The sequence below is a fragment of the Myotis yumanensis genome, unplaced genomic scaffold, assembly GCF_028538775.1.
Source record: "Myotis yumanensis isolate MYYU_CA2020_CCGP unplaced genomic scaffold, mMyoYum1.0.hap1 SCAF_2, whole genome shotgun sequence".
In the NCBI taxonomy this organism is placed as follows: Eukaryota; Metazoa; Chordata; class Mammalia; order Chiroptera; family Vespertilionidae; genus Myotis; species Myotis yumanensis.
In genome coordinates this window covers 151,908,955-152,011,621 of record NW_027223753.1, presented here as the reverse complement: position 1 = coordinate 152,011,621, position 102,667 = coordinate 151,908,955, and the positions used below count along the sequence as shown (strand labels likewise).

The 102,667-nt window shown below is 41.9% G+C and overlaps 2 protein-coding genes across 3 annotated transcripts; both read right to left on the bottom strand.

Moving 5' to 3' along the window:
* Nucleotides 1–12,042: 12,042 nt before the first annotated feature.
* ZDHHC23 (zinc finger DHHC-type palmitoyltransferase 23) lies at nt 12,043–21,650 on the bottom strand. The gene is made up of 5 exons (XM_070406224.1): nt 21,382–21,650; nt 20,590–20,853; nt 17,904–18,611; nt 16,024–16,191; nt 12,043–14,212 (listed from the first exon to the last, which is right to left on the bottom strand). The coding sequence occupies exons 2-5, from the start codon at nt 20,748–20,750 to the stop codon at nt 13,945–13,947; spliced, it is 1,305 nt and encodes a 434-aa protein (XP_070262325.1). The 5' UTR covers nt 20,751–20,853; nt 21,382–21,650; the 3' UTR covers nt 12,043–13,944.
* Nucleotides 21,651–22,367: 717 nt separating this feature from the next.
* GRAMD1C (GRAM domain containing 1C) lies at nt 22,368–102,255 on the bottom strand. Of its 2 annotated transcripts, XM_070406223.1 has the most exons (18): nt 102,210–102,255; nt 99,786–99,935; nt 84,365–84,449; nt 76,493–76,596; nt 75,821–75,916; nt 73,986–74,066; nt 54,906–55,024; nt 51,733–51,865; nt 48,075–48,237; nt 41,002–41,139; nt 36,117–36,235; nt 33,861–34,003; nt 32,999–33,102; nt 31,466–31,642; nt 30,032–30,089; nt 27,891–28,001; nt 27,563–27,668; nt 22,368–24,013 (listed from the first exon to the last, which is right to left on the bottom strand). In XM_070406223.1, exons 1-18 carry the CDS (start codon nt 102,234–102,236, stop codon nt 23,933–23,935), a joined length of 1,995 nt encoding a protein of 664 aa, XP_070262324.1. In that variant the 5' UTR covers nt 102,237–102,255; the 3' UTR covers nt 22,368–23,932. The 2 variants fall into 2 exon arrangements, with proteins under 2 accessions (XP_070262324.1, XP_070262323.1); XM_070406222.1 differs by lacking the exons at nt 73,986–74,066; nt 75,821–75,916; nt 76,493–76,596; ... (1 more) ...; nt 99,786–99,935; nt 102,210–102,255 and adding an exon at nt 57,654–57,991.
* Between the last annotated feature and the right edge of the window lie 412 nt (nt 102,256–102,667).

Genomic DNA, 102,667 nt, shown 5'->3' with positions numbered 1-102,667 from the left:
GCACAGGTTTACCATATGCTACACAGAGACACATAGGGGACTGAGGTGAGACAAGCGCTCAGTGTCCCTGAAACACCCTCATGGCTCAATGAGCAGCATCAGAGAAACCTACCCAAGAGGTGTTGTTAACAGTCAGTTAACAACATACTCTGGGGTGTCACAAGAATCATTTTAAATATTGAAGGACTGCCCGACCAGCATGGCTCAGTGGTTGAGCATCAACCTATGAACCAAGAGTTTCTCATTCGATTCCCAGTCAGGGCACATGCCCGGGTTGCAGGTTCAATCTCCAGTAGGGGATGTGAAAGAGGCAACCAATCAATGATTCTCTCTCATCATAGATGTTTCTATCTCTCTCCCTTCCTCTCTGAAATCAATAAAAATATTTTTTAAAGAAAAAAAATATATTGAAGGATTTTTTTTCCTTTTATGCAATTCTGGCCCTTAACTATTTCTCCGCAGAATCTTTCAAATGGGCCCTTTTCTCTTCCCCAGGAATAGCACACCGGCATAACAATAATGCTGATTAGAATATAGATCATTTCCTAAGCTCCACATCCAGTGTGTTTATTAACAGAGGCTGAGCATGTGACGGGGAGAGAAGGGGGCCAACCTGTCTGGAATTATGTTGAGGGTGGCTTGCTCCTATGGCCACAAGACTGCTGGTGTATAGGTTTGCAGGCAGTATTCCATGGCCACCACCACCAAATGTTTCTCTGGGACTCATCTGTTCACAGAGGCTTTGTCCTTTAAAGGGCAAAATCCCTCCAATAGTTTCAGAGGATAAAAAGCGTTAAAAATCTAGGAGTCCAGGCCAACGATGTCCCAAAGCCCACAGAGCACTGCTCATGGAGAGCCGTTTATTTGCTCTCCTTCTGGCACAAATACTTCAGTAGATTTTCACCCCCATAGAACCACTGAGCTTGTCAAAGGTTTGGGCTTTCTTCTGTAAACTGCCAGTCATGACGTTCTCAGGGAACTTAAAATAAGCCTTTTCTTGTGTTTGTTAATCCTCTCGGAGGATATTTTTTCCATTGGTTTTTAGAGAGGGTGGAAGACACAGAAACATCTATGTGAGAGAGAAACATCAACTGGTTGCCTCCTGTACAACCCTAACCAGATCGAGCCTGCAACCAGAGTATGTGACCTTGACTGGAATCGAGCCTGGGACCCTTCAGTCTGTGGTCTGACGACGCTCTATCCACTGAGCCAAACCAGCTAGGGGAAAAAAAGCCTTTTAATTTCAATAAGCCAGAACAATACACAAGGAGTCCTTATCCTAGTGAGGGACGCTGACTTGCCCCATCCAGGTAACATGGGTATCTATATAATAAACTAGTGGCCTGGTGCACAAAATTCATGCACTGGGGGCGGGGGGTCCCTCAGCCTGACCTGCACCCTCTCCAATTTGGGACCCCTCGAGGGATGTCCGACTGCTTCTCACAATCCGGGACTGCTGGCTCCTAACCACTCACCTGCCTACCTTCCTGATTGCCTCTAACTACTCAGCCTGCTGGCCTGCTTGTCCCCAACTGCCCCCCCCCCCCACCAGCCTGATCACCCACAACTGCCGTCCCATCCTGGCCTGATCACCCACAACTGCCCTTCCCTCTTGGCCCCTAACCACCTCTACCTCGGCCCCGCCACCATAGCTTTGTCCAGAAGAACGTCTGGAAGGTCTCCTGGAAGGCCTCTCAGTCTAATTAGCATATTACCCTTTTATTAGTATAGAAGATAGAAGATAGAGGCCTGGTGCACCGGTGGGACCAGCTGGTTTGCCCTGAAGGGTGTCCCGGATCAGGGTGGGGGTTCCCTTTCGGGGCGGGGAGGCCTGGGCAAGGGGCCTGTGGTGGTTTGCAGGCCGGACAAGCCCCCATTGGGATGGGGGTCCCTACTGGGGACGGTGCTGGCCTGGGCAAGGGGCTGAGGCAGTTTGCAGGCCAGCCACGCCCCCATGGGGTGAGGGTCCCTGTTGGGTGGGTATGGCCAGCCTGGGTGAGGGGATGAGGGCTGTTTTCAGGCTGGCCACACCTCCTTCAGGGTGGGGAGTCCCCGCCAGGGTGCCTGGCCAGCCTGGGTGAGGGGCTGATGGCGGTTTGCAGGCTGGCCATGCCCCCCAGCGGGGACCCTCACCCAATGGGGGCATGGCCAGCCTGGGTAAGGGGCTGAGGGCCGTTTGCAAGACCCTCCCTCAGCAGCCGGCCCAGACGATGGCAACCCAAGCTTCCTGCGCCCCCAGGCCAGCTCCGTGTCCGCCGCCCACAGGCCCCTCCTTCAGCAGCCGGCTTGGGCAGACAGGAAGTTTAGCTTCCTCTGTTGCCAGGGGCGATCCAAGCCTCCCACTCACTCTGGCTGACTCTGGCCACTGCCATCTTTGTCCCGCTAATTTGCATACTCACTCCTGATTGGCTGGTGGGCATCGTGAAGGTATGGTCAATTTGCATCTTTCTCTCTTATTAGTGTAGATCGGTAATATGCAAATTGGTCATTATGGCGTCACAGTAATGGCCGTTCAACAGGTTGAGAGTGCAGCAAGGTGACTTGTGTGAGGCTCGCTTCCCTGCCCCTGGCGCCGGGCCAGGGAAGTGAGGCTGCGTCCCCCACCGCAGTCTTTTTCTCCCGGGTGCACATGCCCAACAAACACCCCCGTGACACCACGCCCCATCCAAGAGCACTCTGCCTGGGGAGATCACTAAAGCCCCCCTGAGGTGGGGGGGGGGGGCTAAGGGGTGACATCCACACGGCAGAAGGCCGGTTCTCGGGGCATGGTCAGCAGACATCAACCGGGGGGGTGCAAGCATCCGCGGTGACCCCCAGGAGGGGTCGCGCATGCAAATCGAGAGGGTGTGGACCCAACACAAAGGAAGGGCCTGGGTGTACAAGAGAGAGTGGACGTCGAGGTAAGGCACCAGACCTGGACGGGCCACTTGGTAAACAATGTGGGGATCCCACCGCCACAGACACACAGGGCAGCCCTGCAACTCTGGTCAACCCTCCTAAGTGCACAACCTCAAACCCTCCTCCTGCCACACGGACTCAGCCCCGCCACTGTGGAGACCACAGGCAACTGTCACACCACAGGGAAGCCGCCACAGCTTTCTCCAGCCGTCCATCCATTCATCTGCCCAGCCTGACCCGGACGGTGGTTCGCATCCTCGGTGGAACGCCCCCCGAGGACAAGCCATGCCCCAACCATGCCTGTGCAAGCACACCCGTCACCTGCGAATTCGGGATGGGAGCCAACGGAGAGCCGCTCGAGGCGTGGGAGCAGGCATGCCGGGGGACGGGAAAGGCCTCCACATTTCCCACCCCTTCGGCATGCAACGGGAGAAAAGCCTCGCGCATGCACAAATGCACACATGCATACATGTAATGCAGTGGTCTCCACAATGGACGCCAGCCCTGGCCCGGCGGGACCCACCCCCAACTCGGAGCAGGGAGGCACAGGCCACAGTAGGCAAGACACAGCTGCGTTGTCACTCAACTGCTCAAAACCAGTGCAAGAGGGGCCTAAGTGCCCAAACAGAGGCGGCTACAGGTCCCAGAGAGAAAAGAAGTCAGTACTAAGGACAAAAAGCATAGAATTATTAATTAGCCTGTAAAAAGAGTAAAAGAGTGAGGGAGGAGGGGGGATAAAGGGAAAGAAGGTAAGGAGGGAGGGAAGAACTTTATAAAGGAGTCAGTAGACAGAAGAGTTAAAGAAGGAAAGAGGATGTATGAGTGAACTGTAGGAGCTATCTTGAAAAGCAAGTATAGCTGTGTACTGGGGACAGATTTTAAAAGTAGGAGTCAGAAAAGAAAAAAGATAAATGATAGTGAATAATTAGGCAGGTAGATGGATAGATATTAAAACAGTAGAAGTAAGTAGAGAAAAATGTATGGGAAAGGTAGGATGAGAGACAAAGAGGGAGGGAAAAAAGTTTTAAAGGGGAGCTGGTAGAGCTTAAAAGGAGAATGGGAAGGAAGAAATGGGGGATGGAGCAAAGTAGGTCCGAGGGAGGAAGTGAAGAAAAAAAATTAAGGTGGGAAGGAAGGAAACGGGGAGGGAGAGCAGGGGTAAAGACAAAGGAAAGAAGGAATGTGGGGAGGGAAGGAGGGTAGGAGAAAGATGGGAAGAAGGATGATGGAACAGAAGTAGGAAATAAGGAGGAAAGAAAAGTTTACAAATGATGAGTCAGTAGGAAAAAGTGTTACATAAAGGAGAGAGAAAAATTGTGTGAGAGGGAGAAGCCAATAAGAAAGTCAAATACAATTGTGTGTAAAGGGGATAAGATTTTTTTTTTTAAGGGGATAAGATTTTTAAAAAAAAGTTAATAGGAACAACCAGGCTGGCAGGGGATGGCAGTTAGGGGGATCAGCCCAGCAGGGGAGAGTAGTTAGGGAGATCAGGCAGGCAGGCAGAGTGGTTAGGGCAGGTAGGCAGGTGAGCTGTTAGGAGCCAGAGGTCCTGGATTGCAAGAGGGATGTCCAACTGCCAGTTTAGGCCCAATCCTTGACTGGCAGTTGGACAGCCCCCAAGCGCTCCTGAATTGGAGAGAGTGCAGGTCGAGCTGAGGGATCCCCACCCCTGTGCACGAATTTTGTGCACTGGGCCTCTAGTCTCTCTATATAAAAGCCTAGCAATCGTTACACAGAACAACCAGTCACTATGACACACACAGACCACCAGGGAGCAGACGCTCAATGCAGGGGCTGCCCCCTGGTGGTCAGTGTGCTCCCACAGTGGGAGTGCTGCTCAGCCAGAAGCCAGGTTCAGAGCTGGTGAGCACGGCGGCGATGGCAGGAGCCTCTCCCGCCTCCGAGGCAGCACGAATGAGCGGCAAGCCAAGCGGTAAGGAGCAAGCAGGCAGGCAGTAAGGAGCGGTGAGCCAAGCAGTAAGGCGCGAGCAGGCGGGTGGTAAGGAGCGGTGAGCCAAGTGTTAAGGAGTGAGCAGGCAGGCAGTTAGGAGCGAGGGGTCCTGGATTGCGAGAGGGCGCAGGCCAGGCTGAGGGACCCCTCCCCCGTGCCTGAATTTCATGCATCGGGCCTCTAGTCTACACTAATAAAAGAGAAACATGCAAATTGACCGTCCCTCCGCTATGCCCACCAGCCAGTCAGAGCAATATGCAAATTAACCCAACAAAGATGGCCGTTAATTTGTATACACAGGCACGGAGCGAAGACTGAAGACAGTGTAGAAGAAAGCCAAGCACTGCAGAAGGGAGCGAAGTGGCAGCAAAGGGAACGCAGCCGAGGCAGCGGAGACGGGAGCAGACCCAAAGTGGCGGACACGGGAGGGAGCAAGGCGGCGGAGAAGGGAGGGAGCAAGGTGACGGAGAAGGGAGCAAAGCCTGCCTCGGCAGGCTTTGCTCCCTTCTCTGCTTTGCTCCAGTCTCAGGAAGCCCTATTCTTGCAGGAATAGGCCCGAGGAAGCCCTAGTCTTGCAGGAATCTTCCTGCAACGGGCCTCTATTCTATATATATAAAAGTCTAAGTGACCAAACAACCAAACGACGGAATGACTGGTCAACCAGTCGCTATGATGCACACTGACCACCAGGGAGCAGATGCTCAATGCAGGAGCTGCCCCCTGGTGGTCAGGAGTCCCACTCAGCTGACAGGCACAGGGCTCACGGCTGGCGAGCACCGCTGTGGTGGCACAAGCCTCTTCCAATCGGGACTGATGGGGCACGAGCCCACGGCAGGCACAGCAGGGCCGGGATGAGTAGGAGCGGCAGGAGGCGTTGGTCTGCCGATTTCAGCCCCATCGCCACAGGACACACCAAGGAACCACACCGATGCACGAATCCATGCACCAGGTCTCCAGTCTTATCTAAACTAATAAAAGAGAAACATGCAAATTGGTGTCACTCCGCTACCCTTCCCATTGGCTAATCAGGGCAATATGCAAATTAACTGCCAGCCAAGATGGCGGCCGGCAGCCAGGCAGCTGAGAACAGGATGCTTGGTTGCCCCAGCGATAGAGGAAACCAAGGTTCCCGCCTGCGGCTGCGGGGCTCTGAGCTCCTGAAGCAACAGCTTCAAAAGATACAATGTTTCAATTATAGAAGCTAAAAGATGGCGGTTAATTTGCATACTCAGGCTCCAAGCGGTAGAGCGAAGCCAAACAGCCCTGAAGCCGAAGAGCAGAGAGGCCTCACTGCCCGGGGATCAGCAGAGCCGGGAGGCCTCCTGGGCCGGGATCAACGGAGCCGAGAGGCCTCAGGGCCCCAGGATCAGCAGAGCCGCCAGGTCTCCCGGCCCCTGGATCAGCGGAGCTGAGATACCTCCCTGCCCCTGGATCAGCGGAGCCAAGAGGCCTCAGGGCCCCGGGATCAGTGGAGCCAAGAGGCCTCAGGGCCCCAGGATCAGCAGAGCCGAGAGGCCACGGAGCCGAGAGGCCTCCCGACCCCTGGATCAGTGGAGCCAAGATGCTTCCCGGCCCCCTGGATCAGTGGAGCCGAGATGCCTCCCGGCCCCAGGATCAGCGGAGCCGAGAGGCCTCAGGGCCCCGGGATTAGCAGAGCTGAGAGGCCTCAGGGCCCTGGGATCAGCAGAGCCGAGAGGCCTCCTGGCCCCCTGGATCAGCGGAGCCGAGAGGCCTCCCGGCCCCAGGATCAGCAGAGCGGAGAGGCCTCTGGGCCCCGGAATCAGTGGAGCTGAGAGGCCTCAGGGCCCCGAGATCAGTGGAGCCGAGAGGCCTCAGGGCCCCAGAATCAGCAGAGCCGAGAGGCCTCAGGGCCCTGGGATCAGCAGAGCCGAGAGTCCTCCCGGCCCGGGATGAGCGGAGCCTGATGGAAGCCCTGTGTGTTTATGCACCCTGGAGATGCAGAGGTCCTGTCCTAGGCAGAGGCCTATGGCGAAATTTCCGGCTCTGAGAAGTAGCCTGCGGGCTGGAAGGCAGCTCCTCTGACCTCAGTGCTGGAGAAGACCATAAAGCAGAAAACTAAAGAAACCGATTTTACATCATTTCCCAGGTGGAGAACAGTTGGCATGTAAGCCCCTGACCAGCGCCCAGCCTCTCCTCTGTCAGTCTATCTCACTCGTAGGTACCATGTTCTTTGTTCTGTCTTAACTGCAACTCATTTTTAAACTAGATTGCTTTTAAAAGAAGACTAAATAAAGTTTCCCTTAAGTTATTTAGGTGGTGCTGGAGCTGCTGGGGCTGCTGGGGCCCTGATCAAAGACCCACAGCCCCAAGCCCCGCCATCAAGGTGCTGGGGCTGCTGGGGGTATCAGAGACACAAACCCGCAGACCCGGCACCCAGCAGACCCAAGGCCTTCATGGCAGCACTAAGGAGCAGCAAGTCGAGCGGTAGGAAGCAGCAAGCAGGTGTGCAGTAACGAGGGAAAGGTCCCGGACTGCAAGAGGGCACATGCTGGGCTAAGGGACCCCCCACCCATACCGAGTGCACGAATTTCATGCACCGGGCCCCTAGTATACAGTATATAAAAGCCTAAGCGACCACCCAACTGTTTGCCCAGTAGCTATGACATGCAATAACCACCAGGGGGCAGACACTCCGACCAGTAGAGAATGGAGCCTGATTCCTCGAGAATCGGCCATGGATTAGGTTGCTGCTGGAGCACTGTTGGCCCTGAATCTGCTTCACCCGCACCCTAGACCCAGAGAGGTCTCTCGGCCTGGCCTGCAGGGATCGGGCCTAAATTGGCTCTGACATTCCCCGGATTGCAAGAGGGTGCAGGCCAGGCCAAGGGACCCCACTGATGCACGAATCCGTGCACCAGGCCTCTAGTGTGGTTATAAAGATGGTGATCATTCCGAATTCTCCCAAATGATTAGTCTTTTTCGTAGGACTGATCTTCATCATGTCATATTTTGATTGTTTTTAAAGATATAGCAGGAGGCTAAAGTTATTGACTATACTAACGTTTCTATGAATGTTATTATCAACTAGGGTCCTGGTGCACGAAATTCGTGCACTGGAGGGGGGGTTCCCTCAGCCCAGTCTGCCCCCTCTTACATGCTGGGAACCCTCAGGGGATGTCCTATTGACGGCTTAGGCCCACTTCCTGCTCCCCTTGGGGAGCGGGCCTAAGCCACAGTCTGGCCTCCCTTTGTGGGAGGCGACCGGCTAATCAGGGGAAGGCACCAGCCCCATCACCCCACTGTTGCAGCCACTGCCAGTCACCGCAGCCACCAAGGTGTTTTCATCAACACAGACTCCAGTCCCTTCACCATGAAAAAATGACAGCTTTCTTTAGGCGTTTTCAAGATGTGTCTTTCATAGGATATGATATTTCTTTCCTTTTTTTTTTATCCTCACCTGAGGATATGTTTCCATCGATTTTTAGAGAATGTGGAAGAGAAAGGGAAAGAGAGAGAGAAACTCAAAATGAGAGGAACACTTTGATTGGTTGCCTCCTGCATGAGCCCTGACCTGAGCCCCGGACAGGGAGGAGCCTGCACCCTAGGTACATGCCCTTGGTCAGAATTGAACCCAGACCCTGCCATCGGCAGGCCAAGGCATTATCCACTGAGCCAAACCAGCTAGGGCAGGATATGACATTTCTTAGCCCTTCAGCAGCGGACCTTTGTTTTTTTCTCCAGGAATGTGGTGGAAAAACCCTAGATCACCTATTTGGATTCTTATTACCCAAGTTACTAAGAATATTACCAGTGGCATACAGGGAGCTTAGCCAATGAGCGGTCAGAAAAGGTGTTTCCTCTGTAGTTCACACTGATCGCCAGTTAGGCCCCCTGCCCAGGCCTAAAGCCGCTGGCCAAGGCTTTAGGCCTGGGTAGGGGACCCCCAGCTCCCTCCGATCTCTGGCTTCGCCCCTGCCCCCTTGGCTCTGATTGCAGGTTCAGCCCTGCCCAGGAGCCCCCTGGCTCAGGCCCTTCCTAGGCTGCTCAGGGCCCACACAGGGCCTACCTCGGAGTGACCTGGGTGCCGATGATGTTCCCAGACCCAGGCCACTGGGCACCTACGTATGCAAATTAACTGCCATCTTTGTTGGGTTAATTTGCATACTCATCCGATTGGCTGGTGGGCATAGCGGAGTGACACCAATTTGCATGTTTCTCTTTTATTAGTGTAGACTAGTGGCCCTGTGCACGAAACTCGTGCACAGGGGAGGGTATGTTCCTCAGCCTGGCCTGCACCCTCTCCAATTTGGGACCCCTCGAAGGATGTCCTACTGCCAGTTTACAGGGATCGTGTCTAAACCAGTAGTTGGACATCCCTCTCGCAATCCAGGACTGCTGGCTCCTAACCACTCACCTGCCTGCCTGCCTTCCTGATTGCCTCTAACTACTCTGCCTGCCGGCCTGCTTGCTCCCAACTGCTCCCCTGCCAGCCTGATCACCCAAACTGCCCCCCCTGCTGGCCTGCTCACCCCTACCTTTCCTCCCCACTGGCCTGCTCATCCCCAACTGTCCCCCTGCTGGCCTGATCACTCCAAACTGCCCCCCCCCCCCCCCGCTGTCCTGATCACCTCCAACTGACCCCCACTGATGGCCTGCTTGTCCCCAACTGGCCCCCCTGCTGGTCTGCTTACCCCCAACAGCCCCGCCCCCCCACCAGCCTGATCACCCACAACTGCCCTCCCCTCTTGGCCTCTAACCGCCTCTACCTCAGCCCCACTACCATGGCTTATTTTTTTATGTTTATTTTTTTAAAATCAAAAACTGAAATATTTTCTATTCAGAAAATATATTTGGATCTAAATATCTTCTATAATTTTAACCCTAAAATATCAATTTATATATTTTTAAAAATGGTTAGGATGTTTGTTTCTTTTAAGTAAGTTCTACATGTTACTGGATCACCTGGGGTAATTTTCTGATTGGAAAATTAAGAATTATAGTCAGAGGGGAGGACATGAGAATTTTTAAAGAACATATTCAATTTACTTCAGAAGCCAAACCTCTCTCATCATGTGACTTGTTTTGTATGTTTGTTAAATTATATTATCACATAAGCATTGCTGCTATTAGCACAAACAGTGACAGTTGATTCGGGTCATTTGAATGTCCACTGTCTGTTTTAATTTGTATGTTCGTTTTGACTCTGTCATATGCTCAAACTTCAGTGGAAGTCATGAGAACCTATTATTTTTGCCTGCTCCCTCCTTTACGTTGGAAATACTCTTTTTTACTCAGAGGGACCTTAACTTTAATGTAGGGATTGTTTCCCTTGCCAACTTTTTTCTTCCTTGCCAAGTAAGAGAGTTGTTGTGAACTCCTTAGTGATGTCTTCCCCAGGATATTTGCAGATGTGGTTGGGAAAAGTCATTTCATCCCTGACCTTTGCATGTCAGGTGCTGGGGTGCCCGGGGTGCTGCCATGCCTGCGCCCCCGGCCCTCCCTAAGCGATCGCAGATCAGGGGGCCGCAGGCACGGGTGCACCCTGGGCCTGCACCCGGTGCCCAGGGTGCTGCCATGCCTGCTGCCCCATCCTGCCCTTCATGATTGCAGATCCAGGGGCCCCAGGCACAGCTGAACCCGGTGTCCAGGGTGCTGCTGTGCCTGCTGCCCCGGCCCTCCCTTTGCGATTGCAGATCCGGGGGCCACAGGCCAGCCGGCATCCCTGGCCCTGGGGTTCCAGGGGTGCCGCCTGGCCTGCGCCCCGGATCTCTCTTCCTCCGATCGCCATGGCGATCACCGGCACCCCCGGCGGTGGGGGGGAGGGGCGGTGGGAGAGGGGGGTGTTGCCTGGCCTGCTGCCCGGCTTTCCAATGGCGATCACCGGTGGGAGAGCTGGTTGGGGGCGTGACTGCTGGCGGACCGCTGCGGTCGCCCCATCAGCCCCGATCTCCTACGGGAAGGTCGGTTGGGGGCTTGGCCGGTGGCGGATTGCTGTGGTCACGTCCACCAGCCCTGGGTCGGGTCACCTGCCACCCAGGTCACAGATAGCAGGCCCAGATGGCAGCGGGGCAGGCAGGATGGTGCTGTCCCATCCTGCCTTCAGTATGCAAATTAGCCGCCATCTTTGCTGGCGGTTAACCGCCATCTTAGTTGGCAGTTAATTTGCACATCACCCTGATTAGCCGATGGGACGCGTAGCAAAGTTACGGTTAATTACCATGTTTGTCTATTATTAGATAGGAGTAGTGGCCCAGTGCACGAAATTCATGCACATTAAAAGGGAATTAGAGGAAATGTTTTAATATTGCTATTTGCCCTTTCTCTATAATAGAAGTGTCAGAGATGAAAAAAAATTAGTAAAATGTATATGAAAATAATATATAAATTTATCGCCTGTGGGGATGCAGTGTCAAGTCCCACCAGCACCGCGAGACCCAGAGTCAAGTAACAGGTGCGGATATCCGGCTCCCTCCTCTCTCCTGTCAAAGTCTGGGCTGGTGCCTGCAGGGATGCAGCGTCAAGTCCCGCTGGCATCACGAGACCCAGAGTCAAGTCCTCACCCACCCGCTTGCACCTCGCCACACACACAGCCCTGTCCACCCGCGTGCACCTCGAAATCGCACGAGACCCTGACCCACTCCATGGCCGGCACCATGGGACTCCCCCGATGCGCCTCCTGGTCAAGTCCCCGCCAGCGTCCGCGGGGACGCAGTGTCAAGTCCCTGCCCACCCGCGTGCGCCTCGCCGTGCACACAGCCCCACCCATCCGGGCGTGTCTGACATGCACACAGCCTCCTGGTGATCGGTCATTACAGTGTGAGGGCGTCACAACCACAGGCTTTTTATGATATAGGATTGCTGGACAGTCAGAGTTGGCTATCCTTCTGGCATTCAAGAGCCTACAACTAGAGATTTCCAACTACATGTCCTGTCCATGACATTATTACTGTCTCTCTTATCGCAAATATACACAGAAGGAATTAGCTGTATCAGATCTAATGATAATTCCAAATGCATACTTGACTAGGCCGGGGAGAATGCATCACTGTAGAAACCACAGCCTCTGCAAACACCCCCAGATTTGCTGTTTGGCTCATCCCAGGGGAATACGGAGCCTATCATTTGTTAACCATCTCTGGGAAGAGCAACAACAAGCTGTCTTAGCCTCGATCAATGGCAGTACCAGAGATGGTGCTAGCTTCAAAGGGTAGAGTTGCAGGAAGTTAGTGCTATTTCCCCTTAACATTTATAAACCTCTTGTTACACAGCATGCAAAAAGACTGAACTTGGCAATATCTTCCCTATATTAAGTTATAAATCAAGGTGAATTTAAGAGCTAATGAATTACCTTTGAAAAAAAGAAAAAAACTTGACTTGGCTGGTGTGGCTCAGTAGTTGAGCGTCCACCTATGAACCAGGGGTTCACTGTTCCATTCCCAGTCAGAGCACATACTCGTGTTTCAGACTATATCCCCAGTTGGGAGCATGCAGGAGGCAGCCGATCAATGATTTCCCCTCATCATTGATGTTTCTATCACTCTTTCTCTTTCCCTAACTCTCTGTGAAATCAATAAAAACATATTAAGAAAAAAACTTGACTTGGGGTAGTGAACACACAATATAATATACAGATGATGTATTATAGAATTGTATAACCTGAAACCTATATAATTTTATTAACCAGTGTCACCCCAATTAACTCAATTTAAAAATTACAGGTACAAAACCAAATATTTCAAGATGGTTTCTTCCCCATCCTAAACTGCCTCATCTTAATTCTGTGGCAGAATAGACCCATTATACATAAATATTTAATCCTCCATATATTTTCAGTTTTGAGATATGATTAAAGAAATAACTTGATATTTAAGGAAGAACTAGGGAACAACAGTAATCCATTAATTAGTGGGAACGACATATACCCTATCTCTCTTGGTGAGATACGTTTATATGGGAGAGGTGAACGAGAATGTACAAGTTAAGGGGGAAGTTGCCAATCAACCCCTCAAAGAGAGTCCATGCCAGAATAATGTGAATGCCGGAAGACGGATTATTGCAACTTAGTGCTAGAGCTGACCGCATTCAAATCACTTACACAAACAAAGAAATCAAGCCCTTAATATTAACTGGCCACCGTACCCAGGAAAGGTAAAGTGTTCGCTGCAGGAGTGCCTGTTCTCCTCTTCCAGCCATCGTCACAGTGTAGCTAGCACCTTACCACGCGAGACATGGGAAGAGGAAGAAACCTTAATGCCTATTGGAGTTATTTAGAGTAAATTTAAACAACAAATACCTAAGAAGTAAGATGCATCACCCAAACTCATGACCACTGTACATTACACCAGCAATAATTAGCTTTGCAATTGGTATCAACTCTCCTTTTACAACCAGATAACTGTAAATCCATCTGGTCATCTGCTACACTGTCTGAGTAGTCACTGTAATGCTTCCGAAAGAGAAACTCCCATAGCTGTACAGCATGGTATTTGGGGATTGTTTTTTCACTCTGAAATGCCTAAATAGAGATTATTCTAATAATAATGGCTTCAATATTCGGAACTACAAACATTTCTTTCAGTCTGGGATTTTCCTAGTAATACTTCATACTTCTCTGGTGCTTTATTTTCCAGTGCTTTTCACAGATCTCATCCATCATGTGACCTCTCAGCTGCTCTGGGGGGAAGCCAGGGCAGACGTCAGGACCCCACTTTACCAATGAACCTGAGATTCGGGGAAGTGACTCAAAGAAGGGTCACATGGCTATTAGGAATTAAAAGAGGGAGTAGAAACTATCCTAATCCAAGATTCTTCCTCCCACACTGAGGGACGGAATTGCTTCGATCAATTTGTGCATCAGCAATCCACATCCTTTTCAGCTTCTGGTGACTGAGTTAGTTAACAAGGCGCCTGGAAAGGAATGGCTCTACTTTTACTGCTTCGATATAAAAATCTCTTAGGCTGTGAAGTCAGAAAGATTCATTCCTCCAGTCCAGTCTCAACCTGAGCGTGGCCCTATAATGCCTTTAAGAAACTAGGGATAAAAGCGAGCATCCCAAGTGCACACTGAAGTGTAGGATGGAGGGGAACGGGGGGAGGCCCCCCCCCGCCCCGACCTTGAGCGCACAGAAGGCACATCACACAATGTCCTCGGTAGGGTGCTGGGACGGGGCGGTGCCCAGGGTGGAGAACTGGTGCCAGTTCCGCAGGAAGCCCCTGTTGTACTGGCCTGTGTCCACGATGAGCCCACAGAGGAGCCGGCGCCCCGTCTTCTGTCGGAGGGCCTGCTGCACTTCCCTCTCGGTCACGTTGTAGCTGATGTTTATCAGCTGTATCAGGAAGATGTAGCCCATGCCCGCGGTGATGATCGCAGAGTACCACACGCAGGTGAAGGTCAGCGCCGAGCTGGGAGGGGGAATGGGCGGGTCAGGGCTGCCAATCTTTCACGTTCAGAAAGCTGTCCCCGTTCCAACATTTTATACATGTAATACTTATTACCGAGGACTTTGGCACCTTCCCCAATCATCCCACTGGACAATAGTCTTCTATCCTCAAAATACCAATAACCTGCTTAAATTATGACCATTAATGAACATTTTCTGTTTTAGTTTTTAATTATGAGTGCCTCTTTTTCCAGTATTTTTTACTTAGAATAGCAAAGACTGTTTTCTGCACTTTGTATCCCCGACACAACCAACACAGTGCCTGACATAACAGGATCCAAAATCTGTTTGTTGAATGAATAATTCCTAACTTGTTCTTAACTCAGGAGAAAACGAAGGCACCACAAGATGGCTATAAACACCCTCAAGGAAGCCGTGGGTGGGAAGTTAATTTCCATGCTTTTTCAGTCCGAGGCTACTGAATACAAATACAGAGACAACGCCCAATGCCAGAAGCCCTCCACATGTACGATGTGTAGGAGCACCAGCATATTTCAAATTCTGCTTCCTACAGCCAAACACAGGACAAGACAGCTCCTTTCTGCTCCTACAAGACTGTGAGGAGAGGCTACTGGTCAATGTCTGCCAACTGATGATTTTCATTCAAACATTTGCAAATGAGTTACATGGAAATAAATTCATTCAGAATCTAAGCCAAAAGGACCTGAGGGATGATTAAATCACCACAAAGATGAGAAAAACCGAGGCTCAACTGGGAGATATGAATGGCCATCCAGAGCAGGGAGGACCAATGGCAGGGCTATTTTGTTAAGGGGCCCACAGAAAGTCTACAGAACTCACGCTTTGTAACAGACAGGCTCTGCTTTAGGACATTTGTCACAACCCACTAAGAATAGTAGTTACTGAAGAATTTCACAACCTACAAAGACTCAACATGGGGGGCGGGGGGGGGGGGGGGGAGGAACTTATTACCCCTGAGGAGGAGGACCAATCTATTCTAATAAAGCCCATAAATGTCTAGGTCTGTAATGGCAATGGGGAGATCTGTCCACGGACCAATACAAACAAATACCTGCACAGGGACACTATGCAGATAAAGCAGGGATTGATTGTTCTGAAAACAAAGAACAGGCTAGAGGGGCGAAGGAGTGGCTTTCAGGGGAGGGAGTGGCTCGAGCCAACGCGGAAAAATCCCAGCTTCTTTCAAAGCATGGAAATCTTTACAATCTAGAAATGTGCCCAAACAAATGAAGCTGAAGGAAATTTTGACCTAGATACCACAGTAATCATGAGTGGTAATTCAAAAAAAAAAAAAGTAGAACAGGAAAAAGCAATAGAGGTTAAATAGAAAAGGAAGGTCATAGAAATTGTCAACACTTCACAAAAGGGTCCGAAGCAGTAAATTAATATTGGGCCAAAAAGCTCCAGGAAATAGCAGTAAAGTGAGGCGTTCACTGATTATGACCATATGGACCACATACATACCTTGGGACTGCTAGTTTGTCTATTCAAGTTTCACCGTCACTTGGTTGTGCATGTGAGTAGTCATCTGACCCTGGAAGTCCCTGATTAAGCTGGTTGGTCCTACTTCTGCAGTACTAGTTCCTCCCTTTTGAAGGGTCAATGATCCTTTTGACATCACCCTAGAAAACTACACCTACCCATCCACTGCACAATTTTGTTGGCAATTTCAGGGATACTCAAAAGCCCCATAACCTGTCCCTAACCTAGTAGCAAATCATAGCCCCTTACAGTGAATGGCATACCCCTTCCCTCCTCCTGGGCCTCCGTGCTGGGGTGTCCATAGCTTACCTGTAATCTGCATAAACTCCAGGACAATAGAAGAGAGCTGTGAAGACACTTCTATCTCTACAAATGGTGTCCAAGGTCAGCGTGATCCCATACACCGAGGTGAGCAAGAAGATCGAAAGGGCAAGTATAAATGCTTGATGATTGCATTCTCCGACACAGCCATTTATCCTCAAAACAGCACAGGGGGGAAAACAAAGATGTTTTTAAAAGTTCTCTATATAACTCAAATAATAAACAAAAAAGTTTTAAAAACAGGAATAGTCTGAATTCCAGTCATCAAAAAGCTATCTTACTTTTCAATTTTAGAGAATTAAAAACTTGTCCACTGAGAGATGCAGTCTTACAATCTCTGCTCTTTACAAAGTGAAATCCTATCATTCATTTAAGTATAAGACTAAGTAAAACGCAGAAGCTGGCTAATTAATCTTTCTAAATATTAGTAAGTGAAGTCTTTACCCAGCTATGAAGAGAGTGAATACTATAATTACCATGATACGAAAAGGATGATAGTAAACTTAAAAAAGCTAGATCAGAAGTGTTACACAGGCCCCAGCTGGATAGCTCTGTAGGTTGGAGCATCGTCCCTGATATGCCAAGGTTGCGGGTTCAATCCCATCAGGGCACATACAAGAATCAATCAATGAATGCATAAATAAGTGGGACAACAAATCAATGTTTCTCTCTCTCCCTTCTCTCTAAAAAAAAATAAAAATCAAGAAGTGTTACACAGCATCAGAAATTATATGTTAATAATATATTAGTAAAAAGATCTGATTGGTGTGAAATGAAGAACTACTCGATGATATGCAGACTACTTGTCAGATAAAAGAGAGTCTGTGTCACAGCCATTTGTAGAACATGTAGGACAGAATGTACAAGGACACCAGGATGCCCCAGTAGGTAGAAATCTTCTTTTGGGCGAGACTGTCAGGCCTTCTGCAAACCAGAACTCGTAAATGGGCCAGAGAGAGAGAGAGAGAAATGACAAAGAGAAGTGGAAAATCTAAAATTGAAAGTACCTGTTTATGCCTAAAGACAACACCCCAGAAAAGAGCTGTCCCTATACCTGAGGTCCACCCAATGCCTTCTGGCCTTCCTGCACCTTACCCTCTGGGACATCCCCTTCTGAAGGTGTGCCAGGTAACCAGATTCCTAGTCCTAAAAAGCATAATTCATTGACCTCGAATGCCTTAAGAGCAATAAAGTTGCAAACATGCTACTTATGGCAATCACATCTGAATTACTTACACCCCCGTTAGTTTAAGATTTACTCAGTAGAGCTGCAACGCTAACTTTTAAGAGTTGCCCTTTGCATCTTATCTTATAGGCCTTATGTGTCCCCATTTTCATTGGCCAGTGGGTAAGTACCCAAAAAGCCCATCTCTCCACCAATAACCAAACAGGGAGTTATCTGGCAAGACCTCACCTCAATAATGTAGATTAGTAGCTTCAGAATGATAAAGGATGTATGATGAGAGGAGAAAAAAAAAAAAAATCCCCTGAAAATATGGAAACACTTGCTTGAACTCTGTGTTCCAGAGAAAATAAGCCTACACTGATTTTGATAAATTCTTTAAAAAAAAATCATTCAACTGTAGATGCTTCTCTTTTAGAAGGAAGATAAATGAGGGGCAGTTCAAAAGAGAATGGAAAAAAAGGAAAAAGAAAAAACACCTTCAGGAAATGACTGTGAAAGAACTAAATTTGTGAAACTAGGAAAAACTGATGACTAAGTGGGAACATCCTAACAGCCCACAAATATCTACAAGATGTAAAGCTGGGAAGGAGAGAGATTTTAGGATGATACAAAGGACGATCAAACACTGCTAGAGTCTCACGTGAATTTACACTTGGCAAGCCTCCAATTTTTCCCTACATACCAGACACAATGGTGATCCATTCTCCTCACGCAGGTGCCACATATCCGGCAATGCCATGCCCGGGCAGGTCGCACGAGCTGGCACTGGGCACACCAATCTTCCTTCGCCTTCGTGGGGCTTCCAGCCAACGACCTGGAAGAGCCCTTCTGATCATCCCTCGGGGTGCGGTTGTTGAGGATGCCCGACACATCCGCGCCAGGGAACCCTTTGGTCTTCTGCCCTTTTCTGTTCAGGCACTCAGTTCGGTTGCTGCCCAGAGATGTGTCCTCGCTGGCTGGATTTCTGAGGTAGCCTGGGTTCTTCTTGGCTCTGTACAAGGCTAAGAGGATCAGAAATAGCCCGCAGGTAAGAAGAGCCAGCTGGGTGGGCCCCACACGCCCTTTGGGGACCACTTCCTGGAGGAACACATAGTACATGTAGCCCAGAGAGAACAGCCCGAGGCTCAGGAAGAACAGAGTGCGCTCTTTCCTTCGGTGAGTGAGGTAGTAGTACCACAGGGCCAGCACAGGCAGGGAGGTCAGAACCACCACCCCCAGGAGGAAATGCCAGGAGGCCACTCGGAGGAAGATGGGCAGGAGGATGAGAGGGGGAATGATGCTAATGTTAACTTTTTTGGCTCCTCGAAGCCAAGGAATTCGGAGGCGATCAGAGATTGTTTCCATGATTCTTTCACAAGTCTCTGGCTGCACAGATTTACACGTAATCCATCTATTCGGAAAGAGCACAAAGAAAAGGCACTTCATGTGGGTTTGTGGAATTAAAAACCAATGAACACTGTAGGTCAAGCAGCAGGATAAGTGACAAAAGGAGGCCAAAGGCCAAGTATTCTACTGCCTGACTACTGCACATGCTATTTTCAAAATCGTGTGTCATTTTTTAATATAAACCAGAATATAATGTTTAGATACTTTACAGTTAAAAAGACTTCTCCCTGAAACAAATACATATAAATATGCACATTCCATACACATACTGTCTAGACTTGGGTGGGTGTAGAGGCATAAAAGTCTCAAACAAATTCACAAGGCAGTTGTAAAGACAAGACAACATGGGAACTCAAGAATTATTAGGTAAGTGACAAAGCAGCAAAATCACCCAGTGAACTATGATGGCCAAACATCAAAAGGAGTGCTCAAAGGAGAGTGAACAATCTGAGTGGAGTCATTAGAGGGGTCTTTGTGGAAAAGGTGGGATCTGCACTCGACCTTGACGGCTGGCTAGCATTTGTACATGCGAGGAGGAAGGGTGGGAGGCTTTCCAGTATAAGGCAAACAATCCGTCCTGGGCCCCGGGAGTGAACCAGTTCATCAGGGGGAGGGGTCTGCATGGTGGAGAATGGAGATCAAACTAGTGTGAGTCAAATGACCCAAGCTTGGAGGACACATGGTATATTGTTGACTTTTTTTGCACACTTAAGCTAGTAAGGCAAGGAACAGTTTAAGGAACGATCACACTGATTTTAGACAATAAAAAAAAAGTAGGGGTAGAACTTGGAAGCGGGATAACTAGATGGGAGGGAGTCATACAGAGCAGTGGGAGCCTATCTCCAGAGCAGTATATGGAGAGAGCAGAGAATTCAGGCACAGCCCAGTTCTTAAGGCTGGGAGGGAGGAGAGTTGGAAGGTTAATAGAAGAGCTGCGATCTTCAATGATGGAGATTATGGAAGCAGCACTTCTCCATTCATTAGCACAAAGTGCTCCATTTTCTCATGGGTTTCTAGACTAAGTCTAAAGAAACTATACTTAAAGACTGTAAAAAAGGTTTTAGACACTGTCTAGTAAGAAGTATAAGGTATTCAGGTGTCAAGGCTGGTACCAGACCACAGTGGTCCCAAAGGATGCCTTTCATACTAAATTAATGCACAAAGTTTTAAGTAGGCAATCTGCCATTGCAATGACTTTTTATGCAGAAGGAGTTATTATTAATAGGAAAAGCAAGTTTCCAACATTCTCATTCTTCCCACATTATGCTTTCCATATGGCAACAATGTTTAAATATATTACTTAGAAAAAGGAAAAAAAAGCCAAGTTATTAATGTTTGATACAAAATTCTTTCAGTGATGTTAAAAATTATTGTTCTGGGTAGTAATTTTCATCACTTGGATTAATGGTGAAAATAAGCCAAATACAATAGCATCAAACAAACAGTGCTGCCACTCATGTTGAAAATAGCCAGTGCAGGAGAGGGAGGCATTTCCTAACTGAATCTCCTCCCCAATAACAAGGAGTGAGACCAGTTGCAACTGCAGGAAAATGATCTGTCCACCCTCAAGGCCCTTTGCGCCAGGTCCCACCTAGTCAGTCTCCAATCACTGAGATCCCTGAGAACGTAGGAACTTTCTGGCATAGTGCTCCTTCTAAAATTACAGATTCTGCTGGGCTGCATTTTATGTTTTTTACACATTTAATTTGCCTTCTATCCCTTTACCTGCCTGTTCTCTCCATCTTCTCCCTTTCAATGAAAAATAAGGTCCTAGTAAACGGAGCTGAACAGACAGTTGTGCAGGACGAGTAATTCATCTTTATGAAATCCTTACCCTTGACGTAGAAGACTACTCTCAATGCTAGATCCTTGGAAACAGAATCAGAGCCAATCCCAGTGTTCTGGGTGGCTGAGCTGAAAGCATACATTGCAGTTCTCCAAAGGGTCAATGGGGTCGGCATGGAGAAACAGTCTGCCCTTACCTCTCACACCCTTCATCCAGATCTTGGCAATCACACAAAAAGGCGGCCACGTGGTTCTTTTCCCCATTTCGATCTATGTACTCGCAGCAGCACAGGGGCTCCAATTCAGGTTCTTCCGCTTTGTTTTTCTTCACGGACTTCAAACTGCCCTTCTGTGTCATGACTGCCACCTGTCACCATGAGCCCTCAGCAGGTGAAGGAGGAAAGCACAAAACTCACATCTTCTAAACACATTCACGCCGCTCTCTGATCAAACGCCAACGCCTGAGAAATCAAAAATGAGAAGAGGGGGAGGAGGGTCCCATTTTCACCAGGCTTTTCTGACCCGGGTTGGCCAGACAGAAAGCACTAAGGCTCTAAGAGTCGAGGCGTGGAGCCGCCTTCACCGCCCCATCCCATCCAGGGCAGGCTGCTGGGGTCCAGCCGTTCCCATGGCGACAGTCGACCACGCCGCCCCGGGACAGCCGGGACGCGGGTGGCTGGGCGCCCCTGCCGGTGCGGGCTGAGGAGGGCTGCGCGGTCCCCGCCCGAACCTGGGCGCCGAGGGAAACTCACCCTCGGGGCTGCGGGCAGGGACGCGGGGTGCATCCGCTGGGCCGGCGAACGCGCCCGGCTGCAGGGGCCGACGACCCGGCTCCGGGAAAGCCCACCAGCAGCTCGGGTGGCGCTCGGGTCGCCGTCCAGTCCCGCTCCTCCAGCCCCGCGCAGGGCTCGGCCCTCCGCCCCCACCACACGAGGACGTGGGCGGCCCCGAGCGCCGCCGCCAGGAGAATGACCTTGGAAGGAAGTTACCTGCGCTCCGGGCGGAGGTGCGGCTGCAGCCCTGGAAGCCGAGGCGGAGGGAGAGGGTCGGCTCCTCCAGGGGCGCGGACGCGTGCCCGGTCTCCGCGCCGCCGGGCTCCCGGCGTGATCGCTGGAGTCCCCGGGCTCCGGTTCCGCTCGCCGCCGCCCACCTGTGACCACAGCCGCCGCGCCCGGGGTGCGCCCACCGCCCCACGCCGTCTCGGCGCCCCGCCGCCCCACGGCCGGCCAGGCTGGCGCGGCAAGTCCGCGCGCGCTTCCTGGTGTCCCGCCCCCGGCGCCGGGGATCCCCGCCCGCCCGTGCACCGCCCACCGCCCCGCGGAGCTGGCCGCGAGGCCCCGCCCTCAGCCCGGAGGACCGGAGAGAGAACCTGAGCACCGGCTCCCGGGAGCGGTCCGCACGGCGGGGAGCCCGATGGCCCGCACCTCCGCCCCGCCCCAGGCCCCCGCGGAGACCCGGCCCGACCCCACGGTTGCCTGCGGGCGGCGCGTGGGCGGGGCAGCCTCCTCAGCCCCGGCCGGGGAGGGGCGAGACGGAAATGGGGGAAACCCGAGAACCCCAAGGATTTCCAAGTACGTGAAACCCGTGGGTCCGCCGGCTCCTGCAGCGCCCGCAACAGGCGTCGGGGGCGCTCTCACCGCCTGCCCTAAGGTGACCGAGGTACCGCTCCGAATCCGCTAGCCTTCCTCTAAAGGACCATAACTGCCCCGATCTGGTGACCACCTAACTTCTGTATTTTATTTTTATTTTTTTCTAGTGAGCAGTCTTCATTAGACCCGCAGGCCTATCTAGTGTTTTTGTTCCAACAGTATGCATATTTGAAATGAAATTGATGTAAGGAGTCCTCCTCTTTGGTTTTTACACATTTTTTAAAGAGTGCAGGCCCATGCACATGTTTTCACAACAGCAAACCATACTTCTTGAGTTTTGCTTTGTGTGTGTTTTTTTCAAACGGAAAAGGAAGAAAAATGATAACTCAGATTCTGGGTTTTATTGATATTCATTTTATATAATACTCAAATACAATTGATTGAATTTTGCATACATACGTACTTAGTCGTAATTTATAAAGCAACTTTGGTCATTTTCTTTGAGGTATGCATTGAAGTACAAGTTTTACAGAAACATCTCAAAAATATTCAGCTTGTCACTGATCATTTTTGTGAATTTAAGAGAACAAGGTTTCAAGTTTATAATCCAGTCACTCTTGCTCAGAGCCAGACCCTTCATATATCCTTATTTTTTTCAAAAACAAAAACAAACCCAGGTAGGTACACTGGTTCCCTAAAGTAGCTGAGTTGGGATTCACTCAAGGAAACCCATTTTCCCTCTAATGGAGTCAATACTTTGATTCTCTACAGGCATCTCAAAGACAACTTTAGCAATCCCATGTGGTAACTCTGGGAGGAAAAAGGAAATTTAAAGGCAATAGTTGTCGAAACAGTACAAATATATACACATTATTCTGCACTGTCTTGCTCTTGTTCCAGAGACATCACTTGTATTGAGACATATATGCCTAAAACCTTTTTATGAAAGAGCCAAAGCTTGTGTCTGACTTACAACTTCAGTCAGTATACTTGTATTGGGAAATAATGTACCCAGAGTTTTATTAAAAAGCTAAAGTTTGTGTCTTACAACTGACTAAAACAAGCCACACACCTGAAGGAATAAATGAAGCTATCGGTGGCTACTAAAAACGAATCCACAAATTACACTGCTAAGCCGAAGCCACGCTTAGTTCAAGTATTTATTAGATTACTAAATGCCCAGATTTTAACCTAATCTGGTTTTTAAAACTCAGAGCATGATTCTTCGTTTTGAGTGTTGGTGTCCTACATATTTCCTTTTCTGAAATTGAGTCTTCGATTCATTTGATGCGTGAAGAGGCAAGATAATCTCACCTCTGATAGCTACTTGAAGAAAACTTTCTTTCATGAAGATACAATATGACTAAAGAACTTTTCAGATAATTATCATCAATGTGCAAATCAAAAAGTCTATTGAATTTTTGTGCTAAATAAATGAAGACATTGTAATATTTACAGTATGCAAATCTAGAAATGTATATGCCTGAAAACTGATCCTTCAAAATTCATAATGGCTTAGAGGTTTCTTCTTATATTGATTGTCTTTAGCCTGTTGAATGTGTATCAACTGTGAAAGCAGCCAATTGGACACATACTGATTCTGTGCTAACAAATAAAGCATCAAACTTCAAACCTCCCTGTAAAAATGAGGCCAAAGCGTCCCATTTTCTTTTTGCATCACAGAAATTCAATTCCACAATGTAGTTCATGCTTCACTGGAGAAATTCACAGCTTAGAATAATGTATAAGAAGCAAACGGATGGATTCTTAAGGCCATCGGAGACTAATTATGAAATAAATGTTATTTAAAAGAATGTTCATATTAGAAGTACCAATAGTGAAAAAAATATGGAAATGTTCGTATGACAATGAAAATCCTTCATCCTCTGGTTTTCTCCTAGATGTTTTCTTTTACTTCCAAGTATAGGTCCAATTTCAGTCCTTAAGATCACTAGCTCTCCGCAGCCATGCCGGTCTTGTTTTTATTTAGTAGATCAAAGGTTCTCTGAAGCATAATGAGTGAGCTCTTCAACTGCAAACAAAATAATTTTCAAAATAGATTATTTACATTTTTCTGTTCTTTTTTATGCCAAAATTCACATTTGCATTTGACATAATTTTGTTTATATTGATGTCCAAATAAAAGACTGAATATGAAACACCTGATTCCTTAGGGTATTTATGTCAGTATGATTGCTACAGAGTTCTTCCCATTTGCTCTAGGATCGCACTTCTTCCTACATACTGTGTATTCTATCTCCCATTAGGTCCACAATCAAATTATCCAAAGGGACAGGCTGGCTTGTTTCCTTAAATGGCTTCTGAAGTTGCAGTGGTCTCACAATCTCCTAAACAACTCAGGTTTCATTTCCAGGCCTGTGCTTGCTATTGTTTTCACCCATCCAAAACGGACTCATCCCCACTGTCTCCATGTAGTTTTCCCTAATCATCTTGCCTCTAAACTCCCAATGCATTACTACTTACTTTGACATTTAATTTTGTACTTTTTTATAGTCTTTAACAATACACATGGACCTTTGATTTCGCTAATAAAATTGTAGGCAACTTGAAAGCAAGAATTACGTTTTCTTTTTCTTTATATTCACTCATTCAAATATTATCTATGACATGTACTGTGCTAAGCACGGTATCAATGGTGAACCAAAGAGCCACTCTACTCTCGCCACTGTCTCTGCCTTCATGCAGCTTATGGATTAGTAAGCAATACAGAACTAAAACACATAATCACACACACAAAATATACTTACACATTGTATTAAGTTTTTTACTTAAGCAACTGGAGGATGGTACTATCATTTTCTAAAACTAGGTCAATTAGAGGAGAAGTGGGTTTGGCTCAGGATGAAAACAGAATTCTGTTTTGGACATGATCAGTTTGGGATGCCTGTTATCATCCAGGTGAAGATGCCAAGTCAGCAAATGACTGTCTGAGCCTGGAGCTCAGAGGAGAGATCAGGGAAAGAGATGGATTTGGGAGTCACTGTGGTATTCCAAGCCAGGGGAGCGGATGTGACCACCTAAAGGGGAAGCAGAGGAGAAGGGAAGAGAATCTAACACAGCGTGGAGCACTAGGCCAGAAAGAGGTCAGGTACAGGAGAAGGTTTTACAGCACAAAGGAGTTTCCCGTTATGCTAAATGAAAGAAGCCAGTCACAAAAGATTCCATTTATAGGTTCTTTTTGGGGTGATGCAAATACTCTGGAATTAGTGGTGATGGTTGCATAACCTTGTGAATATATTAAAAAGCCTTTGAAAGGGTGAATTTTATAACATGAATTATTTCACAATAAAGCTGGAGGTTTTTAGATACATTTCAAGAAAAGAGTGGTCAGCTCTCAAAATGTTGACACTGTAAATGGAAACTAAAAGAAAGGTGCATTTATGCTAAAAGCTAGAGGTCACTAGGGATCTCAGCTCAAGCAATATCGGTGGAAGGCAGGGGAGAGGAAAACAAGGCAGGAGTGAGCTGAACAGCTAGGAAGTGGATTAAATACATGCATCCAGTTTTGCTTCCTTCTGAAACCCCACTAGGGGATGAAATATTCATAAATAATATTGATAAACTAATCAATCATAATAAAATTCAGGGATAAGAAAAAGCACAGAAAATAAAAAGTAGTTATGGTTTATTCTATGATGTAGCTCAGAATAGCAAAATTGGTCAAACCAAAGCAAACAGTAAATAAATATTGATCTAACCAAAATTATAACTTCATTTGGGAGAATGGGGTAATTAGAAATGGGGGCAAGATGAGGTGAAAGGAAAGAAAACAAAATCCCTGTTTTCTTTTTGACTTTCAGTCTAAAACTGAAAAATTAAGACATATCAATACATGTTGTTTATAAATGTGGAGGTACACATCAACAGTATAAACTAAAAGTTAAAGACTGTTGTCTTTAGGAAAGAAATAGGGATGAGGGTGCTGGAATTGCTATTTTCTCAACAAACCTTGTAGAACAAGTTAACTCTTTAAAATATGTGAACGAGTTATTTTGGAGAAAATAAAAACTTAAAAAAGTGAATGAGTTATGAAGCATAAAGTAGTGACAGCCAGAGTAGACAACTAAACAAGTTTGGCTGTGAAAGGGAGTAGAGAGATGAGGAGTGGATAGGGAAGGATGTGCATGGTGTAGGTTTTTTAATGTAGGAGATAGCAGAGCACAGTCGTGTGCTGATGGTACCTGCTAACATGTGCTGGGACTTGCCTCCCATAGGCTGAGGAATGAATGTAATAGGAGTGGAGAAGATAGGGGTGCAGCTATAGCAGGGTCTCTAGACTTGGTTACAGAAGGACAGGTAAAGTCTCTTTTTCCCTTAACGCATAGTCATCAGTTGAGAGCGAGGGGGATATGGGAGGAGATGAGGAGGAGAAAAGTGAGAATATGATCTCCCTGCTGAGAGTGGAAGGAGAAAGTTGCTAAGGAGCTGTAGATACTGTGCATCTGAAGAGTACTTCATTGAAGTTGTAACCTTCAGTGCCCTGAGTGATATCCTAAGAAATGCTCAATAGTTGAATTTCCTAAAAAACAAACTTACACATAAAATAAAAAGATGAAAGGTAATAAAATGTTAAAAGTAATTATGTCTGGATGCTAGAACTTAGGTTTTCTTCTATTCTCTATTTTTCAATTTTGAAAAGTAAGCATATATATTATAATGGAAATATCAATCTTTATTTTTCAAAGGGAATCCTAAATTTTGGTTCATGGAACTAAGTGGCATATATTATTAATACTGTGTTCAAGAGATAATGTTTATAGCAAAACATTGAAATATAGTAAATATTCATTCTTCAGTGGAAAACTGGTCAAAAAAGGGCACATTTATATAGTTGAATTCTATGTAGCTGTTAAAAGTAGAGAAGGTGCTTTATTACTGATATGGAAGTATCTCCAAGATATATGGTCAATAGATAAAATAATGACAGTGTATACAGTATCTATTAACCAAGAGTTAATATTAAGCATAAAATTTCATATAGAAGGATTAATAAAAAGATTCAGGTCGGTGTATATATGATGATATGGAAACATCTTCAAAATATATTATCAATTGAAAAAAGAAGAAATGCAATGGTGTGTGTAGTATGCTTCCATTTTGTAAAAAAAAAAAAAATACAAGTGGCTATCTATATAAAAGCCTAAGTGACCGTTACGACTGTGACTTGACAAGCAGCAGTAGCTATGACGTGCACTGACCCAGACCTTGCTGCTGGGGCCCTGACAGCTCCAAATCTGGTTCACCCCTACCCCGGACCCAGACAGGAGGGAGGAGGGAGCCCAATTCCTCACGGAATCAGCCGTTGGTTAGCTTGCTGCTGTGGCCAACCTCCGCGGTCCCTCCCCACAGCCAGCCAGCTCCCCCGATCGGCCCCAATCACCGGCCAGGCCAAGGGACTCCACCCGTGCATGAATTCATGCACCGGACCTCTAGTATATGTAATATGCAAAATCCAGAAACTGGCAAGGGTAGTACCTGTAAGAGGAAGTTCCTTCAAATAATGACATACGAACTATCCTGTTACAACCAGAGATATACAAGCGGACACAGAGCTGCCTACCTCTTCAAGCATCACGATGGAGTCTCGGAGCACTCCTTTTAAGCGATGGGCCTGATCGTTATGCTTTTGATTGTTTTCTGCTCTTGGCACCATGTCAGAGGCTAAACTGAAAGAAAAAGACCATTTAAAAATCAAGGGAATAGCTGCTAATCTTTTATTTCTAGAAATCACTAGTGCTCCATAAATTTACAAACAAAACAAAAAATTAAGGAACAAAAACAGCATGACTACAGAAAAGTTAGCAGGCCAAAAATCTCTAAAACGGGAATTGTGTTTTACATTAAGGAATTATTGAAATAATAACAGGTTGGAGGGAGGAAAAACTTACTTTAAAGATTTCTCTTCTTGGAGGTGGAGACGGTAAACAGCCTGAGCAGCATATTCTATCCTTGACAGCTTCATAAACAGTGTCACATTCAACAAAACCAGGAACAGCAAGCTGGGCAGAGCAAAGCATACCTGGTCAATCCCCTCTTATCCAGACCTAGAGCACTGCTAATGCAGAGAAAACATGCCAAGCCTTCAAAGATGTACATTACCCAACCAATTTCCAATTATTGTTAGTATTTAAATCAGTTATCCCTATTACGTAACATCATTACTTTTAAGTATGAAATGGACACTGAGAAAAAAGAAAGTAACTGGAATGACAATAGTCCCTGACATCTCTCTGTGCTGAGGTGTGACCCCCAGCTTAGACCTCTACCAGGCAAGCTTTCAATATCGGTTTTTGGGTGCTTTTTGGCTTAAGCAGTTATAAGCCCATAATGCTATACTTCAAACAGAAAATGAAGATCAATATGGACTAATCTTAGGTAGATCATGATGTACCTGTTATTCCCAGTGGAAACCAAAATAAATTTTTAAAAATAACCATTCAGCAAAAATTTCCACAAGTTCAACTTGGACAAAGAAAGTATCATATCTGAAATACATATTAATTGTATCAGATATAAAATGTTACATGCTACATGAACTTACTCTGTTAGTTCTCACAGCAGCCTTTCAAGTAAATGGATATATTTCTTATCACACATATATGCAAATATATAGGTAACATATCTCATTTTTTTTCTGTTAAAATTGATTTGCCCTTAAAAATATACAGTATTCTCCTTTATCCATCCAGAAGGATATTTTTTCTAAATGAAAACTAATGTAGTAGCAAGAAAATCAAATTATGAAATTATTATGGCACTGAAATGATACATAGATGAACATTTCAACATTTTGAGTATAAACTTTCTGTAAAGTAATAATACAAAAGACCATTAATAATATTTACTATTCACAATTGTCATGGCAAACTGACTTAACCAGAATATGAAAACCTTTTTATAAAACTCAAAGGCACAACAATTATTTCCTATGTTCTGAAATCTGTAATTAGAAAAAACAGCTGATATAAGAACTTCATTCCAAAAAAATTCCAGAGTATATCACTCTGTCAGAACCAATTAAATGGAATCTAATGGACTACCTCAAGATTCACATATGGCCATGTAGATGACAGTACTCTAAACATGACTGGCTAGGGAGTGTGCAGGAGGCAGCTGATGGATGTTTCTCTCTCATCGATGTTTCTAACTCTATCCTTCTCCCTTCCTCTCTGTAAAAAATCAATAAAATATATTTAAAAAATAAAAAATAAAATAAACTAGAGGCCTGGTGCAAGAAATTCATGCACTGGGGGGTGTCCCCTCAGCTTGGCCTGCACCCTCTCACAATCCGGGACCCCTTGGGGGATGTGCAACTGCTGGTTTAGGCCTGATTCCCATGGCAGTCAGACATCTCCCAAGGGAAATAGCAGTGCGCCAAGCAGCAGGTGGCCAGGGAGGAGCCCATAACGGGGCCAGGCGCCACGCTGCTCACGCTCATCCTGGCCTGCTGCGCCTGCTGCCGCTGCTCCCCACTCAGCAGTGCTGCCACAGTGTTGGGAGAGGCTCCCACCACTGCAGCTGTGCTCACCAGCTGTGAGCACGGCTTCTGGCTGCGTGGCACTCCCCCTGTGGGAGCACACTTACCACCAGGGGGCTCCCCCTGCGTTAAGCATCTGCCCTCTGGTGGTCAGTGTGCATCATAGTGACTGGTGGACCGGTCGTTCTGGTCATTCTATCATAATGATCGCTTAGGCTTTTATATATATAGATATTCCGTTTAAATTTATGAAACATCTCATAAAAACTTTTTTTCTGTTAAAATTACAGAAATAAATTACAGATACAAGAAATAAATCAAATTAGTTTAAAAAATAAATGTTTTATTTTATAATTTATAAATTTAATAATTCTTCTGAAAATCATACATCAACAACTATGAAACAGAAGACTATAAAATTACTGTATCTGTAGGCCCAAACTGGTCCAATAGTGGCAAGTTCTACATAATAATATACAAATGCATCAATCCTTTTGTAAACTGTTAAAAGTGAAATCATAAGCTAAATAAGTATTCAAAATAAGTACTTACAAAATACTCATCACCACAATAAGGGCGGTGTGATAGTTTTCCGTTTCTTTTTTCTTTCCTACAGATCACACACAAAGAAGGCTGCATTAAAATCAGGATTATGATTATAACCAATAAAATTTTAATTTCATTTGAAAAGAACTAGAAAAGAGATTTTTAAAAATTATTTGTAAAGACAAAGTGACTTAGGGTGAATTCCCTGCATCTTTTCATGGTTTCTGATATCCTGAGTAATACGAAACACATCTACAAAAAGAAAACTTACATGAATCCTCCAAATTTGGCCTATACTACAAATTAATTTGCTCTAAAATTAAATATGCAATTCAATACATCATGTATGATCTCTAGCTGAATTCTATTTTGGCAAACAATATTTGAGCTAGGTTTATGTATAATACTTCCCTCCTTTAAAAAAATTTTAAGTCATCTTTGCCTGTTCTCTATTGCCCATACTTTGAAATTCCAAAATTGGGCCATTGGCTTGAACATAGTCACACTGAGAAATAAGAAGGCCAAGGGAGGGGGAGGCGGGAGTGGGTGGATGTGGGCAAAGGGGAGGAAAGAGGGGACACCTGCAATGTCAACATTAAATATTTTTTTATTTTTAAAAAGCGGGGCGGGGGGGGGGGGGGGGGAAATAGCCTTAGAAGAGCATTTTATAATGTAGAAGGACGAGAAGGTATTGCAGCTTTAGAATTCCAAGAGAGAGGAAATAACGTTAGTACAGGCAGGATGTCTTCAACATTGAGAGCAGTGAGGATAATAAAGTCAAATTCCGCCCTAGCCCATTTTGCTCAGTGGATAGAGCATCGGCCTGCGGACCGAAGGGTCCGGGGTTCAATCTCAGTCAAGGGTACATACCTTGGTTGCAGACTCCTCCCCAGATTGGAGCCTGGTAGGGTGTGTGCAGGAGGCAACCAATCAATGTGTTTCTCTCACATCAATGTTTCTCTCTGTCTTTCCCTCTCTTCCACTCTCTCTAAAAATGAATGGAAAAATGTCCTCAGGAGAGGATTAAAAAAACAAAGAAGTTCCATCTTTGCAATTTTCCTGGACTGGCCTTGACAGTATATAATAATTAAAACATATAATCACTGTAGTACATTCAAGGGTAGAAATCAAATGTCTGTAAGTGCTGAGCAGGAAATTAATGAGCGAAGTGTCCAGCAGCCGGGACAAGTGGTGGGGACTGGTGACTGGGGACATGGCCTAATGCAGCAGCTACTATTAAGTTCCAACTAACTGTTGCTATGAAAGGATTTGGTCCAGGGCTGTCAGGTCTGAGTTTTTAATAAAATGTCCATTTTTTAAAATGCCATGTGATCCAATAAGATACTCCTATTGACCATACGCCTGCTATTTTGCAACTGCTCAAGAGACATATTCTGCTTCATATAAGCAAACTAAAATCTTCCACCAGATAATAGCTACCTGCAGTATCCCCTTTGTCGTCTAAACCCCCGTCTCCAGAAGAACGCTGAGGAGAAAGTTTAGGAACCGTGTCTGCTGTTCGGTTGAATGTCCGCCTTCTCCTTCGTAGGCCACTAAGTTTTCCAGGGTCTTCAATGGGCTGACTTAACATAGATTCTTCCATTAACAAATCTGATTCTAAGAAGAAAAAAAATCTTTAGGTATTAGAGAAAGCTTCTCAACTGTAAGATACAGTGGATATGGTGTTGGTTTTGTGTTCTGTTTGGGTTTTTTTAAGCTTTAGAAACTTTCTTTAACAATTACTTGGGTTCTTATGGCCTACATTCAAACCTTACTCTTAATGAAAAGTTTAGAGAATACAGTGACCCCATAATAAGGCTTCATTATTCTAGGAAGAATGAACTCTATTAATAAATGATGGGATCATCAGAGCAAATTTGCCATGTACTATATTAAATATTAATGTAACGATTTCAGTTATAGAAACAACAGGCTACCCACTAATATTAGATCATTAGAAAGATTTCCAAGATAGATTATGGTACCTGATGGTCAATTTCAAAGGAAGGAGTAGCAAATAATAGTACTAATTTACAATAAAGGTTTGCAAAAAAGGAAGCCCTAATAAAGAAAATCTGTAAACAACCTAAAAAACTCATTTTTTGTCAATTGTTTCAACCTTTACCTTTACAAGTTTTTTTCATTAGAAGCTCATTATCCAGTGGCCAAACTAATTTTTGATTTTCATTTTCTTTGCTCCTGATTAGGAGTTTAATAATGAAATAACCAAAGAAAGAAAAGCAAGGAAATAAAACAATCAATAATCTAGAGGATGATAGGCAATTTACCCGAGTTGACTGACCACCAGCTTTGCTTTAACTAAAATTAATTATGCTCATGTAGGTATATTTTTTTCTCGTGTATATTTTAAGGAATATCCAAACAGAATTATTGTATTACTTCCCCCAGTCTAGTACCCACCTCCACAAAATTCATGCATGTACATTATACCATTGTGTAGTGGGCCTGCACAAACCCAGGAAAGCTGTGTTGGTAAGGCAGATGTAGGCTGAGAACTGTCCATACATTAACAAGTACTGGTGCACATGTGTGATCCAGTATGTAGGCCCTCACTGCAGTCAGCTTCCTTGGCTCCCTGCAGAGTCAGGCAAGTGTGACATCTCCTAACTGTGATCTTGGGCTAATCGTTTAACCTCTTCCTCTGTGTTTCAATACTTCTTGTTTAGTAAAATGGAAAAAAATAATAATACCTAGCTCATAGGTTGTAATGAGTTGATATTTATAAAGCACATAGAGCAATATCTGGCTTACAGTAAGAATTATGTAAGTGTTTGTTAGACCAATGAAAATTAGAAGTTTGAAATTCCAAGTGGGGTAGTCATAACCACACTTCAGTGGGAGTCATTCCAACATCATCTACCAGTTTCTGCTATGAATCCAAATTAATAATTAGTCCATTTTATTAATAAATGCTATCTTTACAAAAATATATAAATCAAGAAATTTACAAACCAAGCTGTTTGAAATAGTCTTCCAATGAACTCCAGGAATTCTTCTCAATTACCGATTTGATAATGGCCCATGGCTGTTTTCTGTATTTCACGTCTGTGGAAACTCTAACAGGATAAGAATAATATTTATTTACAAGACAGAATTTAGTTATATTAACATTGCAATTAAATATAAGATTGTATTCCGTAGGGAACTGAAAGGATTTAAAGTCATTTAGATTATAAAAGAAAATGTGTTCACTGATAATGACTTCTTTCAAAAATTACTATGTATGATTAATAACGTCATCAAATTTTCCTTCTAAGTACTTGAAATTTTATTTCTTTCCTTTCTCTCACCCTGAAGTTCCTTTACTTAAATAGCAGAAAAAGCTCAAAATAAAGTCTAAATTTTCTAAGCGCCTTGTATAAAAAATCTCCAGTGCTCATAAATTAGTTGACGATAAGTACATTGGCTAAGACTAGGCCAAGTGTCTGACGGCACATCATTAACTTTAATGCACCGACATATCTTCTTTCCCATTGCGACCATGTGCTCCTCTAGAACTCCCAGGGCCCTGGCCATTAAACAGGGTCCCGCACTTACTTCTGGCTACTGAATTGCGAGCACAGTTCTTTCTGTAGCAGCTGAAATGACACATACTCTTGGGTTGTGTAGCTCCAGGGTGTCTGAACCTCCATGGGCTTGGATGTGGAGGGAGGAGCCCCCTCTCTCTGCTGACTAATGGTGGATGTGTAATTTGAATGAAAAATAAAGCTTTGTTGTGGAAAGCTCCCACTAAGATCTTAGGGCTACTACTGTGTTACCAGAGCATAATCTAACCTATCTCTCCAGACTAAAACATTCATCTGCAGTAGCTCACCTCAACCGGCATTTCTGCTCAGAAGATGGGAAGATGTGGTATCTGTTCACGGTATAGAAGTAGTCATGGTAGGGGACATCGTGCGTCACCACTTCTGCATCTACCAAATAAAATTGTGCTTCCCGACTTTCTTTATACAGTGTCTGCCAAAATACGATAAAAAAATTATTTTGCATGTGCATGTTTAATATATCAGATTCCTTGCCCATTCTGAACATATATATTAGAATTCTTTTTCAGAAACTACAAAAGACATGCCAAGCCTATGGACAAAGCCAAATAGCCTCCACGTTGGCTGTGCTGTCTGTGAACTGAGAAGAAGGGGCCTGCCGAAATAGTATTTGCTGCCTCTCCGCTATTTCATAGTGTAATTATTTTTCTTCCTTTTAGACATGAGGAGGAGAAAGCAGGCATATAATCTCTGATGTATATTTAATATGTATAGTTTATAAAGAATTTTAAATGTTCCTGTTAGGAAACAATTCAAAAATCGTTTGAACAAATTAAGGACCCTACCCCAAAATTCATCAAAGTTTCATAAAACTACCCTTCACCAAAAAAGCAGGCCACCAAACAAAAAACTGCTTTTCCTAAACAGGTTGAAGTGGTTGCTGGCCAAAAATTTCTTACTGCAATCATACCTTTTATACTTATTCTCTAAGGTTATCAAAGAATCTCATACCAAAATACCAAACTACCAAACTTTTCTTAATTGTCTGAAATTCTTTTGAAAAAAAATTTAAGACATTTTTAACACTGATGGACAAAACTACAATAGCATAATTAGTTCAGATGTTAACAGATATTTTCAAACTATTTGCACAACAGATGCACTATACTTCAACACAAATTGGCCAAACACAAGCTCTGCTATAAAACAGTGCCATGCTGGCACTGAGCGGGGTATTAAATATCTTATCATCTCTTCCCCATGTCACAGCAGCCGTCTAGTTATTTGACCCTAAACCTTGGCATGATTCTGCAAATCAAATTCCAATAGCGTTCTTTTTATTTTATTATTATTATTATTATTATTATTATTATTATTTTAATCTCACCTGAGGACATGGAGAGAGAGAGAGAGAGAGAGAGAGAGAGATTGATCAGTTGCCTCCTATATGTACCCCATGGGAACAGAATCAGTGCACAGGACAACACTCAACCAACTGAGCCACTCCAGCCCTGCCATTAGAGGTTTTTTTTTTAAACCCACTTATTTTTTTTTAAAGGTTCAAACAGCCCTAACCGGTTTGGCTCAGTGGATAGAGCATCGGCCTGTGGACTGAAGGGTCCCAGGTTCGATTCCGGTCAAGGGCATGTACCTTGGTTGCAGGCACATACCCAGTAGGGAGTGTGCAGGAGGCAGCTGATTGATGTTTCTCTCTCATCGATGTTTCTAACTCTCTATCCCTCTCCCTTCCTCTCTGTAAAAAATCAATAAAATATATATTTTTTAAAAAATAAATAAAAATAAAAGGTTCAAACATACACAAGAGTAGAAATTAAGCATAATGACCCCTCATAAGCTCATCAACCAGCTTCAACAACATTAACTCTGCCTAGTCCTGTTTCATCTATACCCAGTCCCACAATCCCTCTCACACACATACACACACCATCCTCTGCCTGGCTAGTTACTTTTAAACGATATCCGAGACATCAATAGAATTTCATGCATCCTCTATAATAAAATGGTAATATGCAAATTGTCCCCTTGACTGGGAGTTGAACCATAGTTCAACGGGGGGCGGCCCGCCAACTGCCCAGGGCCCCTCCCTCCAACCAGCCCCGATCGGCCCCCCACCCTGATTGGGGGACAGGGCCAACCTCGGAGTCCCCTTCCTCTGGCTGGCCCGGCCCAATTGGCCTTGATGGGGCAGGCTGGCCAAATCCCACCCGTGCACGAATCCATGCAGCGGACCTCTAGTAAACACATAAATATGTTTATCTCTTTATAAATTTTTCATTATGTCTCTTTAAAAGATAAATATTCTTTCCTTTAAAATATAGTTATAATACCATTACAGACAAAAAGTTAACAATTTCTTAAATCTCATGAGGACTTTACAGGTGATTTGTTTGAATTAGCATTGGGTTGAAATGCCTCTTAAGTCTCTTTTAATCTATAACAGTTTCTGCTCCCTTTTCCTCTTGCCATTTATTTGTTGACATTGTTTTGTGAACTGGTGACTGGGAAAGGCATTTTCTCTCTTCCCACATGTGTGATTCTTCTGGAATACTGATGAGGGGACATACCTGCTTTTCTGTGGCAGTGGTACACTTCCCAGTGAGCGGATTATTAAGAATTATGGTGTAGGTCATGGTTCTCAGTTGATTGCCTCCAGGTTCCACATTCCAAGGGGTAGATACTACATCTATTCACAGCAAGCATAAATGAGTTAGTTCTAGAAATCTGAAGGGTATGACTTGAAATGAATGAAAGAGGTAGTTTTTGAATTATTTAAATTTTATTTTTGACCAGTCCAAAAGTAAAAGTAATTGTTAGGCACTCTTCTTATATGTGACATATAAGATCTATTTACTTCTATCAGGTGTGGGGAAACTTTTTCCTGCTAAGGGCCATTTGATATTTATAACATCATTTGGAGGCCAAACAAAATTGTCAACTTAAAAATTAGCCTGTTGCCGAAACCGGTTTGGCTCGGTGGATAGAGCGTCGGCCTGCGGACTGAAAGGTCCCAGATTCGATTCCGGTCAAGGGCATGTACCTGGGTTGCGGGCACATCCCCAGTAGGAGATGTGCAGGAGGCAGCTGATCGATGTTTCTCTCTCATTGATGTTTCTAACTCTCTATCTCTCTCCCTTCCTCTCTGTAAAAAATCAATAAAATATATTTTTTAAAAAAAATTAGCCTGCTATATTTGGTCAAACATTTCATCAATTCACCCCTAATGCCTTGGCAGGGCCAGACCATATGATTTCACGGGCCTTATATGGCCCACAGGCCAGAGGTTCCTCTGTAAGTGTTGCCTATTAATACATTTTTTAACTTTTCTTTCTAAGATAAAGTAAAAGTTGGTTCATCTGTAGGCTTCTTTTTAAAGTCCCCAGTTACTGCCCTTGCCAATGTTGCTCAGTGGTTAAGTGTCATCCCATGCACCGAGAAGTCGCTGATTCCATTCCTGGTCAGGGCACATGCTCAGGTTTGTGGGCTCGATCCCCAGGAGGGGGTGTGCAGGGAGTGTGTTTCTCTTTCTCATCAATGTTTCTCTCTCTCTCTCTCTCTCTCTCTCTCTCTCTCTCTCTCTCTTTCTCTCAAATCAATAAAAACATTTAAAAATAAATAACTCCTCCATAATCTACAAAAAGAAATGATAGCACCAGCCTTATCAAACAGAGACCAAAAAACACTCAGCGTTTCCATCATTTAAGACAAAGCCTTGTGTCCTTATACAACAATGTGGCCTGGATCCCAACTTGTGGAAAAATCATGTCAGTGAGAAGTCACATAATGTTAATGGCTTAGCTGCTGAAATCTTTAAATAAGGAGGGGGTGAAGGAATACAAATAACTATGTAGCCTATGTAGCACACGCTACAGGATAATCTCTCTGTATTTATAGCAAGACCTTCGTCAAAATTCTCTTTTATTTGCTTAGCAACAACACAGTGAGTAGAAACACACTTTGAACCGAATGTATCTTTAGAATATAGCACTATACAGCAAGGTCATCTTACAAGCCAAAGACTAGTAAAGTAGAGGTAACAGCATCAGGAACTATTCAAAGATCTGACTCAATCATCTAATGCTGTTAGCACAAATGGACTTGGGCAATTCGTCGTCTGGCTGCTATTCATAGCATCCTAAGAAATAAGAGCCTTTAGTTAACCCATTACCTATCATCAGAGGAATGAAGCCAGGCATTATGATCTACCCAATTTTACTCTATTTCTTTCATACAGCTAGATCTAGGGATTTAAAGAGGGACCCTGAAGCTGCCTTCTGAGTATATGGAAGAATCTTACAACTGAATTAAAAAAGCAACATCACAAACCATGGAATATATCATCCAGAATTTGCTATACAAATTATTTCTTTACATGAAAGCTGTAAAATTCTAAAATGCTATTCAAAGGTTACTTTGGTCATATGCCAGCCTGTTTCAGAAAAATTATACAAATAATCCATTGTGAATCAGCAATAGAATTGAAAGATATTTTTGAATGCTGTTGTTAAAACTATTCAACAAAGCAGCCATCAACAAGGATAACAAAAAGTGCCTTCTACTTGTATTTTCACCAATGTTACCAACAAACCTACTGAATCTCATGTGCCATGACATCATCTAACTCACAACATCTTGGAAAAGTCAAGTTCCCCAATACCTGAGTAAAGCTCAAGGTATAAAAATATGGGACGAAATTTTAAGAAAAATGGCAACAGCATACAAAAAAAAAAAAGGCAAGAGAGCCATTTTAATTTATTGAGTTGAAATAATAAAAATCAGGAATTTCAGAACAAATACTTTAAGAATCCTTTGATTAATAAGGTTTAAAATTGGTGAACTTTCACACCTATTAGGATGGCTATTATCACACAAAAAATGAACATAACATTTTGGTGAGGATGTAGAGAAACTGCAATCTTTATGCATTGCTGGTGGGAATGTAAAACGATGTCGCCACTATGAAAAACAGTCAAAAAATTAAACAAAGAATTACCCTATGATTCAGAAATTCCACTTTTAGGTATGTACCCAAAAGAATTGAAAGCATGGGCTCAAACAGATATTTGTACATCAGTGTTCACAGCAGCATTATTCACAATAACCAAAAAGTGGAAACAGTCCTAGCCAGTGTGGTCACCAAGGGGTCATGGTTTGATTCCCAGTCAAGGGCACTTACTTGGGTTGTGGTTCGCTCCCCGCCCCTATTCCCGACCCATGCAGGAGGCAACTAGTCAATGTGTCTCTCACATCTCTTCTCTCTCTCTCTCTCTCTTTCTCTCTCTCTCTCTCTCTCTCTCTCTTCCTCTCTCTCTCTCTCTCTCTTCCTCTCTCTCCCCCTCTCTTTCTCTCTCTCTCCTTCTCTTCCTCTTTCTCTCTCTCCCCTCCATTTCTCTCCCCGCTCTCTCCCTCCCTTGCATTCTCTCTGAAAAGCAACGAAAAAATATCCTCAAGTGAGGATTAACACACACACACAAAGTGGAAACAGTTCAGAACTCCATCAATATATGAATGGATAAACTAAATGTGATATATACATACAATGGAATATTATTCAGCCTTTAAAAGGAATGAAGTTATGACACACGATAAAACGTGGATAAACCTTAAATACATTATGGTAAGTGAAATAAGCCAGTTACAAAGAGACAAATATAGTATGATTCCATTTATAGGCAGTACCTAGCTCGTCAAATTAAAAGAGAAAGCAGAATAGTGATCATCAGGAGTTGGGAGGAGGGGGTAATGGATAATTATTGTTTAATAGGTACAGAGTTTCAGTTTGGGAAAATGAAAAAAGTTCTGGAGCTGGGTGGTGGTGATGGCTGCACAACAATATTAATATATTTAATACCACTAAATTGTATACTTTAAAATGGTATCTTATCTTCATACCTTTATCACAATAAAAAAAACTGGTGAAGCTAGGTGATAGGTATGTGTATTTTATTAGACTATTCATGAAATTTTTCTGAAGATTTACATCTTTTCAAAGTTAAAAAGTTGAATAAAAGGACAAAACTAAGCTTTGAAATACAGAAGTAGTCATATAACTATAAACAAAGGCTTAAAAGAAAACCAATTTAAAAGCTCCCTAATTAAAATAATTATAATTAGATCCAGTTGTAGCCATTTTAGTGCTGATTAGATTAAATCTACAAATTGACTATGAAAACATTTTCATTATATTCAAAATATTTTAAAACATATATTTCTATTGATTTTGGAGAGGGGAAGGGAGACGGAGGGGGAGAGAGAGAAACATCAATCGGTTGCCTCCCACATGCCCCCCAACCAGGCATCAAACCCATAACCTGGGCATGTGCCCTGACTGGGATTCAAACAGGGAGACCTTTTGGTGCACAAGACAGTGTTCCAACCAACAGAGCCACACCAGCCAGGGCCACAATACTTTTCAAAAGAAGCCTTTGAAATCCATTATCAAGAAATATAACTGATTACCAGGTAACAAGTTCAGAAGACATCATAATGATGTGCAATCATAAACACATTCTCTCTTTTGGAGAAAACCTTCCGAGTAATTCTAGGTCTAAATAACAATATGCCTATAACTGTTCAGATTTAGAACTAGCCAGAAGCCTTTGCTTCCCAAAGCCACTTACAACACCAGATAGCACATATATTCATCCACACTGAAGCCAGAAGTGATGAAGGACACTAAACACAGTTGTGATTCAAAATGCGGTATCAACAGGCTTCGTCTTAAAAAATTAAGAGAAATAATGTATCCAACTCTTCTGAAATGTCAAGTTTAACAGGCAAACATGAATAGCAAGAAAATACAAAATAGATTCCGAAGATATAATAGATCTTTTTAAACTATGAAATTCTTTATATAATCACAAGACTCTAATAACAGTTAGAAAGTGCTTTGCTACTCTACTATGAATAATAAACAATTATTTTTTGTGCCTAGAACTGGTGGATATTTGGGCTTTTTTGAGTTTTGGGGCATTATAAATAATGCTACTATGAATAATAGTACATGTCATTCATGTACACATGTACCCATTTCTGAAAAATACATGCCTAGTAGTAGAATTGCTGAGTCAGAGAGAAGGTATAGGATCAGCTCTAGTAGATTCTGCTAAACCATATTGCAAAGTGATTGTACCAATTTACACTCTACTAGCATCCAGTTGTTCCACAATCACCCCTTTAAAATGGGTTCAACTCAACTGAACTGCTACATTAATAAATAGAGTTTTAGTTTTCAAAGGGTCTGAATGGAATCGTAGGTAGGATCTGACTAATTGGACAACTATTGTTTATATGTGAATTTAATCAAAACACTTAAACACTAGTTTATATATCACAATAGTAATGTCAGAACCTAATTTCCCCCCTGACAATGTAAATCACTTTATATAGGCTCAACCTTCTAGAGAGAATAAAATATTTCCAAATTTGTCAGATAAGAACACAAAAACCAACCTATTATATTTCTAGAATTGGTAAATCTCTGCATAAATCGTGAACTGGTGAAGAGCAATTCAAACATTTTATCAGCATTGATGTGAAAAACGCGGTTGATATAAAGTCTTCCACGAAGATCTTTCTCAGGAATATTTTCTGTGGGGGGAAAAAAAACAGAACCATAAGAGAAGAAACCAAGGAAAGGTAATTTTAAGGTTTGATTTTGTTTGCTTATTTGTGGTACAAAATAGTTTTTAAATGTGATTACAGTGATCAGCACATTCAGGGCACTATTAAAAACTCTAAATTGGTGTACATACGTATGCATGATGTATAAACTATACATAAGAGTATATAGTTAATTAAACTATAATGGTCAATATTTCAATTGTCAATACCCAAAAGATAGAGAAATATTTAACTTTGATTGATATCAAACTCCCATAATGTATCCTTCAAAAGAATATTTCAAAGATTTCAAGGGCAAAACTGAGATGCGTGGAGCAGTATATACCACCACACTTAGCAGGCCGCATTTCTGAGCGCTCATGCAGTCAGCAAACATATAAAGTGTGAATGGCTCTAGTACCTGCTGCGCTGACTCACTCACTAGCCTGAATACGTTCTCAGAGCTGACTCCCCCAAGTCAGGTAACACTGTATTCACATCCTATTCTTAATGCCACACATTAAAAGAAGAAATCCTTCTGAAAAGTATGCTTCAAAGCTAAATAATGTCCAATGAAATACTACATTTTTTTCTGGGAACCTAATAATGATAATGAGGTTGAAAACTACTGGCCACAATTAATGAAGCAGTATCTGCTCACCTCTCCTCATAGTCCTAGTGAACATTGTATAAAATAGCCCATGCTTCTGTGGCACTTACAATATGCCATACATGGTGCTAAGCACCTTACAAATATTCCTCATCCTCACAGCAATCGTGCGAGATAAGCGGTGTCATCATTGTTTCCATGGCACAGATGAGCAAACTGAGGCACAGAGCGATCGCCAAAGCTCCACAGTTAGGGAGTGGCTGAATTGGAACTGGAAATCACTACAGCTCCAAAACACACAAACTTAACCTCTATTTATACTTCCAGGAGTTTAACTTAGAATAATCAGAAAGAAAAGACAGCTAGGCATAGAAGCCTGGTAAAGTAAGGGAAATAGAGTCAAGCAATCCAATAAGTAATTTTAACAATTTCAGGACTGGGGTTATTTATTATTTCAAGGATTATGCCCCATCAATACAAAATGGAAACTGTGCCCATAACCCCCTATATTTCAGAAATCAAGTTCTAAGAATTGTCTGTGTAGAGCATCCGCCAGTATTACACCACAGAAAGCAGTTTGGGAAAGTAAAAGACTGGTCTAAGAATCAGAAAACCTTTTCTAGCTCTGTCTTCATCCCAACTATTGCTTTTTCTCCATCATTAAATGATTTGTGTCTCTCTACTTTGCTATAGATGCACAGAACTTAGAGATATCAAGTAAATATTGACTTAGTCTTATAGGCAAAAGCTCTCCACTGCAATTTCAAATAATGGCTCCTTCTGCATAGAAATGAATCACTGAAACTAGGCAACTTGCTAAGATTTTGTGAGGCAGCTTCCCAATTAGGCTTGATAAATAGCCCTTCTGATATAGAAGTAATATATATTCATTGTAAAAATAATTCAGATATTCACAAAGAATACAAGTAAGTACAGGTGATTCTCTTGATCCACCTCATTTCTTCACAGAACTTATCCCAACTTGTAATTATATTTTTGTTGGCTTATTAACTTGCCTATTGTCTCTCTCCTGCATTGAACTCTAAGCTCCATGTGAGTATGAAATAACTACTTTTGATTGAACAAATTTAGAATTTGTGATATCACTAAAGGAAATTAACAATAATACCTCTGGTATGTAAATTTGTTTAGTGGCTATTGAAAACACTAAAAATATCTTAGGGTCTATTTTTATTTATAGAACTCTGAATTTGCAACCATACTTTTAATCATCATATTTTTGAGTAAGTGTAGATGTACAATTAACTAAACTAAGCTTTAATACTCTTCCCCTCACCCCCAGCCAATAATGTCCTTTTCTGAACTAGGATCCAATCCAAAATACCATGTTGCAGTTACTTGTTATATCTCATTAATCTCCTCCAATCTATGACAGTCCCTCCTCCTGCCTTTTTTTTTATGGCCTTAACACATGTGAAGAGCACTGGTGAGATGTTTTATAGCATGTCACTCACTCTGGGCTCATGAGGGTTCCTCATGATTAGACCAGGGCTGTGGATTTGGGGAAAGAACACCACAAAGGTGAAGTGCCCCCCACATCAAACTGGGGAGGTGGGGTAGACATGTCAACATGATTTGTGATGATGCTAACCTTGACCGCTTGTTTAAGGTTGTGTCTGGCAGGTTTCTCCATTGCAGAGCTACCATATTCCCCCTCCAAGAGTCGATTTGTTAGGAATGAGTCACTACGTTCAGCCCACACTCAAGGAGAGAATTACCCTCCACCTCCTGGAAGGGGGAGCATCTACATACATTATTTGGAACTCTGTGCAGAAGATTTGTGTTTTCTCCTCCATTATGTATTTATTCTATCATTTATATCAGTGTGAACTTACTCTAGTCTCTAGTTCATGAGAATTATTTATTTTGTTGCTCCAACTTTTTTATGTGGCCATCAGGAGCTCTTTTAGGTGGACTCCTGTGTCCCTTGGTTGCGCCTCCCTTTTATTTTAGGTACTTTATTTTCTGGCACTACGAGACACTCCAGGCTCATTATATATATTCCCCATCCCAGCCCTAGAAGCAGCCATTTCTCTGAGGAGCCCTGGAGCTATAATTTTTCACAAGTAAAGTTCTTGTTCACATTTAAGAAGGAAACAAATCCCTCTCATATAGGCATTTCAATATAATATTTTCATATTTCATTTAAGCTCCCTTATGACATAAATTGCTCTGTATCATAAATGATAAAAACAGAATCCGTGGTATCACTAAAGGAAATTAACAATAACACCTCTGGTATGTAAATTTTTTTTAAAAAATATATTTTATTGATTTTTCACAGAGAGGAAGGGAGAGAGATAGTTAGAAACATCGATCAGCTGCCTCCTGCACATCTCCCACTGGGGACGTGCCCGCAACCCAGGCACATGCCCTTGACCGGAATTGAACCCGGGACCTCTCAGTCTGCAGGCCAACGCTCTATCCACTGAGCCAAACCGGTTCTGGCTGGTATGTAAATTTGTTTGAAGAAGTAAGTACATGAAATCAACTATTTCCACCTGGGGTTATCCTATATAATAAAACCCTAATATGCAAATTGATTGAACAGCAGGAACTACCGGTTGCTATGATGCACACTGACCACCAGGGGGAAGATGTTCAACGCAGGAGCTGCCCCCTGGTGGTCAGTGCGTTCCCACAGGGGGAGCGCCGCTGAGCCAGAAGCCGGGCTCACAGCTGGTGAGTGCAGCAGCGGTGGCGGGAGCCTCTCCTGCCTCCATTGCAGGTGGGTGGTAAGGAGTGAGGGGTCCCAGACTTCGAGAGGGCACAGGCCGGGCTGAGGGACGCCCCATGCACAAAATTTCGTGCACTAGGCCTCTAGTTTATGTATGAAATTCATGATATTTTAGAGCCTCCTATCCGAGTAACATCACCATTAGCATTGCTGTGACCTCCTGAGCTGGCAGCTGCTATTTAAATGGGGAAAGAAACACTGCTCAACGTCGCAGCAGGTCACCATTTCCAATGAAGAAGAGCTATCACTTCAACATACCAGTTTGAAAGTGGCCAGTGGAAATGGTGGGGAAAGTGGGACAGATAGATCGGAAAAGGACACGGACATGAATAAAACTGGAACATGCTGACAGTGTTTTGAAGGAGCATGAAAGTAGACATGCAAGAAAAGCAAGTGACTCGGAGCTTCACTGAGGGACTGAGGACACAGTTTGTTATATCTTCTTCCATTTTCTAAAAACTGGTGACCTGCGTCTTCTTGACTCAGTTTGAGGGCTTTCTTTACACCTGAAAAGCCATGTTTAATTTGATATTGTTGTTCAAAAACCTAACTCTGGTAACAGTGTCAGGGTTACCCCGTTAAGCTGCTTGCCTGACATGCTAGACTATGTCATGGCTTTTTCTTTGGCTTTCCCCAGAGGTATACTTGTCCTCACCTTTATTAATTCATAAGCATCACTCGATATTCTGATTCCTGTTTCTCTTTGCATGGCTTTGCCTCTAACTCATCTTGTTCTGTCAGCTGTAGACCATGGATTCCAATTTTGCTATTTTTATGCGCTCCTCCCCCCACTTAATCTTTGCCTTAGTTTCCATTCTTGGCATAAGTCACTTTGGTTAGAGAAGCCTCCGCTATACAACACTAAATTTAACTTCTATCACATGACACAGCGCAAGTGTCTCAGGCCATGAGCTAATTTGTCTGCTCCCACTCAAGGTTCCACCTCCTGGGCAGATGCTTCACAGACTACCCCTGGCATGACAGAGCAGGGCATGTGGAAGAAGCAAATCCTGAAAGCAACAGAAATATTAAAAGCTTGAAAACACAGCCATAATCTCCTAGTACTTGTGGATGTGGATACATTACATGGTGTCCACTCACCTTCATTTGCCAGGAAACTCCCAGCAGCTTCTCAGATGGTTTGAACTCCTCCCCAAAAGTGGGCAAATAGTGAGCTAGGAAAGTCTATCAGCAACAACCCTCTAAAGAAACAAAGTTCTGTAGCTTTGGCTGTGAATTATTATATATCTAAGTTTTAATGTACTGATATGGTTTAACAGATTAAAACACAATGCCTAGCTAGCCTTTTGTTCAGCAGCTGAAAGCCCCAAACTGGCTTCCGGATGTACAGGAATATCCCCAAAAAGGGAACCTTCACTCTTAGTGGGGTCTAAATTTCCTAGTGCAGAGTAAGAGCTTTGAAAGAGAAGCCAGTCGCAGCAGATTCCAGGCTCTCCCTAGCGGGGCTCCAGTGAACTCACAGCAAGGGGACTGTGCTGGAAAGCATTTCAGGCCCCTCGGAAGGTAGTTTATGATGCTCTGCTTTGTTGATTCCTCTTAAGTTTACATGGGCCTAGAAGGAATCTCTATATTAAAACAGTCCAGTGCCTCCTTCCCAAGGAGTATAGGATATATGTGGTAGAAAAGAAATCCTCTCATTTTCTCACTCAACCTGCTCAGAATAGTAGATTTAAAAAAAAATACCTATCATTTTTTAAAAAGTGAGGCTTGATTTAATCTGCCATCTCCCTAGCTCCCTCTAAATCCCGACACGTATTTCCAAATTTCTTGGGATGGTTTACTCCTTTTGACCTTTCCCATCGTCTCCCCAGTTCATGGACTTCAAGAGTCTTCATAACTTCACAACTTTCAGAAACAAACAAACAAACAAAATAGATTCATTCTAAAACCCACGTAATACATTTGAGAAGCCCAAGATTTTGGAACCTGCTTAGGGAAAGCAATAGCAGTACGTACTTGATTTGTAGGCAAATGATAATCTAATTAAAAAGTTATCCCATTCACGTTAAAGAAAACCTGCACAAACAGAGGCCGAATGTTGCATAGAAGGCCTTGCTGCGGAGAAGCCCAATGGTATCTTTAAATAGGTGCCAGCAAGGTGCAAAATGTGATCAGGGCTCACATGCAATACAGCAACCATGCCACTGTTATTCTTTCTTTATTTCTAAATATGATGAACGTAGTGTTTGTGAGTTGTAGTGGTATCCTTTATGTAACTTATCATTAATCTTAATTTCATAGGAGCTCAGTAAGGAAGCGACTTTTGAAGCACTGTTGTTACAAAGAGCAGGTGAAAAGGAAAAAGAATCCTTGTTTTGGTGTCACTTACCCATCTGGCCACTGGGTGCCAGAGTAGATCTTCCTAAAGTCGGAGGTTCAGCCAGGCAGGGGATAACTAATTCACACCCGCTGCCTACCAAAGCATGAAAGGTAAGAACACCAGGCATCCCGTCATTTAGGGGCCAGATGTCTTTAAAATACTTCCTCTCAACTATCTTTTCAAAAAGAACTCAACAACTGTCTTCTTAACGCAGCCTGCACTTTCTAGGAAACAGTGGATTTTTACCTGTGTTTTTAAGAGCATGGGTTTAGTTTTATTAAAGATACTTCAGGGTTTCCAAACCAAGGTCTAACCTGATTTGGATTGGGTTTTCATGGACTTGGCCTTGGTTTGGTTGAATTTAGATTTGACTTTAGATTTGGATTTAATTTGGATTGGATTTAGACTTGACTGGGATTTAGTGTGGATTTTCATGGATTTGGTTTTCATGATAGTAAAAGATTTCAGGGGTTCTCAAACCAGGTCTCACCTAAACAGCAACTAGACTAGCACATTTGTATGTCCTACAGATCCAAACCACGGCAATGTCCCCGGTACTGCTCTGAGCACTGCTAGTAGGAAAGCGGGTCTGGAGAAACCCAGGCATTGTTCCCGTTCCTCAACTTGAAAGCAATCACTACCCGGAAACTTCCCCAATGCTTTCCTACTCCACTGGCTTCAATGTCAATAACCTTACAGTTGTTTTTTAAATCCTTAAAATGCCCACTTAATAAGTATGACAAGCCCAAGTTATTGATACTAACTTAGAGAAAGCAGAGAGAACATGATTTGTTATCGTTCCTTTAAGCAACTGCTTTTTATATTTATTCTCTACTTCCACCTCCCTCTCCCTCTCCCTCTCTGCCCCCCCCCCTCTCATTTTTGGTGGTTAAAAGAAAGTATAATTATAATGTAACAGATTTTTATTGAGATTTGCTTTCCGCTGCTACTCCATCTCCATTGACTGAAGGCTTGGGATTTTAAAAAGCTAAATGTGATGGAGATTTTCAAATTTGGCTTCTGGAAAGTGAAGATGAGTTAGGTTTAGCAGCCTCTTCACCCTATATTCTGTTAACTTCCTTCATTTTTTGGTTCTTTCTAGAGTGAGACTGTACCTAAAGCAACTAAATTCTCAATCTGCACACACCTAACACAAAGATTAACATTAACAGATATCATTGAAATGATATTAAAATTTATAAGAAATTCTTTACCTTCATCAACAGAATCTGAAGTGCTGCTTTTGTCCAGAGAAAGATACTCATTTTTATTCAAGTCCAGTGATTTTGATGGTACTCTGCTTAACCTCTTTTCTGAAGTTAGTGAAGGACTCTTTTTCATCTGTTTCTCACTTTGAGCTTCCTCTTTCCCTAACTCCTAAAAGGCAAACAATCCAGTTTAAAAATATATATATATATTATAGGCTTAGATTTCACAGAGAAGTCTTTAATAATAAGGACACTTTGAAAAATGTGTTTGTTATGTTTGCATCATATTTCCAATTCAGTCTAAAAAACACTGGCAAATAATATATATCATTGTAAAGTCATCTTCTTAAGCAGTAACAAACAATAAACTTATGAAGAACATCATATAAATAACTCGCACAGAGGTAACATCATGTGAATCACTTATGCAAAAAGGAAAGGGGACAGAGGACAAAATAATGGAACATTCGGTTCTATGGGGTGGACAAGGGAGAGGGGTAAAACCCAGCCAGTGTCCCCAGGCAATACCTGCCCCATCATCTCAAAGAAGAAAACTCACCCATCTCTCAAGACCAGTAACTAAAGGGGAAAGAGAAAGAAAATAGAGAGATAAAAGTCACATAAGAGTACAATAGGTGAGAGAGGCTTGAAAGGGAAGATTAATTTCACTGCAAACTCATAACACAGTTGTCTTTGCTGTTAAGGGACTAAGGGACTGGACATTAAAATATATTCAATATATGATGCTATCTATATTTTCAGGGAGTGGTTTAATAAAGATATATCATTTCTATAAAAATTAAATATTAGGCACTAAAGTATGAATGCTATTGCTACATTGGTATTCAAGTAGAATAATGTTATAATTAGGCTTAATAAAACAGTGTAAAAAAAATAAAGTATACAGCAAAGTACTTCCTTGCATTGTCTGTGTGTAAGCAGATGAAAGAAAGCAAATCACACAGATACAATCCTTACACTTCCTGCCCATGAGACACAGGCTCCATTGGCCACTCAGGAAGCAGAATAACTACGGGGACTCAGGACACAATTTAATAAAGGATTAGCCTATCCTAGTCAGAGGACTGATTCTTTAAGCAGAGGCTACTGCTAGAATCAAGACTTAGTTTATTCGGGAGTCCCACACTGCAAAACAATATGCTTATTTAGCTAACCCAGAGTGTCTGTAACAGATGCTAGTAGAGTAAGTTTCCACACATATTTCTTCTGTTGTCACTAATTAAGATACAGCTCCTATTATAAATAATATAAATAGATATTTGTAGGAAAAGTAATAGTCACTATTTTTGAGAAGTTGGCATCTGGACAATTTATTTCTTTATATGCTTTTCTAATTTCCTGAATTTTTACCGAGTATTAATTTTATAACTTAAGAAATATCTACTTTCATCTTGGAAAAATGTTATTTCTGACTTTTTGTTACTTCTAATTTTGTTGGCAATAAAAATGAAATAAAGTGAAATGATATTTGTTGAAATCTGAGAATCTCACAATACTGCTCTTGAATGCAAAAGGTAAAAAAAAGCACTGAGCTTCTATATTACTTGTATTCCATAACCTGAAACCATCTAAATAACATCAATGAATATATGATCAATCTTAAAACATTAAATTATTCCTCTGCATTCCATTCCCTTTCACTAGAGAAAATATGACTTCCTTTAGGGATAAAACTAGAAGAACCAAGGGGTTAACTCTTCCAAGAGCAGCTACAGCTTATAAAGGGGGCAGTAGGAAAGACTCAAGTAAGATTGGTAGTTCTGAGAACCCAGTCCTCAGAGTCAGACTTTTGTAAAAGGATGAGGAGACTCCAAGAGATCCCCTGTCCTGTTACCTCCCCAAAATTGAGTGGTTTGGCCTTCTCAGTGAAAACACACTGAGAAAGCAGCATCCAGAAGCCCTTGCTTGTACCAGTAGGAAGTTTCTCAGGGACTCCAGGTGGGTCAGTTTTGTAAGAAACCCTCAACACAAAATCAGACCGAGAGAGATGCATGACAGGTGCCTGAAACTAGCTGATGCCTTGGTGGGCTTTCACATAAGTACAGTCTGTTTCAATGTTTTCCTAACATTTATTCACAGGAAACGCTGGGAGCTCCATGGGAGAAGGTAGAAAAGGTTCATTGCTGGCCACACACAGATTCGCCTTCAATTATCCCACCTTATGGTTACTGAACACTTAATGTGTGCCAGGGACTGCTCAAAGCACTTTCCCATATAGTAACTCATTCAATCCTTATAAACAGCCCCATGGGATGTCACTGTCCTCATCATCAAGAAGTTGAGAAAACAAAAGCAGAGGAAGGTTAAGTAATTAAGTTAACTTATTTCAAGTCATACAGCAAACAGCAGAGGTAGGATTTGCAGCCAATGCTCTGGTCCAAATCAAGCAATTCCGCTTTAGGCCCGAACTTGTAGTTCCAATCAGAATAAAAGCTCTAGGGTAGGCACAATCTGAGCACTCAGAATGTGGTCTCTAAACACCATTCTTCACTAAGAACTATATAGCTCATTAGGAAAATGGCTGATATTAAGTCTGGGACCGAAATTATACAAAATGTGCCTGGGATATGTTCTTGTACCAGAAAGAAAGGAAGCCATCAGAAATCATCCATCATTTAAAAAGGACAAAGGAGCCAATCTGAAGGGACTCAGAAGGGACAAACCGAGTATTGAAAGTAATAATGACTCCAAGTGATAGAAGCTCATGGAAAAATCAATGGGCTTATAACGATGCTTAAAAAAAAATTAAGGGAGGAACTAACTAACTCAAAAGCCAGTGGTTAGCTGGATGTGCCTGCTTTAGCAGTCAGCTTAAGAAGCGTCTCCTGCCCTAACCGGTTTGGCTCAGTGGATAGAGCTTCCGCCTGCGGACTGAAGGGTCCCAGGTTCGATTCTGGTCAAGGGCATGCACCTTGGTTGCGGGCACATCCCCAGTAGGAGGTGTGCAGGAGGCAGCTGATCGATGTTTCTCTCTCATCGATGTTTCTAACTCTCTATCCCTCTCCCTTCCTCTCTGTAAAAATCAATAACATATATTTAAAAAAAGAGAAGCGTCTCCTGTTATGCAAGCATGCTGCTCAGGGCTCTCATCCCCCTTCAAAACAGACTACCACACACATTACCTACTCTGGGGAAAATTCTGCTATGACTTGCTCCGTCTTATTATATTTTTAAAGTATATTTCCATTGATTTCAGAGAGGAAAAGAGAGGGAGAGAGAGACAGAAACATCAATGATGACAGAGAATCATTGATTGGCCGCCTCCTACACACCCTCCATTGGAGGTCAAGCCTGCAATCTGGGCAAGTGCCCTGACCAGGAATCAAATAATGACCTCCTGGTGCATGGGTCAACACTCAACCACTGAGCTACACTGGCCTGGCCATCTTATTATATTTTTAGTGATGTCTACCCCCTCTTAGACTGGTGCTCTGTCTGATAGCTCTGCACCATATCCAGCTCTGAAGAGAACCACGTATGGGTACAACCTCTGCTACTTACACACTTAACACTCCTAAAACAAAGGAGCAACCTGACATCTTAAGTTTTAAATATTTTGTATACTGTATTTTCATTTTACCTTATATCATAATTAACACATGGCAGCATCAAATATATTTTTAAAGGGGTATCACACACTAACCGCTTTTGATAGAGTTCCATCGATTGACTCTGTTTCTGAAGTCCGATTAATTGATTCAGGGATAAAACTGATTGACTTGGATAATTTTTCATCTCTCTCCCCACAGTCATCCAAGTTGCTTCTTTCAGGACTTCTGTAAGAAACACATACATCATTATGGAAATATACACAAGGTCACTGCCACAGAGATAGGTGATTTTGGCTCCTCCTTGAGGGCCTTTTCTATTATAAAGCACTTTGAAAACAAGTGGTTTTTTGTACTGTAACAAGCCTCTATTTATAAAATAGCTATCTTCTTAAATCACATGCAAATTGGCTTTATATCTGAAAATAAGATAATGCTCACGTGAGGTTTTATAAATTTCAGAAACCATTAAAAAACTAACCAAGTATAGGTGGCCATAACAGCAATAAAATAATTATTGCTTGTTTGCATGTCAGTTGTGAACAACCACAAAGCTCCAAAAGGTACACGGTGGATGCCAGTTAGCGCCAGAGGCAGTGTGATATCCTTCCTTCTGACTCAGTCCCTGAGGTGGTGGATCCTCCCCAGCAGTGGAAGCTCCTTAGGTCTGAGCCCAGAGCCCACTAATCAGTCCATATCCCCTTCTTGCTCGTCTTATTCCTAAAAACAAGGTTTAAGGAGCAGCTTTTAAATGTCCTGGGACCTGCTTTTCCTCTCTCAGGGAGCCAAGAGAAAGGGAAGTCTATTAATACAAAAGGCACACAACGGATCTAATCTCCAGCACTCAACCTTCCTGAGAAATTATTACTCCCGTGTAATCATTGTATAGACTTCAGCTCTTCTAAAATAAACAGCCTGACATGTGAAGCCATATTATCCTGAGGAAGGAATGGGAACGTCAAAGGGCCTTTAAACTCTATTCTCCTCCATCCAAATAACACTGAGGTCTGCTACCAAGTCACCTTTGGCCCCGCAGAATGGCCGGGCTCTAAGGGAACTGAGCAAGAAAAAATGGCTCCTTGAGACTAGCCCACCACCTGAGTGTCTGAACTTCAGGATTTTAATGGAGTTGAGTTGTGAAATATAGAAAAAAAGGAGAACAGAGAGTAAAGAAGAGGTTGAAAATGAAGAGAAAGAAGATGGAAAAGCTGAGGAAATAAACATTTGAGACAGATATGCTTCTTTCAGAGACTGGAAGAATGGGAAAAGGAGCAGAAAAGGGAATGAGGATCCTGCCACATCTTTCTTAGAAAGCACTCAATCACCAAGAAAACAGCAACTTTTCTGCTGACTTCAAGAACTTGCACCTTAGAGTATATATAGCAGCTGGTCAAAAATTATTTATTCTTTCTTTCTTCAAAGACCATAAATGTTTTGAGTTGTCAGGGACCTTGGAGATCATCTAGTTTAACTGCCCCACTTCACAGATGAAAAAACTGAGGATCAGAAAAGCTAAGTGATTTGCTTGAGGTTGCTCAGCTACTTGGTGGCAGAGTCCAGAGTAGGATCCAGATCTTCTTTACCACCATCCAAGGCTCTTTCCATTGCTTTTCTACCCAACTCCAGTACCTGAAAGAAGCTAATAAACTTGACAAGGAGAGCAATACAATGGAAAAATGTATTTTTTTTTCAAATTAAAGAGTCACATTTATTGCAATCTGGGACCATGAGGGGCCATTCCCCAAATCTCATAGTAGTAAGATGGTCGCAAACACTTACATAGGCAAAGATCACAAAGGTATTGATTACATCCCAAGGTTTGGAATGAGGAACCTGATTTGCAAAAAGCAGTTTACAGAAGCAGAAGCAGCATGTTATCTAAATTACAGTTTTGGGTCTCTGTATCACTGAATTGACAGAAACACATTATCTAGAGCCCTTGGGTCTGGAATGAGGAACCTGGTCAGACTTAAGCATATTATCTAAATTATAGTTTTGGGGTCTCCGGAACAATGAGTCAACAGGGACATGTTAACTGGAGCCAATAAATAAATAAATAAATAAATAAATAAATAAATAAAACATTACAGAAAACTAATAAAACATGCATGTGTAACCATGTAAAAAAAGACTGTGAAATATTTATGCTTAACTGAAACCCTATAAATAGGATCAGCATGACTAGAACCCTAGATGGAGTGAAAATCAAGGCCTTGGAAAGATTTCTATTTTAAGATTTATTTGCTATAGAATTTTTAAAATAACAGTTTTATTGTTGTAATTCACTTACCATAAAATGCACCATATTTAAAATCACACAATACAGTGGTTTACAGGGTTGTGCAGCCATCACCACTATCTAATTGTAGAGCATTTTCATCACCCCAAAAAGAAACCTTGTACCCATCAGAGTCACTCCCATTTTCCCTTCCTCCCAGCCCCTGGCAACTACTAATCTACTTTCTGTCTCTGTGGATTTAATTATTCTAGGCTCAATTTCATATAAGTGGAATCATACAGTATGGTCATTTGCGACTGGCTTCTTTCACTTAGCATAATGTTTGCTTTAGAATTTTAATGTATTATACTCAGTTGTTTTTATTGCTATGACCTCAATTATCATTACACAAAATGCATTTTTACTTCTACAGGTTAATAAAAATGCCCACTCTTCCAAAGGAATTCCCATCAGTCAAAATTAATCTCTCTCTACTCTGAATTTCTTTATCACATGATCTATTACTCCTCTTGGCCCTTATCATTTTCAACCTTGTGTTATAATTATTTGCATTCCCCAAAGTACTGTAAGCTCCCCTACTTAATGCATTCTATATTTGTTGAGTGCCAACTACATCTCAAGCACTATGCTAGGTTATCCTTTTTTTTTTTTATGCTAGGTTATCCTTGAGGAAAAGTTGTGGTTATCTTTGTATCCCTCAAAATACCTAACAGTTAATTTACTTTCCTGTTACCTAGAAGCACAGAGATTTCACTAGGTACCTCTCCAGATTCTTAATAAAAAAAGTTTACTAAAATCATACTTTAAGCAAATCTAATTGCTTAAAAGACATATTTCCTTGTATGTTTTGTGTTTGCTTACCAATTCAGTAAACTATTCACTGTCCTCACCACTCATTCCATTCTACTAGAGAATGAAGGCAAATTTCACCCAGGGCGAGTAAACAGAAATTCTGAATTAGTAAAGTTTAAAATAATTCCGCTTTGATTAATGATTAAGAAATCTTGACATTTCAAAACATTGTTGTACCTTGGCTGCACATTATCCTCAATCGACACGGACAAGTTTTCCATCTCTTCAGCATTTAAGCCTAGCTCAGCTCCATAGTTCTGCTGGAGCAGCTGCCAGAATTCTTGTCTGGTCAAGCTCTAAAAGGACAGAAAAATTATACTGCATATCGGAAAATGTAAGATAGTAATATAGTAATTCAAACATGAATTCTGAAGTCAAAACGACCTGATGTGCAGCTACTAGATGTATGACTTTGGTAGTTTTTGACCTTTATAGATGTCAGTTTTCTGTTTCTATAAAAAATATGGGTTAACAGAATTTATCTGACAGAGGCGATACTGGGAATAAATAAAGCAACAATTTTAAAGTATGTAATACAATAACTACTGTAAATGGAAAGATGTTTGAAATTTTCTTTTTAGAAAACAATGTGTTCATGGTTTCTGGCAATTACTAACCTGCAGTTTAAATTCTGCAATCCAACCAGTCTACCATGACCCTGGATCACCATTCAGAGTTCTAATCATCGAACAGAACCCATCCTCTTAACCCATAGTATATCCGAATATTTCAACCACTTTAAAAACCTTACATAGCAGACTTTAAATTATATCTTCCTAAAACACAAAATGCAATAGGTTGGAATTAAGAATATTTTGTTTGATTTATTTATAATAAAGCCCAGCTCATTCTTTAACACATATCAGTGTTAAAATCATCTAATACAAAAAACTCACATTACACAGTAAGACAAAAACAATAACAGTGTGATAACCAATGGTCTCATTTCTAGAAACATTACTGATGGTAATCACATGATTAAGCAAGGGAGAAGGAGGCAGCATAATACTTGAAGCAACCGTTGGCAAGATTCTTTCTCTCATCCATTCAACAGGTAATTACTTAGAAGTTATCAAATGTGTACCCCTGCACTAGATGCTAAGGAGGATAAAATGCTCTCAAACAATTTACAGTATAGTTGAAGAAACACAGAATACTTTTAAGTAAATTAAATATGACAAACTATCTATAATAATAAAAGTGTAATATGCTAATTAGACTGGACATCCTTCTGGATAAAGCCGGGGCTGCGAGGGAAGCCCAGGTCCCAGGTGCCAGAGGGAAGCTGGTGCTGGCAGCCGGGGGAAGGAAGGCCTACTCTTACACGAATTTTGCCCATCAGGCCTCTAGTAATGTTAATATGTACTTAACACTGTAGTAAATACTACATGGGTTGGGTGCTCAGACAAGAGAAGGGTCTTCAGCTGAGCTGAGAAAAGAACATGAAGAGAGAAAATGGAGAAATGAGAAAACTCTTGGCAAGGAAAACCAACATACAAATATATAACATATATGAAGAACCAAAGTAATATCAGTTAATAGTTTATCAGCCCAAGTGGAATAAAAATTTTAAGTTGGGAAAAGTAGGAATAAGTATATTTTTAATGGGGCCAAAACATACAGATGCCTTGAATTCCTCCCAGATATTCCCTATGACAAATACCACTTGCTTTTTTTTTTTTCTTTCTCCTTGTTTCTTCTCTCTGTCTAGAAGCTATGGTATCTTTGTCTGTTACATTACACTTGATAACCTTCATTACATTTCGTGGAACCTCAAAGAAATTAAGAACAAAATTTCTGCACTTTAGACCGATAGTTCCCAATTTGCCGTGCCTAGACTACTAGGATTCCACAAGAGTAGTTGATGAAAATTCAGAAAATATTATCAATATTTCAAAAGTTAAAAATATCCAAATGGTTACCTACAATGAAATTATTCAAGCTAAGTAAAATGTCAGGCCTCTTTGTTTGGGGCTGAATTATATTAACCTAAAGTGGTTATGTCAGACATAATAAACTCTCATTGGAAATAATGTATGACTAATAAACAATAATGTTCTAACATTTTATTATTTAATATACACCATTTATTTGGTGACAAAAAGTCTTTTGAAGTATAGTATCCATAGAAAAAAATTAAAAGGATCACTGGTGGTAGAGAAAGTTAAGGAACCACTGTCCTTGATCCTAAAAGTACCCCACACATTTTTTTTTTTTTTACTTCCACTCCAGAAGATCCATTTTTTACTTTTTTTTCCGCAACAGCAGTTAGTTCATATTAAAAATTAGCCCACTCTCCTAAAGACATTATCTTTGAACTACTTTTAGTGTCATAAATAGATGGTTAACATTATAAAGAGAAACAAGCAATATTTCAATATAGTACTTGTGGAATATTAACCTCTTAGAAAAACTCTTCTGAAATAATAGATATTAAATGACACCAAAAGAGATTAAAGCAAGTAGATAAACAAATGATAAATATTCAGCTCCCTAAGAGTGAAAGTAATAAAACTTATAAGTAAAATGTTAACAACAAAAATTCAATTTTATTTGACTACATAAATAAATGATTTAAATATATTATCAAATACTATCAGGAAGTTAATAGCAGGGTAATTTGTAATTTCAATATATTTTTAATCTATTAATTTTAAAAATATGTATATATAAAAGGTTAATGGAAAACAAAACAGAACTCACAACTCACCAGCTTATAGACTTGCTAATTTGTTAAAAATGACATTTTCTTCAAAGTTGACAGGAAGTCACAAAAAATATGGTGATTGAAAGCCATGCTGGACATTCAAACATTCAAACATACTTTCTACCGGGATTCATGGTTATTTCATTAATCAGCAGCAGAGTCAGGGTTGAGTAACCTTAAAACACAACCTCAATTTTAAACAAAGGCTGACCACCTACCTGCAAACAACGGAGAGTCTCCCGGTTCAGCTGCAGAGCAAGTACTTTAACAAAATAACATGAACCAAGCAGTAACCAGATAAGGCTCAAAAGTCAGGAGATCAATTTCTGGACCAGAAAGCTTTGTATTCTAAGTACGCTGCAAAGTCTTTCTCCCACAGCAGAGTTCCAAATATTTAATGACAACCATGTAAAATCACTGCCTCCATCTTCTAGCTTTGTTATGAGAAGCTTTTCCTTAAAAAGACAAGTTGTATTGTCGTTTAAAGCACATTATTTGTCACTTCCTGGTTTGTAGTATGAGCATTCTTTCCAAGTGGCAGGTCAGAATGCAGAATTGGAAGTTATACCTCACTCTACAGGTTCCTAAGCCACGCCTACTAGAAGAGATAGGTAAACAGTGTTTCATTAAAGGGGCAGGTCCCTATTTCTTCAGATTAGGAACAATACAATGCAATTGAAGCTATCTTACTTATTACTCAATTATGTAAAATGCCTGTTGCAATGTTATTTTAATCTCATTTTAAAAATTAAATATATTAAGGGTTAACTTTTCTTCTCCATGCTAATGCCTTCTATTTAGTTCTGGCAATGTCATTACTTCATGTACCACGTCTTCAGTACTGATGTAGTGGCCCCATCAGACTCCGGCATTAACCCTTCACAATTATCAAAGATTGAGTCTCCTGAGCACCAGAAATGCAATGTCAAGAAATAGCAGGAAGAGTGAGCTATCAAATGGAGCAATTCTAATGAGCACACAGCACATCTTTCATCACTGAAAAGTTTACGTCTTGATCACTCAACAATTCTTTCCTTTAAAAATATTCTTTACTTTATTCAAAATAATTTCCTGTCAAGGACCTAGACTATAATAAACACTATAAAGAGTCTCATCTAATAATTCCAATTTATTTCCCAGAAGAAAATTTTTCTTCTAAATGAAAAATCAAAGCTTGCCCTAATTTCTACCTAGTTGCTCCATTTAATTTAGTAAGGTGCATAGACATGACAAATGTTACCTGATGAACTGAAAAGATCTACTTTTTTATGGGGGAGGCGGGTGCTAAAACCTAAAGATTTTATACAATAGCAGAATGAGGGACCAGAGAGACAGTGGAGAATAGCACTCGCTCAAGCTAAAGAAAGCACACAGGGGCAGGGTCGTGGGTCTAGCTTCCACTGTCTAAAACCCAGTGCTTGGGACAAACTATGGTAGTTCTCCTTGGCTGAAACTGTAGACAGATACCCTTATTCTACTAGTACTATGGTAACCAATCAGCTATGAGAAAATGTATATTAACTATACTGTAAATGATCTGTATATATTTTTACTAAATATAAAAGTTCTTATAGTAAACCACTGGTATATAGAGCAGAATTAAATATAGAGTAACCATAAGAGGGAAAATAGAGCCTAAGACTGAGCCCCAAGAAAGCCTGGCATGGAAAGGCTGAGTAGAAGAAAAGTGGCTAGCAAAAAAAGAAAAAAGAAAGAAAGAAAAAAATGCCAAAAAGGGAAGAGGAAGTTCCAGAAGGAATGTCTTGGAAATCAAGGAAAGAAGGTGTGCAAAATAGAGGGAATGTGCAATGGTGTGAGATGGTGAGATGCTACTGAAAGATCGAGGAAGATAAGCACATGACTAGCAATGCAGAGGAGTGAAGCAGCCTGGCAAGCCAGTTCACCATGACTAACACTGATGATGGGGAAAGAGGGAGAAAAATCAGAGAAGAGCCAGTGGGAAAGGGGGAAGCAGCCACCTCGTGAAGAGTCTCATAAGCCATGCTAAAGAATATGGGGTTTACACTGTCAAAAAAGCCACTTACTCATTTCACACAGAAAAGTAGCAAGTTCAGAATTGTATTTTTAAAAGATACACTTATAGGTATTTATCCAAAGAATATAAAAACACTAATTCAAAAAGATATACATACAGTATGTACCCCTGTATTCACTGAAGTAACCTAAGTGTCCAGCGCCAGATGAATAGATACCAGAGGCCCAGTGCACGAAATTTGCCTCAGCCCGGCCTGCACCCTCTCCAATCCGGGACCCCTCGGAGGATGTCCAACTGCCTCTAGAATCCAGGACCGCTAGCTCCTAACCTAACCACTCGCCTGCCTGCCTGCCTGATTGCCCCACCCCCTCTGCCTGCCTGCCTGATTGACCCTACACACCTCTGCCTGCCTGCCTGATTGCCCCTAACTGCTCCCCTGCTGGCCTGATTGCCCCTAACTGCCTCTGCCTCATCCCACATCCGGGACCCAGGGTTCCCTCCTCCGGCCAGTCACAGGCACCCAGTACCTAGGCTTCCCTCCCTCTTGCCAGCCACAGGCACCCAGGACCTGGGCCAGTTTTGCCCGGGCCAGCCACAGCCACAGGAGACTGCGGGCTTCTCCACCTCCCCCTGCTCCTGAGGGGTGATTGGGGCAGCAGCTGCCGCTAGCATCCTCGGATGTCACTGGCCCCACTCGCACCTGCTGATGGCCACTCACACCTGCTACTGGCGCTGTCAGAGAGTAGGAGCGGCGGTAGAGGGAGCAGGGCTGCTGGCAGACAGGGGACCAGGGGCCGAGGTGGGAGGAGCCCAGCAGGGGTGCAAAAGATGGGCAAAGACCCACCCCTGTGCCTACCGCAGCCTCGTGGCCCACAGTTCCTTTCAAGGTGCACGAATTTGTGCACTGGGACCCTAGTAGAGATATAAAATTATAATGTTGTACACCTGAAATTTATGTAATATTACTGGGCAATGTTACCGCAATAGAATGAATGTATTAAATATACACTTTTAAAGCTACTACTACTTTGTTAACAACTTAAAAGGACAGATTCGTGTGTTAAAAAGTGGTAGGAAACTATTGCAATGGTTCAAGCCAAAAAAGATGAGGGCTTTGGTGACCAATATGACATGGTTGTCAAAGAAGGGGTAAGAAACAAGGATACATCCAGGTTCCCAGCTTGGGTGACTAGGTAGGAGACATACTTCACCAACGAAGGGAAAATGGGTGGAGTTCTGCAAACCAAGAAAGTAAAAAAGAAGGAACAATACAAGAATACAAATACTTCTACACTGCCAGGTTATTATATAGAAAATGTGGCTAAAATAGCAATTTAACATTTATTTTTCCCAGATAGGTTTGAATGTTGCACTTCTAGATTTCCAGGTAACCCCCAAAGAAGTCATCACTGGAACGGGCATAAGGAAGATTAAAGGGATTTGACAAGGCTGAGGGGTCTGAGGAGACAGCTGGATGACACTTCCAAAAGGTCTCCAAAGGTGACATTAATTTCGTCGACTGACCACTATTTGGAGAATGCCCTCAGCACTGTCAATGTCCTAGAATTGCACTCAGAGTAGCTTCCTTAAGCCACACTCACAAACTGTATAAACTCACTCAGTGGTAAATACACTAACGCATAGTAGAGGAACAGTCCTTCCTAGTCATGAAAAATCTTTCACTCCACGTCATTCACCCAGGGCGCCTGAATATCTTGGAAGTCAGAGATTAGCAATCAGAACTTTGCACGATAAGCAGGGAACCAGAGTAAAGGTAGACAGTTTTAAGGGACAATTACTTTCACATTGGTGGCACCCAATGATTCATCTCTCCAGTGATCAAAGTCTGCCTCTGTGACTACTTTTCTGTCCTAAATCCTAAATTCTTGGCCTAAGTCTGGCCAAGCCTTTTCAGACATATTTTTTCTTTATACTACTAAAATCAATCAACTCTTTAAATTCTCTCTCTCTCTCTCTCTCTCTCTCTCTCTCTCTCTCTTTGTTTTTTTGTTTTGCCACACCTGAGGAATGCTAGCAATTCCCAAAATAGAAGCTGGAGTGGCATGTATCAGAATTTGAAGAAGGTGGGTCTGTATACATTAAAAAGGCTTCCCTCATCACCTCATCCCTAATTCTGACACATGCCCCCTCTGTCCTTAGGGAGTGACTCTGAAAGCCACTCCCTCCCTTTAAGCCTTAGAATTAAAAATGAGTGTATATTTCTGCTCTGTGAGACTCTAAATTTAAATATTCACTCTCAAAATGTACTCTCAAATTTCCAGGTAGCCCCCATGTACTGGCAAGAGAGGCCACTATTATCTGAGAGAGAAAAAAAATAGTGCAAAAAGAACATTTTGATTTTCTACACATCCTTCCTATATTATTAGTATCAGTAAATCCTAAATCCAATAATAATACCACTAGGAACATGAATGGAGTCATACTAAGGATTGAGCTTTAACCAAAAAAAAAAAACTTTTACGTTTTAAGCCTTGTTAAAACTAATAACTTTATATTGTATATACATCCTATTTTCTTGTAATTCAAGTATGTAGAAAATAAGATTTCTTTGGCAATTGAGGATAGTTTAGTGTTTCATGATAATCATTTGTTCTCATGGCACATATAGGTTTAAGAAATTGAGTTAAATGAACAATAAGCTTAGGGTATACCCTCAATGTTGTTTCTGCAACTAAATTCCTGACTGTTTTCTCCCCGTCTTTTGCCTTTTGCTTGAGCAGAGAATTGAAAATGTCTTAAGTGACATGATTATCTGGGATCTAAGTCATTGAGATTTCACTAAACTGAGTCACTCAAAAACTATTTATTGAGCGTTGGTTATGTATAATATAACCCTATAACTTATTGTCCAAACTGGCACACTTCTGAGAACAAAAGGAGCCCTACTGACATTTACATTGACAGAGGCTTAACCCCAGACAGTCCCAAACTGTACTGGGTGAACCGAACTGTGTGCCAAACCAGCTATGCAGTGAACAGTGAACTTGTCACTGAACATACACAGATCTGGTCCTTACCCTCAGGGTTATTTGTTGTGAAACAAAAAGAAAAAAAAATGGAACAAAGTATTATAATTGTAATCTTCTATACATATAAAGAGCCAGAGGCCATCACAACCGAACGGACAACCAAACAGGCTGAGTGGGGTGACCAGGCCGGCAGGGTGGTTAGTGAGAGACGACCAAACGACTGAGCAGCAGGCTGGGTGGGGCAACCAGGCCAGCAGGGGGGCAGTAAGGGGCGACCAGGCCAGCAGAGGGAAGCAGTTTGGAATGGCCAAGCCAGCAGGGGGGCCATGAGGGGCAACCAAGCCGGCAGGGGGGGGCGGGCAGTTGGAGGTGACCAGGTTGGCAGGGGGTGCAGTTAAGGGTGACCAGGCCAGCAGAGGGGGGCAGTGAGGGGCGACCAGGCTGGCAGGGGGGCAGTTAGGGGCTACCAGGCCAGCAGAGAGGGGCTATTGGGGGTGACCAGGCTGGTGGGGGGGACAGTCAGGGGCGACCAGGCCAGCAGGCAGAGGTGGTTAGGGTTGATCAGGCTAGCAGGGGGCCAGTAGGGGCAATCAAGCAGGCAGGCAGGTGAGCAGTTGGGAGCCAGCGGCCCCGGATTGTGAGAGGGATATCCAACTGCCAGTTTAGGCCCGATCCTGAGGGTCCCAGATTGGAGAGGGTGCAGGCTGGGCTGAGGGGACACCCCCCATGCACAAATTTCGTGCACCAGGCCTCTAGTGAGTGTTATGAAGGAGAAGTCCAAGATGATATAGGAAGGTGAAAGAATGGACCTGACTTCAGTTTTACTAATGAGTTTCAGTTAGAAGTCAGGGTGGGAAAGAACCAGGCAGGAAGATTATGTTTGAAGACCTAGTACCCAGAGGGGACAGGGGGCGGGGGGTGCAGAACACTGAAGAACAGGGAAGGTGCACTGAGATGAGGCTGGAGCGGTAGGCTGATCCCTATACAAAATTTTAGATTTTTATTCCAAGGGAAATGGGTATTAAGCAGAAAGCTAATATTAGCAGGTATACATTTTTAAAAATGTATTTTTATTGATTTCAGGAAGGAAGGAAGAGGGAGAGAGAGATAGAAACATCAATGATATGAGAGAATCATTGATCGGCTGCCTCCTGCATGCCCCACACTGGGGATCGAGCCCACAACCCGGGCATGTGCCCTTAACAAGAATTGAACCGTGACCTCCTGGTTTATAGGTTGACATTCAACCACTGAGGCACATTGACCAGGCCAGTATACATAGAAAAATGTATGGTCAAAAACCTGTTTCTGTAAAAAAGCCCAGCCAGTATGGATTAATGATTCTCTCTCATCATTGATGTTTCTCTCTCTCTCTCTCTCTCTCTCTCTCTCTCTCCCCCTCTCTCTTTCTCCATCCCTTCTTCCCTCCCTATCTGTTCCTCTCTGAAATCAATAATATATATATGTATATACATATATATATATTTAAATCCTATATAATAAAAGGCTAATATGCAAATAGACTTAACAGTGGAACAACCGAACCATCGGTTGCTATGACATTCACTGACCACCAGGGGGCGTGTGAGGAACATGGTGGGCATTGGCCATGGTGGGATGGTAGAGCAGGCGATTGGGGTACCAGACCAAGGCAGGACACTGGTCGCTATCATCAGGCTGAGCCTCTGGTGGTTACTGAAAATTTTTTGCTCCCGTGCACCGCGGTCCCACCTGGCACTCACACCCACTGCCAGCATCAGTCCCGCTCACACCCACTGCTGGTGCCTGGTGCCAGCCCCAATCACTTGGTGCCATTAGCAGGTGTAAGCGGCTGCTGCCAGCCCAATCACCCCTGAGGGCTTCTCCACCTCCCCCTGCTCCTGAGAGGTGATCAGGGCAGCAGCTGCGGCTCGCACCCGCTGATGGCACCAGCCCCATTCACACCCACTGCTGGCGCCAGCCCCAATTGCTCTGCGCAGTCAGCGAGTGTGAGCAGGGGCTGCCAGCAGACAGGGGCCTGGGGACGTGGTAGGAGGGGACAGGCAGGGGCATGGAGGATGGGCCAAGACCCGCCCCTGTGCCCACCGCAGTTTCGTGGCCCACAGTATCTCTCAAGGTGCACGAATTCATGCACTGGGCCCCTAGTAAAAAAAATAAAAGGACTTATCTTAAATATTTTCAGCTCTGTGGGCTATTGGGTCTCTGTTGCAACTCCTCAGCTCTGCTGTTGTAGTGTGAAAACAGCCACAGACAATACACAAATGAATGAGAGTGGCTGTGTTCTAATAAAATTTTATTATTGGACACTGAAATTTGAATTTTATATAGTTATGTTGAAGTATGGTAGCAATCATCTCAGATAGAAACTATAGTTTAACTTTAACCCTGCTGTTTGGCTTCTGTACTTATTTGCTTTGTTTAACAATAGAAAAGTTATTTTGATAATCTGAATTATATAAATCATCCTATTCAATTAAATACCCTATTGATTGTAATGTGAAATCCCATTGGTTGTGGTCATATTGGTCTTAGAAAGCACATTTTCCTTTACCTGGGAAGGACAGCACGATTATCCCAAGGTCAGAGGGCTCCAGTTAACGTGTCCCTGTTGACTCAGTGTTCCGGAGACCCCAAAACTGTAATTTAGGTAACATCCTTAAGTCTGACCAGGTTCCTCATTCCAGACCCAAGGGCTCTAAATAATGTGTTTCTGTCAATTCAGTGATCCAGAGACACCAAACTGTAATTTAGATAACATGCTGCTTCTGCTTCTGTAAACTGCTTTTTGCAAATCAGGTTCCTCATTCCAAACCTTGGGATGTAATCAATACCTTTGTGATCTTTGCCTATATAAGTCTGGTTTTGCGATCATCTTACTACTATGAGATTTGGGGAATGGCCCCTCATAGTCCCGGATTGCAATAAATGTGACTCTTTAATTTGACTTCTTGAGGCATCCTTCTGTGATAGTATCCTTGTATACTTCTTTTGATTTAAAAAACACATTAAAAATGTAAATTCACCCCTAGATGGTTTGGCTCAGTGGATAGAGTTTTGGCCTGCGTACTGAAGGGTCCTGGGTTCGGTTTTAATGTAAAATCATTCCTGCTTTGCAAACCATACAAAGACAGGTGGCAAGACATTGGCTCTGGTACAGAACATAGAGGTGGGACATGGTTTACACTAAACAAAATAGATGAGGTGGGGTGGAGAAAGGTCTAGAGCAGTGGTTGGCAAAATGCGGCACGAGAACCACATGCGGCTCTTTGGCCCCTTGAGTGTGGCTCTTCCACAAAATACCGACTTCTGCGCATGGGCCACGAAGTTTCAATCGCACTATCCTCTGGCGTCACAAATCTGATACTCAGTGTCTAGTAATAGGGTGATAAACTTAAAGGTTGTGAACTGAGCTTAAGTGCTATAAATTACTGCTTGAAAGATCACAGTGACAGTTTAAACACATCTACTCATGTTAAGCTAATTCAGATATCTGAAATAAACTATCCTTCCTGAAGCAATGCATCAGCGGAACCTTATGAATGAAAAAGGTATCTTTAAAAGCATTCTCTCTCAAATGCCCCATATTTGCCTCCAGCTTTTTTCCCCTATTGTGGATGCATTTTATTGGAGAAATACACACAATAAAATATGTTAAAAAAAATCCAATTAGGACAGTTTTAAAACTGAGATCTCACCTTCAGTTTTTATTAAGTTCTGTATATATTTAACATATTCATTTTTGTTTGTATGGGGCAGAAACAGTCACCATTCTGTTTATTATAACGAGAGTATAGTGTCCCATAAAAATAGTTGCATGTTTAGTGTTAAAGATAACCAAAATACCCAAAGATTTGAAAGTACAAATGGTGATACTCCTCAGGTACACATCAAGAACACAGCTGCGGTCAGGATCTTTTCAAAGAGGGTTATATTTGCCTCCAAGCCAGTCGATGCAGGATTGCTCAGCTATGGTGCCCTCAGAAGTAGCCTGGAATTCCCTTTCTCCCACTTCAAGAACTACTGCTCTTATATATATACTAGAGGCCAGATGCACAAAATTCGTGCAAGAATAGGCCTTCCTTCCCCCCCCCCCCCCCGCCCCCCCCCCCTCACTTCCAGCACTGGCTTCTCTCTGGCACCCCAAACCTGGTCGGCTGGAAGGACGTCCAACTAATTATCATATTAGGCTTTTATTATTATAGATTTTATTAATTTTTTGCAGAGAGGGAGAGGGATAGATAATTAGAAACATCGATTCAGCTGCCTCCTGCACACTCCCTACTGGGGATGTGCCCATAACCAAGGTACATGCCCTTGACCAGAATCAAACCTGGGACCCTTCAATTCCCAGGCTGACGCTCTATCCACTGAGCCAAACCAGTTAGGGCAGAACTTACCTGCTCTTTACATTGAAGTTCAGATCGCACTTTCTCCCATGGTTCATCTGTAAACCTGAACTTTATGAATTCCCTTCAGGTATTTGTTTTCATAAGGATATGTCCCAACTAACTCTCATGTGATTAGCGCAAATCTGATTTTGGGAGGACACAGAACCTGCAGAACCAAATGTAGATTGCAGTGCTGGGTTCCTGTTTAGAATAAGGAATGCACCCGGGGCTCCCAAGCTCTCTGAAAGCGTGGCGTTTGGGGATGGGGTAAGCCAGGGCCAGGGCAGCACTGGTTTCCAGCCCGCCAGTATGAGCGGACACAGTAATTGTGACAATGCATCTGAGCGTGGCGGGGCTGGGAGGTGGGTAGAGGGCTTCCCGCAACACTACCTCCATGCAGCCGCCCCAGACTCTCGCAGGTGACTGCCCCGCCCCCGCGAGCCCCCAGCGCCCAGCATCGCCCAAAAGCCTGGGGGGCTGCGCTTGGGCCTCCGGGGAACTGGGCGGTGGGGCGTTTGGATTTGGGGGTTCCCTGCCAGCCTCGTCTATTCCCTCCGGGAGGGAAGACGGTCAGGGTTCGGCAAGGTCCCCCAGCTCCACCCGCTTCTCTCAGCTCTCCCCTCCATCTCTGCACATCCAGGCCCACTCTGCGCTCCCCGCTCTCCAAGCATCTGAGTAGGGAAGACCGGTCCCCAGACTCCGCCAGACGTTATAAAGCCCAAAAGCCAAATCGGTCCACTGGCGGAGGGGCTGGGCTGGGGAGTGGGGAAGCGGGGAGGGAAAGTGCAGGCCTCTCAGGTTCAGCTCCCGCTGCAAAGACGGAGCCTTTCATATCAGCTGGAAATCTCTACTCTCTCCCTCCCCGCACCCCCAGCCATTTTTTAATGTAACAGTTCTATTGAGCTGTAATTCACATACCATAAAATTCATAAGCTTTTAGCATATCCAGAGTTTAGCATATACAGCTATCACCACTAATTTTTAGAGCATTTTCATCAACCCAAAGATACCCAAATCCACTAGCAGTCACTCCTCATTCCTCCTTCCCCCTGGCAACAATTTTTTTTTTCAATTTCTATGAATTTACCTATTCTGGACATTTCATAAAACTAGAATCAAAGAAAATATAATGTTTTCTTTGGGGCTGGCTTTGTTCATATAACATAATGTTTCAAGGTTCACCTCCATTATAATATGTATCAGTACTTCACTCCTTTTTATAACTGAACGGTATTTCATTGGATGAATATACATTTTGCTTATTCATTCATCAGTTGAAGGACATTCTGGATGTTTCCACTTTTTTGGCTATTACGAATAGGAACATTTGAGTGCAAGTTTCTGACGAACATATGTTTTCAATTCTCTTGCACATACTAGTAAACCTAGAAGTGGAATTGTGGAGTCATAGAGTAACTCATGCGTTTAACATTGTGAAAAATTGCCAAACTCTTTTTCATGGTTTTCAGAATTTTACAATCCCACCAGCAATGAGGGCTCCAGTTTCTCCACATCCTCAACAACAGTTCTCAGCGTCTGTCTTCTTATTTTAGCCATCCCCGTGACCGGGAAGTGGTATCTCACTGTGGTTTTGATTTGTTTCCCTAATGCCTAATGACACTGAGCACCTTTGCATGAGCTTACTGACCATTTCTTCTTTGCAGAAATCGCTATTCAAATCCTTGCCCATTTTTTAATGGGTTATTTGTCTTTTTCTTGTTGAATTCTTTATATATTCTGAATACAAATACCTTATCAAATATATTTTCTCCCAATCCATGAGTTGTCTTCTCATTTTCTTGATGGACTCCTTCATGCATAAAAGTTTTTATTATTTAGATAAAGTCCAATTTATTTTTTCTTTTGTCACTTGAGCTTTTGGTGTCATATCTCAGAAACTACTGCCTAATTCAAACCTTATGAGGATTTACACCTACAGTTTCTTCTGAGTTTCTTCAAGATCGTACATTTAGGTCTATGATCCAATTTGAGTGATATTTTGTATATGATGTGAAGTAGGGGTCAAAATTCATTCTTTTGAATGTGGATATTTAATTGTTCCAGCACCAATTGGTGCAAAGATTATTCTTTTCCCTTTGAATTGTTTTGGCATCTTTGTCGATAAGTGTAAGATTGTATTTCTGGACTTTCAATTCTATCCTATTAATCTATGTCTAGACTTACACCAGTGAATCTATGCCCTGACTACTGCATTTTGTAGTAAACATTGGAATCAAGAAATGCAAGTCCTCCAATGTAATGGACTGAATTGTGTCCCTCCCAAAATTCATATGTTGAAGACTTAACTCCCAATGTGATGGTATTTGGAGATGGGGCCTTTGGGAGATGATCAGGTTTAGATGAGGTGAAGAGAGTAGGGCTTCATGACGGGATTAGCACTGTATTTAAAAAGAGACCACAGAGTTTGTTCTCTCCCTCTCTCTCTTTCCCCATGTCAAGTGACAGGGTGAAGGGAGCCATGTGTAAGTCAGAAAGCGTTCTCACCAGAACCCAACCATACAAACATCCTGGCCTCAGACTTCCAGACTCCAGAATTATCCTATACTAATAAAAGACAAACATGCAAATTGATCGTACTTTCGCTATGCCTTAAGCCATGCCCACCAGCCAATCAGAGCGACTATATGCAAATTAATTCAACCAAGATGGCGACCGGCAGCCACGGAGCTGGAGCAAGCAGGAAGCTTGCTTGCTCCAGTGATGGAGGAAGCCAAGGTTCCCCGCCTGCCACAGCCCGGCTCTGAAAGCAACAAAGTTTCAATTATAGAAGGTAAATAAATCCCAGATACCTGCTTTCAGCCAGCCGTGGCCATGGAGCTGGAGCAAGCAGGAGCCGGCTCTGAGCTCCACTGAAAGCAACAAAGTTTCAATTATAGAAGGTAAACAAACCCCAGATACCTGCTTTCAGCCAGCCATGGCCACGGAGCTAGAGCGAGCAGGAGTGGGTTGCCCCTGGCGATGGAGGAAGCCAAGCTTTCCACAGGCCTCCGCTAAAGGCAACAAAGCTTCAATTACAGAAGATAAATAAATCCCAGAATAAAAAAAGAAAAAGAAAAAAAGGAGAGGCTGGGAGATTCCGTCGCCAGGGTGCTTGGCCAGCCTGAAAACAGCTCTCAGCCCCTCACCCAGACTGGCCAGGCACCCCAGTGGGGATCCCCCACCCTAAAAGGGGTGTGGCCAGCCTGCAAACAGCCATCAGCCCCTCACCCAGGCTGGCCAAACCTCCATGGGGTGAGGGTCCCCACTGGGGTGGACATCCTCCGAGGGGTCCCACACTGCAAGAGGGCATAGGCCGGGCTGAGGGACCCCCAGAGTGCACAAATTTTTGTGCACCGGGCCTCTAGTGAGAATATAAATTTCTGATGTTTAAGCCATCCAGTCCATGGCATTTTGTTATGGCAGCCTAAGCTGACTAAGGCAGAGGTCATAAGGGTGAGGCCCAAGTGTCATAGGACTGGCGTTGATATAAAAAGAGGAAGAGACACTGAGAGTGTGGGTGAACAGAGAAAAAGCCATGTGAGGACATAGTGTGAAGGCTGCAAGCTAATGAGAGAGGTCACACCAGAAATTCACCCTGCTGGCACCATAGTCTTGGACTTCCAGCCTCCAGAACTGTGAAAAGATAAACTTCTGTTGTTTAAAGCACTCAGTCAAGTCTGTGGTATTTTGTTGTGGCAGCCCTAACAGACTAATTCATCTAACTTTATTCTTCTTTTGCACAATGGTTTTTGGCTATTTTGGATACCTTGCATTTCCATATGAATTTTAGGCTCCACTTGTCAATTTCTACAAAAATGCCAGTTGGGATTTTGATAAGGATTGCACTGAATCTGCACATCAATTGGAGGCTCAGGAGTATTGCTATCTTAATAATATTAAGTCTCTTATCCAAGAGATTCTTTTCATTTACTTGTCTTCTTTAATTTCTTCCAACAGTGCTTATTAGCTTTCAGTAACCATGTCTTATAGTTCTTTTCTTAAAGTTATTCCCAAGTATTTTATTCTTTTTGATGTTATTGTAAATAAACTAGGGTGGGGTTTTTGTTTTTTGTTTTTTTGGATTGTTCATTGTGAGCATTCAGAAATATAATTGATTTTTGTGTTTTGATAATGTATCCTGAAACCTTGCTGAACTTACTAGTTCTAATAGGTATATATTGGCTTCCTTAGAAATATATATGTCATCTGACAAATGGAGATAGTTTTATTTCTTCATTTTTTTAATCTGGATGTGTTTTACCTTTATTTTTCTCCCCTAATTTCCCTGGCTAGAACCTTCAATACAATGTTGGCTAGAAAGGACATCCTTGTCTTATTCCTGACCTTAGGAAGAAAGCATTAGCCTTTCACCATTAAATATATCAGCTGTTAGCTATTTCAGGTCAAAGAAATTCCCTGCTAATCCTAGTTTGTTTTGTTTTTCACCAGGAAAGAATGTTGTCAAATACTTATTCTGTATTGATTGAGATGATTTTTGTTTTGTTTTTTAAAATATTTTTATTGATGTCAGAGAGGAAGGGTGAGAGAGAGATGGGAACATCAATGAGAGAGAATCATTGATTGGCTGCCTCCTGCAGGCCCCACCCTGGGGATTGAGCCCAGAACTCAAGCATGTGCCCTGACTGGGAATCAAACCGTGAGCTCCTGGTTCCTAGGCCAATGCTCAACCATTGAGCCACGCCAGCCGGGCATATCCTCTATTCTACTAATACAGTGTATTACATTGATTGATTTTCATATGTTGAATAAACCTTGTACAAATCTCATTTAGTTCTAGAATATAATCTTTACTGATGTTGCTGGATTTTATTTGCTAACATTTTGTTGAGGATTTTTGTTTCTATATTCATAGACATAATGAACATAAACACCGTGGTTTTCTTGTGATATTATTGGTATGATTTTGATATTCAAGGTAATACTGGACTCAGAGTGGGTTGGTAAGTGTTCCCTCTCCTCTTATATTTTTGGAATACTTTGTGAAGGATTGGTGTCTATTCTACTGTAAACATTTTGCAGAATTCACCAATGAAGCTACCTGGGTCTGGGTTTTTCTTTGTGGGCAGATTTTTTATTATTAATTCAGTCTCTTTCCTGCTATCAGTCTATTCAGATTTTCTATTTCTACTTGAGTCAGTTTCAATAGTTTGTGACTTTCTAGGTTTTTGTCCATTTAATTTAACTAATTTGTTGGTCAATTTAGCTAAAGTTTTGTCCATTTTGTTGATCCTTTCAAATAAAGAACTTTAGGTTCTGTTGATTCTATCTTTCTATTCTCTATTTCATTCATTTTTCTATTCTCTAATTCATTCATTTCTGTTCCAATCTTTGTCATCTCTTTGCTTCCATTGGGAGAGAGAGAGAGAGAGAGAGAGAGAGAGAGAGAGAAACATAATTTGCTGCCTCCCACACACACCAAGAATGGAACCCGTCACCTTTTGGCCTACCTGACAACGCTACAATAACTGAACCATACCAGCCAGGGCTCCTTTTTCTTTCTTAAGGTGGAAAGTTAGGCTATTAATTTGAGATCATTCTTTTTTAATATAGGGGGAGTTTAAATTTTTAAATTGGTTTTAGAGAGAGAGGAGGCGGAGAAAGAGAGACATTGATTCATTGCTCCACCTATCCATGAATTCATTGGTTGCTTCCTTTATGTGCCCTGACCAGGGATCAAGCCCAAAACCTTGGCATACTGGGAAAATGCTCTAACCAAACGAGCTACCCAGCCAGGGCTTAATATAGGTGTTTACAGTTATAAATCCCCATCTAAGCACTGCTTTAGCTGTATCTCATAAATTTTGGTATGTGTGTTTTTGTTTTCATTTAACTCAAAGTATTTTCTAATTTTCCCTTTCTTTCACCCATTGTTATTTAGGAGTGTTCTGTTTAATATCTACTTTTTGTGAATTCCCCAAATTTTCTTCTGTTACTGATTTCTAATTTCATTCCTTGGTGGTCAGAGAGCACATTTTATATTATTTTAATACGTTTGAATATATTAAAGCTTGCTTTATGATCTAGCATATGGTCTGTTCTGGAGAATGTTCCATGTATACTTGAGAAGGATGTGTATTCTGAGTGGAGTGTCCCATAGATATCTTTTTATTAGTTCTAGTTAGCTTACAATTTTGTTTGAGTCTTCTATTTCCTTTTTTTAAAAAATATATTTTATTGATTTTTTTACCGAGAGGAAGGGAGAGGGACAGAGAGATAGAAACATCAATGAGAGAGAAACACCGATCGGCTGCCTCCCGCACACCTCCCACTATGGATGTGCCCGCAACCAAGGTACATGCCCCTGACCGGAATCGAACCTGGGACCCTTCAGTCTGCAGGTCGGCGCTCTATCCACTGAGCCAAACCAGCCAGGGCCTATTTCCTTTTTGATTTTCTGTCTGGTTGTGTTATCCATCACTGAAAGTGAGGTATTGAAAACTCCAACTATTATTGCTGAATTATCTATTTCTCCATTCGATTCTGACAGTGTTTGTTTCATGTATTTTAGAGCTCTGTTACTAGGTGCATGTAAGTCTATAATTATTGTAAATTCCAGACAGATTTATCCTTTTATTTTTATAAAACATTCTTCCTTGTCTCTATTAATTTTTGTCTGATATTACTATAGTAATAGCTCTCTTTTGGTTATTGTCTATGGTATATATTTTTCCATGCTTTTATGTTTCATCAGTTTACGCCTTTAAATCTAATGTGTCTCTTGTATACAGCATATAGGTGCATCATATTTTTTTATTCATTCTGCCTATCTCTATCTTATATTGAATTTTTTAATCCACTTAACAATTTAATGTACTATCTGCAATTTTGCTATTTTTTTCTATGTCATGTCTTTTTTTTGCCCTTCTATTCCTCCATTACTGCCTTCTTATGTGTTATAGATAGTGCTAGTGTACCACTTAAAGTCATTTAAAGTTTCTTTTATTTACTTCTAAAGTTATTTTCTTGGTGGTTACCCTGGGGATTACAATTAATATCTTAACTCATAACTACAAGTTTCTTCTTGGAATTTAAATAGTCTAGTCAACATTAAGTCCAGAAAAATGAAAAGGAACTTTTCAACTCACAAACACTGTTTAGGTAAACACTGGGAGGTTGCTGTGATAAGAAGTACCTGCCTTTGGTATGAACACTTACCTTGTCTAATAGTGCATTCTGCCACAATCTAAAGATACTGAGGTAACTTCTATCCCTGGCACCAAAAGATGTAAAGAAAAACTGAAAATAAAAAGAGTAGGATAATTTTAGTGACATTTTAAAAAGGGGGAAAGTATCTGTCATGAAGCTCTGTTGGCATTTGCAATGGTCAAAGCAAACTAGTAAGTCACCACCGCCTACTTTATATACTCTTTTTAACCTTTTGTTACAATAGATGAAAAACAGGTAATTGGTGCATGGACAAGGTGTCTTTCACATTGTATCTTACAGCAAATACAATTTCATCAATATTTACTAGGGAAAGGAGCTTGAAATAGGTTGCTATTTATGTTTATCGTAGTTTAACTATGAAAATCAATCTAAATAAATTTATGGAAAAAATTAAAATTTTATTTATTCTAAACTTTGCAAAGAGATGTGATTTGGTAGCCCTTTGAGACAGGTATAAACAAAGAATATGAAAAAATACAGTGAATTTCAGAGATAAATTATTTTTAAAGGATCGTAATTTTAAATTATATCATCTTTCACCTGGCTGTCATGACCTATGAACATTGTACTATGAACCAGGAGGTCACGGTTCAATTCCTGGTCAGGGCACATGCCCGGTTGTGCCCTCATCCCCAGTGTGGGGTGTGCGAGAGGCAGCCAATCAATGATTCTCTCTCATCATTGATGTTTCTCTCTCTCTCTCTCACTCTCCCTTCCTCCCTGAAATCAATAAAAATACATATATTTTTTTAATTATATCATCTTTCATAGTCTCAAATATCTAGAAATATATAATCTCTGCTAATTATACATATAAAACACCCATATTAACAATAAACTTTGCTTTGAATTTTGTAGGAGAGAAATAGCATGTTTCAATTTATAAGTCTATGTTTGCATGTAACCCTATTCTTCCTATGCGTTTAAGTGGATTTTTGTAGTCACATTTTAATATAGGCTCTTATGAAAAAATCTGACAAGTGGCAGCACTAAATATAGTTTCTGTGTATCATCTCTTCCCTTCCCCTAGTTTGTGATTTTTTATGATTAAATGTCTATTTCCAGGAATGAGAAAGCTTAGTCCTATGTTTGATTTGTTAAATAAAATATCAAACTAATAATATTTCAGGTGTTACATTTTTCATACAAAGATGTTAAAGTATAATTTTCTAATTAATAAATTGAAACCTTGCTATATAATAGTCTCCAAAAAGCAAACTTTTTATAACAAGAACATAGCTAGGAACTTTTCCAAATAGGATTACATACATAACATGTGACCTAATGTCACACACAGATCACTAATCAATTTTCCAGATGGGTATAGAAAGATTCTTCATATATCTCCACTAAGAAATGGCAGATATTATAGGTGGAAAATATAAATGATGGAGGTTAAAGATAATTCCCATCCTAAAATATTATTTAAATGATTGTGTTTAATTGTATGCTACCCAAACCTCTGTTCACCAGAATCATTTGTTTGTATTACTTGCTATTATGCATAAAAAACAATTCTAGAATTATTACTGTATTAGAAATAATAAGGATGGTTTGCTAATACTTAATCTATCTATTTCTTATAATGAAGAAATATAAATATGGAATAAAGTTCTCTTTAAACTATAAAGTACAAAAAATGTTAGCAGTCATTTAACCATCAATAAGTATTTAAGTATACAGAAATCTAGCATGAAATTCAATGTACTTGATTAGATATCCATAATTCTAAGAAGAACTGCTTATATTCCTAACACTGATGATTAGTATAGGCAGATTTTCTCCACATTATGTAATAAGGCAAAGGGAGAAAAGTTTTTCACCTTTTCACTGTCGGTAGCGATCTGGATAGCATTTGGGATGAGTCGAGCAGTTTTCTCCTTGGTCATGAAGGTTATATTTTTTAAAGCAATAGAAATCTAAATACACAAAAGGAAAAAAATTGCAAAATGGTTTTTTCATAATACATATAACACAAAACACCAAGTATTACATCAATTTAACCCAAACTAGAAAAACCTAAAGGAGTTTATATTAATTACATGTTTGTTTTTTTCTCAGAAAAACAGAGTCAGCAGTCAGACACTCTTCCTTTCAGTAATCTCCCGCTTCAACTCCTATCTCTAACATTAGGATAAAGTGTGAAAAGACATGTGGGTGTTCATGTTCTACACACACACACACACACACACACACACACAATTCAGACTGTGATAAGACATGATTTTGGCAGTCAAAAGAATGTATAATCAAGCTTTTTTCAATCTGAAATCTTTCTCCGACTGTATTACATATGTACACATGGAGCTCAAAGTATTAAGAAAAATATATTGCACACTTCTACAATACATATTATGTTTACATATATACAAGTAGAGATATACAAATATATAAAAATTTACTTTAGGATTTAAAGTACATTACTTTTAGGAGTACTGTATACATTTCTATCTGCAATTATTTGTGTCAACATAGCAAATCAAAATATGTCTTACTGTCGTTTCCCATTTGAAGATGTTGCTATGGAAACATAGCCAGTTTTCTGAAAGGTATAGCCGTCCCTGAAGCAAAATGTCTTTCTGAAGAGCACAAGCATAATCTACACAAATAAGGAACAGCTTAGTCACAAAAACATGGCAACTTAACAAACTTATACTACTTTAGTACACAGAAAATCATCACTCTTCATTCATTAGTTCATGCGTTCATTCATTCATTTATTCATTTACTCATTCATATTCTTTGTGCACCAGACACTAGGGTTACCAGAAAAGGACCTTGGCCTCATAGAACACAGTCTAGAGGGAAGGCATACAATAAACAAATAAATGTATAAGTATAATGACCAAAGTGTAGAGAAAGCTCCGAGAGATTATAACAAGGCATACATAGGTATGGGGGGTGGGGCAGGTAGTAAGTTAATCAGGAAAAGTTTTCCAGAAAAAGGAATCTTTAAACTGAGACCTAAAGCTCAATAAAGGGTCAGCGAGACCATGAGGGAACAAACAGTATTTACAAAGTCCCCATGGTAGAAAGAAGCACAGCACATTTAAGCTACTGTATACAAAGACAGATCTCGGGCCTGGAGAAGCTAGGCAAGGGAGGGTGTCTCAGGCCCTGGTGAGCTGTGGACCTGATGAGAAGCCCCTGGTAAGTTTTAAGTGGAAGGGGCATGATCAGCTGTATCTTTATTCACACTGGGAGAATGGATTCAGATAAATCAGTTGGAAATCCCAGGGAAAACTGATGGTGGCCCAGACCAAAAGATGACAGTATTAAGAGAAAGAAGTAGGTAGATTCAAAAATATTAAGAGGTAGTACTGATGGAAAATTGGTGATTAATTAGATGTTGGACAAAGGTGAGGGAGGGATAACTCCAACAAGTGTGTGTGTGTGTGTGTGTGTGTGTGTGTGTGTGTGTGTGTTAGTTTGTTTGTTAAAGTTGATCCTCTCCACACCAGCATTAAAATCCAGCAAAATCAAGAGTACTGACAAATGCCACTGCCTATAACAAGTTAATACCATGCTTCTAAGATTAAGATCTGACTCTTTGGCTAATGTAAATACTAGTAGTATTGCTAAATTACCAATTACACAAGATATAAACGGCTGCTATGAGGAGATTTAGTTAAACTGATAAATTTTAAAACTATATATACAGTGATTAGGAATTCTAGGAAAACTTGTGGAGGTTATAAACCCCAAAATATTTAGGTTTAGTCATTAAAATTCTAAGCAAATACTGAAAATTGAGCAAAGTAATGCACTCTTTCAAAATGCTTCCTTCAGCAAAACAAAACTGAGATGCCACCAAACAAAAAATCCTAGCAAATAATTAAGCAGATTAAGTTACTCAGTCACTAGTATGCATTTCTAAAACAGAGACTGGGCTAAAGATCACCTTGAGGTGTCCTGAAGTTTTTATCGAAACCACTGACACATGCTTCTCAAATTTCACATCAGAAATATCCGGCAGACTTATTAAAACACAGCTTGCTGGGCCCCGCCCCCAGATTCTGATTAAATGTCTGGGCTGGGATGAAGAGTTTGCATGTGAAACAAGCTCCCCGGTGATGCCAACATGGCTGCTCTGTGGACCACACTCTGAGGACCACTGCATTACTTTACATTAACTATGTACAAAGCCACAGTGAGCAACTGGATTATTTTAACTGGAGATTATTTAATATAGATTGACAGGCTTTTTACAATGGTTTTAAAAATGGTTTCCCAAAAACAGGTATATTTTATTTTAATAAATTTGTACCTCAATAAAATTTAGTTTTCATATAATAGCTTTGTGAGAAATGACCAAAATATTTTAAAAGCGAAGGGATTTTATTTTTTTTTCTCCCAATTTTCTTACTGATAAACAAGCTCATAATTATCAGCATTTCAGAAAGCAATAGTCTACCTGATTTGAGTCATGTTAACAATCTGATTCATATATAATGGAATAAGAAAGTAACGCTTATCAAAAATCATTTTATGGCCTGGCCAGTGTTGCTCAGTGGTTGAGCATCGACTATGAACAAGGAGGTCACGGTTCAATTCCTGGCCAGAGCACATGCCCAGGCTTCAGGCTTGATCCTCAGTGGGTGGGCATGCAAGAGGCAGCCGATCAATGATTCCCTCTCATCATTGATGTTTCTATCTTTCTCCCTCTCCCTTCCTCTCTGAAATAAATAAAAAATTTTTTTAAAAAATCATTTTATGGCCTTGGTCAGTATGCTCAATGGTTAGAGCATCAGTCCTAGCACCAAAGGGTCAAGGGTTCGATTCCAGATCAAGGGCACACACCTGGGTTGCAGGTTAGATTTCCCAGCTCCTGCGAGGGCCAACCAATCAATGTCAATTTCTCTCTTTCTCTCTCTTTCTCTCTCTCTCTCCCTCCTTCCCACTCTCTCTTTTCCTCCTTTCCTTCATCCCTCCCTCCCTTACACTCCCTAAAAATCAATGGAAAAAATATCCTCAGGTGAGGATTAACAAAAATAAAAAATCATTTTATGGGTTTTTATTACTTTTATAATTGATTACTAGAAAGTTAGAATAAAATTAAGTAAATTCAATAAGCAACGTAAGTCATTTTGATATGTGGTACATCAACTTACTATTATATGATTAATTTTGGCAAAATTGAATGATTCCAACTCAAAGATTATTTTAATAACTATAATGTAACAATGGATATAGTGGAAATATGTACAGTGTTATGGGAATACAGATGGAGTGAACCATATATTTCTAGAATAAGCTTGCATTATAAGTAGTATGCACATATTTAAATAAACAATATGTACTGTTTAGTTTTACCAAAGAATTTAGGCATATCTACACTAATAAAAGAGAAACATGTAAATTGGTGTCACTCTGCTATGCTCACCAGCCAATTGAATTAGTATGCAAATTAACCCAACAAAGATGGTGGTTAATTTGCATACGTAGGCGCCCAGCGGCCTGGGTCCCTGGAATATCATCAGAACCCAGGTCACTCCAAGGTAGGCCCCGTGTAGGCCCTGAGCAGCGTAGGAAGGGCCTGAGCCAGGGGGCTCCTAGGCAGGGGTGGAGCCAGCCATCGGAGCTGCAGGGGTCCCCTGCCCAAGCCTAAAGCCTTGGCCAGAGGTGTTAGGCCTGGGCGGGGGGCCCAGCCGGCAATCGGTGTGAACTACAGAGGAAACACCTTTTCTGACCTCTGATTGGTTAAGCTCTCTGTATGCCACTGGTAATATTCTTAGTAACTTGGGTAATAAGAATCCAAAAAGGTGATCTAGGGTTTTTCACTACACTCCTGGAGAAAAAAATGAAGGTCCGCTGCTGGAGGGCTAAGAAATGTCATATCCTGCCCTAGCCGGTTTGGCTCAGTGGATAATGCCTCGGCCTGCCGACTGCAGGATCTGGGTTCAATTTTGACCAAGGGCATGTACCTAGGTTGCAGGCACCTCCCTGGCCGGGGCCCAGGTCAGGGCTCATGCAGGAGGCAACCAATCAAAGTGTTCCTCTCACTTTGATGTTTCTCTCTGTCTTTCCCTTTCTCTTCCACATTCTCTAAAAATCAATGGAAATATATCCTCAGGTGAGGATAAAAAAAGAAAAAAAAAAGAAAGAAATTATTATATGAAAGACACATCTTGAAAATGCCTAAAGAAAGTTGTCATTTTTTCATGGTGAAGAGACTGGAGTCCGTTTTGATGAAAACACCTTGGTGGCTGCGGTGACTGGCAGTGGCTGCAGCAGCGGGGTGATGGGGCTGGTGCCTTCCCCTGATAAGCCCAGTCGCTTCCCACAAAGGGAGGCCAGACTGCTGCTTAGGCCCGCTCCCCAAGGGGAGCAGGGAGTGGGCCTAAGCCGTCAGTAAGACATCCCCTGAGGGCTCCCAGTATGTAAGAGGGTGCAGGCTGGGCTGAGGAACCCCGCCCCCCACCCCCCGCCAGTGCACGAATTCCATGCACCAGGCCCCTAGTCTATCCATAAGAGAGATGACAGTGAATTAAAAGAATGTGGTTATCGCAATGAACTTCTAATTCAAAGGTTCCAGGTTTGAGTCCTGGCAGAGTCACTGTCTTTGAATTGTGCACCTGAAACCTGTATAATTTTGTTAACCACTGTCACCCCAATTTAAAAAAGGAAAAAAAAAAAGAATGTGTTTTTTTAAATAATCATTCAGGAAATACACATGCAAAAGTATTCTTTTCTAGCAGCAATCATTTTTGGGAGCCCAATAATATGAACATTGCTTTAAGAAGACCTTAGAACAACATTTTTAGGATTGTTTTCAGATTTCGTATTTAAATTACAAAAGATAACCATTGTCATGTTTCATACTTTACATTTTTCATGTTATTTTTTTTTAACCTGAGACAAATACAAATTGGAAAAAAAAAATGATTTTCTCCAGTGCAAAAAGGGAAAAGACCCCCATTCCCTTTTCTCAGAGCATTCTCTTTAGAAAACTTGTAAATATTTTCTCAGCTCCTTTGAGATGTGTGTGAATCTTTTTTGTTGTTGTTGTTAATTCTCACCCGAGGATATTTTTTCCATTGATTTTTTAGAGAAAGTGGAAGGAAGAAAGGAAAATAGAAAGAGAAACATCGATTGGTTGCCTCCTACCCACACTTCAACTGGAGCCTGGGATTGAACCTAAAACCCGTGTGCATGCCCTTGACAGGGAATCAAAGCTGAAACTCTTTGGTGGGAGGGCCAATGCTCTAACCATTGAGCGCACCAGCCAGGACTGGATGTGTACGAATCTTTTTAAAAGCAAAATAATCATCTGGCGTCATTTGTTGAAAAGACTAACTTGTCACCGAAACCGGTTTGGCTCAGTGGATAAAGCGTCGGCCTGTGGACTGAGGGGTCCCGGGTTCGATTCCGGTCAAGGGCATGTACCTGGGTTTCAGGCACATCCCCAGTGGGAGATGTGCAGGAGGCAGCTGATCGATGTTTCTCTCTCATCGATGTTTCTAACTCTCTATCTCTCTCCCTTCCTCTCTGTAAGGAATCAATAAAATATATTTTTTTAAAAAAAAGAAAAGACTAACTTATCTCCATTGAATATACACCTTTCTCAAAAATCAGTTCACAATATTTGCATGAATTTTTATGTGGGCTTTTCTTTCTGTTCCACTAATCTAAGTATCTATTATTTGGCAAATCTCATGCTGTCTTCATTACACTACCTTCATAATGTCTTGAAATCAAGTAGTGTGTAACCTCCAGCTTTGTTCCTTCTTTTTCAGAATTATTTTGGCTATTCTATTTTTTTTTTTTGGATATTCCATATAAATTTTAGAATCAACTTGTTACTATCTATGAAAAAGCTCGCTGGGATTTTCATTTGAGGGAACTGAGATCTTAACAATACTGAGTCTTCTGATCCATAAACGTTTATTGGATTTTCTTTTATTAATGTTTTCCAGTTGTCAGCATAGAAAGCCTGCATGTTTGTTAGATTTATACATAAGTACCTCATTATTGGGAGGCTCTGATATAAATGGTATTTGTAAAATTCAAATTCAAATTGTTTATTGTAAGTATATATTAATGTGATTCTTTCTTTTACCTTCAATTAACTTTCAATCTGTGACCTTACTAAACTCGCCCATCAAATCGAGATTATCTGATATTTAATGAGATTATCTAAGATTTTCTACCGGAAAAGCAAATATACACACTGAAAAAATATCTGGAAAACTGCCCATAAAATATTAACGAAAATTATCTATAGGTAGTAGGATCCCCAATGATTTAATATTTTTTGTAAAGCTTTAATGTTTTATACAACACTGTGTCATCAAATTAATTTCTTTCAATAAAGCAATAATGAGTATGATACTCATACTAGTATACAGGTTTCCATGAAAAGTATCTGACTTCAAGTTGACAAACTGGCAAGAAACATTTGCAACACACATGGAAAAAATCTAATTTTTTAAACATCTAATAAGCTCATTCAAATTAAGAAAAAGACAAATAACCACTAGAAAAATAAGCAAAGTTTATGAAGAGAAAGCTTCACAGAAAAAGATATATAAATAGGTCCTCAACCTCCTTCTTAATTAAAGAAATGCATATTTAAACAATGACTATGCACCATTTCTATCTACTAAATCTTGCTAAAGCAAAGTTCCTGAGGTATGGCAAAACAGGTACTTAGAAACACTGCTAATGAGAATAAACACTGGTACAACCCTTTTGGAGGATAACTCGGCAACAGTAAACTTTTTAAATGTTCATTACCCTTTTGCCACAATTCCACTTCATGGAATTCATCCTACAATGTGTGCACATGTGTGATAAAACAAACATAAAAGAAGATTCAAAGTAACATTAGTGGTAATAGTAAAAGACAGGAGCCAATAAAAATTCCATCATTAGGGGATTTGTTAAATAAATTATGGTACAAAACTCATATTGAATATTAAGCAACCATTAAAAGAATAAAGTGGATCCATAAGCAGTGCTAACAGAAAGAGCTCTAAACAAGATTCAAAGAGTAAGCAAGCACAGTGTGCTCCCATTTGAGTTCTCTTAGGAATATATGTATATTCCCCTGGGAATATAAACAGAAAATTTCTGGAAATATAAATAAGAAATTACTAAAGGTAGTTATCCCCCAGGAAGAAGGTTGGAGTGATCTTCATTGGAAGGGCCACTCACCTTCACTATATGCCCTCTTGTAGAATTCAAACATTTTATTATGAGAATGTAGTACTTTTAAATGTTCTTCTTAAAAGTTGCTTTAATTTATTGTTATGATTTTTTAAATACTGGGCTTTAAAGTACTCTAGCTATCTAGAAATTCAGTTATGTTGCATTAAGTACTGCAAAAGAGTATCAGAAATCTGAGAAAGTTCAGTGGATAAATGGTTAAATAAAATATATACTAAAACAAAAACATAGTTCTATATTTTTATTGTAAAATATCTATATTAAGTTTGTATTAAAAATAACCGTTCTTTCTCTCCTTGTGCACACATGCACAGAGGAAAAGCTATGTCAGGACACAGTGAGTAGGCGGCCACATGCAAGTCAGGAAGAGAGCTCTCACCGGAAAGTGACCTTGATAGCACCTTAATCTTAGACTTCTAGCTTTCAGAACTAGGTCTTCACCATCCTCTGACAGAGCATTCAGCCTCCAATCTCTTCAACCTTTATTCTGTCTTCTACACTCCTACCAGAATGATCTTGAAAGCTAGCAAAACTTGCCCAGCCAGCGTGGCTCAGTGGTTGAGCATTAACCTATGAACCAGGAGGTTTGATACCAGGTCAGGGCACATGCCCAGGTTGCCCGCTCGATCCCAAGTGTGGGGCGTGCATGCAGGAGGCAGCCCATCAATGATTCTCTCTCATCATTGATGTTTCTATCTCTTCCTCTCCCTTCCTCTCTGAAATTAAAAAATAAATAAATAACGCACTTTTGTAAGAAAAATGACTAAAATCTGCTCCTAAAACATCTATCTGAAAGATTACACAAATAATGATATAGCCCTAGAAAATTTTATAAAATTGCTCTACAACCTGTTAAGGAGTATCTTTTATTTGGGGAAAGATAATATATATTGAACATCAAATTTAAATTTTTCTTACAAAACCATTTGAAAGAAGCACCAGTAGAAATTGTGACAAATCATTTCCCTTTAGTTCTATTTTCTTAGCCATTATTTAATATTTTTATAAGTCAGACGTCACCCCTCCTCAAATTATAACTTAGTTTTACATTGTGTAATTATGAATAACATGCTGCTTATATTGAAAAACATTTTCTGTCTAGCACAAAAGCTGTAATTTTCTAGAGTATTGTCACTCATCAGTTCTATTTTGATAATGAGGTAGTAAAGTGGTTTTCTGCAACTTCCTGTCTTTCTTACCTGCTATCAGCTTCTCTGTGTCAGGTAGTTGTGTGAACTGTCTTCTGTATTCCTCATTCCTGTCTTTATAGGTGGAACTTGAAATCTGTAACAATGAAAAGATTAAATTTTTGTTTAATTATACTCATTAAAGGAACTGAAATGTAGCATCTTAGAAATACATTTTAAATGAACTTTAAAATAATATGCTTTTGATGCAACATTTTGTATGTCTTTGTATGAAAAACCACATAAATAAACATTTCAAAAAACACCAAAAGGAAGTAAAGGAAGTTACCAGCATGATGGAGTGAAGAGTTTGGCAAATCCTCTCTGCAAAAGCAAATTTATAGCTGGGAAAAAAACTGTCAAAAAACAATCACCTCAGTCCTGGCCAGTGTGACTCAGTTGGAGCGTCATCCCAAGCAACCAAAGGGTTGAAGGTTCAGTTCCCTGGACACATATGGTAACCAGGTTGTGTGTTCGATCCCCGATCAGTCATGCAGGAGGCAACCAATTGTGCTATTTCTTTTACATTGATGATTCATTCTCTCTCTCTCTCTCTCTCTCCCCCTCTGCCTTCCTCTCTCTCTAAAAATCAATGGAAACATACCCCCCACCGTGATGATTAAGAAAAAAAAATCACCTCAAATTATTGGAAACTGACCAAATGCATACAATAAACTGAAAAATAATTGTTCATGAAAATCTACTGAACTTGGAAATACTAGTAGTAGAGGTCTGGGGCACTGTTTCGTTAGCCAGCTCCCATTATTCTTCCTACCCTATCAGTTAAGTCAGTGTGGTAGTTCTCTGAGGGTAGAACAAGTCATGAAAACTAGCAGCTTTGCTGAGAGAGTGGATTGAGTTCATTCTGAGTGAAAAGCAGAAAATCCTAGGCCCAAAAGTGCAAAGGAAAACTCTGAAGCTATCAAAGTGAATGTAGATTGTAGATCCAATGGGGGCAAGAAATAAGCAGACTGGCAGATTAGCAGGGGACTTAACAAAGAGATCTTGGGGGGAGAGACAGCCATAGTAGGCTTGATAAACATTCAATGTATTTCTGGCTGAGCAGGGGCTGCATGATATGTAGCAGAGATTAGAGAGATCCCAACTATCCACACATTCCTGGCTAGACTCATAATAAGCCTCAGGGGAACATAAAAACTGAGGCACACTTGAAAATGGTCTGAATTTTAAATGCTTTCCCCAATTTACACACAAATCTGTCAGCAGAAGAAAAAAAACACCTATTACTGGTTCTATGTGTTTGAGCACAGTTCTGACCAACCATTGACTGGCATAAAGGATGACTCCTGGGAAGGCATCTTTAAATAAAAACAATAATAAACAGGGCAGAGACATTTGTTGCCACATGCCACAGGACAAACTGATTTCACAGATTTATTATAGGTAAGTTATTAAACAAAAATCAGCAATGACAAACTTTACGGGCAGAGAGGATGCAATCAGAATCCAGAGTTGCTACAATATATTATCTAAATTGTACAATTATAAAAAAAAGTATAAAACATATAAAAGAAAACAGAAAAATGTGGTTCATAATAAGGAAAGAAAAAAGCAAGCAATTGGCTCTTTCAGGGTCCCCAGATACTAGATTTAGCAGACAAAGACATCAAAGCAGTTATTATAAACTAGAGGCCTGGTGCACGAAATTCGTGCACGGGAGGGGGGTGTCCCTCAGTACAGCCTGCACCCTCTCCAATCCGGGACCCTGCCGGTTTAGGCCCGATGCCTGCAGGATCGGGCCTAAGCCAGCAGTTGGACATCCCTCTCGCAATCCGGGACTGCTGGCTCTTAACCGCTCACCTGCCTGCCTGCCTGATCACCCCTAACCAGCTCTGCCTGCCTGCCTGCCTGATCGCCCCTAACTGCTCTCCCCTGCCAGTCTGATCTCCCTAACTGCTCTCCCCTGCCAGCCTGATCCCCCTAACTTCTCTCCTGCAGGCCTAATATCCCTAACTGCTCTCACTTGCTGGCCTGATCACCCCTAACTGCCTCTGCCTCAGCCCCACCAACGTGGCTTTGTCCAGAAGGACATCCGGAAGGTCGCCCGGAAGATGTCCGGGCTAATAGCATACCTTTTTATTAGTATAGATATATTCAAAGAACTAAAGAGAACCATGCTTAAAGAATTAAAGGAAAGTTTGGCAACAATGACTCAAGTAGATAATTTCTACAAATAAATTTTTTAAATATATTTTTATTGATTTGAGAGAAAAAGGGAGAGGAGAGAGAGATAGCAACATCAATGATGAGAGAGAATCATTGATAGGCTGCATCCTGCATGGCCCCTAATGGGAATCAAGCCCAGAACCCAGGCATGTGCCCGGACCAGGAACTGAATTGTGACCTCCTGGTTCATAGGTTAACACTCAACCTCTGAGCCACACTGGCCAGGCAATAAAAAAAATTTTTTTTAATTTTTTTTAATAATATGTTTTTATGGATTTCAGAGAGGAAGGGTGAGGGAGAAAGAGATAGAAATAGCAATGTGAGAGACACACATCAATTGGTTGCCTCCCAACCAAGGCCAGGGATCAAACCTGCAACCCAGGTATAAGCCTTTGGCCAGGAATCAAACCCTCAACCCTTCAGTGCATGGGCCATCGCTCCAACCACTTAGCAACACCAGCCTGGGCTATATTTTTAATCAAAATGAATTAAAATGGTATCCTAAATTATGTTGTACACCTGAAACTAATATAAAATAATATTGAATGCACACTGTAATTGAAAATTTTTTTAAAAAATTTTAAATGGTATCCTAAAAAATATTTGGCACATAAAGAGAGAATTAAAAGGGGAAAAGAAGACAAAAAAGATATGAAACATTGAGAAAACAAATAGCAAAATGGCTACTCACAAATACAACCATATTGTAACTACATCTACACTAATAAAAGAGAAACATGGTAATTAGTGTACAACTGCTACCCTTCCCATTGGCTAATCAGCATATCCTTATGCAAATTAACTGTCAGCCAAGATGGCGGCCGGCAGCCATGCACTGAAGCGAACAGGGAGGCTTGCTTGCTCCAGTGATGGCGAACTCCAACGTTCCCCGCCTGACTTGCCGGCCTCTCAGCTGCAACTCTAAGCAACTATGTTGCAAATATAGAAGCTAAACAAAACCCTAGAAACCGGCTTTCAGTCAGCCAGGCTTCAGCCAGCTGGACCGCAACATTGTATCAAATACAGAAGGTAAAGGCCAGAAACCTGCTTTCAGCAGCGAGGCCTCAGAGCTAAAGCTGGCCCAGAATAGAAAAAAGAAAAAGAAAAAAAGGAGCAGTTGGGAGCTTCAGTCACCTGCCAGCCTGAAAACGGCCCTCAGCCCCTCAGCCAGACTGGCCAGGCACCCCAGTGGGGACCCCCACCCTGATCCAGGACACCCTTCAGGGCAAACCAGCCAGCCCCCACCCGTGCACCAGGCCTTTATCCTATATAGTAAAAGGGTAATATGCCTCCCGGCACCGGGATCAGCAGAGCCGCAAGGCCTCCCGGCACCGGGATCAGCGTGACAGGGGGCAGCACCCAAACCCCCTGATTGCCCTGCTGCTCTGTGTGTGACAGGGGGCGGGGCCACAACCTCCCTATCCGCCCTGCTCTGTTCGTGACAGGGGGGAGCTCCCCAACCCCCTGATCAGCCCTGCTCTGTGCCTGATAGGGGGGAGTTCCCCAACCCCCTGATCACCCTGTGGCTCTGTGTGTGACAGGGTGCGGCACCCCAACAACTCCCCCCCCCCCCCACGGGCCCTGCTCTGTGTGACAGGGTAGAGCCATAACCTCTCCATCAGCCCTGCCCTGAGTGTGACAGTGGCGGCGCCCCAACCCCCTGATCGGCCCTGCTCTGTGGGTAATAGAGGGTGGTGCCCCAACCCTCTTCCACGGGCCTTGCTCTGTGTGTGACAGGGTAGAGCCATAACCCCCCATTGGCCCTGCCCTGAGTGTGACAGGGCGCAGCGCCCCAACCCCCTGATCCGCCCTGCTCTGTGTGTGACAGGGAGCAGTGCCCCAACTCCCCTATGGGCCCTACTCTGTGAGTGACAGGGGGGAGCTCCTCAACCCCCTGATCAGCCCTGCTCTGTGCATGACAGGGGGGAGCTCCTCAACCCCCTGATGGGCCCTGCTCTGTGTGTGACAGGGTACGGAGCCCCAACACCCCTGATGAGCCTTACTCTGTGAGTGACAGGGGGCAGCGCCCCAACCCCCTGATCGGCCCTGCTCTGTGCGTGACAGGGGGTGGCGCCGCAACCTCCTCATCGACCCTGCCTTGAGTGTGACAGGGGGCGGTGCCCCAACCCCCCAATCGGCCCTACCCTGAGAGTGACTGAGGGTGGCATCGCAACCTTCAGATCCGCCCTGCTCTGTGCATGACAGGGGGCGGCGCCCCAACTCCCCAATCGGCCCTGCTCTGAGCCCGACCAGGGGCTGCACCTAGGGATTGGGTGTGCCCTCTGCCACCCGGGAGCAGGCCTAAGCCAGCAGGTCGTTATCTCCCGAGGGGTCCCAGACTGCGAGAGGGCACAGGCCGGGCTGGGGGACCCCCCTCCCCCCCAGTGCACAAATTTTTGTGCACCGGGCCTCTAGTTAAATATAAATGTACTAAACCAGGGGCGGGCAAATTTTTTGACTCAAGGGCCACAATGGGTTCTTAAACTGGACCAGAGGGCCGGAACAAAAGCATGGATGGAGTGTTTGTGTGAACTAATATAAATTCAAAGTAAACATCATTACATAAAAGGGTACGGTCTTTTTTTTTTTTTTTTTTAGTTTTATTCATTTCAAACTGGCCGGATCCGGCCCACGGGCCGTAGTTTGCCCACGGCTGGACTAAACACAGAGACTGACAAACTGGATAAAAATAGACCCAACTAAATGCTGTCTACAAAAGACACACCCTAAATCCAAAAGTAGTGGAGGGGCAGGGATGGACTGCAGGGGGCCAATGGGGGGGAAATGGGGATATATGTAATACTTTCAACAACAAATAATTATTTTTAAAAATCACAAGCTCTAGCCGGCATGGCTCAGTGGATAGGGCGTTGACCTGTGGACTGAAGGATCACAGGTTCGATTCCAGTCAAGGGCATATGCCTGGGTTTCAGGATCGATCCCCAGTGGGGGGCGTGCAGGAGGCAGCCGATTAATGATTCTCTCTCATCATTGATGTTTCTATCTCTCTCTCTCCCTCTCCCTTCCTCTCTGAAATCAATAAAAATATTTTTTAAACACACACACACACACAAAAGTGAAAGAATGGAAAAAGATATACCATACAAACAATAACCCTAAGAGAATATGAGTGACTATATTACTATATGCTGAAATAGACTTTAAGACAAAAAAATTAATAGACACTAAGATATTTTTAATAATTAAAAGATCAATATATGAGAAAGATACAACAATTTTAAATGTATACATAACAAACAGCAAAGCCCCAAAAATTAGGAAGCAAAAACTGACAACACAATTGGAAAACAGACCATTCAACATAAGTTAGATATACTATTAAGCCATTCTCAATAACTGATAGAATGACTGGACAGAAAGCCAGCAAGGATATAGAAGACTTTAACAACAGTATCTAGCCATTTACAACAGCTATGTAGAAGGCATTATACTAAGTGAAATAAGCCACACAAAGAAAGACAAACACTAGGTAGTATTACTTTACTATGGAACCTAAATAAAAAGAGAAACCCATAGAAACAGAGTAGAAAGTGGTTGCCAGGGGCTTGGGAGTAAAAATAATGAGAAATTGGTAAAGGGGTGCAAAAGTTCATCTATAACATGAATAAGTTCTGAGGAACTAACGTAGGATATGATGACTATAGTTGATAACACTGCACTGTGTAACTGAACTTGACATTTGCTAAGAAAGAACTTAATATTGTCCCAAATAGAATTAATATGTAAAGTGATGGATGTATTAATTAACTAAGTGGAAGGTATTCTTTCATAATGTGTGTGCATATCAAATCCTCACAACATACACTTTAAATAGTTCACAAGTTTATTTGTCAATTATATTATCTATATATATAAAAAGCTAATATGCAAAGTGTTCCCTCGGGAGTTCAACCGCAAGACCGGGAGTTTGATCACTTGCTATGATGTGCACTGACCACCAGGGGGCAACACAGAACATGGCAGGCGACTAGCGGCGATGGTGGTGGGGCTCTGAGGAAGCAAGGGAAGGAGGAGATGGGGAAGCGGGGAGGCAGGGAGGCGAGGAACCTGATCAGCCCTGATCACCAGCCAGGCCTAGGGACCCTACCCTTGCACGAATTTCATGCACCGGGCCTCTAGTATGTCAATAAAACTGAGAGGAGGGGAAGAAACATTATCCACCAACTATATTTGCCACTTATAAAACACTTCATTAAACCAGTGTGGAATCTGTACTTTTTTTCAAGTACAGAACATTCTCCAAAATATATAATATGCTAGGTCACAAAACAAGTTTCAATTAATTTAAAAGGATTGAAACCATACAAAGTATGTTGTCTGTCAAAATAGCCTGGTACTATCACAAGAACAGGCATAGAGAACAATGGAACAAAACAGAGACCCCAGAAATCGACTCACATCATTATGGTCTATTAATATTTGACAAAGGAGGCAAGCACATACAATAGAGTAAAGATAGTCTCTTCAAGAAATGGTTTTGGGAAAATTGGATAATTACATGCCAAAAAAAAAATGAAACTAGACCACCGACTTACACCATACACAAGAATAAACTCAAAATGGATAAAGGACTTAAATGCAAGCCATGAAACCATAAAAATCCTAGAGGAAAACATAGGCAGTAAAATCTCAGACATCTCACAGATACATCCCCTATGGCAAGGAAAACAAAGGAAAAATAAACAAATGGGAGTGCATAAAACTAAAAAGCTTCTGCACAGCCAAAGAAACCATTAACAAAATGAAAAGGAAACCCCTATATGGGAGAACATATTTGCCAGTGGTATATATGATAAGCAGTTAATTTCCAAAATATATAAAGAACTTATACAACTCAACACCAGGAAGACAAACAATCCAATGAAAAAACGGGCAAAGAACCTGACACTTCTCCAAAGAGTACATACAGATGGCCAATAGAGATACAAAAAAATGCTCAGCATCACTAGTCATCAGAGAGATGCAAATTAAAATGACAATGAGATATTACCTCACACCTGCTAGAATAGCTACCATCAATAAGTCAGCAAACAAGTGGTGGCAAGGAAGTGGAGAAAAGGAAACCCTAGTACATTGCTGGTGGGAATGCAGCCTGGTGCAGCCACTGTGAAAAATAGTATGGAGTTTCTTCAAGAAATTAATAATGGAACTTCCTTTTGACCCAGTGATCCTACTTCTGGATATATACCCTAAGAATCCCAAAACACCAATCAGAAAGAATACATGCACCCTTATGTTCATAGCTGCGTTATTTACAACAGCCAAGATCTGGAAACAGTTAAAGTGCCTATCAGTAGATGAGTGGATAAAAAACTGTGGTACATTTACACAATGGAATACTAACTACACCAGCCGTGGGCAAACTATGGCCCGCGGCCGGATCCGGCCCGTTCGGCTGTTCTATCCGGCCCTCGGAGCCGAAAGAACGGAGGGTTCTCTTGCTCTCCCCTCCGCTCCTTCACCAGCAGCAGTGTTAACATGGCAACATCGGGAAACACGGCCGCAGCTCCTTCTTCTGAGTGGGCGGATTTATATCCGCCCATTCAGTAGAAGGAACAACCTCTCAATCTTCCAGAGGCTCCTTGTAATGCCCGCGGATGCGTCTCCCGACATCACCATGGGAATGTGACATCACCCTGGGAACGCGTAGACACGTTATCGTGGTGATGTAGGGAGACACGCCCCTGGAGAGCACAGTATCAGAGCCTTTCTGAGGTAAGATTAAGAGCTCTACTCAAACACAATTTTTTCCTGTTCCCACATTCTGTACATCACAATGACTTGTTAATAAAACAACAAAGACTTTCAGCTTTTAGGGCTTGTATCCACTGCAGTTTTTTTTCCCACATTGCCATCTACATCTACGTCCCGGGCATAATTTGGAAGTTGCACTAAAGAAAATGTTTAATTTACTGTTTACACATTTTGTTCTTTTCTATTTGTTTTAGTTTTAAATTATTTTATTATATTTAAGTTTAATTTGAAAGGCTTTTGTACCTTTCCTTTGTTAGGTAATTTTATTTTGCCTTTGCCATCTTCAATATAAGGTATGTTATTGTGCTATGATTCCTCCATTTTTTGAAGTTTCAAATTATAATAATTAGTGTTTACACTCTTCTTGTTAAAATGTTTGAAATGAATAAAACTATTGAAATAAAAAAAAAGGACCGTACCCTTTTATGTAATGATGTTTACTTTGAATTTATATTAGTTCACACAAACACTCCATCCATGCTTTTGTTCTGGCCCTCCTGTCCAGTTTAAGAACCCACTGTGGCCCTCGAGTCAAAAAGTTTGCCCACCTCTGAACTACACTAATAAAAGACAAAGATGCTAATTGACCATACCTTCGCTACGCCCACCAGCCAATCAGAAGAGTATGCAAATTAACCTAACAAAGATGGTGGTTAATTTGCATACACAGGCGCCCAGCGAAGACTGAAGACAGTGTAGAAGGAAGCCAAGCATTGCAGAAGGGAGCCAAGCGGCAGAGAAGGGAATGGATCGGAGGTAGCAGAGACGGGAGCGGACCTGAGGCAGCGGACACGGGAGGGAGGCGAAGCAGAGGACACAGGAGGGAGCTGAGGTGGCGGGGAAGAAAGGGAGCCGAGGCAGCGGGGAAGGGAGCGAAGCCCGCTTCGGTGGGCTTCTCTCCCTTCTCTGCTTTGCTCTGGTCTCAGGAAGCCCTATTCTTGAAGGAATAGGCTTGAGGAAGCCCTATTCTTGCAGGAATCTTCCTGCAACGGGCCTCTAGTGCAGCTATAAAAAAGAAGAATCTCTTACCCTATGCAACAGCATGGATGGGCCTGGAATTTATAATGCTAAGCAAAATAAGCCAGTCAGAGAAAGACAAATACCATATGATCTCACTTACATGGGGAATCTAATGAACAAAATAAACTATCAAACAAAATAGAAACAGAGGTATGGATACATGGAACAGACTGGCAGCTATTAGAGGGGAGTGCAGGGGGATGACTGGATGAAAGAAGGTGAAGGGATTGGTCAACGAACATATATGCATATTGCATAGACACAGACAACAGTGTGGTGATGGCCAGATGGAAAGGGGTGCAGGGCAGGCACAGGGGGAAAACGGGGACATCTGTAGTAGTATCAACGACATAAATAAAGTTATTCCACCAAATCCAGGCAAAAAAGAAGAGATGGTAGAAAAAGAATTTCTGGAAGGGGTGATAAAAACTTGAGCACCTTCCATTTAGTTTAAGTGTAAATATGATCATTTAAAACAAACATTACTCTGAGTTGTATAATTTCTCTTTTTTTTTGTATGTAACAAAACACATTTCAGGTTGTATTTAAATATTTTTAATTAAGAGTAAATGTCTGAATGTGGCCTGGATCATGTTTAAATAGTGTTGGTACATATTGATTATGGTGTCTAAGATTATATTTATATAGTTTTTTAAAAAAGAAAAGAAAAAGGCATACCTTTGCCACTTTTATTACAATGTCTCTGCTCATATATTCTTTTAATTAATCCTGTGATTCACTGTACTTCCTGATTCTAAAGTCTTTCATCAAAAATAGAAAGCTTTCATGCATCCTCTCTTTGAATATTGCCTCTTGCTCATTCTCTATGTTCACCTCTGAAACTCCTATTAGATTCATAATGAACTTCTCTACTTTTCTTCTTATATCTTAAACCATTCTCTTTCAAATAGTCCATCTTTATCTCTCAGGGTACATATCAATCATTTCCTCATATATATCTTTCAATTTACTGATTTTCTCTTTAGCTGCTTTTTCCCATGTCCACTGTATTTTTAAATTATTATTTCAACACCATAGTATTCATTTCTAGAAGTTGTATTAGGTTGTTTTCCAAATCTGCCCAGTATTTTTGAGAATGTCTTATCCATGCATCATATTTTAATGCCTTCTATTAAGTCTGTGATAATATCAACTGATTGTTTTATAGTCTTTATCGGGTCATTTATCTGAAGTTTTGGAGGGTCTAATGTGCTATTTATTTAATCTCCTTCTCCTTCCTCATAAAGTGTTAAATTCAAGTCCCAAAACTTCATGAGAGATGAACTACAGGTTATGTGCTCTGAGGAAGATTTCCCACCACCCCACCACCCTAAACCCAAGTTTAACAGATAAGCTTCCTTGTCTTCAACCTGCATGTGTAAGAGGATTTTTTTTCCTAGTCTACCTTTCCCAGAGAGTATAACTCTTCAAGAGTCATGGCTTTATAAACAGTTCTCAGTTCCAATTCATACAAGTCCCAGGCACCAACCATCTCCTATCCCAGTGTGGCCATTAAAGCTTGGTCACTGAGGCTAATAAACCCCTCAGGGCTGCTTCAGCATTGAGCTTATGGGCTAACACAGCCGTGGGCAAACTACGGCCCGTTTGAAATGAATAAAACTAAAAAAAAAAAAGACCGAACCCTTTTATGTAATGATGTTTACTTTGAATTTATATTAGTTCACACAAACACTCCATCCATGCTTTTGTTCCGGCCCTCCGGTCCAGTTTAAGAACCCATTGTGGCCCTCGAGTCAAAAAGTTTGCCCACCCCTCTCTGGAAATCAGTTCCTTCTTCTTTGTTAGCCCTTAGGTGTTTCCCTTCCTGTTTTATGAGCCCAGACATGCATTTCAAGATGTTTATAACATTTCATCCAGCTTTTCTAAGGACTTAGGAGCAGAAGAGCTTTTACGTTAAATAGTCCTGTCTTCATATTCTAAAAATGTTAGTTGCTATTCACTCTTAATTAAATCTGAAAGTATTAAAAGATATCTGGGCTTTCAAACAATTTTTACCTGTAATAAAGATTTAAATTTAAATTAAATCAAATTTAATTTGATTAAAACGTTTCTTTTAATCAAACAGACATTGGAAAGTGAGTTTATTCTTTTTTTTATCAATTACCAAAGCGAAAATCTGAAATATCCTTTTCAGGTTGAATAAATTCAAGATATGTTGTGGAGGACAACATATGATTCAAGAAAGCATCTTCTGCAAAGTTGCCAAAGTATGTTACAAACATACTAATTAATCCTCTTGGGCAATTTTTTAATTTAACAGTGCAACATGAATTAATCCTCATGATGTACCTCTAAATCAGGTTTATGGCAAGTTTTTTTTTTTTTATATATTTTATTGATTTTTTACAGAGAGGAAGGGAGAGAGATAGAGAGTTAGAAACATGGATGAGAGAGAAACATCGATCAGCTGCCTCCTGCACATCTCCTACTGGGGATGTGCCCGCAACCCAGGTACATGCCCTTGACCGGAATCGAACCTGGGACCTTTCAGTCCGCAGGCCGACGCTCTATCCACTTGGCCAAACGGGTTTCGGCAGGTTTGTGGCAAGTTTATCCCCACTTTTATAATAATAAAAGTGTAATATGCAAATCGACTGAACAACCGAACAGCAGAACTACCATCTGGACGACCTTCCAGACAACCATGCTATGACACGCACTGGTGCCAGGCCAGCCAAGGCGGGTGCAATGTGATTGGTTGGGGGGCCAGGCCATTGCCCACGACCGCCTCGCAGAGGGAGGCCTAGGCCACCCAGCTGGCAGCAATAGGGACCCCCCCAGGAAGGGTCCCTAAGCCTGGCCGCAACCAGGGCCTGTAGGTATAAATGAATGTTTAATATAAGTACCTGACCCAAAGCATTTTACTTTTATGAAATACATAGGTAAGTATGTCATCTTTTAAACATACACAACAGAAAATCTCAAAGGCTTTTTCTCCTCCCAACAGTTGCTAGAGAAGTTACACTAAACAAATGTATCTGCCACAGATCTCTGTAAGCTTTTCCTCTGGGACTTTAATCCACCAGGAATATACCATTATTTTAATTGGGAAAACAAAAGTTTGGTTTGGAGGTTTTTTGTTTTTCTTTTGCTATGTATTTTTACTAACAGTTAAAGGGCAAAAGCATGAATATTTATTTGCCATTACTTCATTTTAAATCTCATTTCTTCATTTCACAAAATTTTTATTGTGACATTAGGATTTAAAAATTCATAATGAAACTCACTTCCCACACACTAGGATTAAATACAGTGGGGCCTTGACTTACGAGTGTCCCGACTAACGAGTTTTTCGAGATACAAGCCGTCTCTCCGCCGATTTTTTGCTTTGAGTTGCGAGCTAAAATTCGGGTTACGAGCCAGCTTCAGATACCCCACCACTAGTTGGCGCAGCAAACGTCACAGTGAACGCCACAACATCAGCCCAGCATCACGTGTCTCACTCGTTCACTGTTGATTTGACATACGAGTAATTTGAGTTATGAGCTCCGTCACGGAACGAATTAAACTCGTAAGTCAAGGCCCCACTGTATGTTCATTTTTAAATAAAAAAGAAAACAAATATAACAATTAATATTCCTATCTTTTTTAAAAATATATTTTATTGATTTTTTACAGAGAGGAAGGGAGAGAGATAGAGAGTTAGAAACATCGAAGAGAAACATTGATCAGCCACCTCCTGCACACTCCCCACTGGGGATGTGCCCGCAACCAAGGCACATGCCCCCGACCGGAACCGAACCCAGGACCCTTGAGTCCACTGAGCCAAACCGGTTAGGGTGATATTCCTATCTTTATATCACAGGATTGAAATAGAAAATCTGCAGCTGTGGGTCTCACTATCAATTGCTATGAAAAGTTAATCATATTCCTTTAAATGAAAGTCCTACTGTCAGAACAACACCAGCCAATATGTTAAGTAGCACAAGGTTAAATGGGCAGGGTCTAAAAGATGTCAACCTCTGCAAAAAAACCCCAAAAAACAGAACTTTAATAAACTTTGGTTCACTTTCTTGTATCCTTTTAAGTTTTCACAATTTTTAATTATGAGGAATCATGAAAATACATTTTCCAATATTACAAATAAAAGTGTTCTTATTCAGCACTTTTCAACCTGTTAATCACTGCGAGTCTTAAGGAAAGGTGTTGCCATGTAACATCTTCCTGTTGAGTACGCTCAGAGGTTTTTATTGTAGAGTCAGTGGTAGAGGTAGATGGATTTAAAATTATAGAGGAGAGGAAAAAAAATAAAGTGGCAGGGAAGTGCATTATTTTGCAGACTTCTTAACCATCATTTTTAGCGTTACAGTTGTACTACATTAGAGCCATTTGTCTACACAGACCTCTGTCCTCCACATTAAGAGGCTAAGGCTGCTACAGCTTTTGAACTTCTGCTGTCATTTCTTGCTAGTGTCTATGTATTATCCCAAAGTAATTCCCTTATTTCCAACATTCTATTCAACTAAAAAAAAGGGGATCAACTTATTTACTAGGTGTACAAAAATATGTCAAAAATATATTAAAGAAATTCCAAATGAAGACTTGAGGAATTCTCCTCTCGCAATATATACCACCATGAGCGTGGATTTAGCTATTCAGGTTCTTTTTTATTTTTGTTTGCTTCTGAGTTCTGATAGTTCTGGTTTCTGTGTAAGTGACCTCTGGAAAAGTCAGTAAAACTTCTGAGATGTTGTATTTGTCTTTAAGTCTATTTCATGAGAATCCATATAAAAATTCCTCAAGCCTGGCTGGTGTGGCTCAGTGGCTGAGCAACAACCTATGAACCAGGAGGTCAGGGTTCGATTCCAGGTCAGGGCACATGCCCATCCACGTTGCAGGCTCGATCCCCAGGAGGGGATGTGCAGGAGACAGTTGATCAATGATTCTCTCTCATCTTTAATGTTTCTATCTCTCTCCCCCGCTCCCTTCCTCTCTGAAATCAATAAAAAAATATATTTTTTTAAAAAATTGCTCAAAATAAAGTGCTTGCCATCATTAAAGAAAACTAAAACTGAGCCAAAATAAACCTTCAACATTCTAAAGCAGTGCTTCTCAAACTTGAATGTGCATACAAATCCCTTGGAAATCTTGTGAAAATGAAGATTCTGACTCAGTAGGTCTGAGGTTGGGCCCAGGATTCTGCATTTTTAATCAACTGACATGTGATGCCAAATCTTCCAGCTCCATATTCTACACTTGGAGGTGAAAAGCTACATACCTCTTTCCCCCCCCACCCTCTATCTCTAAATTCTTGTTCCCCTGCCTTTTTCTTTTCTTACTTTATCCTTTTTTCTTGTATCAAATATGCAGAGTAACCACAGTAATTCTTTAGCCCTATACATAGCCCTTGGAACTATAAAGGTTCCCAATCTATAACAAATATAAAAAGCAGAGTGCAGAAGGGTCAAAACACAACAGTCATAAACTTTCTCTAAATGTGTCCAAAAATAATATAATCAAATGTAGATGATATAATTTTTAGGATATGTGGTTATTTTGATATATTTCTTAGCAATAAAATATTTTCCTTCTTAATAGGAAGAACCTGTTATTAATCTGGTGATTTGATAACATTCAATAACTGGGCTGCCAATTATGAACAGAATGATGGTACTTGTACTAATCCTTATAACCTGTTAACAATATGTCTTTTTTTGGTCTACTCTAAAATTATTAGAAATTCTGCTACCACGTACATATACCTAATCCTCAAGATATCAGCTTTCTAATAAATTAACATTGGAACTATATATGCCTTATACTCATGTAAAATTCACTTATTGCTGCATTAGTCTATCAAATGACTCATAATTCTCACAGGAATTGTTAGATTTAGAATGAGCCCTTTAATATAATAAATGCTAGCATTCATATGGTAACAGAAATATTCTTACCAGAAGACTCTGTGCACCTAATCAAGGAGCCGTAGTCTCAGTTTACAGTGGGGAAACCTGAAGCAGATCCAGGTTATGCAACCAAGTGATCACAGTGCAGACAGGCTACGAAACTAAAACCAATCTCAAAATCATTATACACTGCAGGTCAAACATGGTTACATTTCCTTTTAGGTACAGGAACTAATTATTTAAATTAAAATGATGTAAAATAGCTGGCTTCTCAGAAACATTTAGAAATACGATTTCTATATAATGTTAGACTCTTGCCAATACAGTGAGTGGGATCCAATTCTGTGGTGTAGTTTTCTCCAAGAAAATTGAAGCAGATAATTCCACTCCATCCAACCAGACAACAGTGCATTCTAGTGGCCAAAGGAGGGCATACTCGGAAATGGTTTTGGGACTCAAAGGCTAAGACAAATATCTAAAATCTAGAAGCTAATGAAAAATATTACAAATAATATATGAATTGCTGCAAACTTATAAAATTTTGCATTTAAGATTAAAATGAAGACATAAGAAAAAAATATTACCCAAAAGCTCCAGTCGCCACTCCAGTTATGTCCATGTGGCCCCTGCTTTTTAGCTGACACTGTATTATTCTCATCCGCAACTGGACTAGGATTTTCCTCTAATTCTTCCGGTGACTCGGTGGCAATGTTTGACTCTCCTTCATTTATTACCTGGAAATAAGTATCAATCAATTTAAATTATTTATTGAGAAATGTCATTTTAAAAAGAAAAGAGTTAATGTTCAAAATATGTCAATTAACTTGAAAAGGATAATATTTAAGCTTTTGAAAAACAGCAATTAATATGTTTTGCTCCCATAGTTCATACATTTACATGTACAACAAATATTTTCCAACTACTACTATTTGCTAGGTAGTTTAGTTGGCACTAGGGATTCAAAAGTGTATAAAACAAGGTCCTTAGTCTCCAGCACTTCAGTCAACTAGAGGAAGAGTTAAACAGTAAAAATAATAATAATAATAATAATAATGGGAATGACAATTGGTCCAACCTCTTGGGAGAATAATGTTCAATGCTTAGTAGAGACTAAAATGGGTCTAACCCAGCAATTTAATGTGCGCATGGAGTCAACGATGTTTGTAATACTAAAAAAGTGCAAATAACTTACCGTCCACTGATAAGAAAATTGGTAAGTTAATTCTGGTTTATTCAAACGATTGAGTTAAAATAAATGGATCAGACATCTCAACCAGGCATTGGCCCCCAACCTATAGAGCACTCAGGGGAAAGGCTATACCCTATGCAAGATATGGGCCGTCAGGTGGGTCACTCGTGAAAGAGCAGTCATTATGAAGAGAGAGGAGAGAAAGAGGAGGTGTGCAGGGGGAGGGGGCGCAGCCATTATAAGAGCACACAGCTCTTAAAATACATCTGCTGCTGCTGCCACCCATGTCTCTGTTTAACAAAAATCCTCAGGGTTACAGGGGAAAGCTCCCATGGCACCTGTGTGGCACCACAAAGGGTTAAATCAAACTCAACTAAACCTGGGGGTTCTTAAACTCTACAAAGTAACCATAATGTCCATAAGTTGTCCACAGCCTTCTGATGCGAGAAACTATCCCCATACTCTATGCCATTAGAGCAGCAATTACTGCCAGCATACTGGACTCTCTGCCAAAGAGAACTGTGGCTGTCCATCCCAAGCTGCCAGTTATGCCTCGGGTCCTAGAAGAAACACCTTGCAAGCTCAGCACAGCCACCAAGATTTCCTTTCTGTAGAACAGAACCAAATCTGGGCCCTCTGGCACACCACGCCTGCAGGAACATGGCCTCCCTGCCCACACTCCTTTATCAGATGTCATGGTATTGGAAGAGGTCACCTCTCTTTGAAACCCTTTGAATACCTGGGTAGCAACTTGGGTACGACTGAGTGAACAGCAATAGGAGTTTGGGTTCTTCAAACACCCATTGGAAGTTTGATGGACAAACTTGCTGTTAGGTGGACAGCATCACCACCATTGCACATGATGAGGCTCCCTGGAGACCTACTCCTAAATCCTGCCCAGGATGTTCCTGACAAAGGAAAGGACCCAAGGATCAGAACTGGCTGAACTTGCCATAGTTGTCTTAACAGTGAATGCTACGGTCAACAATTGGAGCCATCTGCACATTTTTACCGACGCTTGGGCCGCTGCCTAAGAGTTGTGCCCTTTGGGGTAAAGAACTCTGAAACTCTTGCTTCCCAGATACTCAGAATATAAATTAAGGTCACACATGTCTCGACATATACTAAAGCCATAATAATAGTCCTTGCCAAGACACTCCTTATTCCCATCAGAGTTCCAAACATTACTCATAGTGGCCAAGGCATTCATTTTATTTCTCAAAACACACTTCATTGGGATCTTGAACAAGGTATTCAATGGGACCTTCATCTTCCTTCCCAGGGTGAGGATAGTGTTCAGAAATACAGGTACTCCTGCAACAAAAGTAGGCTTTCACTCTTAAAATTAATCCACAAGTTCTTCCATTTACCAAAGAAGATACTAAACAAAACTAGATGAAAGCAAAAACGTGGTTGGCAGCACAGTGATTTAAACTCTCTAGTCTGAGCCCTTTATCTGGAGCTGATAGTTAAGGGAAGGGGGTGAGGCTGGGTCAACGTGACATCGAGTCAGAGCCGCGACAATGGAGCCGGAGTCCAGGGGGTCTGAGGCTAGACATCTGGATGGGGCAGTTCAGGGCCAAATTCCTGCACTCCGCGCCCACAGAAAAGCAGACCTTCCAGGGTGACCCGGAGGGGACAGGCTCGCAGGAAACACAGGAAACCTTCTCCTTGGTAACAACTTTCCACGTTTCTCCAAAAAGCACCAAGAAAGGGGAGGCAGGAACTAATTATCATAATGTGAGCGGGTTCAAACAGCCAACGCGAAGGAAGCTGGTAAGCCGCCTTTTGGGAACCGACCCTGCGAGGAGCCACTTACCGGGCGGACAGTCGGAGGACCTTCCATCGCGACTCCCTCCGCCGCCGGCCGCGGAACCGCGCACGCGCCCCGCGCGGGGAGGGGGCGCCAACCGTGCGCCCCGCGCCCCCCAGCGCCCCGCCCCGCCCGTCTCCCGGCCACCGCGGGTCCGGCCTGCGCTGCGCGCCCTCTGGCGGCACTAGAGGACCCCTGCCTCCGGCCAGACCCTGAAGATGGAATGTTGATTTGTTAGCCTGGAAGTCAGTCTGTACCACGGATCCGGATCCGGAGGAGCCTGGTCCTCCCTACCTACCATCCTCAAACTCCCGTACCTCCAAGACATACCCCGCTCCAACGTGCACAAAAGTGAATTGCATGACCAAGTCTTGTTCCTTCAAGTAAGGGATTGGAGTTACCGACTTGAGTATTGCAAATCCTGGCTTCCAGAAATGCAGCTATAAAAAACATTCTAGAACAAT

Coding starts and splice junctions, on each gene's coding strand:
- ZDHHC23 (XM_070406224.1), bottom strand. CDS start 20,750: ATGACACAGAAGGGCAGTTTGAAGTCCGTGAAGAAAAACAAAGCGGAA. Junction 16,192..17,903: donor ATGGATCACCATTGTGTCTG/GTATGTAGGGAA, acceptor TGCTGTTTTGAG/GATAAATGGCTGTGTCGGAG. Junction 14,213..16,023: donor GGAGTTTATGCAGATTACAG/GTAAGCTATGGA, acceptor TCCCCCTCCCAG/CTCGGCGCTGACCTTCACCT.
- GRAMD1C (XM_070406223.1), bottom strand. CDS start 102,236: ATGGAAGGTCCTCCGACTGTCCGCCCG. Junction 34,004..36,116: donor CCACTGCCACAGAAAAGCAG/GTATGTCCCCTC, acceptor GTATTTTGGCAG/ACACTGTATAAAGAAAGTCG. Junction 33,103..33,860: donor GAGCAGAAATGCCGGTTGAG/GTGAGCTACTGC, acceptor TTATCCTGTTAG/AGTTTCCACAGACGTGAAAT.